The sequence below is a fragment of the Tiliqua scincoides genome, chromosome 2, assembly GCF_035046505.1.
Source record: "Tiliqua scincoides isolate rTilSci1 chromosome 2, rTilSci1.hap2, whole genome shotgun sequence".
Taxonomy (NCBI): Eukaryota; Metazoa; Chordata; class Lepidosauria; order Squamata; family Scincidae; genus Tiliqua; species Tiliqua scincoides.
The window spans coordinates 119,529,638-119,645,121 of record NC_089822.1 but is presented as its reverse complement, the minus strand read 5'-3'; the positions used below and the strand labels follow the sequence as shown (position 1 = coordinate 119,645,121).

Here is a 115,484-nt window from a genome sequence, read left to right as displayed (position 1 = left end):
GCTCTCCACTAACAGAGGATCTAGGTCAGTGGTGGCTAACAGATGGCACGCGTGCCAGACAGGGCACGCAGAGCCATCTATGTGGGCATGACCCAGCTGCCAGGCGTGAGCCTCTAGGCTCGCAGCCCTGAGGCGCAGCCACAAAGCCAGCCTCCTCCTGTTTCAGCTGGGGCAGAGGAGGGAGGGGCAAGGCCAAGGGGAGGAAAGGAGTGGTCAGCAGGGGGAAGAGGGAGATGGGGGGATGATGCCAAAGACCCAGGCGTGCTCCCAAGGCGTCCCATCTAGCCAGCCACCAGGGGAGGAGGAAGGCTGAGAGGCTCTGTGAGGGGACGTTTCTCACATCACCCGCCCCTCTGCCCAGCAGCCCAATGGGAGCGCTTCCTCCCTCCCCTGTCTGGGGTAAGGCGGGCGTGTCGGGCAGGCACAGCAAAGCTGCTGCTGCTGCTGGCTTTGGGGCACCAGCCCTGCACGTGGTGCTGGTCCTGAAGTAAGTCCCATTAGAGTCAGTGGGGCTCGCTCCCAGGAAAGTGTGGCTGGGATTGCAGCCTGAGAGCCCAAGCCTATGCATGTCTACTCAGAAGGAAGTCCCGTTAGTCAATGGGGCTTGCTCCCAGGAAAGCGTGGCTAGGATTGCAGCCTGAAAGCCCAAGCCTATGCATGTCTACTCAGAAGTAAGTCCATTGTAGTCAGTGGGGCTTACTTCCAGGAAAGTGAGGGTAGGATTGCAGCCCTAGCCAAAAGGGGGGAGGTTGCTCCTAAGAGCCCAATCCTATGCAAGTCTATTCAGGAGTCAGTCCCATTATAGTCAATGGGGCTTGCTTCCAGGAAAGCATGGCTAGGATTCCAGCTTTGGAGCCCACTCCTGTGCATATCTACTCAGAAGTAAGCCCCATTACAGTGGATGAAGCTTACTCCCAGGAAAGTGTGGCTGGCATTGCAGCCTTGGAGCCTGCTCCTGTGCGTGTCTACTCAGAAGTAAGCCCCATTACAGTGGATGAGGCTTACTCCCAACAAAGGGTGGCTGGCATTGCAGCCTTGGAGTCCGCTCCTGTGCTTGTCTACTCAGAAGTAAGCCCCATTAGAGTAGATGAGGCTTACTCCTAGGAAAGAGTGGCTGGGATTGCAGCCTTAGAGCCCACTTCTGTGGGTGGGGCTTTAAAAAAAATTTTCTTGTTTGAGAAAATGAGCAGTGGCAAGGTCTTGCAGCCACCCCCTCCCTGCCAATATTTCTTTACCCAGCATATAATTAGTCTGTGGAACTCTTTGCCACAAGAAGCAGTGATGACAACTTGCCTAGATGCCTTTAAGAAGGGATTGGACAAAAATCTAGAGGAAAAGTTCATTACGGGTTACAAGTAATAGTAGGTAAAAGATGTTATGTATGAGTTGTTTTTTCTAAACTAAAACCTCAGTATTCAGCTTAAATTGCTGTGTTGGCACTTTGCAATCAATAAGTGGGTTTTGGGTTGCAGTTTGGGCACTCAGTCTCTAAAAGGTTCGCCATCACTGATCTAGGTCCTCTCCAAACAGCTTGGTTCTGTGAAAGGGGAGAGCCACCACCTTGGCATGGGAAGCTGAATCAACATCCCAGTTACGGAGCCAAGTGCTCCTCCAAACCCCGCCCTGGCTGCCATAGCCCTAAGAGGTGGATGGAATCCGCAGTGGTGTTAGCCATGAAGACAGCTGTGGAGACCATCCTCAGAACAGGCCCCAGTAAGTTTGGGCCGACCTGCGAACCTCTGCATCCAAAGAACTAAAGCCCTAGCTGACAAGGAGGAAGCCACAGATGCCCTGAAGGAGTTAGCGGAGGCCTCAGATACCCATCTAGCTGGCACTTCTATTCTTTTATCCACTGGATCCCATGGAAGGCCCTCGCTATCTGATGCCAACATGGAGGGAGAGCCCAGGGCAGTCACTGGGGCAACGAACAGTCGCAACTTAAATCTAGAGAGATCCTCCTTGGCCACCTTGTAAAGCTTGCTGGATGGAAGAAAGGAATCACAAGCCGTGGCAGGAGTGGCCCACTCCATGTCAATAAGCTGTTTAAAGTATATAGGGAGCGGAAAATCCTGAAGGGGCTCTTGCTGGTGAGGGAAAACAGAAGAGCCGCCCCCCCCCCCCAATTGGGAAGGACCTGGTTGAGTCTCAGAAGCCATGGCAGAAAGAGGTTGGAGCTCAAGGGTACTAATGATGCCCTGGAAAAGCTTAGAAAAGAGCTCCAGGGCAAACAGGAGGGCATTATATTGGTTAAGAGGATGGTCATCCTCCTCAGATACCTCACCCTCCTCGGATGCAGAACCAGGGGGGATGTTATCATATTCAGAATCCTGATCTGGGAAGTCTGGGGAAGGGTCCTTGTGGGCACAGAGATCAGCAGATTTCCTTGACTTAGCAGGTGGAGGAGAAATCTCTATCTCAATTTCTGTGTGCCCGCAAGGTTGAGCGGAGGCAATGGAAGGCTCCTTAGGCTGAGAGCCTGCTGGCAATGGGGCATTCTGGGATGGAATGAACCCTTGAAGAGAGGCCAATGCAAAAGCCATGGTGGCAGAGACTGAGGCTTGCACCATGCTTTGAATAGTGGCAGACAACTCTTCCTAGCTTATGGAAGCTGAAGCCCCCACGGGGGGGAACAGTAGAAGCCTCCGTAGGGGGGCGGGCCATAACGAATATCAGTCCAGCCCTCTACAAATGGAACAAAATGGAATTGGGGCTCACGTCCTTGACCCTGACAGCTAGAAAGTTCAACCCCCCCCCAGCCAGGCTGACATGTGGGGAAGGGAGAGGAATAGGGCAGCAACTCAAAGTCCCCCACACCAGGAGCCAAGAGCTCCACTCAGCCTACCACCCAAAGGGGGGAGGGCTATGACCCTAATTCCCGCCCCCACAACCAGTCAACCCCCGGCTCCAGGGATACCGGGGGGGGGGTTCAACTTACTGCTGGCTAAAGAGGAGCTGGAGCAAGAGAAATGAAGCTGTCGCGCACACTCCCCCTCAGTCTGGCACCCAGATGAGGCACTCAGGTGAAGGTCCCTGGCCTCCTAAGTGTGGGCTGCAGGCAAGCCCAGCTGAGCCCCGCGCTCCCTGCCACCTCCATGGACACACACCATGAGGCAGGGAAATGTAGGAAAGCAGGAGTGCTCCTTTGCACCGTGCTGGGGCTCTCAGCCAGCCAAGACCCCCTCAGGCATGAAGTGCAGGACCAGGGGGACTGAAAGTTGTCTGGTCGGCTCTTGCGACCCCTCTCCTGCCCCCCTGGGCAGCAGTTAGGGGTGCAGAAAGGCGCGTGTGCACTCCCAAGGCTACCAAAAATGGCAGCCGCAACCTGTTGCCTGGAGTTAAAGGAACCTCCCGGAGCAGAAAGAGGTTGCATGGGAGGCAGCACAGCAGCAAAAAAGGCTGCAAGAGAGGCTGTCCTTGGGAAGGCTGGGTGCCCCCCCCCCCCCAAAAAAAAAATTAAGGTGTGCTGACCTGCCAGGCAAGCCAGCAAGGAAAAACCTGACCTGCTTCTCCAGAGGCAAAGGTCAGTCTGGGGAGCAAGGGGGAGTCCCTCCACTCAGGAAGCTTTTGCCTGACCCGCCTATCCCGAATGGAGGAGCCACTCACCTTAGGAAGAATGACCCACCAGGGAGAACCCACCAGAGAACATTTCTTCTTATGAGCATTCTCTATTATAGATAGATGAGCTTTCTATTCTTGAAATTATAGAAATATATTTTCTAACTGTAGCAAGTTTTGCTACTTTCTTGTAGTGATTAACTTTATTATTAAACTTGTTCATTTCACACTTCTGTACATTGCTCTAAGATTTTCTAAACAAAGGAAGTAAGTAATTACTGCATTTGTTAGAATGATTCACAGCATGGTCTGGAGGCACACAACAGGAATTCTGGAGCTGAGGTTACAGCAGGGCTTATAAGCCTTTTCTGGATGCAAGATCACACATACACCTCTGAGCTCCACTAGCAATTACAAAGAATAAGGGAATTTTTTTTTTTAAGTATTTGGAAAGAAAATAGAAGAACAAAGTTGGAAGAGAAATAATGGACAAATGTGCATTGCACGCACAGGATTGCTTCACCATAGAGAACATCTCTGCAGCTAATTATCCAACAACCAATTACTAGGTTACTGCCTCCATAGGTGGCCCATCCCAAACCTGTCAAACATTTGCTCTCACACGCATTGTCCTCCATCACCTTTTCTCTGCTGCTCATTGGCTATAGGCAATCCAGTTGCCATACTGTGATGCACACACCCAGGATCCAGGACTCAGATAACAATAGCCACAGGCAAGCAGAGTTGTAGGCTGGAAGGAGATGACTGGCCTACCCCACAGCTCAAGTAGCCAAAAATAAGAGTAGCTGTCATTTGCACCAGCTTAGCCCTCAGAGAGATGGACACCAAAACTCATCTTGCTCATTAAAATTTTTAATACATAAAAAAAATAGAGACCAGTTCTGATTCAGTAAATCTGTGAGGGTTAGTTCATTCTCCACTTCTGAAGGAAAGAAGCACAAAAAATGAAACAGACTGAGAGGCGCAAGGGAAAGGTTCAAAGGTGTTTGCTGCTGCTGCTGCCAACCACGCTGAAGGAAGACGCAACACAAAACCACAAGTTAGCAAGTGACACGTAGCTATGGCTTCTGTAGAACTTCCCTGAACAGGACATGCTGGAATCTCTCGCAGCACACCAAGTGGCAACCAGCCGCCTCCCCTCCAATCAAATCTATTTCACTTTCCCTGCTCCCACAAATCAAAACCTCCCTGGTCCTCAAACCAAAGTTACCATCCAAACTCAGCAACCTTGAAGAAAGAAAAAGCATGCCCAAGGCAAAAATTCAAGTTTTAGATTTATCTGGAGAAAGAAGGGGCAGGTCACAGGGTACCACTGTGACCGGGTACCACTTTCTGAAAGGGACCCTTTCAGAAAAGGCCATGCTCCTCTTCTGTCCCACCTTTCCCGGGTCCGGTGATGACCATACTGCAGATCCAGAAGTCTTCTTGACAATGCTAATTAGGCAGTGTGGGGTCAGGCAAGCGGGCGGGGATACGACAGCAACAGAGCAGAGGGTCCAAACTGATGCATCGACAGCATCCGTACTCCCACCAGATCAGCAACAGAGCTAGTTTGGCAAGCATCTGAGGTGTGAAGGTGCAGGGAACTGGCGATCAGTACTGCAACGTGAAATGGTCCACATTGCAACTCTCTGGCATGGGATGAGCAAATGACCAAAGCGAGACAGGTGTTCAGTCTTTGAAAGAAACTTGCCTGCTGTGCTAGAAATTTAGAAGCAGCTTAACAACATAGACAGAAGACAACAAGAGGAAGTAAAACAGACTTTGTGTGCAAAGCTACTGAACAAGAAGAAAAAATATAAAGCTATTTAAGTCAAGGAACAATCCTTTTCGATACCCAAGCCATTTCCAGTGTCAAAATAAAACTTCTGCCCATTCACTGCCCCATCGGGCCGAGTCCTTTCCCCAAATCCCCACCCCCACCCCAGCTTGGTTCTCAACGGGTGCCACTCCCTGAGGGCCAAGGGTTGAGCCGGCACTGTGGGCAGCAGCCCGAATACACGAGAACATCACAGGCCTGGGAACGCTCACCAGCGTGCCATCCTGCAGGCCATCCGGGGCAAAGCCGATAGGCCTCTAGGTCACAGATCAGTTCTACCACCTCGTCAACTGTGGTGAGGCGAGCAGGATGGCTGGCATAGAGTTCATGCTCAAGGGGCACAGGCAGGTCCCGCACCACCACATGAAAGAAAAGGCCTGGGCGGATGTGGATGACTGCCGCTGACATTGTGGAGTGCTTGGAGCGTTGCACAAGTCGTAGGTTAGGGCTACCCAGTGGGGGAAGCACCTCCCAATGCGCAGGGAGTGGGATCTCATTCAGCTCAGCCAGGAATTCTCGCAGGACACTGTCCAATTGGGAAAGGGGCTGCACATCACGCAGGCTGTAGATCTCCATTATCTAAGGAAGGAAAAGGAATGCCATTTTAATACCATCTCCCTTCCCATCCCCGTAATCCCAACCACCAAATCCTCATAACTTGGAAAGCAGTAACCATTACAGCAGAAGCAAAATTTGTTCAGCTAAAGCTTCTGGCTCAAGATGAAATGGAAAGGAGGAAAGTCTGCTTCCCAAAAATGTGGAACTCACTCACTCACACAGTACTGCCACTTCTAATAAATTTGCACCCTTCATTTATTACAACTAATAATGCAGGTCCATTTTGAGTGCTATGAGGGGAAAGTTAGAATGCTTTTTTGAGGGGAAAGTTAGAATGCTGCAGAAGCTTTGGTCAAAAGTGAAATGCTACCTAAACCTAGATCATGCTTTGGTGGATTGTGTGAACCTCCTAGAAGTATTCTTGAGAGAATTCTGAAACACCACTTTTTGTTTTGTGTTTTGTAATGCAGACTTGCCCTGAACTTTTGAATAGTAGCAAGAACCACATAAGCAAACTTGAAGACCTCTCCCCACACTAGCTCTCCCTGCTCTACCTCTCCAACTCCTATGTGCCACTGCTACTTGCACTACATCACTCATCAAACATGGGACAAACTGCCCACCCTCCAAGTAACTCCTCTACCCTGCCCTCCCGTCAAAAAGAAAAAACTTGCTCAAAGATTTCCAGAAATTTCTCACTTGCTCCCAACAAGGTTACCACTCACCACTGGAGGGCGTATTTGCTGCAGCTGTTCCATGTCATCATCCTCTTCATCATCCAGAACAACCACCTCCCTGCCCTGGGTTCCCCGTGCCCTCTTAAACTGGGGAAGTCCTGCTGATACCTGTGGCAACAAAGACAGGAAGGTGGTTCAGTTTGAGAGAAACCATGCAAGCCATGGTTTCTACGCACATAAGATTAGTTTCAGGAACAGCTTTGGCACCCTGAGAGGAGCGGTGAAGTCAATGAAGTTGGACTTAGACCTGAACAATCCAGCCATGAAGCTTCCCAGGTGACCTTGGGCCAGTCACTATCTCTCAGCTTCACCTACCGCACAGGGCTATTGTGAGGACAAAAGGAGGGGAGGAACTTAAGTACACCAGCCTGAGCTCCTTGGAAGAAGGGTGGAATAAAAATGTGAAAAATAAATAAAATAAGCATACACACAAGTGTAGCAAAAGGGGTAAAACTAGAAAGCAGGATTCCTGGGTTCTAGTCTTTAAATGAGTGCTTCCCAAACTTTTCAGCACCATGATCCAGTTTTCAAATGATAATCGCAACTCACATACTGCGGTCAGTGCAAAGCCTGGGACTCACCACCAGCTGCTGTTTGTGTTGAAGACTCAGCCTCTGGTTCAACTGTCTTTGGTCCATTCTGGGCCTCATCGCGTCATGTTTTTGCCGCTCATCAGCAAGAGTGGTAAAGCCAGCGGGGACTTCTGGGCCTTTGCTACCCACCAAAAATTGGCTCACAACCCACAGTTTGAGAACCACCACTCTAAACCACAGAGAAGAGTTAATCCTCACAGTAAGTCTCTGAAGCCTCTTCAAGTAGATGGGCACAACAGCTTCCCTTACACAGTCCATGGGACCACAACTAAAAAAGTGGGGGCAGAGGGAGAAAAAAAGAAATTGCTTCTCCTGGAGCAAACAGTGATAAAAATGAACTAAAAAGAGTTCCTTCTGTACTCCAAAAGCAGCTGTATACTAAACACACCAAGCAAAGAGGATGATATGAGTTGAGGATGATATGAGAATGAGTTGAACTATAATTCAGAAACTTTTGGTGCAACTTCTTATGCAACAGGCACAGAAACATGGAGATTTAAAGAAAAAGGAAGCCAAACCAGTTGTCCACAATTCAGAGCTCAAGAGCCACTGATCAAAATGAAGGTCAAGGTGTTCAGAAATCTACAAATACTAAATACGATGCAGCAAAGCACTAAAAGTGGGAAATCTCAGACTGACGATGCTAGTCATAGCAGGTAACAGCCTAAGCCAACATGACACAGTCACACACTCTACTACAGGGTATCACATTTTAAAGATGTGCACAAAGTGAAGAAGAAGGAAGAGCTACGGATGAAAAGAGGGAAGGAATGGGGTACTACTTTCCTAAAGAAACAAAAATTAAAAGATTAATGGAAGGAGACAATGAGGCTCCAAATATTTAGAAGTCTTCTGCAGTGAAACAGATAAACTGTGCCCACAACTGAGAGACAGAGAAGAAGAGACAACAGACTGAAGTGAAAAGAAGATGAGGTGTTAAATGGTGGCAATGGATGTTTCCTGAATGCACCTTGAGCTGGTTTTTAATTTCTGCTGTGGTTTATTAAACTCCATGGCAAGCAAACATCTTCTTGTGGTTCTGTCTGTCATTCTGCTTTTACTATGTGATCTTAATGTATATATTTTACTCATTACACATAGCCCTGGCAGATTAGTAAAGTCCTCCCTTTAGTTTTTTATATAAAATATAGCTGTAAAAACAAACTCCTGCCACAGCAAAACGCTGGCTGTTATGATCAGCAATGGTGTGGGTTCTTTAGTGTTGTCCTCCTTAAGTCACAACTGCAACAGATTATAACTAGCATCTTTGATAGTAAACCCAATCAACTTAGATGTATAAAAAAACAAAAACCTTAATATTTTCTGTTCAAGAAAAGTCCTTTTTGCTTGTTTGAAAAAACTAAATAAGCACAGCTTATTTGTGGGCACAGCAAAAAAAGAAAAGAGTCTGCAAAGCTGCAGGAGCCTTAAGGAGGTGGAGCAGGAATCAAAAGGTGTGCCTGAGTTCCTTGCCCTGGCCTTGTAAGGACAGATACTTGAACATCCCAGCTCCAAAGTACCCTACAAGCCAGGCATTAGAATTTCTGAGGCTCCTTCACTTTTGAACTTTGGGATCACTGAGTAACGAGTGGTGAAGACCAGAAGTGATTGTGAGGAGCTCCAGAAGGATCTCTCCAAACTGGCAGAATGGGCAGCAAAATGGCAGATGCGCTTCAATGTCAGTAAGTGTAAAGTCATGCACATTGGGGCAAAAAATCAAAACTTCACATATAGGCTAATGGGTTCTGAGCTGTCTGTGACAGATCAGGAGAGAGATCTTGGGGTGGTGGTGGACAAGTCAATGAAAGTGTCGACCCAATGTGCGGCGGCAGTGAAGAAGGTCAGTTCTATGCTTGGGATCATTAGGAAGGGTATTGAGAACAAAACGGCTAATATTATAATGCTGTTGTACAAATCAATGGTAAGGCCACACCTGGAGTATTGTGTCCAGTTCTGGTCGCCACATCTCAAAAAGGACGTAGTAGAAATGGAAAAGGTGCAAAAGAGAGCGGCTAAGATGATTAACTGGTTGGAGGCCAGGAAGCAGAGAGTGGGTGTCAATGGGCAATTTTCACAATGGAGAGAGGTGAAAAGCGGAGTGCCCCAAGGATCTGTCCTGGGACCGGTGCTTTTCAACCTCTTCATAAATGACCTGGAGACAGAGTTGAGCAGTGAAGTGGCTAAGTTTGCAGACGACACCAAACTTTTCCGAGTGGTAAAGACCAGAAGTGATTGTGAGGAGCTCCAGAAGGATCTCTCCGGACTGGCAGAATGGGCAGCAAAATAGCAGATGCGCTTCAATGTCAGTAAGTGTAAAGTCATGCACATTGGGGCAAAAAATCAAAACTTTAGATATAGGCTGATGGGTTCTGAGCTGTCTGTGACAGAACAGGAGAGAGATCTTGGGGTGGTTGTGGACAGGTCGATGAAAGTGTCGACCCAATGTGCGGCAGCAGTGAAGAAGGCCAATTCTATGCTTGGGATCATTAGGAAGGGTATTGAGAACAAAACGGCTAGTATTATAATGTCGTTGTACAAATCTATGGTAAGGCCACACCTGGAGTATTGTGTCCAGTTCTGGTCGCCGCATCTCAAAAAAGACATAGTGGAAATGGAAAAGGTGCAAAAGAGAGCGACTAAGATGATTACGGGGCTGGGGCACCTTCCTTATGAGGAAAGGCTACGGCGTTTGGGCCTCTTCAGCCTAGAAAAGAGACGCTTGAGGGGGGACATGATTGAGACATACAAAATTATGCAAGGAATGGAATGGACAGAGTGGATAGGGAGATGCTCTTTACACTCTCACATAATACCAGAACCAGGGGACATCCACTAAAATTGAGTGTTGGGCGGGTTAGGACAGACAAAAGAAAATATTTCTTTACTCAGCGTGTGGTCGGTCTGTGGAATTCCTTGCCACAGGATGTGGTGCTGGCGTCTAGCCTAGACGCCTTTAAAAGGGGATTGGACAAGTTTCTGGAGGAAAAATCCATTATGGGGTACAAGCCATGATGTGTATGCGCAACCTCCTGATTTTAGAAATGGGTTATGTCAGAATGCCAGATGCAAGGGAGGGCACCAGAATGATGTCTCTTGTTATCTGGTGTGCTCCCTGGGGCATTTGGTGGGCCGCTGTGAGATACAGGAAGCTGGACTAGATGGGCCTATGGCCTGATCCAGTGGGGCTGTTCTTATGTTCTTACTGGGATGGGGCACCTTCCTTACGAGGAAAGGCTACAGCGATTGGGCCTCTTCAGCCTAGAAAAGAGGCGCCTCAGGGGGGACATGATTGAGACATACAAAATTATGCAGGGGATGGACAGAGTGGATAGAGAGATGCTCTTTACACTCTCACATAACACCAGAACCAGGGGACATCCGCTAAAATTGAGTGTTGGGAGAGTTAGGACAGACAAAAGAAAATATTTCTTTACTCAGCGTGTGGTTGGTCTGCGGAACTCCTTGCCACAGGATGTGGTGATGGCGACTGGCCTGGACGCCTTTAAAAGGGGATTAGACAAGTTTCTGGAGGAAAAATCCATTACTGGTTACAGGCCATGATGTGCATGTACAACCTCCTGATTTTAGAAATGGGTTATGTCAGAATGCCAGATGCAAGGGAGGGCACCAGAATGAGGTCTCTTGTATCTGGTGTGCTCCCTGGGGCATTTGGTGGGCCGCTGTGAGATACAGGAAGCTGGACTAGATGTGCCTATGGCCTGATCTAGTGGGGCTGTTCTTATGTTCTTATATTCAGGACCCAATTCCAAGTAGTATACGAACATTAATTATTCAGTTTTATGAGCCAAGACCAGGGACCTCTGGGTCACAAGGCAGAAGAGAGATGAGCTCTAATTGGAGACTTACCGGAGAGTCATTGGATGGGCGACGGTCCCCCCCTGGTTCAGCAGGCTCCTGCTTGACTTTAGGAGAGGTGGCAATAAGGAGATTGACAGCTGGTAATCTGGTGCTTGATTCCTATGAAGGCAAGTTAGATATCTAATTATCAGGTAGGGAGGAAGGAAGGGGTTATAAACTCCTGGCTATTTCAAACTATGTACAGATGTTACTCTTTAACAACCATAGAAGCATGAACTGCTTCACTTCCCCATTCTACATATTGGCCTAACTGCTTAAGTTCAAGTACCACCTTTGGTCAACTGCTGGAGCATCACTGCACAGGACACAGTCGCACAATTTCCTCCTACACTGTATATTGAAAACGGGGGGGGGGGGAGATGTGGGGAGGAAAAAAAGTAAGACAAGTCCTGTAATGGGCGAAAGAAGGGGGGTCGTCTCAACTGTATCTGTCACTTTTTTCTCTTCTAAAAGAAGGATGCTCAACTTTTACTATATTCTCCAGAGACTGACAGAAGTGCCAGGAGACTTCACTTCAAAATACAGATGCCATCTAGTAGTAAGTGTTTTAAAAGTTATAAAGCACACATTTTCAAGAATAGCAACACAAGCGCTAAAATAGAGAAAACTAGACAAAGAAGGTCTGTCAGCACCTCGGGGTTGCCACCACTGCTAAAAAGGGAGTGTGGAACAACCCAACCCTCCTGGGTTACAGTGAGCCATAGGCTGGCTAGACAAGCACCAGCATAATTACACTGGGCTGCAGAGGCCTCTGCAGTTGGGCAGGCTGGGTGTGTGGTAACAAGGCCATCTGTGTACAGATGTTAATCTTTAATAGCCACAGGAGCAGTATCTGCCCTACCTACTTACTGGTCCAATTGCTCAAGCCCAAGCATCGCCAATTGCTCAAGCAAACTGAAACCGCTGATGCAGCCACTCTAAAGGAACCTTGTCGAAAACAACTTCCTAGTTTTATTTGGTGAAACGTGCAGGGGTGGAGGGGTGAAGAAACCTTCATAAATAAACTCAATCACTGCAAGAACTTTCTGGCTAGTGACTGATTCCCAGAGAGGCATATTGAGTCTAGGCATGGGAAGCTCAGTGTGTGTAGGAGATCACATGATTTTTTTGGCTGGCCCTGCTTCCTGGAAGTGCAAGGGGCAATCCCATTCATCAGGAATGCCCCCTGCCTCTACCAGGGAAACCCCATTTCTAATAAGTTGAAAAGATTTTGTGAGGGTTACAAGAGGTCTTACAAGATTGTTTCAATGATTGCTAGTTGACCACCTTCCTTAAAAGAGGAATTAGCGTAAATGTTCGAAGTAGAATGGGGAAAGTCTCACTATGGAAAGCAGTGAAACCTATCAGTGATGCAGCAAGCTCTATCCAGGAGGAGTCATGACTGTGACTCAGCCATGTACATACAGCAATTTCAATAGAAACAGAGGCTGGCTGAAGCAAGGGGTGTGCGAAATTCTTTTAAAATAACTTACCAGGAACTGTTCTGAAGAAGCAGCAAAGATCCAAGGGGGGAACTATTTTACCTTCTTTTCTAAAACAGGGAGATGAAGGTGCTTATGGGAGTTGGAGGCTTTGTGAGGAGTATAGCGCTACACCTCCATAGGAGCATCTCTCGTATAAACTATAATTCCCATAAGCACTTTCACTTCTCTTCCTGTTTGGAGAAGCTAAAAATGCTACCTTTTTTGTTGCTGCCTCTGAATAATTTAATGGTAAGTGAAATTACTCCTTTTTTTCCTTCACTCCCATGTCCTGCTTCTCAGCCCAGTCCCACCCCCACCTCTCCAGGCAGCTGCTCTCAGAAGCTTTGCCTATTCTTTCACTGTATTGACCCGTGTATAAGTCAACCCATGTTTCAGGGCCATAATTTTAAGGCTTTTTTACTTATACATGAGTATATGTGGTGAATGCTCTTCTTTTTCAAAACAGGAGCAGACTGCACACTTCCTCAGCACCCAGCCTTGCAAATACAGAACAGGGTGAAAGTAGTACTAAGAGAAGAGGCTGCAACCTGCAAGGCTGGCAAGAGAAGCATTTCCTCTCACCTTCACTAGTGCATGGGTGGGTGGGGTGGGGTGTCGAGGTACTTCTAGTTCCTCTTTGATGCGCTGCGGGAGGATGGGCTGCTCCTTCACAGCCTCTTCAACCAAAACAGGGTCAACCTTCTCTGGCTGTTCCTTTGACTTCAGCTGTTGCTGTGGCTCAGGCATCTCTGGGTTTCGCGCCTTCGACAGATCAAGCAGTTCACTGCCCGATGGGGACTCTTCCACCTGCAGAACAGTGGAAAGGGGGACATAAATGGGCCTCATCACATCCACTATTGTGCTACGTAAGCACAGCGTTATGTCCCTGGTGTTGAACTGAGCGACTTGAAAACCTCAGCCCCTGTGGCAGGGTTTCAAACAGCAGAGGTGCTCAGTACAATTCAAGGAAAGCTTCCAGACAATGGGAGAGGAGCAATTCCGTACAATGCATAGGCTTTCCCTTTTTCTATGGTTAATGTGAAGCAAGATATATTTTATTCCTTTGCATTAGCTGTTCAATTCTATTTTTTTCTTCTTAAGCAGAGGGCAACAGAAACTTAACCATAAGTACAATTTGGGAATCTCTGTTCTTGTTCCAATGCACTGTGAAGGACCCAAAGCAAGCTTGTTCCAACTCACAAGATGCTTACCCGTGTCAAAGCAGGCTGATTTCCCAGTATTTAAGGACTGCAAATGCATCAAAGCCAGCACACACATTAAGCTGCACACAACGGACATTTTCTTGGCCAAGAACAGGCCAATGCACACATTTTTAGAATAGGTAACTATTTTAAAAAAAGGTCAAACACTAGAGCAAGCCCTTGAGTCTCTATGCAGGGTCCCCAAGACATACCCGGAATGTTAAACTGTCGCTTATCTCCTGGTTCCTGATCCTTTGATATTTTTGACACTACCATTTTCAAACTATACTGCAACCAACAGGGCTGGAGACTTGTTTGACAAGCAAGTGAAGGCTTTCCTAGCAGGAGACCAAGAGCTGCTGAACCATACATTGAGGACTACATAGTGCTTGCTCGTGCATTATGGCATGTGCGCAAAAGGTTATGTGATGGGCAGGCCTCAAGCACCGACTTAACCAATTCAAGTTCGCGCAAGCCATTAGGTACTCATCCATAGCTTGTGCCAAATCCCCAGAAATATGCACCCAAAATTCAGAACAGTACTGTTTCTCAGTGTGCATGACAGAGTTCACAAGGTGGGAAAGTCTAAGCAAAAGCTTGTTTTTCCTCTACTTGCAACTTTGCAATTCTGGCTCTGGGGGAAGTCAGTAATCCAGGAGCCCAGAAAACCCCCTGCAAATATACCTTTTCTTGGAGGTGGAAACAAGAAGACTGACCAGCCACCACAGAGAAGCATTCCAGCCTGGTAGCTGTAGGTGCTCAAAGGCAACTGCTTACTTCCCTCATCAAATACCAACCTCCACAAACATCCATCAAGAAAAGCAACTCCTGTTTTACAAGAGGATTTGGAACTGAAGCAAGACAAGACAAATAGCCTTTGCCAGGACTATGAGCCAAGCCGATGATGGAGTTAGACTTTCAAAGCTGACTGCTCTCTTCCAGCCAAAAACCTGCAACCCGGAAGGCAGCCGTTTCCCTTCACAGATCTGGTATACAAGTCCAACCTTGTTACACACAGATTTTTTATACACGGATCTTAATTTTTTATAACTGCTTTTATTTAACACACTTTATGATATCAGCAGGGAGTTCCAGAATCAAACCCCTGCAGGTGAAGAGGTATAACCTTATTCCATTAGGAGCAATGGAGGGGCAAAAAACCTGGAAGTGGGTCTTTAAATCTATTTTTCCACTTTTTTTAATCCACAGATTTTTTTATTTACTATGAGTTCCAGAACAGAACCCCAGTGGATAACGAGAGACAACCCATCAGTGCTCTTTCTGGCTCTACAAGTTGTATCCTTGCTCTAGTCATGTGGTTATGTTCTTCTGACCCCTGAAGTTTTACAATGACTAAAAGTAAAAAAAATTGGCCCAAATAACTTTTGCAATTTGAATTCAAAGTATACTTGGTGACACTTGTTACTCCCGTTTTCACCATGCAAAGCTCAGAGGTCTTCAAGAGGTATCTCTGCTCCCAGTGCTGCTGTCAACAGAGGTAGGAAGGGTAGCATCCCATCTAATGCCTACCTGCCTAGCTCATTTGGGAGTCTTTCGGATGAGGTTTAAAACATGTATTTGAAGTGCCCTCTCACTGACTGACTTTGGTTCTCCACTTCTTCTAATAATAATAACTGGGTATTTATATACCACCTTTCTGGTCATCGGATTACTCCTCTGACTTTATTCAAGGCGGTTTACACAGGCATGCGTTTCTAAATCCCTTGAGGGGATTTTTACAATCATAGAAAGGTTCTTTCCTTCAAAAACCACACAACATTGCAGCTGGATCTTTCTTGGTCTGGTCTGGCCCCCAGTTGCCTCCCATGCAGACTGACAGCAGCTCCTTCATCTCTCACATGAAGGGCAGCCAAGACGCTTCTTCACTCACACTAAAGAGCAGATGGAATAACTCAGCTTGGCTTGTCAGCTGCTTCAAGGTCTCCCCATTCATGGAGCTGCCGGTGGCCTCGAACTGGCGACCTTCCGATGTTATCTTCGGGCTAACGGAGGCTCTACCCTCTAGACCAGACCTCCTGCCCTGCAAATGGAATGCCTCTCTTTTGACACACTCCTTAAATACTCTGTTTTTAAAATATTAAGTGAGGAAGCCTTCGGGTCAAATTGGTGGTTGCTGGTGTCATGTCAAGGAACTGTTGCAGATTCCTCTTGCTGACTTCCAGTATGTTCCGATTCTGCTGTATCTGACATTTTAAATTATCAATGGCTGCTACAAAAGACCACACTTTTGTATGCTGGGATACAATTTCAGAATAAAGTACCACTATATTCTTCCAACCAGTCATTAAATTGACATGTATTTAACAATTCTAAAGTGTTACCTAGGCAGATCTTAACATTTATATGGATAAAAACTACTAGAAGCAACCACTGGCTCCCAACATCCACTGGGTCAATAGCATACACACCCAAACTGAGCACACAGCTCAACAGAGGCAGAAGAGTTTTTCTACAATATCTCAGGACCTCCAAAAGTGTGGGGTTGTAACTCACTGGCAGAGCAACTGCTCTAGGTGCAAAAAGGTTCCTAGTACAATCCCTGGAATCTCCCACTAATGCTGGAAAGGAGTTCTAGAGTACCACTGTCAAACAGTGCTGACAATAATGAGTTAAATGGACCGATGATTTGACTCTATAAGGAGGCTTCATGAGGTCCTACAAAGCCACAGTTCCTGCCAGACACACACTCCCTAGCAAAGCACACAGGTGTCCACAACACAGAAGGGGCAAACAGCGTGAAGGAGAAAGCGCTAGATAGAGGCATTCTTGAGTAGGAAGGAGGCAGCCATGAAGTTCATTGGGTCAGAAGGAGACAGGAAGGGGATTGATTGGGGGACTCCTGAGTTTTCTACTCCAGTGTGCAAAGATGGAGAATAATTCACCAAATATATCATTATGGAAACTGGTGACTTACAGCATGACACTGCTCATATTCCAGTGTGGAAGCAAGTTACATTAGATGGTGAGCCAGCTTGAGAGAGGAAGCCACCTGTTTATTGATTTTGCTTTGGAAATAGTGACCTTTTCTGCTGAAAAGCAGGATATAGATATGACTATAAATGGAAGATAAACAAACCAGAACCCCCAAAAAGAGGAAGGCAAGATGTTACCCATAGTTCAGGATTGGCAATTACTTTCCAACATCAAGATAGGTATTAGACAGCATGTGGTAGATCCAGATAACTGGTTGTTGTGGTCAGGGCAGAGCGGCAGCACCTGGGGTGTGAGGGGAGGGGGTCAGTTACCTCCAGCTGGAAGCTGGCTTTCACCAGTCGCTTCTGGCCATTCCCCTTGGCTCCCTGCCGCCCCACCTGCTTGATCCTGTCTGGTTTGCGACTGCAGCCACCGAAGGCGTTCCTCCTCCTCCTCCTGACCTTCCAGCCCGCTGCTGCCGCCCCCTCCGCCTCTGGGCTGCTCCACTCCTCAGGAAGCAGCCGCTTCTAGGGAAGGGAAGAGAAGAGGGAGATACGAAGAGGAGCGAGCTGTGGAGGCGGCAAGCAGCAGTGGCAGAAACAGGAGCCCCCACCCCTAAAAGCAACAGCACCAATGCTTGGCCCACTCCCTTCCTGCAGCCATAATCTCATGGCAAACTCTAGTGTCCCCTTGCTGTGCCCCAAAGCTTGCCACCTTCCCTCAAGCACACACCGCAGCATGAGAAAGCAGATCCTCTCCTTGACCTCTGGCAAAAAGCGCAAGGCACAAACCACAGGCACAGCTAGGAGCAAAAGCACAGAGAGAAGTTGAATTGTAAATGAAGATTGGGTCATAGGAACAACTTGGATAAGCAAGAGAGCTATGGGCACGGGCTTGAGGGTTGAATGATGAACATCACATTGTTTTAATATACGTTGCTAGCCTTCAGGGTGGCAAAGATGCCAGAAATTTTTTTTTCAAGGATCAAAGCCTAGGTGGAGGACTAAAAGTCAGGGTACAGTGGGACTGTTTAATATAGCCTGAACATCAGCAACTCAGCATCCCCAAATCCATGCTGCTTTGCTCTTAACCTTTTTTCTCCACCAGATATAAATGTCTGAAAAGCCTCATTTAATTCTGGAACAAACAACCTTCCCAAAGCTATATAAATATGCATACTGTGCAAAACAAACAAGTATACAAGGTTTCTGGTTTGCATACTGTAACATCGCACAACAGATTCAGCACTTCCGGGCAAGAGGTGAAGCCCGTGTTCTGCAAATATATAATAGCTACAGGCTGCTTTTGTTTTGGATAATAGGCCAAAGCATTTAAACCATTATTTTGCCACAAACAGTAAGTATTCCTTTTCCCTCCCTCCCTCCCTGCTCAACTTTATCAGTCTTCTATAGCACCTCTGAATATTTTCCTTTTGCTTTCGCCATGGATCGGTATAGCTCTCTTGCTTATAATCGGGAATTCTGCACAAACAGAAAAGGTTAGGAAGGGAGAAGCAAGCCAGGACTGAGGATCAGAAGCAGAAGTGCTGGCAGATGAAGAGAACAGGTCCAGGCCAAATATCAGTGAGTAAGAATGGAGTCTAAAGAACATAGAAGCCTAGTTCAGCTTCAGTCACAAGACTATGGAGCCTGGGTATTTATTTACGGTATTTTTATCCCGCCTTTCTCCTCAAAGGTACCAAAAACAGCTACAATCTATAGCCCACACTGCCTTTCTTGAGAGTCTTAGCCCTCATGGTTGCAGACAAAAATATTGGTGACAAATGCAGTGTGCCAGTCTCACCATGCAGCTCTTTCCACAGCTTGTGTATGTTTTAATCTTACCCACTAATAAATGTGACTGTAGTCCATATACCCTGTACGTGCTGTGTATAGTCCTACAGGAGAGCAAAAAAGCAGAATGTACAAGGTTCATCTTCCTGATTTATTTTAGAAGCAAGTTTCTAGCCCCTATGACTATAAAGGCATGATTAGAAATACAGTGTATGCAGTGAACAACTGCTGAAGAAGTCAGCAGTCAGAGAAGTTAGATTGCTGAATAAGACATCCAACAGCTGGAGGTGATCCAGTGCCTTCTGCTGGTCTCAACACAGTTAACCACAACCGTACACAGCAGTATAACTGGCATAATAAATTATGCCAATTACATGCATTGCTTAATTAGCAAATCTTACACAGAATTAGGATTGCCCAAGCCCAAAACTTTAACCTTTTAAAGAATAGAGATCATACAGAGCCCTGATCATACAACTGTTTTCCAAAAAGAAAGCCAAGGTCAAACTCTTCCTTCTTCTTGCTGGTGTCTGAATTAGTTCCACAACCAATTAAAGTAAGCACAGTTTTGCTATATCCAAGAGGGGAAATGCATAATGAGTAAACACAGCCTGCAAATAAATTCATAAAGGTTACCAGGCAAGAATATTTGCTAGCTTGTGTATTCCCAAGAACTATGTGGGTTTTTTTGAAGTACATTAGAACCATTTTTTAACTCTCTTCCCAGAGCGTTTCCCTTGCTTGGTTGTCTGGGGGAGATTCAAATTTACTACAGGCAACTGGCTATTTTCAAGCCTGTATAAAGGGCACAGCTCAGACCTGCAAGCACAATGCAAAAAACCAATTACTCAATACAACTGCTGATATCTTTCCACAGTGCTGGCACACATGCGCCCAAGGCAGGATGGATTCTCTCCACACCTAGACCGTGATGAGCAGAGAAGAGCTGCAAATGGGATGCATTATATTAAAAGGTGCCAACAAAACAAAGCTTCTGGAAAATTTGAGCAAGTCTCTCTCTCTCTCAGATCAGTTAACTTGTACTACTAGGCCTCCCTGCCAAAAGAAAGTGTTATTCTGATCTCGGGTGGGTTTTTCCCCTTTAATTTGTTATCCTTCCTATAGGTGTAGCTATACTGGATGCTCTGAACGACAAGGCAGATAGAACGATTCTCAAGATTTTAAATGGGAAACAAAACTCTTCCTGACTCCCAACTTGTGGGTCACAGTCAAGGTAACAAAATAAACATGATACAAGAATTACTTTTGGTTTCTGAGGTAAGGTTAGATTAGATTAGTGGTCTTAACCTAAACTAAAGCTACATTTTAAGTACATTAGTTACCACACCTGGATCACATCTCAACTGAATAGCAGCAGTACTCTCTTGATAGGATCCTGAATTACAGGAACAATGAAAACCTGCACAGCCAGCAATCTGGTATCCACCAGTCTACTGCAGGATGAACACCCCAAAGCTCTTGTAGCCCACTCCAAAGAGCAAGTAACCAACATACAGCATAGCCTGAACAGAACCAGCAAGGCATCTGTTTCAGTTCCTATTCATTCCCGGTTTGGTCAGAATTTAGCCCAAGAACTAAAAGCTGCAGTTACTTTGCTGCAAGCCTGAGTGAACTTTGACTTAGTTTCTCCATCAAAGGATAAAGTTCTCTGCTAATCAGGCAGGCAGAAACTCCTAATGGGAAAAAAGAGCTTCCACATATCAAGGCTGAGTGAGGCCCATATTACAGAAGGAATATTAAACTGGAATGACTGAAGATGGAAATTCATTTTGCGAATCCTGTTCTTTAACCTTTGTCATATGAAATAATGCTCTCCTTTGCTAGTCCCATTAAGGTCAAACTAAAGTATTTTGTTCACGTCAACTCTACAGCAAAATACACCCCTACTCCATTATATTAATATGTAAAAAGAAAAGGAATACCATGAACTGCCTTGGACACCACCCAATGAGAAAGGGATAGAAGCATTTTAAATATATAAACAAATTTGATCTTCTCATGAACTCCATTCCTTTCACTCCAAGAGGAAAAGATAGGAAGAAGCAGACCAAGTACAGGACAGGAAAGATCAGAGCGCACACACAAGAAGGTTTTTTAATGTAAGGAAAACTAAAGAAAGGAATGACATGGAAGGAGGTTTATCTAACTATAAGCCATATGAAGAGAGAAAGACATTTTTATTCCCCTTTTCAATGTCAGAACTTTGGATGACCCAGTGAAGCCAAGTGGAGGGAGAATCTGATCAAACTAAAGCAGAGCAAGACACTTCTTCACCCAAAGCATGTTTTACTTGTGGCATTTGTTACTATCAAATGCAATAGGCCACTGTCCTGGAAGACACTAAAAAAGCCACTGAGAGACATCCGATACCTAAACGAAACCATCATGTACAGAGACAGTATGTGTCTGAATACCAGATTTGGGGAAGAAACAGCAGGCAGTCAGCTTCATCCCCCTGCTTACAAGCGCCTCAGAGGCTTCCGGTGGATTGCTTTTGGAATTATGACACTGGACTGGTCCAAACAAGGTAACTCTTATGTAGTCCAACTAGAGCTGGAGGCCAGACAATATGCATAAGCGTACACGCACACGCATAGCATCACACAGTTCAGCATAAAGGCACATGCTGGGAAAAGACCTAGGATGCGCAGGGATCTCAGGGACTTGACAAATGCAAGTCTTGCTGGTAACATATATGGCAAAAAAGCAGACGAACAGGCACGCTTAATGCAAAGCGAGCAATCCTGCGATCAAGCAGGACAAAGGGAAGGAGCTGGGACACGCAGCAGAGCGGGTGAGAGGAAGCACCAACCATTGCAAAGTGCAGGCATTGTCTCCAACGGCACTTCTGGCGCTTCAGGTTCCGCCCGCCAAACTTGGGCTTATCGCAGCAGAAATCACAGCGGCCACAATCCATTTTCAGCAGGCAGGCTTCACACTCGCCACATTTCCGGTTCCGCCGGCTTGTGGAGGTGCACTGCGAGGGATGGGAGAAAAGTATTCATCGAGAAGGGCTGGGAATTGATCTTGGCTCAGGAGAAATTTGCTGGGGTACCCAAAAACATGTCAAGGACTTTAGCATGGCGTTGGGTAGAAGATGGCCAAGCTAGAACACTAAAGAGACCTTGAAAACTCAGCCTAACATCTCTTTGTTTGGGCAATCTTAGTACTATTGCCTGTTGCAATTCTTAAAGCAGAATGTGAACTTCCCTACAGAATCTAAGGTAGTTGCTAGAAGTGACCTAAGCAGCACAAAGTCATTTTCAGAGGTTTCATTTTTGAATAAATGTTAGATAAGTATACAGTGCTTGTGTGTGAAAGAAAATGGGTGGGATCAGGATGAAAATTTCTGACACAGCTGAAGATAATTCCGCAATTTCCAGCTGCAAATAAGAACAAGACCCTGGGAATTCTAATTAGCACCTGGCTCAAGAAAAAAAAGAGTGGGAGAGAAACAGACTCGGGTATCCCAGAAGTATTAATTAGTATAACCAGAAACAGCCAAAGACATGATATGATATAGCTGATGAGATTATTGGTCAAGCAGAAGGCCATCAGGAGGCTGAACTAAGGAAGGAGGGAGAGATAACACTAAATTGGGAGATTGATTATATCTTGGTGGAGCAAGTGATGCCTGGAGCAGACAAAGGGTTTGCAAAAGACCTTCAAAAATTAGTCCCAAACATCAGTTTAAGAAGTTTGCTGATTATGTCAAGAATTCCCAACTCCAAAAGACCACACCACACTAGGGCTGGTCACCCTAACTATATGCCTGTGTAAGCATGAGTGGATAGCACTTAATTAGCAATGTAATAATTTGGCAAGCTAATGCAATAACTATTATGCTTTTGGAATCAAATAAAAGTTTTCTGTGGTCAATACGGTTGTTCACAGACTCATTCTCAAGCAGGAATTAAGACCCTCTCAGTAAGATCCTGGACTGCAGCCTGATCACCTCAACCAGAAACGGCCAAATGTGCATGACACAAGCTATTCTGTGGACCCAGTTTATTTGCTGCGTTACATCCATGGTTGGGGACTCAATTCCAAATTCTCATTCCTATCAACGCAAAGTAAATACCTATGCCATTCCACTGCTTGCTATCTGGATTCATTGCATAGTGGACATGGGGGTGCAAGAGGTTGTCATGTCTTTCACAAGCTTTATTAGTTTGTGCAGAATAAATACATTCCATGTGCCCAACATAACCATATGGTTCTGCCAGAAGACTCAGTTAAGACAGATGCTAAGGACCTCATAAGGACAACAACTGCCTCCTTTATAACTTAAGGTCAGGTTATTCATAGTGGAAAAGGGGCATGTTCCATCATCAGTCCCCCAGAATGCCTCCCCCTTCATCCTCATCTCTTTCCTGATCCTGCTGACACGGCTTTGAAGTGTACCAATTATCAAAAACCACAAGAACAAAATTATACACACTCAAATTATATGCACAAGAGTTGCATGTATTTCCCCTAGATCCAATACCTCCATCTTCCTTTCCTTCTCCTTTGCCACAAAATCTCAGATCCTCCTTCTCCCCCTAGGCATCACCTGCAAAGCTTATTGGATTGCTGGGAGTCGGTCACAGTCAGGGAACAAAAAGAGAGACTGAGCCAAAAAAGAGTTCTTGGAACTATACCCATCAGTACCGCACATTGCAAGGATTGATGATACACTCTAACACATTAGAATTATTGCAAGAGCACCATGCATTCCAGGCTTGCAAAATAATGTTGTGATCTCAGCTGTTCACCATCATCTCTGCCTCCACCCTGAGTAAAAAGAAAAGTCAGTACTATATCAACCTCCTGGGATCCTAATATGTTCCATGGAGCCCCACAGACAGGGCTGTTAAAGTCACTAACTTCCTAACTTTCTTCCCCCAGCTTATGCCTATGCTTCCCATTTGGCTCGCAGCATAAAAAATATTAAATACCATCCCTCCTCTGTGGACAGACCATTCTTAGTTGTTTCAAACTGGTTCCCACTGCACAATAGGAGAAGGAAATGGAAAGCACAAGCCGCTATCTGTGACCCTTGCAGCACAAACACACATCATGAAGAGCTTATTTTTTTAAAAAGAAAACATGCATAACACGCTTCTAGGCGCTTCCCCAAATTGGTTGGCCAAGACTCACTGTTCGGCCACTTCCAATACAAAACCTGTTACAGAAGAAGTGAGAAATATTTACCGCACTGCTCTTTACTTTGGTTGCGGGATGTTTGGGTGGGCGGCCAACCTTCTTCTTCTCTTTCACTGTTCCCAATTGTTTCTTCTGCTGGGAGCAAACCAACATGAGTTAGCAATGGCTAAGGAAGCACTTCATCTCAAGTGTTTCCAGGAAGAAACAAGCTCCATTCCAGAAGGTTTCTTTCTGGGAAATATGGTAAAATTCTTTTGCCTCTGCAGAAAGCCCAGCTCAGCATTTCAGGTTCCTCTGAGAACCGTGCAGCCTTTGAGACCCAGTGATTATATGCCTCATTTCAGAAAACACCCTATAGGAAGAAGGAAAGGGTTAACTGGGGATCAGCAACCTCAAAAGGCAAAACAGCAAAACCCATAGTGATTTTGACTTCTCCCTTTAGTATCTACATTCTGGTTGAGAAAGGGTGCTCAAACCAGGAAGAGTGGTTACAGTTTCCCTTTGTGAAAAAGAAAGGAGCTCACATTTTCCACAAGTGAAGCATAAAGTACAGTTTTTCAAAAGAAAGGCTTGCTATGATTACTTACAACTGCTCACAGAGTCTTGTTTACAGTTTATATCTACATTTGAATCATTATCAAGTGCTGGTAGAGCCAGGGTGGGAAAGGAAATTACAGGTATTCTGAAAAAAATCTTGAATCCATTTATTTCGCTATATAAACTGCTTTGGGATGGTTTTTTTTTGGGGGGGGGGGAGTGGTGTATATCATCTGCTCACTTTGGGGAACTTATTAGTCTGTGCTCAAGCTAAGCACATAAACCAACCTATCTCAGCTTTCTTTGGACTTGAGACTCCATCCTGGAGGGCATGTGTAACTGGCTCATAAAGGACTACTCAGTCCCAATGGACATTAATTACTCAGTGTGCTCATCTAAGAAATCCAGCACTTAGAAATTTTGTACACACCATTCTAGCTGAATGTTTTCTAGCAAAAGATGAAAGGACGATAATACCCATCTGTGCCTTACGTCATTTGCCTAGAAGTAAATGCTGAAGGCAAATGTAGAAGTGATGAATAACTAAGTGCATTTCAAAAAATATTTTCATCATTAGAACAGGAATGTCCAAACTCTTTGGCAGGAGGGCCACATCTCTCTGACACTGTGTCGGGGGCCAGGAACAAAAAAAGAATTTACATTTCAAATTGGAATACATTTACATATATGAATATATTAGAGATGGAACTTATATGACTGAATGAAGGTCTTGCAATAGCTCAATGCCTATAAAAGGCCTCACACAAAGTAAGGCCAGCCTTTCCTTTGCAGCCACTGCTGCATCACACACATAAAACAGCAAGCAGTGGAGGGAGCCCTCAGCCCGCAGGACACACGAGAGGTTGAACAGTCACCCGCATGCTGACAGCAGTTGCATTGGACCGGCACAGGTTCCAGCAAGTCTCCGGAGGGCCAGAGGCTCACTGGAGACCAGGGGCTTCTCGAGGGTTGAATTGGGAGTCCCCGAGGGCCGCAAGTGGCCCCTGGGCAAGGGTTTGGGCACCCCTGCATTAGATAAAAGTTGAGCCAGTATAACACCACCACCTGTTTTATGAAGAAAAAAAAACTTTGTACTCCTAGGAAAACTCAGAGTATACCAAAAAAAAGCATAGCTCAGAACTACCTTGACAACAACGAAGACAATGCCCCAATTCCTTTTTAAAAAGACAACAGCAGATTTATAAAGTAAAGAACTGTCAAATAGGTTTCCATAGTGACCTCTCAGGTCAATATATATTTTCTAGAGAATGTGGAAGGAGTGTAGAGAATTGCAGTGGGATCACTAGGAATGTGGAGGCAGTAGGATAGGGAGTCAACTGTGCTCAGTGTTCCCATGGTTTCCAATCCTTTGTAGTAGAAAGTTTACCAGTTGCTTTCAGGCTCCTCCCAACAAGGAGCTAAGGATTTTCTCTCACTCGCTCTCTCCCACTCCCTTTTATAACCTGGATTGTTAGGATTTCATGGAACCTCTTAAGCCTGCACTTTACACATTTTTGAGCCCAATCCTATGCATGTCTTCTCAGAAGTAAGTCCCATTATAGTCAATGAGGCTTACTCTCAGGTAAGTATGGATAGGACTGTAGCCTTATTCTCCAGCTAGCAAGAGGATTATCAAAACACTGAACACAGGAAGGAAAAACCTTCAACCATCTCAGCTAGCATTTCTGAAATGTTCTTGGGAGCAAAGGGTGCTCTTAAGAGCCCTGGGGTTGCCCCTGAGATGCCTTCAGGTGCTCCACGAGAGTAACATAAGTGGCCACCATTTGCCCCCTGCCTTTTTTTCTCATCTGTCCATTCCAACTCTCCTGTTGTGGCTTTCCTTCCCCATTCCCCTCCTGTTCCAGCTCTTCACTGGTATTCAGTGCTGGATTTGCCACTGCACCACTCTGCATGTGCTGGTACTGTGGGCCCAAGACTCTGTGCATGTACCAGAGGGCCCCCCAAGACACTATTTAGGAGCATAAAGGACTCCAGAGACCAAAAAGTTTGAGAGCCACTGATCTAAGCCAGGGCTGCTTGAACCCCAGCCCAGGAGCAGAATCTGGTTCAGATTAAACCATCAATCTAGTAAGCAGACATTATCATTCTGCCCGGGCAATGCATGTAGTCCGGGGGACAGGGACTTAGGGGGACAGGGATGCTCTGGGCAGTCATGTATGCCCAGATGTCCTGCTGTGCAGCCTTCTGGAACGCTGGGCAGCTGACGTAACTGTCCAGAGCACCCCTGTCAAAATGGGTACCGCTTTTCCGTTGAACAGTGGTGGCAAGCTTGGCCACCACTGATCTAAGCAAAACAAAAATTGTATTCCTTGAGCCAAACCAGAAAGCACCTCTTCTTGTACAGGCTATAATGAACTGGTTTGAGAGATTTAAACATTTGAATACAGTTGAGATCGTTCCATTCTCCAGTAGAACACCAAAATTCAAGGAGTGGACTGTCAGACAAGTTCCTCCCATGGGTTTATTTGGTGGGGAAGAAATAAGAGCACATATTTGAAATATCTTCTGAAATGCATTGCGTTATTTATTTTCATGAATTTTCCTTCAACACCTAGTTATAGCCAAACCTCAAGAGGGGCTGTCCTCCTTTCTTTGCTAGAAAACATCCAACCAGAATGATGTTCATAAATGGGTCTAGGCTTACACAAGATCTGTTCTTGAGAATTTAGGGTCTGTGTCTTTCACCAGACCAGCCGACCTCAAATATTATACAAGATTTGACTTATTCCATTATCTCACCCTATGTTTTACTGCAGAAATGCCTCCAGTATTTTCACATTCCACAGTGGGTTTCCATTTCTGGGAGAGGAAAAAAAAGAGGAAGATGGTGCGATCAACAAATGCAAATCGAGTTATCTGGATTTGGAAGTATTAAAACCTCATAAATTAGCAAAGCAAGGCTAAGAAGGTAGCCAGAGAAAGATAGGATTGAAGCAAGATTCAGCAGGCTTCTCCCCTCCCTGCCCACTGCCCAACTCCTGGACAATTTGCTAAAGGAGATTCTACTGTAATTGTGTCCAGCAGCACAAGAAAAATCACTGCAACAAATATCTGTGGTAATAAGTTAGAAGGTAATAATGACGTCCACCTAGCTACAGAACTCCCAAGTACAGGCTTTGTACATTTGTGAGGAATTTGTAATTCCACATACAGATTTGGCAACTGAAAGCAATTCTTAGAAACAGGCAGCTTTTCCACTTATTTGGCTCTGACATGTATTGGCTTCACAGTTCATTTTGTATGGGTTTCGACTACCCCTCTATGGCAGGGGTCTCCAAACCCCAGCCCGGGGGCCAGATGCAGCCTGCAGCAAGCCTCTATCTGGCCTGCGGCCAACCTCTTGTCCCCTGAAAGCCTCTGGCTCACTCAACTCAACCCGACCAGAACTGAGCTCTGATTGTGTCTGGAGGGTGTTCTGAGGGCCAGAGAGGTTGAATGAATGAGCCCATTCATGCATTTATTCACTCTTCTAAGTTCCCTCTTTAATTTATTTATTTAAATTTTATATTTAAATTTATTATATTTAAATAAATTAAATATTTAAATTTTTTCTGGCCCTCAACACCACACCAGATATTTGGCCCTCTGGCCAAAAAGTTTAGAGACCCCTGCTCTATGTAACACACTGCATGTCAACATTATCCAGATAACTTGACAAAGGGCATCTCTTCCCTAAATACAGTCTTACCTGAAACCTATTATTCCACAAAAGTCAAGCACTGTGCAAAACAGTGCTACAAAAGATATTTTTTAAGAGTCCGAAAACAGAAATGATCAGCCCCATGCTACCCAAAATGCACTGCTCCCATTGGCTGCAATGGCTATCAATCACAGAACAAAGAATTGCTATAACAAATCAACACCAAAGGAAGCAGAATTATGGAAGGTATTACGGTCTTTCAACCACCAAACAGCAGCTGAGAAGTCAAACTAGTAACAACTAAGAGCCCAATGCTCACCTTCTCTCCCCCCCCTTCCCCCACTGGTGCAGCCACACCAAAAAGGTGAACTCTGCATGGGGGGGGGGGCCGACACAGATCAAGCGACTTTGAATGGGAAATCCCTGTACCCTTTTCATAAGCTTCCTGCTCCACAATGGGTCTCCTCAGGCCTGTGCCAGCTCTGTAGCTTTACTTGCTCTGGTGGCCGAGTTCAGTTTCAGCACTGCTCCCAAAATTGCCGCATGCTGTCGGCCACTATTTTGCAATGGCAGAAGCGTCTTCCACTGTCGCAAAGAGCTATGGCCGGCAGCCCAATTCTACTGCCTGACTTGGATTCCCAAATAAGACTTATTAGGAAGCTACTAACAAGATCAGATCTCATTTGGAGAAAACAGCACAAGGATTATCACTCCATACACAATCCAAACCTACACAGTGTACCCATGCCCACAAACAAAAAGCAAGGGCACTTCAACTTCACTTGGCAGAAACAAAAGAGACTGTATAAGCATTGAAACCACCCGTTTAACTCAAATACTTCACTTTCATTGGCATGCATCATTTTCCTCCACATAAATCATGCCCACATCCCTCCTACCCACCAACCTCAAAGTCCACAGCAGAAATAGAAAGACCTCTGCAGGACAAAGCATGAAAGCCACTCACTGTGGTAGCAGAGCGCTTGCGACGGCGACGGGGGCCTGAACTCAGCTGGGCCTTTGGAAGAGGCCCATCCTGACAGTCAAAGGAGAAAGAGAGAAAGAAAGAGAGAGAGAGGAAGTTACACACTCCAGGACAATCCACAGATCAGAAGGAGATCTAATCTGAAACCTCAGAATAGGCACCAAGCAGAGGCTACAGAAGCACTCACTTAACAGGACTTGTTCAAGATTTTTCTTTAGTTTAGAAAAATCACACAGAGGAAATCTTCAGAAAAGCAAATCCAAGAAATGCGTGTTCAAATCTCATCAACGTTCTTTTTAAGATGCAAGGAGCTACACCCAGAGCAGAGAGATCTTTAATAGGTCAGTGTGCTCAGCACAGGTGGTCACCTTCAGCAAGAATTTGTGGTATGCCCCAAGAGGAACATGAGAGCCCTTGACACTGATTAGTCAGGCCTCCAGCCTATGATCCTGCCTGCCTCTCCAATCGCAGGCGAGGACTCATTTCTGCTGCAGTGTGTACTAGATATATACTAGATCTTCTGCTTTCAGACTGAATTTGTTTAAGCTATTGTGTCACAAGACTGGTCTCCCTTGTTCTAATTACTTCACAAGGGCCACTCAAAGCAAGCCACCGTGCACATATTTGCAATTCTTGAGTTGTGCAGTCCAACTGCATTCCTGCAAACTGCACATCACCACAATCTCACTAAATAGGATGGCAGAAGGCCAGTCAGAAACAGCCACTTCCCTGCATTTATTACACAAAACAAACAGCTGCCCAAGTTGACACATATCACTTTAATAGCCAGGTTCAAAAAATTAACAAAAGCCGCAAACTCAATTATTTTACACCATCACTCACTGTAGATGCTGGTGGTGGTGATGCTGACGGCCTCTTGTGGCGTCGCTTTTGGGCCCCCTGGGCCTTGGGAGGAGGCCCATCCTGGCAGACAGAGGAACAGAGAAAGAAGAGGAACAGAGAGGGATAAAGCTAAGGAACTAGCCAGATCTTCCAATGCCTGACAAACCATTCACAGATGCTATTTAATAATTTCTCTCATTTGTATCCCACTCTTCCCCAAAGGAACCTGGGTAGCATACATGTGGATCACCCCATATTATCCTCACAACAACACTGCAAGGTAGTTTAGACAGAATATGTCTGACTCAGCATTACCCAAGGAACTTTACAGGTAACTGGGGATTCAAAATCAGGTCTCCTCAGTCTACCCACACTGGCCCAGTATCCACAGGCTTGGTTCCTGCCATCAAAGCTCCTTTTCATGACACCTACTACCACTACCAATCCCCCCCCAATCAGCCTCATGACATTTCTTGGGGTGCAGGTAGGGAACAGAAGGGAAGTGGTGCCACTCACTGTTGCCAAAGCTGGCTGCTTCTGCCGGCGCCGCACTGGGGTGAAGGCATCCTTTGCAGGGGCTGCTTCCTGGTATCAACCGGGAAAGAGCCAGGAGAGGCTGTCAGGCACAGCACCCTCTCATAAAGATTGCAAGACAGCAAGGTGCCTCCCAAAGAATGGAAAAAGTCATGCAGAAGGCCTCCTCCTCCTCAAACTGCCAATCAACTCATCTCACAGGAAATCCACAAGCAAGCATACTACTGCTACAGAAAGGAGCCATGCTGCCCAACAGGCTACTGGAAATATTTTAACCTCTTCTGACATGCTACATGACTGAACAAGAGAAGAAGCAACATGCATGTGGCAGGAGTGACTGGCTCTCAAAAAGACGGCACGTGGCAGGTACAAAGCCATGAAAAATGGGAAGCAGAACAACCACAGGGAATGGAATGGAGTTAAAAAGGAGATGCCAAGCTCAGAAAAGGCAACGTAACAAGTACTTACAACTGTAAGCTTCTTAGAGTTGCAACCATCTTTCTTCGGTGGAATTTTTTTCTGAAAGGGATCAAGAGCCCATTAGTGACAGAGCCACATGGTGCCACCCTCTTCAGAGTCAGTATAAATCTCAAACACATCTCAGGATTGTGCATAGCAGGGTGCAGAGGAAGAGAACTCAAAGAGCAGTGAGTTCCCTAAGCCAAACCCAAACATGTTCAAGGAAGAAGTCAATTCAGAAGATGGGACCTCATGCTCAAGGGTGCACGCTACGCACCAAAATAAGGTCCTGTACTAATTATAGCTGAATAATTACACTGAATAATTACACAGACCCAGTTCGAAGTGCTCACACGGTCACAATTTCTTTATTTGACCCTATTTGCCCAAGTTTGCTCACCATGATTGAGCATGAAGCTATGCAAGGCACTGCAAGCCCTCTTCCTCAACCACTGGAAAATTTAGTCAATGACTTGGCTGGTTTCTCAGATTTCAGCAGGCACTGCCAATGTTTTCAAACACCTTCACAGCCAGAAACTTGCCTCTTTAAGAGTCTCAGGAAACTGAACTCTATTTCAGACACCACATTCTACAGTTCTCCAACACACCTGCAGAATTGTTGAATGCTCTGCGTTTAAGTCTACCTTCATGTTGCTCTTGGAACAGATACACTAGTTATGGGGCACATCAGATAAACAATTATGCTCAGGAATCATAATTTAATCTGCATTAATTGAAAAGTCCATGCTGAAATGGGGGGGGGGGCGAAAAAGTGAACCCTGAAGGTTTAAGCAAAGCATGAAATACTTTAAGACTAACATCAAAGCACAAGAGAAAAGAAGTCCTGTAAAAGCAAATTCCAATGTTTTAAGGGCCAAAGAAAAATAAAGACAATGGAGTACTTGTTACACGTAGGACTCAGTCGTATTTAACTATTTTGTTCTAGGTTGAGGTTCGGCCTTACATGCTCAGCAGATAGTGGCTATACACCAGAATTATCTCTTACTACTTAAATGAAAGAAAGAACAGGAAGGAACGATCAAATCTGTCTAAACAGACTATCAAGTTAACTAATAGATTTAGATTTAGAGACCTGTATCGTCTGTTCCAACAAATAAGTCATTAAAATAAAAAAGACACAAATTTTAAAATTAAAATACAAATAAACCATACAAATAAACCATACCACACCGGCCTATTTCCATACTTTTCTACGACTGACAAAAGGAAATTAGCAGTGTCCAGCAACACATCTACTGGGTCATCATTTAATAGTTAAATTTAACATTTAAGATAAATAGTTAAAACTAAAAAGTTTCAGCTACTCTGAAAGCCCAGTCTTCTTCACTGGATTAGATTCTAGATAAATAGAGTGCATATCAGTGTGAATTAGGGAAGAGAAGAGTATACGAGAAAGGGTCTCAACCTGCAACAGAGAACAAGGGCAATGCCAGTCAAAAAAGGGACCTTATGATACCTTCCTGAGGTTATTGCCAACTGGAACATCTGACGTTCCTTAGGATTAATCAAAAGAGTCAGATAAGGAGCCATATGATTGTGGGCTAACGGAATGTGAAAGTTTAAGAGGGAACAAGTCCATGCAGCCCAGCTAAGGAGGGTTTGAGATTTAAAATCCGCAAGCCTTTGTTTAAATTTTGAAAGGAGTTCCATCTCTGACGACATAGCCAGATGGTCGAAAAGAAGAACCATAGATCCTATTTTCTTCCAGACACTAGTGAGCCACATAGGGGTATAATGTTCAGAAATCATGAAGTATCGCAGACTATCCTGGCTAGTGTGAAAAGGACACACAATGTTAGTTGCCACACTAGCCTTCAGCAACAATTGCCCCAGTTCTAAACAAGTAGCTGCATAAGGTGCACATCTGGGGAAACCCAGTATACCCCTAAAGAACTTAGCCTGAAGATGCTCAAATGAATGGTTAATTGCCTTGCCTAAAGAAAAAACAAGTAACACATTGAATAGTATAGTGGGCTAGGTTAGTTGATAGCTTCTGATGGACAGCCCACGTGAGGTTATAATGAAAATTCACCCCCAAATATTTAAAGGTCTTAACGTGCAATTTTCCTCCCTTTCACAGACCATGAATGTGGTTTCCACGAATTTGAGAATATCAAGATTTTCGTCTTCCCATAATTTAATTCCAATTTATTAGCAATTAGGTAATCATGACATTTATTTAAAAGACACAATAAACTGTCTTTTAATGCGAACAGGACATCAAAGCAGCAGCATCTGCATAAAGCATCTGCATAAAGAAGCAGAGGTAAGTGCTTTGAGCCCAGCTTAGGGGGATGGCCATCTACCTCCAAGAGAAAGGAAACCAAATCATTAAGAAAGAGTGAGAACCGGGGGGGGGGGCAGAAATACAATCCTGCTTCACACCCCTTTTAACTGGAATTTTCAGGATCAATTTCCTGGAAGGAGGGCATCAAACTTGACAGACCGTATCCAAATGCAGTTTTTTTAATGAAAAGAAGAAATCTCAGCTCAATGTTAAGCCCACATAGTTTTTCCCCATAAAATTTCTCTAACCACTGAGTCAGAAGCTCCCTTCATATCAGGAAAGCCATAAAAAGTTTTAGCTTCCTCCTCTTGGAGTATTTACCTGCCAAATGAGCCAAGACCATGTAGTGGTCAATGGCAGAGGCACCCCTACGGAAGCCAATCTGCTCTAGACCTGGAAGCCCTTGGCAAGACATCTGCAAGGATAGTTTACCCAACAGATGTTTAGCAAAAAGCTTACCTGAGGTGGAAAGTAAACTAATGACCTATAACTTGAAGGATCAAGTTGATCTCCTTTCTTATAGATAGGCGCTATAATTGCATTTGTCCATGCCTCTGGGATCATACCAGTCCAGTCAATTGTAGTAAACAGGGTCACTAACACTGGAGCCCACGAATCTGGAAAAGTCTTTAAGGCCTCTTAAGGTAGCAAATCCAGGCCTGGAGCTTTCCCTAAACCCACTTGAGCAATCAACTCACTAATTTCTTCAGGGGTGACAGGACGCCAGGCAGAGGCAGATCCAACAAAGCCGGTTCCAGAGGGGGCACAGGGCCCTCTCTGTCCAAATGAAATAAAGATACAAACTGTTGCCATCACTCCTGGGGAGAAATAGTGGCAGAGATTTGATTGGTTACTTGAAAGATTCCATAATTATAGCCCAGAACAGTTTGGTTCTATAGAGGCTAGAGGCCCAAATTAGCTTATTCCACTGGTGGTGAGCATAGTTCTGCCTCTTAACCCTCACATATGTCTATAGCTGCATTTTTAGCAGCAAATACAGGTCTGGGATCCGCAGGTCTGGGGCATTTGGTGGGCCGCTGTGAGATACAGGAAGCTGGACTAGGTGGGCCTATGGCCTGATTCAGTGGGGATGTTCTTATGTCCCCCCAGTTTTCTATATTGCAAGTAAACCCACCAAATCTGATTTTTCAGCTCCAAACATTCCCTGTCAAACCAGGAATATGCTCCCATATTCCCTTCTGATCTCTTGCCTTTCGAATTGTACCTGAATACAGGTGACACATGCACAATGAGGGCCTCAAAAGTGTTAAAATACTCCAGGGGATCTCCTTCTTTTAACAGTACTGTTTTAAGTTTCAAACTTATAGCAGACTTCAGAGTTTCCTTCACCCTCCTGTTTAAATCCAGGGACCAGGAGACTTTCACCCAGAATTCAAGAGCATCAACCCCACCACTCGAAGTCCTCAAATTTCCTTGATTTAAGTTGAAAGTTAAAATAAGAGGAAAATGATCACTTAGAGTAGTTACCAACCTCAAAGTCCAAAATAAAAGACATGAGGGAAGAGGGGACCAGCACATAATCCACTACACTGGAGACTGAGGGGGAAGAAGCAAAGGTGAATTCCCCTGATTTCGGATATTCCAAAAGACCATTAAGCCAAAACCTATTTGTATGCGCACAGAACCTAGCCAGTTGGATACCTGCCACATTATACTGAGTGTCCATAGACCGTCTTTCCAAAGCAAAAAAGGAGGGTAAGGGGGCTTCAGAGTCAATACCTAAGGCTTAATAGAAAAGGGAGGCCCCAGATCCAACCCTCACATTGAAATCCCCAGCATGGAGCAAATGAAATAAGGGAAATGTTCCCTCTAAATCTGTTGTAATTGAAGACATAGCAACCCACTAATGAAATAAATTCAGGTTGTTTAAACCTGGGGGGACATATAAGGTTAATGTTGCCTAGGGTTATCTTGACTACCTGAAAGTTAGGGCTTGCGATCTTTAAAGTTACTGATTCAGCAGAAAGAAAAATTCTAACAAAAATTGCCAAGCCAATTATCAGGCAGCCCCAGTCTGATATTTTTGTGCAGGGAGGAAAAAAGAGCTAAAACCATCCAGAAAAAAAGGAGTTTGAGAAAGGTCTCCTGAAGGAGAATGACATCAAATCGTTTCAAGTAGTTCAACAGGTCCTCATCCTTGGCTTTACACCACCATCCAGCTATCTTCCATGACAGAAGTTTAAGAGCAGGCATGTGTTGTGGAGTAGAAGGGGATTAGTAGAAGCTAATACTTAGCTAAGTCACATGCAACACCTTTCGCCACAGTCAAAACTGTCCCAATTTATCTGTTAACACAGAAAAGGAACCATAACCCAATAGCTATTATTTTGTGCATCATGCTTCCAGGTGAATTAAAATCTCAGTACCTAGTTAATTGATCATTCAGCTCCATCATCAAGGGATAATGTCTGTTGGCCTTCTCCCAAGATGGTTACTTGGAAAGACACCAAACTGAGTTATAAGTCAAACCTAAATTTATTAATCTGAATTTCCCCAAGACACACTCATATTTGGTTAATGGTCTTAAAAAGGATTATTTAAACAGCCATATAAGGGGTAAAGTGTAGGTAGCATCTGCTAACCATATGCACCTTCTTTCAACAACATCCGACATACATATGAACTTCCCATAAGAACATAAGAGCCCCACTGGATCAGGTCAAAGGCCCATCTAGTCCAGCTTCCTAAATTTCACAGTGACCCACTAGACACCTGAGAGAGAGCACACAACAAGACACCTGCATCCTGTTGCTACTCCCTTGCATCTGGCATTCTGAGGTAGCCTACTTCTAAGACCAGGTAGTTCATATACCCATCATGGCTTGTTACCTTTGGATTCCATCAATCTATTCAATCGCCTTTTAAAGGCATCTAGGCCAAGTGCCATCAGCACATCCTGTGACAAGGAATAAGAAATTTTTTTTGTCTGTTCTGACTCTCCTGACACTCAATTTCAGTGGAGGTCTCCTGGTTGTAGTGTTGTGTGAGAGGGAAAAGAAAGTCCCTCTATCCATCCCCTGCATAATTTTTTTATGTTTCAATCATGCCCCTCTCAGGTGCCTTTTTTCTAGTCAATGCTGTAGCCTTTCCTCATAAGGGAGGTACCCCAGCCCAGTAATCATTTGGGTTGCTCTCTTCTACACCTTTTCCAGTTCTACTTTTTGAGATGTGGTGACCAGAACTGAACCCAATACTCCAGATGTGACCTCATACAATGGCATGATATTGGCTGTTTTATTCTCAATCCCTTTTAAATTATCCTAAGCATGAAATCGGCCTTCTTCACTGCTACATACTGGGTCAACACTGTCATTTATCTGTCCACCAGCACCCCAAGATCTCTCTCCTGATCTGTCACAAACAGCTCAAAGCCCATTAGCAATTAAAATCCTGCATAGACAAAAGCATTAATATTTGTTGCAGGCATTCTCTATGTGAGGGAGGAGAATATACCTTTTCTAGTACAATGCTTGCCACCTATGTTTTATAAGCAGTTTGCAAGAAGTCTGGGTCAAGCAGCATAGAAACCCACTCAAATTTTCAGTGATGCACAAATGTGCAAAACTGGGAGCACAGCTTCTGTAGGTTAATCTTTAGCCATGTCTTACTAACCTACCTTGATGAATTTCCCACTGAATGATATAAAACGTTTCTGGATATCTTAGCTCCCAAATTATATCTAGCTAATATTAGCTAGATATATTAGCTCTATAATGAGATATTTGCAAAATGTTTCTTTCTAACTTTTATATATGAAGTATATTACATAGATTCCTAAACTTGGTAAAGGACACACTAAGTTTAAAAATTATTGGTCTATGTTATTAATGAATGCGGATGCAAATATATTGACCATTCAACCAGCAGGCCATAAAAATGCTTACATAACCTGACCAGGTAAGGATTTATCAAGGACCGACAAGGTTCTAATAATGTAAGACTCATGGATTAACTGACTTGAAAGCTAAGAGTTAATCAGATGGTTATGCTTTCACTAGACACCAAGAAAGCCTTTGATATGGTTCAATGAATTTTTTTTTAGTTTCATAAAATTTGTCTTTCCCCAAAATTTTTGAATTGGATTAGAAATTTTATATTTTGGATCTAGGTCAAAAATCCGTGGGGAGCCCCATATCCATGGAACTTGTATCAGCAGATTAACTTATCCATGGATCAAGTCTGGACCCCCCCAGCATGCACGCACACACCCGCATGACCCCCTCTGGAGGGGCCTCTGAGCTCAGCATCTGTCCCCAGCCTCTGCCAAGCTCAGGAGCTAAAAAAACCGACTTCCAGTTTCACAAAGAAGTGAAGTTCACTATAAGTTTCACAGATAAACCGGAGATGTCTCAGGTTATTCGTAACTGGACTAAATCTAAAGTGATGCCACTAGGGGGCAGTGCATTACAGAATGTATTTAGTGAATGGCAATTAAGACAGTGCCCTGAATTAAGTACATGGGATTTTTAATCCCTAGAGCAGCATTTCTCAAACTGTGGGTTTGTAGGTGGGTCACAAGCCAATTTCAGGTGGATCCCCATTCGTTTCAATAATTTTTTAATATATTAATGATGCTGCCATGGGATGTGACTGCATTTGGGGAAATGTTACAGATCTGTATTTTTAACAAGCTACTATGTCCATTCTTTTAACAATGATATTAAATGGGACTTACTCCTGGGTAAGTGTGGGTAGGATTGCAGCCTTGAATTGTTAAAAGTTTTCCTGCTTGATGATGCCACTTCCAGTCATGACCTCACTTCCAGTGGGCCCTGACAGTGGGTACCCTTCTAAAAAGTGGGTCCTGGTTCTAAATGTGTGAGAACCACTACTCTAGAGATATGACACAGATGATTAGGTTGAATTCTAATAAATTGATATATGAAAGCTCGTTGGACCTGGACAGAGGAGTGTCTTTAAATCTGCCCCTCTGAGGTAAAGTTAATACACTAAAAATGATTATACCACATATTTATGTTTTACCTGCAATTTTCTTTTCTTTTCCTTTTAATCACTAGTACATTTTATGTATTCTATGTTATATATATTTTTCCCTCTCTGACAAAATGAAAACAATTTTTTCAAAAACCCGTTCTAACCTTCACACTTCGGATCCTTCCTGGATGAAAGGAAGAGCATACTTTTCTCCTCCTCACATCCAGCCTATTTTGATTACTTCCCCTAGTGCAAACACCAGGTTCTCCCAGGGTCAAAAGCCTTGCCAGTGCAAATACATACCTTGCGTTTGAGGCAGCGGCGCTTCAAACATTTCCACTGGCGCTTCATGCCCGGTTTCTGCCTCCGCAAGCAGATGCAACAGCTACCACAGTCTTCAGTTATTTTGCAGGCCTGACACATACCACATTCAAGGCCCTGTGAAAAAAGGATGGGGAGAAGGACAGAGAGAAAGGAGACTGTTAGCATCAAAGCAGTCCCCAAGTGCTGTTGGGAAGGAAAGGCAGAAAACAAGGAACAGGAGAAGAACTGGAAAGGGGCACAAGGGAGGGACCAAGCAGGGGGAAGGCGGTGGTACCTTTTTGACAATCTTCAAGCATCGGCGCAGCAAGCATTTGATGCCAATGCGGAGCTCTGGGCTCTTGGTTCGCAGGACACACACTCGGCAGATGCCGCAGTCCTGAGACATCTGGCAGGCTTGGCACACACCACAGCCAATTCGCTGCAAGGGTAGAAGGGGAGGGGTGAGGAGGGACCCAGGGAAGCCAATATCATGAACCCACTATCTTAACACTGCACATTAAGTTAGGCGATCAGTTGGGCTGCCTCCACCACAGCAACTGAAAGGCCACCCTCTCCAACATATTTACAAGTCTGCATATGAAGCTGCTTTATATCAAGTCAAATTATTGGCTCATCAAGTGCAATTGAGTCTACTCTGGCAGTAGCTCAAGCCCTCAGGTTAAAGTTTTTTCTCAGACCAGCTAACCAGGAATCTTTAACTGAAAATGCCAGAGAATGCATTTGGGACCTTCCATCATGCAAAGCACACCCTCAACCACTGAGCTGCAAACACTCCCAGAATGTTGTCTTGTAATTCTATTTTACTTTTACACGGTTCTCCCAGAAGCTATGAGAATGACCAGGTCTATAGTTACTTAGATTTATTCTCTGCTCCACTCCCACTGAAGAACTGGATGCACCTATCCAGTCTTCAAGATACCAGGATATACTTATGCTCTCTAGCCCAGGGGTGTCCAAAGTTTTTGGCAGGAGGGCCACATCAGCTCTCTGACACTGTGTCAGGGGCCAGGGAAAAAAAAGAATTTACATTTAAAATTTGAATAAATTTACATAAGTTTACATAAATGAATATATTAAAGATGAACTTATATGAACAAATGAAGGTCTTGTGATAGCTCAAGGCCTATAAAAGGCCTTGCACAAAGCAAGGCTGGCCTTTTGTTTGCTGCCGCTACTACATCACAGATGTGAAACAGCAAGCAGTGGAGGGAGCCCTCATCCCACAGCTCACACGAGAGGTCAAACAGTTGCCCTCACGTTGAGATCAGTTGTGCTGGGCCACAGTGGTCTCCAACAAATCTCCAGGGGGCCAGAGGTTCATTGGAGACTGGGGACTTCCTGAGGGCCGCATTGAAAGGCCTCGAGGGTCTAGCCCATCCCAGTAAACATCCATGCTGTGCTGAAGTTGCTCTAGCATCTTGATTGCCAAATTTTCTGACATGAGGATCGAGTGTTTAGCTTTCCTTTTTCAAACACCCTGTCATTTAGTTTGCTGACATGTTAAAGTCAGCCCTCCTTTGCCAACCATAGACAGAGGTGTACTTACTAAAAGAAAAAAATCCATGTACACCTTAATCCTTTCTGTGCAGGCACTGGAGGATTTGAAAGCAGCAGGGGAGGGGAGGGAATATTGGAGTGTTAAGTCATTGCAGGTCAGTGGGTAATCTGTGTACATTTAAATCCCCAGACACAATTGGTAGGGATGAGTGAAGGGGGAGAGCTCATAAAAATCCACATACTGGAATACAGGTGAGTTTTGACACACACACACAAATGTGTGCACCATATTTCAAAGCAAATTTCTAAGTGATGAAAACTGAGGACAAATCCTAGATCTTACCTTGTAATATCTCTGCTCCCGGTTGAAATCTCTTCTCTGAGCTAGAGGGAAGGGGTGGAGGGAGGAAAAAAATTAAAATCTGTATGAGAAAAAGAAACATTGGTTCAAATGCCTACCAAGAAATTCAGTGGTGCAGAAAAGAATTGAAGCTAACAATAAGCTACTAGGCAAAACAGCAACCTGTAGGGTCAAACTCACATTTGGTAGTCCTTCCCTGCTTCCAAAGCAGAGCTGCTAAGGCACCACCACACAGCAAACATCTGGAGCGGAAGCAAGCAAAGCAAACATTTCCAGCCCCAGCCATGCTTCTGAAGCATACAACTGACTCTCATAGAAGGAGGCAGAGAGAAGACATAGAGGTTCAAACAGATTGAAAATAAAAGGAAAAAGAACTACAGGAAAAGGAATGAGTCCAAAAGATGTTTAGCAAGAGGAAGAGACTCTGAATGACACAGGAAACTCTCTGTACCAATGGAGGCCATCTCTCATGTCCAAGTCCCGCCCCTCCTCCCAAGATCCAGGGGTGAAAATCTGCTCTATAACCCTTATTCAACTCAAGAATCTGCAAGGGCATAGATGTTTTCAGTAGCGATACCTACACTTTAGAATGCCCTGGACAGGAAAAGATCTCTGGCCATTTCATTGTCAGCCTTAAGGAATGAGGTATTAACAAAAACAAAACTTGTCAAACAAACTGATGTTTACATGAGTAGCAGAAATTCCCATCATCTTACCCATTTGAAAGAGACACACTTTGCAACTCATGTAAGTAAGGACTAGATCATCCAGTGTCAATGGTGGAGAGATCTACTCACACAGCAATGCTCCCCAAGTGTTGCATTTTACTATTTTCATACTGAATTAATGGTAACTATTACTTCATTAAAAGAGCAACTAAATCTGGCCCCTGCTCCTAAGTTTACTCTTATTTGCAAAATCCCACCTTAGGTTCTGCTTCCTTGGTCACACAGGAGGACGAAAAAATGCTGGGATAACGACTGTGAGACAGATCCAAATAGTGCCTTATAATGGACTAGGGCTGCCAATTATTTTAGAGATGATATTTTTTAAAATAAACTGTCAATTGCATATTTTTAAATCATGCATTTCTTATCTTTTGACTGTAAGTTGTCATGAGTCAGATTATGCTTTCATTTTTGAATATTTGTTAGATGAAGGTAGCATGGCAATTGTATGTATCCGTGAAGAAAATGGCTGAAACTGCTAGAGTACCAATAGATCTGAAGGCAGACAAGATTCTTCAAGCAAAACTGAGACCCCAGGAAGGCATGCTGGTCTCTTGCTTCCAGGGAAAACACTAACTGCACTATAAAACATTAGGGGTGCCAGGAGTGGCTGCCTGTCAAAAGGCAAGAAAGGATAGGGCGAAAGGGATGACCCTTTAGCTTTAAGCTTTGCCAAGGGAACAAGGAGAGATAGCAGATTGATGATAGTTAAAGCAAAGGGGCAACACCAGGAAGAGAAAAACAAGGGCTAGCAAGAAAAGTTTAAAAAGGGAGAGAGAATTTTAGCTCATCAGTGGTCACTGAGAGAGCTACTGTCTGCACAATGGAACTCCTGATGGCAAAGTTTGAGCTACACACCAGTGCTGGCCACTCTGGCTGTATAGCTTTGCAAGCATGTTTGGACACAAAACATTAAAAAATATATAGGAAAAAATAGCCAACTAAGGACACAATTCTATTCTGCACTGGAACAGGCAAGCCAAGAGGCTTGCACTGTATCCAGCGCAGGATAGGGGCCCAAAGTGGCTCAGCCAGAGGTAAGGGGAAAAGTTTCCCCTTACCTCCGAGTACCTGGCCCCTATGGGTCTCCTCAAACTTGCGCCATCTCCGGAGGTGGCACAATTACAAGTAGAGCGGCTTCGAGCCGGTCTTAACTCCCTGGGAACAGGGGCTGGGATCCAGCATAACTGCTGGATCTCGATCCCAGCCCCGCCTCCCACTCCCCACCTGCCCGCCCCGGGGCTGCCCACTGCATGCCCTCCCCCGCCCTGGAATGCCTCCCTCCCTCCTCCCTGCCCACCACAGAGCTTGGTGCCTCTGTTGGCGTGGAGACTTGTGTCAGCCTCCGCAGGCTGGCATGCCTCTGTGTGCTGGCCTTGACAACTTCTGAGGAGGCACAAACTTGCCTTACGGCACATTTGCGACCCTCCTGGGCTGGCGGAAGGGACTTGGGCTAGCCTAAGGATCACTCCACTTTCACTTCTGACAAGCTGGGGATCCCTGCAGACACTCGTGCAGAGCTCCCAACACCCCAGGAAGGTTGCTGCAGGGACTGGTGAGTGCATCCTAGTCCCTGCAGCCCCCTGAGAGACACAATCTCGGGGATCACATCACTGCCTTCTCCCTGCCTCCTACTGCCCCCTCCCCTTAAGGGGAAAGAGGCCAGGGCCATCAGGCTGGGGTGTCGCAACACCCCAGTTCGAAAACCACTGCCCAAGAAAAGGAGACTCATGTTTTATAAACAGAGATCCCACACACAGCTCTATTAAGTCTCTGCTCTCAAACTGTATGACAAGGGCAAACCCATTTTTGCTACATTGTTCATAAAGACAACATCTGGGTTAACCAGCCACCCTAATCATAGTTTTGGAAAGCAGAGAAGGAGGTTTTCATTGGTTCCACTTTGAAAGGACTGCGTGTATTCCACATCTGCTATATTGCACCACAGAAACACAAAACTAGTTCTGGTAGGGAATACATTTTGTTGAGAATCACAGCTTGCTTTCTTAATCCTTAAGGCTGCAAGAATAGAATGAAAATATTTGGGCAGTGGCTGGTAATACTGAGAAGAGACACCAAACCAACCAACCCCCTGTCCACTGGAAGCTTTAATTGAACAGAAAGGTCTGCAGAGTTCAGTTGAACAAGTGATGGGAAGAAAGCCCACATGGCTGCTACAGGACCAAATTTGAGCTCTTTAACATCCTCGGCTAGCAAAATCTCACTGTTTCCAACCTTAAAGACGAAGCCTAGTTCTCCTGGGATATTAGACTGTTTCACCACTTTGGTTTTTGTCTCATACTTTTCTTTTGTGGTGCAACTGAGAAAAACCAAACACACACTCTCTAAAGTAGATGAAAGTTTGAGGGATAGAAAAAGGATGCGGATCAGGACAGAAGATGAAGAGCTGGAATGAACACCACTCATGCCTCATTGCCCCAGGCACCAACCTCTGCAGTCTGGGCAGAGCCATCGGCAACGTCTCTGGGAGGGAAGCATCACTCCTGGGAACTGGCCTTGACAGCTAGCACAGCTAGCACAGAAAAGAGAAAAGAAAGAATTACAACCCAAACAAGGCATTTTTTGCCACAGTCTATATGTGCTGAAAGAAAGCTCTCCCGCAGCAGAACATGCTGCTCCTTGCCCTCCAGGTAGGTATGAAACCTTGCTACAACTACCCCACCTGTCAGAAAAGACCCCGCAATGAACCCTGAAGCTCATATATCAACATAGGAAGCTGTCTTTTATAGACAGTCTGTCCAAGTCAGTACTGTTTGTATGGACTGGGAATGACTCTCCAGATTTTCATGCAGGAATCGTTCTCTGGTCTTGCTTGGCGATTCTGGGGACTGAACCTGGGACATTCTACACATAAAGCAGATGCGCTGCCACTGAAAGAAGCATTTAGGCCTTGTAACCAACTTCAAACACACATGCACACTCACATGCCTTACCAGGAGGGGGAATGGCAGTACCCGGAAATCTACAGATGTGCTTAGTGACAATCACCTGTTACGTTAGACAACCAGCAGGTTAGGGAAGTAATCACGGAGGACGAAGCATGCAAATGTTTTTAAGGTGATAAGCAAGACTCGCAAAGCATTACAAAAATTCCAAAGAGAATGAGTTAAAAAATGAATGCAACCTTTTCAGCTAAGTATACCCTCTTCCAGGTTCCAAAGCTGATCAAGAAGAATCATCTTTTTTCTGTGCAGAGTAAACCACAACAAAATTATTTCCTTGCATATGCCCCACTACTGAACCAAGTGGTCCTTCCTACTGGAACCTGAAAGAGCATATTAGACTGAAACCTGTTCCTATAACTTCAGCATATAACTTCTACCCTTTCAAAATGCATCCAGACTTTTACTTGGACATGAAAACATTCTCCGGCTTCTGCTACACTTGCAAACAATGAACACGTACACCGGTTCAAACTCAAGAGTGGCCCCAAATCCTCCTGACAAGAGTGGGTAGGTGCACATACCCAGGCTTTGAAACCTCAGAAGGAGAGAAAGAACAGAAGAAAATTTTTTGCCTGCTTCCAAAGTTTTTGGAGGCCAGACAAAGCAGGATTTGCAAATTTTAAAAAACCACCACCAAATGTTTGCAAACTTTCACCCTCGCCATTTAGAATTTCTTTTAAGTGATTTGACTACTGCCTGACTTCAATTTGAAGATGATGAGGGAGGCCGATTATGGAGTCAAAAGAGAATGGTGGCGGCAGTGGAGGAGGGAGATGATACTCACACTATAGTTTCCTCTGAATTGGTCTCTTGCACTGCCGCCTCTCCCATTTTTCCTGGAGCAAGAACAGGAGTGTGATGCTTCCGATTTCGCCGTTTGCAGGGCTTTTCCATTGGTTGGGTTTCTACAGGAGCCAGAGGTTCTTGGGGCTGAGTAGGAATAATGACAGGGGCCTCTACTGGCAACTCCAGTTTCAGCTCCAGTGGCTTCTGATCCAAAGGTTCCTCCAACACCTGCATGTCAGGATGCTTCTTGGGTGGAGGTGTGGCTTCTGCCCCAGGTGAACGGCGCCTCTTGCTACCCTTCTTGATCTGAGAAAGAGAGAAAGAAGTCAGTCAAAAGCCTGATCCATTGTTGGCAATACCAACATATTTGATGAAGTTCAGACTCCTAACTTGAAGTATGAGCCATACCTCACTAGGAAGGGCAGTTGTATACCTCTTCTCTAACATATCCTTGACCTCTGTGCTTGGGCCAACAAACAAGACACTCACCCTCCCCAATACATAAGATTCCATCAATTTCCCTATGCATTCTTAGCTTCAGGGGGAGTGGAGGCACGCATGCAAGCAGGCACACAAAACAGAGCAACCCCAAACACTTCCCTAGAGTTTCAGTCATGGAGACCACAAACCAGTCACCAGCCCATTTGGCAGTTTCTCTACTTTCACACACACAAAGGGCAAAATTAGTGCTATCAGATGGTCTAGCTGCCTTTGTGTGGATGTGCACATATGCATGTGTGCCTTAACAATAAGCATAAAGATATAATCTTTGTATGTAATCTAGAAACTCTGCAGTCTAATTCATGATGCTTCACTTTCCCAGTAAATATGTACAGAAAGAATGCAAACCCTTCTAAGCCAAATTTAGAAATTCTAAGGCAATTTAACCAGTGATTTGCTAGTACAATAGATGACAACTAATCCACGTTATTTGATCTTGACAACTGCCTAACCCATTAACTGAACAGGATCTGCCTGGCCTTGCCTTTATGGGGTCAACCACCCAATGAAGTCTGCACAATCCTGCTTTGGAAGTTTCAAAGCAAACTACTTAGGTATTTCCCTTCCAAATATGCTCCCACCAGTCTACCAGGTTACATAGCTGCCCCTAAACACCTGGTCATGCTTCTTCGCATACAACCCCAGCCCCTAAAACAGTTCTCCAGACTCCATTCAACAGGCAATCCAGATGCCAACAGCATCTGAGCTCAAACACATGCTCACCTTCTGGGAACCTCCGCCAGCAGGTGGGAGGGGTGGTGGCACAGGCTGCAGCAAGAGAAAGCAGGCAGAGGAGGAGACAATCAAGTTACAAGTTCTACTGGGATTCCAAACCAGTTACTAGTCAGTTAATTCTGAGTTTAGGGTGCCAACATGGCTCAAGAGACAGAATGAAAGACATGAGTGGAGGCATAGGATGACCTAACAGCTCACCCTAGGCCTTCATAGCAGAAGTAGTGAAAAGCAGGTCAGGTTGAACTATCAAGCTGGTAGGTGTACACAGAGAAGCCACCTATTGTCCAGTGGAGGAAGGGTGCATTCCAAAGCATGCGTCTGTCCCCGCATCACAAGGAGGCAGGGACTAATCAAGTCACATGGCTCTCATGTCCCAGATTGGTCCTGACTTGCTGGCGAGAGGGCACAAGTCATGCTGCTCCCTCGTTTCACTGTTTACTTCTTTTCTGTGGAAGTGCGCTTTTTTTCTTTTTCTACTTTCCTCCTTCTCCCTCCTCTCCCCTCTACTAGGGGCTAGCTCCTTTAAGAAATGGAGGGAGAATGTGGTAAAGCTCCCTCAGGGGCTTCACTTCAGCGGTAGGAAGTTTAAATTTTCTCATAAGGCACTTTTGCACCAGGAGCTTCTCAGCCCCCCCCCCCCAAAGTTATTTCCCTCCCAAGTCTGTAAAGCGGCAAGAGACAGTTTGTCAAAATTACTCCTTGAAATTTTCCAAACTGCCCAGGAATCATTTTTGGATGATTCCCCCATCCAAATCCCCACCCCCAAGCACCATGGTACAATGAAGGCCATCTCCCATCTTCTCAACATAACACCAATAGAAAAGATCCAGCACATGAAGAAGACACCAGGTTCTACTCAATATTCTTAATCCCAAAAAACAATGGCCAAACAAGAGCTATTCTGGCTCTCAAGAGGTTAAACTGCTTCATAGTCTACCACAAATTCCACATGGAGACCATCAAATCAGCTCTAGCTACCCTGAAGAAGGCAGATTTCCTCTGTTCCACAGACCTTTCAGAGGTTTACCTTCATATTCCAATAAGGAGGGCCCACAGGCATTATCTGGGATTTTGTTATGCGAGGCAACACTCTCCCCTTCGAGTTGGCATCATCCCTAAGAGTCTTCACCAAGATGTTGGTGACAATTGTGGCTCACCTGTGCCAACAGGGGATCTTTGTGAACCCCTAACTGGACAATATCTTATTCAGGGCACTGTCTAGCGCAGGGGTCTCTAAACTTTTCAGCCAAAGGGACTTGCTCAGGTGTATGTCCATCCCTGAAGTCCAGTGTGTCAAAAGGTCATCTGGATGAACGCCAACAACCTAAATCTAACACCATTCTGAACTAAGAGACTAGGACCATAGGGATCTAATGAGGACCTTTCAGGGGTGTTTCAGCCTTACCTTCTACAACCCCATTTTATGCTTTTGTTGTCTTAAAAAAATTAATTTAATTAATTACTTTTTAATTTATTTCATATGCTTCAGGCTGTGAGGGTGGGTGGACTGACCCTGTCATGGAGACCTGGTTAGAGTGGCAGAGGCAGATGATGACCCAGCCACTGTGCCAAAGTTCAGAAACCTAGTTGCCTTGGATAATACAGTCTTTCTCAAACTGTGGGTCAGGACCCACTAGGTGGGTCGCGAGCCCATTTCAGGTGGGTCCCCATTCATGTCAACATTTTATTTTTAATATTTTAGACTTGATGCTACCATGGTATGTGACTGCATTTGGGGAAATGTTACAGACCTGTACTTTTAACAAGCTACTCTGTATATGCTTTTAACAATGATAATCAATGGGACTGACTCCTGGGTTAGTGTGGGTTAGTGTGACACCGACCACTCGCTGGTGTGCAGCAGACTGAAACTGCAAACAAAGCGACTGTATCACACGAAAAGGGAAGGAAGACCTCGCATTGATACGAGCAAGACCCGGAATCAGAGAAAAGTGGAGGAATTTGCACGAGCGCTTGAGGAATCTCTTCCAGGCCCGGTCGATGCAAACGCATCCAACAGATGGGAACATTTCAAGAATGCCGTTTACAACACCGCCTTGTCCATATTTGGCAAGACCACCAACAAGACGGCAGACTGGTTTGAAGCCCACTCTGAGGAGTTGACACCAGTCATTGAGGAAAAGAGGAGAGCTCAAGCAGCATACAAGGCCTGTCCCAGTGAGCGCAACCTGCAGGTCCTCCGAGGTGCTCGCAGCAAAGTCCAGCAGACTGCCAGGAGATGTGCTAACGACTACTGGCTCCAGCTCTGTTCCGAGATACAGATAGCAGCTGACACGGGCAACATCAAGGGGATGTATGATGCTATCAAGCAGGCCCTAGGTCCAACACAGAAGAAAATTGCCCCTCTGAAGTCTGCAACAGGCGAGGTCATCCAGGATCAGGCGCAGCAGATGGAACGCTGGGTGCAGCACTACTCTGAGCTATATTCCAGAGAAAATGTAGTCACCGAAGAAGCGCTGAACAACATTGAGTGCCTGCCTGTGCTGGAGGAGCTTGACAGTGAACCAACCCTAGAAGAACTTCACGTGGCCCTGGACTCCCTTGCCTTTGGCAAGGCACCTGGAAAAGACAGCATCCCTGCTGAAGTCCTAAAGTGCTGCAAAGAGATCATCATCACTGAGCTGCATGAAATCCTTTGTCTCTGCTGGAGAGAAGGTGGAGTACCTCAAGACATGAGGGATGCAAACATCATCACGCTGTACAAGAACAAAGGCGACAGGGGTGACTGCAACAACTACCGTGGCATCTCTCTCCTTAGCGTTGTAGGAAAGTTGTTTGCCCGAATTGCACTAAAGAGGCTCCAGGTACTTGCAGAGAGCGTTTATCCAGAATCACAGTGTGGATTCCGAGCCAACAGGTCCACCACTGATATGGTATTCTCCCTTAGACAACTACAGGAGAAATGCAGGGAACAATGACAGCCACTCTTTATAGCCTCCATAGATCTCACGAAGGCTTTCGACCTGGTCAGCAGGGATGGCCTCTTCAAGATTCTCCCCAAGATTGGATGTCCACCCAGGCTCCTCAGCATCATCAGATCCTTCCACAAGGACATGAAGGGCACTGTTGTCTTTGATGGCTCCACATCACACCCCTTTGACAACCGAAGCGGCGTGAAGCAGGGCTGTGTTCTTGCACCAACCTTATTTGGGATCTTCTTCGCTGTCCTGCTGAAGCAGGCCTTTGGAACTACAACAGAAGGCATCTATCTCCGGACCAGATCAGATGGAAAGCTCTTCAGCCTCTCCAGACTGAGAGCAAAGTCCAAAGTCCAGCTGAAATGTCTGCGCGACTTCCTCTTTGCCGACGATGCAGCTATCACTACCCACTCTGCCAAAGATCTCCAGCAGCTCATGGATCGTTTTAGCAAGGCCTGCCAAGATTTTGGACTGATGATCAGCCTGAAGAAAACACAGGTCATGGTTCAGGATGTGGACTCACCCCCCTGCATTACAATCTCTGCACATGAACTGGAGGTTGTCCATGACTTTGTGTACCTTGGCTCAACGATCTCCGACACTCTTTCTCTCAATACCGAGCTAAACAAACGCATCGGTAAAGCAGCTACCACGTTTTCCAGACTCACAAAGAGAGTCTGGTCCAACAAGAAGCTGACGGAACATACCAAGATCCAGGTCTACAGAGCTTGCGTCCTGAGTACACTTCTGTACTGCAGCGAGTCATGGACTCTTCACTCACAACAGGAGAGGAAACTGAATGCTTTCCACATGCGCTGCCTCCAACGTATTCTCGGCATCACCTGGCAGGACAAAGTTCCAAACAACACAGTCCTGGAATGTGCTGGAATCCCTAGCATGTATGCACTACTGAAACAGAGACGCCTGCGTTGGCTCGGTCATGTCGTGAGAATGGATGATGGCCGGATCCCAAAGGATCTCCTCTATGGAGAACCCGTGCAAGGAAAGCGCCCTACGGGTAGACCACAGCTGCGATACAAGGACATCTGCAAGAGGGATCTGAAGGCCTTAGGAGTGGACCTCAACAAGTGGGAAACCCTGGCCTCTGAGCGGCCCGCTTGGAGGCAGGCTGTGCAACATGGCCTTTCCCACTTTGAAGAGACACTTGGCCAACAGTCTGAGGCTAAGAGGCAAAGAAGGAAGGCCCATAGCCAGGGAGACAGGCCAGGGACAGACTGCACTTGCTCCCAGTGTGGAAGGGATTGTCACTCCCGAATCGGCCTTTTCAGCCACACTAGACACTGTTCCAGAACCACCTTTCAGAGCGCGATACCATAGTCTTTCGAGACTGAAGGTTGCCAACTAATGGAGTGTGGGTAGGATTGCAGCCTAGGATTGTTAAAAAATTTTCCAGCTTGGTGATGTCACTTCTAGTCATGACATCACTTCTGCTGGGTCCTGACAGATTCTCATTCTAAAAAGTGGATCCTGGTGCTAAATGTGTGAGAACCACTGGTCTAGAAAATAGGTTCACCAGTAAAAGCATGTCCAGGTTATTCTCTCTGTTAGTGGCTTCCTTCCCCAAGAGTTCTCCTTCCTCCTTAGGGGATGCGAAGTCTGAGGTGTCAATTTCAGTTACCTTTAGTAGGGGCAGCCGTCTTATGCTGACTGCGTCTGTTAGCCTTAGAGCTTTGAGGTGGTGAGGAACATGAAGAGGAAGATGGGGCCTTGCACCTCTTAGGAGTCCCCTCACAGTCAAAGGAAGTGGAACCAGGTGAAGATGGGGGGGAGATGAACACTTGGACCTGCGGGACTTAAAAGTCCTGTCTGAATGAAGACTCCCAAACATTCTGCCAAGAGGCAAGATCAGTCTGGGGAATTGAGGGAGCTCCTCCCCTCAGGAAGATTTTGTAACCTGACCTGCCTGCCTGAGCTTCCCAATGGCAAGCACTGACCCTGCCATGGAGATCCCATCAGAGAACAGGAAATCTGTCTTACCTCCTTTTGCATCAATCCAACCCATCCACATGAGAAAATCCAGCACAGATTAGATGCGAGACCACCAGTTTGTGTGTCCAATTCCATTTTTATTCAGAACATACCAAGACTCTACAAAAGTCCAAAACTCTGTTCATTGCCTTTCAGGGAAACGCCACAGGAAAGAAAGTCTTCTCCTCAACTTTAGCAGGCTGGATAGTGGAATGCATAACAATGTGCTATATCGCATTGGTGAGTCTCTCCTCCAGAGGGTACCCAAGTACACTCCCTCAGAGGTGCGGCTACCTCAGTCACTTTTGGGGGAGCCTCTTAGTGACATCTGCAAAGCAGCGACATGGACTTCTGTCCACACCTTCACCAAACATCATAATATTGATACTGTTGCTTCTTCAGATGTTTCCTTTGGGAGAAGCATTCTCCATAAGGTCCTTAAACTAAGCAAATGCCCCTGTCTCGCATAGTACATCCTATGCTTCGGAATGCACCCTTCATTGGAGAAAAGACAAGTTCCTTACCTGAAAAGTCTTGTTCTCTGTGGAAGAAGGGTGCATTCCACCCACCTCCTAAATTTAGGACTTTCGCTCTCCTTGGGATTTTTGAATTGATAGGAGATTGTCTAGTCCTTCCTCTCTATTCCCTTCCTTTTTTTTCTATGCACCATTTAACTTACTTGACTCAAAGTTCTAATTTCTAACTCTGACTGAGCCTGAAGAGCTATTTTCCTATCAGGAATTAGTGTGGATTGGTTCTTAAGCTCAACATACCATCTGGGACATGAGAGCCCTTCACATTGAAGAGGCCACATAACTTGATTAGACCCTGCCTCCTGGCAATACGGGGGCAAACTCATACTTCGGAATGTACCCTTCCTCCACAGAGAACAAAATTTCTCAGGTAAGGAACTTGTCTTTCCCAAACAGTGGGAAAGAAAGTTGCTGGTCTATTCCTGCCATGAAGCTTTTAAACACACAGTCAGATTACCTTCAAAGTGTAGCTGACGCTGGACAGCTACACTGTACTGCAAATGCCACCAGAAGTTACAATGGCCAGTCCATTTATAAAGTCAATATTATTTGAATCAGTACCTTAGCATTTGGCTCAACGAAAACACCTCTCCGGAAATTGAAGTCTGTCAGATCACGTGAGCATCCCAGTAACCTACTGAGTTCCACTCTGCTGCGGATCTTCTCTCCTCTGGGGCTATAAGAGAGAACAAGCTATTAGATACCTTTGAAATGTGTGGAATTAAAAGGAGCACACTGAAGTTAGGAACTTCTCATGGTCATTTGAGCTGCTGCAATCTTTGTACAGCACAACTTGCAAGGGATTCCCTGATCTCTGCAAAGAAGCAAGATACAGTGGAGAATCAAGAATAGACTTTCTTGAGGAGCTTTCAGATATCTGCTGTAGCCTCTCGGATGTTCATACAACATAGGCACTCCTAATGTGAATGTAAAATAATGAGAAAACAAAAACTTAATTGCTGTTAGCTAGAAATTCAAGGCTGTGTACTCTGTCACAGGAACTAAGACATGAAATATCCTAGAAAGCAATTTTCTAAGAAGGTCCAACCCACTCTCCTCATACAAAAGTCAACTATCAGTCACCCACCAACCATACTCCACTAATCAAGAGTCAATCACACTCCATTACAGGACTACTTGGACTTACCCCTTGAAAGGGAGTGGTAACTTCTTGAAGCTCATAGGTACCCAGACCTTATACTGAAGATAGCTGCCTTTTCTTTACTCTTCCTTTCATCTCAAATCAAGCTTTTCCACCAGAAATTGGCACCGATACATAAGGAACTCAGGAAGCCACCTTCTACTGAGCCATATCATTGGTCTATCTAGATCAGTACTGTTTAAACTGACTGGCATTGGCTCTCTAGAGTTTCCTTCAGGAACATTTCCCAATACTATCTGAACAGGTTGGGTCTGAAACTTGGGCCTTTTGCATGTAATGCAGCTGCTCAAACATCAAGCCACAGCTCAATGATAATGATAAACTGCAATGGTAATATTTGTGTTATTATGAAACACTTTGAGAGCCCATTATATTTAATAAAAATGTAAAAGAATTCCAAACCATAATTTCCCTTCCTGCAAAGACATATGAGTCTCTGACTAGGAGTATTTCACCCACAAAGCGCAGAAGCCATATCAATCATACAAGAAACCTACACGGTCATCTAGTCCAACCCTGTACCTGTAGCAGGAAATCCTCCTAGACCTAGAGCATCTCCAGCAGGTGCCTGTTGAGCCTTGGCTTGATGATCTCGAGTGAGATAACTCCAGGAAGGGATCAATAGGAGGGCTATTTCTGTGATCTGGCAGCCTCAGATAGCTCCTGAAGCCATCTACACCTCCTCCCTGTCAGGGGAGAACCCTGAAATCTGAACCGTACTGCCAACGGCCAAGAGCTAGAAAAGACTGCCCCATACACACCAACATCTACACAGAGGTACTGCATGATTGAAGAGCACTTAATTGTAAGCTGTTGTGGGAGCAGATGTTGGCTAAAAAAAACCCAAGATGTACGAGATATAATACTTTGCACTGATATAGCATACATTATCTCAAAATCTTTACACAGTAACCCTGGGAGAAGATGGTGCCAGTTGAGGCTGGGAGAACTGGCCACGTGGTTGCAGTCTGAGCAGAAGAGAGATCTGAACCAGGGATTTCATAACAAAAACTCTTTTCTACTGCACCACACAAGTTAATCTGCTCTTAAGTGCTGCGTATAACAATCTAAAAAGAAAAACCACACCTTAAAAAGTTCACAGATCATACAGTACACAGGGCAGTAGTGGTGAGGAGAAGAAAGGCAGCGGACCACAAATATGCAGAAAAATATTAACAGATGCATTGTAAGAATGGTTCATACAAACATTTGGTTAAAAGAAGTAACATTTTGATTTTGAATAAACCAAGAAGAAGAATATGTTGGCTAGACAAGACAAGACAAGAAAAGGTTCTTCAAAAGTTTTAGGAAAGAAGCCAAACTTGGAAGGGTGAAGGGAAGCCAAACTGAAGGGTGTCTGCAACACCAGATATGAAGGAAGCTGCAAGTAAAGTAAGTCATATACAGAAGAAAAGATTGAGTGCAATTAGGCAGAATACAGGTGAAAAGATTAAGTAGAAAGACTACAACAGAGAGTAAACGTACAAGAATAAGTTTTAGCTGAATGTGAAGATGAACAAGAAGACCAATGAACAGAATAAGTTACACAATTAAAACAGTATGCTAGAGAGATCATAAAGGCAATAGAAGTTAAAGAACTGAAAAGATGGAGCCCAAACAAATTTATAATAGCACAGCCAAAAAATGAAAGCCTTAACCAGTTCCAGATGGTTCACTAGAAAATATACTTTGCTTGTTCATTTCAATACAAGTAAACAAGACTATTACAGAAGAAGCACAAAAAGAGGCAGATTTTTTTTTTTAAACAAACATGAATACCAAATATTAGAAAGTGTGATGAAAACAGTTAACAGCTTTAACAGTTGTGGTTTCTGTGGAGCAGTGGTTCTCAAACGCTTAGCACTGGGACCCACTTTTTAGAATGAGAATCTGTCAGGACCCACCGGATGTGATGTCATGACCGGAAGTGATATCAAGCAGGAAAAGTTTTACCAATCACAGGCTGCAATCCTACCCACACTTACGGGTTACAAGCCATAATTATGGGTTATAAGCCATAATGGGTATGTGCAACCTCCTGATTTTAGAAATGGGCTACGTCAGAATGCCAGATGCAAGGGAAGGCACAAGGATGTAGGTCTCTTGCTGTCTTGTGTGCTCCCTGGGGCATTTGGTAGGCCGCTGTGAGGTACAGGAAGTTGGACTAGATGGGCCTATGAGCTGATCCAGTGGGGCTCTTCTTATGAATAAGCCCCATTGACTATCACAGTTAAAAGTATATACATAATAGCCTGTTCAAAGTACAGATCTGTAACATTTCCCCAAATGCAGTCACATACCATGGGAGCATCAAGTCTAAGATATTAAAAATTAAATATTGACACGAATGGGGACCCACCTGAAATTGGCTCACGACCCACCTAGTGAATCCCAACCCACAGTTTGAGAAACACTGCTGTGGAGGATTTTCCCTCCAATTTCCCTCCAATGTCTGTGGTGCCTCGGTGTCAAAAGGGGGAGCCAGCCAATTGGAGAGCTGGGGAGGCAGGGTCAGAAGGAGGTCTCTAGGCCTGAGAGAGATTGTCTCTCTCCCTACTGCATGCTTGAAACTGGGCAGGAATGGGAGAACCGCTCTGGTAAGCAGAGTGAAGGCTGCTGGGGAGAGCCCCAGGGAAATAGAAAAGGGACCAAAAAGAAGCGAGACACATTAGATTTTGTTTTACATTTGTTTGTCCTTCCCATCCAGGAGCTGGGAGCTCTTAAGGCAAGCCAAGTTGGGACCCAGGCTCTCAACCTGCTCTCAGCCTGCAAGCGGAGGCTTCTCTGCAGGCAAGCTCCATTCAGGGGATGTTTATTTGTAGGTAACCAAGCCTGCTTAAATTGTGTTTTTCCCTCACCTGTAAATAAAACCTTTTTGCTTAAAACCTCTGCCTGTTCTGAGATCAGTGGATCTGTCAGCATCCCCGCTCTGCAGGTATCACTTTTGGGGGGCAGGTTTTGCCCAAGGTACTCCTCTGGGAACCAGATCTCTAGGGTTGGTGGCAGCAAATCTACCTGAACTGAACTGAATCTGAATCTACCAGGTATGTTCCCACCAAGCTGCAGGTTAAACCAATTGGCAGAGTGGAGGACGGGAAGGGAGTGAGTACTTGGCGCTAGGCCTCACTGCCCTGGATTAGTGGGTGGTCACTGGCCTTCCCCCTCCTTTCATGACAGGAGGTATCAGCAATTAATACTGAAAAAGTAGGAGGATGACTGAAGAGGTTTAGGGAGGAAGGTAAAGAGCTCTGCTTTGTCCATAGGACCATGCCATAATTTCTCCTTGATGAGGAAGGTGACCTGTCCAATACACGCTTGATGCCATTTTGACCAACCAGCTCTGTGAATACACTATACTTGCTACAAATTCTGCAGCAAGAGATATTTTCCTCTATACCAGATGATATAGTTAACCATAATTCTATAATCTTTAAGATACTACAAGGCCTTTTATACTTGACCAGGTCTTTCTGTATTTTAATCTTGCACTCTTCTCTGTTTATTATTTTACTGCAGTTTCTATCACCAATTTCATTGCATTTTCATTCTGTTGTGTAAGCTACTTGGCTCTGAAAGGAGGGTTATGTATCTATAACAAAAACAAAGTGGCAGAAATTCCAGTTCCTGATTTAGTTCCCTAAGACAGCTGTCATAGTGTTGAATGAATGATGCCTTTTACCTCTGTGTAAAGAAAGGAAACTGTTCTTAGCAAATATTGGGTTTTTAAGATCCCAAGAAGATGCTAGCCAATCTAATTAATGTTGGGGGAGTTAAAAGTCTCCCCAGAGCAATCTAGGCTCACTAGCAAACCTCAGCTTAGTAATCTCTAACAAGCCTGTTTTGTGCTATCCTTGCCTTGAAAACGTCACAGGACTGTGATACCACTCTTTCCAAAAGGCCATTAGACAAGGGAGTCAAAAAGAAAAAGACATCTCCTTGCCTAGCAATGATTCTTTGTAGGATTGAAGGATGCTCTTCCAGATATAACCCCAAAAAGTTATACCTAATGTAATAGGTGTCTGAATGCCCAGGTCTTGTTCCATTTTTCCGCATGACTTCACGGCGCTGCCAGCCAGGACCCAGCGAGGGGCAATCCACCCAGCCCTCGGTCATGTTGAGCCACGGTAGGCAATACCGTGGGATGAACACTGAAACAATAAGAGAGAAACAAACAGAAGGGTCATAACTGTGGCCAAAAGGATTCCTAAAATAACCTGAAACATATACATGGAGGTCAGGGGTTTGGGACAGGCAAGAGAAAAGGCAAACCCCACAAGAAAAGCTCCTGAACTGTATCTTCATGCTAGGCTCCACAATGTGGGGGGCCACCATTACCAACATGATTACTACACTAATATGATAGTACAGTAACTGACTATATAAATTTAGCATTCTCAGAACCTTAACGCTGATTTTTAAGGTGTCTAATTTCTGGCCCTTATGCCTACAAGACAGTTAAGATGACAGATCGACAAGCCTGGAGAAAATCCAACAGCAAGAGAGGAACAGAGGTTTCCAACAAATACTGTGCAGGACTTCAGCAGCTCTTGTTCCCCAACTATACAGTCCACCATCTCCTAATCTCCAGGTCTTTCCCACCTAGCTGTGAAATAGCCACAAAATTAGGAATAGAATGCAAAGGAAACATGCAAGTCTCGACATTACTTGGGGAAGTCAAAGTAATACCAGTTCATTGGAATTCATACACTAAGGTAGAATTTATTCCTCTCTCTCAGGGTCCCAGACCATATAGCTCAAAGACAAGCTGAAACACCCACAGTCTTTCTGAACACAGCTGCAGCAGTACAAGGCTAGTTCTGAAATTCTGTTGACAGCAACAACATCGCCATAGAGAGGAGGCAAGGCTTAAGGTCGGGCCCTCTTGCAATTTGCAGGCAAAGGCTGGCTGGGGAAGATGCAGACAACACTCTCCAAGAGCTAGTCCAGTGCACACACATGGTTATGCCAGCTCCTCCAACAAATGATGAAGAGTGGAAAGAGTTATTATCCTTGTGCTCTTCTCAACTGCCCTGGGTAACCCACACAAGACAACCAGCTGCTCAAGGACAAGGAAACATTTTGCTGCACGAAAACTTGCCTGTTTTTTTTAAGGAGACTCTCCCTAAGACAATGTCAAAAAGAGATAAGCATAGTTCCTCCATATTTCAGTGCACCAAGGTCAGTAGAAAAATGCTTTTGTTTTCATCTGGGGCTCTGCTTCTTTCCTACTTTAATACATCTAGGCAGATTCATATGTAGGCTTGCAAGTACTACCCTTGGCTATGTTTCTACTATTTCTGCCCATGTTTATCATGATACAAGGACTTACTACACTAGTTGACAATTAGTTTTGCCAGCAGGCCATGGGAAATTTGAAAGCCAGGGAAGGGTACTGCTATGGGCTAAGCCCTGCCCAAAGTGGCTTGGTGACAAATCAAGTCATTGCTCTACCTGCCTACCCACCCCCTTCTTCCTCAACACCTCCCTATTTATCATGAATAAATAAGAACACCAAGTAAAAGAAGCGGCCCACCTGTCAGGTATGGTCCCTTCGCTAAGTTTGCCTTCCCAACTACTTGCTGGAGAAGGAACAAAGACCAAACCATAACAGTAAGGTGTTAGAGACATTCCCTTTTCTCATACACAGGATGGATTGATACCTCTAAGATATTGCCTGCTGCAACACATCTATGCATCACCTAAAATATGTATGTTTCTCCTTCACTACAATGTTTTCTACATGAACGTGCATATAAGCAATCTGCCAGAAAAGCATACAATTGACTAATATTCCTTTAATTGGGCACAGTCCTGGTTTGAAAGTTGCACTGTTTTAATCTGTGTCTTAAAATATATAGTTTTTCACTGCCTAGAGTGTCTTAGCTCTGAAGAAACAGAGGCCTTAGCAGCCTGGAAGACAGATGCAAGCCAATGCCTGCTCCATTGAAGGAACTGCATGCACAAGCAGCTGTACAGTAAACAGTACTTTGGCTCAAATACAAAACACCCACACGAACCTTGTCCTGGATCAAAGGCTGCATCCAAAATTACAATTAAGCAGGGCTGGGCATGCATTAGGCTGGAAACTGCTACATTTCACAATTAAAATTTGACCATTAAATCTTCACTGGCACATATCTCCTTACAGTTCAGTCTGCTTCCATTATTCAACCTCCCACAAGTTCCGCCCTCTCCATCCTTCCACCTTTCTCTTTTCAGAACTAACTAAAAGTAGTGCTGTATGCACTGGTCTTGTGCCATTAACCATGGGTAAACCAAATGGGAATCTACCATCCTTCCAACTATGGTTGGAAGTCTGATTAGTCCCCAAATTGCTGCACCACAAGGCTGACCATCTCCTTAACCTTAATTAAGAGTATTATATCTGCACTTTTTCTATACACACTTTGGGTAGTACAAGTACAGGTCCAGCCTACTTATACATAGATTTTTTATACACGGATTTGACTCAACACAAATGGCCCCTGCAAATGAGAAAGAATGTGCTGATCCCTGGAGTAGGGGAAAAATGCATCCCTTTAAAATCAGTTTTAAAAACTGAACAGTCCTTTAACAACAGCCTCCTTAATATGAGAGAGAGAGAGAGAGAGAGAGAAAGAGAGCTGGCAGCAGGTTAACAATCCATCAATCCTTCTCTCTCCTTCGGACCCCTCCCTTCCCTCAGCACATGAAAGAAAAGTGATCATTTTGCATTGGTGAAGGGAGGGGCTGAGTGAAGTGCTGATGGATTGTCTTCTTAATGACTCTTAAGAGTCAAAAGGTCAGCAAGGCTGTTTTTCAATCACTGGAGCAAAGAAACTTTGTTTTTTAAATTGATTTGCTATAGTATGTTAAGCTTGAGTGCTTGGAAAGGAACCCACGCGAATAATTAGTCCTGTATTGATATAAACACATGTTTGGGTTTTCTTTGCATTAGTGGGCCTCTTTTTTAGGTTAGTATGAATACCCTAAAAAATCCTCATTTCAGTCCATTTTGCAAAATCCTCTCTGCTATCACTTTTAACCCAGTTTTCTTCTTCTCTTGTGTAAACTTAAACTGTTCCATTTTAAACTCTGGTCTGTCCGATGCCTGGTTTTGAGAAAGGTCAGTGGATTGTCACATCTTCTTGCTTTGGAAGCAAGCAAGAACCCCTACTGGAGGGGTTCCAGCAGAAACCCTTAAGGTTTAAAGGTTTTTTGGGGTTGAGGAAAGGTAGGAGAGGACAGAGACATTCTTGATCCTTCAGGAGATGCCGCTCCCATAGGATGAGAAGCGTATTTTATATATGAAAGAAGTTAGCTGTATTGCCCAACACTACTATAATAAAGGCAAACAATACACCAAAGAGTCAGTACAGACTCCCTACAAAATAATACTCCCTGCAGACACACTGCTAAACCATGATTTGGTGCTTTAAGAACAAGGCTTCAAAGAGCCTCACATTTGCATGCTCCCCATGAAACTCCCCCCCCTTTTGTTGCTGTATCACAAGCCAGGCTCAACCCCAATGTTTGTTTGTAAGGTTCAAGCCCAGGAGGATGCCTGCCTACTCAGGTCAGTCCCTTTATAGTTAATGGAACTTACTCCCTGGAAAGTGTGGAGAGCCTCAGAGCCCCAGTAGGCAGGGTTGCCTCACATGCTGCATCCCTCCTCAGTGTCCTCTGCCCAAGGTAGCACAGCTGGCGCTTTCTAGGTGGCGCACACGGGAGTGCAGCATTCCCCGTCATGTTGCCACCCGCTTGAGGACCCCTTCGCCCCCCCCATCCCAGCCCTGATCACAAGTAGGTCTTATTTTCAGGGTAGGTCTTATAGTTCAGCAATTCTCAAAAAAACACACTAGGTCTTATTTTCAGGGTATGTCTTATTTTCTGGGAAACATGGTAATTATTATTCCAACTTTCCAGTCTCATTAATTTAACCCATTTCTGCTCCGCCCACAGGTGTACACATTTGATCCCTGTTGCATATATGCTACGTTGGGCAGAAATGGCTTGACACTGAATTATAACTACACCTACAATTCTGCTTAACATTTCCTGATTATACTGCAAGCAGTTGTCACAAGAAATCACATGATTCAAAGCCCAGAATTTGGAGGTGGTGAGCAGGGAACAGCTGTTTAGTTTATAGAACAGATCCTCCGGTTATTTTTGAAGACTTGGCTCTTATATTAGTGGCAAGATGCAACAGCCTCTAACCGGAAACAGAAGAATCCAGGACTTTTATTTATGCAGTGATTTGAAAATATTGGGTCAGTGCCCTCAAAAAAAGAGTAGAGACAAAAATAGGAATTTACAGGGTCTTGTATGGGGAAAATATGAAGCATGAGTTTTTGGACATTTAAAATATTGCCCTGAAAACACTTCTCACACACTTTAGGAAGGAAGAAGTACTGTTGAATACTTTTGCCATACAACTGGGAAGAGACTGGCTATACTAACACTGGACACATTTCAGAGTTATATTGCTGATGGTTACAACTTCTTCACCTGTCTCCATATGCAGCATTCTTTCTCTGTATTTGGCATACGACTGGTCCCTTCCTCATTCAACAGCACCAACAGGTATGTTAATGAACAGGGGCAAGCTTCAAAGGGAGTAAAAACTCTCTCCACTCATCTTAGACATGCCTGTAACTGAGAGAAGGGAGACCTGGAGAGAGGTTTTCTCTGAACTTGGAATACTGCTATCAGCTTGTTTTGGGGAGTTCTTAACTGTAGACTGACCTAAAGGCACTCCTGATGGATAGCTGTCACAATTATCACCGAGGGGCCCGCTAATTTGTGGGTGTCCCAAGTCTCAAAGCACCAACCCCACACTTTTTCAGAATGCCCCTGCTCCTTGAAACTATTGCGGTCTGCCTGCTAATCTGAGACACTCACCTCTTCCTCCTTCCACTTCCCTGTAGGTCTGTGCCTCTCCACTCTAAAAGCTCAGCAACAGATGGGGGGGGGGGGGTAAAGATCCCAGAAGATTTCAAGAATTACCAAACTGTCCTGGGCTCCATGGAATCACCCATTCTCCTCTGGTCAAACAGATTACACAGACTTCAGCAATTTCATAAAAGACATTTTATTAAGTTTAATCTAAAGCAAGTAAGTCTGGAATTTCTCCCACCCCACCTCCTGAGGGGAGGGCCATACACCTCCTGAGGGGAGGGGAGAATTCAAAAGGATATGTAAAAGCAATCACCAACAGCATGAAAAACAAATAAACTAGCTACTCTCTACATTACATACTAATTGTAAGGTTACCAAGTCCAGAGTCCCAGATGGCTGTCCAGTCCAACAGCATGCTTCACAGCATCCTGGACACAAGGAGCACAACTCGATTAAGTCCCTTGCTTACTTAAGTAGGAGAAAGCCTCATGTCCCCTGCTGGGACTGTGCCCAATCACCTCTTCCCAAAACCTGCTGAGTAAGGGCTAACCAATGATCTGCAGATAGCCCAGCTCACTGGCATAATATCAAAATTAACAGCACCTGTGATGTTCCTAACTTGCTTGGCTAATTAGATAAACTTTTCAGCCACTTGCAACCCCCAGAATTCTGTTCTCAAGGTCTTCTCACACCTGCTTGACAGTTTTATTCCTTCCCTGGCTATTTTCTAACAGCTTCACACTTTTAACCCCATAAATACTTCATCACTTTACCCATTTCAAAGTACTCTTAGATAATACACAGACTGAGTAGTTACACTTCAAAGCACTGCATAGAAACCCAATCACATTCCCCAACCAAACATTTCAGAATCTTTCATTTCAAAGGACAATCTCCCCAGCTCCCTTGTGATGGTATACAGAGGAGGGGGGGAAAATCCTTCTGCATACCATTGTGACAATAGCTAACTTAACACTAGCAAGTTCTGAAAATACAGTATTTGAGGACAGACCCAAAGCCTGAACTCTTCAAGTAAGAGTTGAAGATGAAATTTTATTTAACAAGTAAACATGTGTGCACATACATCAAAAATATACAACCACTAAGTTGTCTGAAGAGTAGGTACCAATTCTGCATTGCAATAGGACCCATAGGTCTCACGGATCTTCCAGCTAGAGCAGTGTTTCTCAACCAGTGGTACTCGAGGTGGTGTCCGGTGGATCCCCAGACCCTTTCCACCAACAGCAAGACCAGCAACACAATGCAACAAGCAGCAGTAGGAGGCTCAGCTTGGCAGGCAGAGGTCCAGCATGCATTTTTTGTGTGCTCAAACAGCCCTCGCCGTCCATCCTAAGCCTCTTACTGGTGTTTATTGCATTGCATCTGGCCTCACATTGAGGCATTGAGAAACAGTGAGCAAGAGGTTCTCACAGGCCCTAGGCCAACTCTGACAGCCAAACATAACAAAGAGGCACGCGTTGTGAGTCCTTTCTAGAAGAAAACTGCAAGAAGCATGACTGGGTAATTTGACTAATCCAAAATTCAACAAATGCATAATAGGCCCAATTTGACTGGAATCAAGATCTGAAGACAGCTATACAAATGCTTTTCTTTAAGAACAGGTTAACACATGAATGGGGTAGTTAGGTTTTAATTACTAATCTCTTGATGAGATTAATGAAGGGACTGGACCCTTAATTTTTGTATCTACAGCTTTGAGGGATGATGAAAACCCTCCTTTCCAAGGATAACCTGTGAAAAGCTTGGAAGCAGCTAACTGGCAAATTCTCTACAAGTGACAGGTAGTATGAATTACAGGCAGAATAGCTTTGGATATTATCATTCTCAGAAGATCAGCACAGATCATGAAGTCTACATGGCTGGTCTCAGATAAATGCTACTTGATTTTACTTACTTGCTAAAACAATTATGCAAAGGAGGGCACCAGGATGCAGGTCTCTTGTGTGCTCACTGAGGCATCTATCTGATGGGCCACTGTGAGATACAGGAAGCTGGACTAGATGAGCCTTTGGCCTGATCTAGCTGGGCTCTTCTTATGTTCTAATGAAGCACAACCCTGGTGCTTAGACTAACCCAAGCTCAACTCAAAATATCTTGCAGTGCACCGCAACGTTTTATATAAAATGGTACTCTGGAACTCTAATAAGGCTTAATATGTTTGTCAAAAAAAAAAATTGCTCTGGCATCATCTGTTGCACTTTGCTTCCGGACAAACAATCTTAATTTCCCCTTTGGCCAGTGAGCCCCTTGGGCCCCTTCAGCTCACTGGCAGCTCACAATCATAAAATAAATTGCTAACCAGTAACTATCACATCCCATAGCTTAAGAGATATGATTTGCAAAGATGTATGGCTGGACCAGCTTTTTTCTTCCACTACAGAGGATTCTACAGAGGATTATTGAGCAGATAAACATACAGGCCAAAACAAGGGATAAAGGTGCAACATGATACAATTCTCCAGAGTAGGGGGAAAAATTACCTGTGTCATTTTTCTGTTGATGTTTCCCACATACTTAAATTCAGAGGATGATAAGACACAGGGATTCGCATCCCTCTAGTTTTCGCTATGACTCATCAAAAGATTTGAGATGGATGAAATACCAAAAAACAATGTAAAAAGACTGCTTGCCTGCATAACCAAGGTTACCACCACTGAGCAGGCCCAAGCTATAATCAAATGGTAGGCCGCTGCAGAATTCTCTCTCCATCCACAGACATAATTCGGAATGGTTCATTCCGTTTAAATCCAAACCTAACATATTACCTGATTTCATGAATTAATAATATGTTGTAATCATTGGATAAGATTCTTAAGAAGGAGCTAAGTAACACAGGGAATGATTAGCAGTAACAAGAGATCTGAATTTAGACTCTCCTCTGCTTGTCAAACACACAAAGTCAGAATCAGTCACCTAAAGCAGTGGTTCCCAAACTGTGTGTCAGGACCCAATGGTGGTTTGCAACCTGATTTTCGGTGGGTCGACAAAGGGAGATTAAAAAAAGATCAAATAACTGATTGCCTCAAACCCTGAGGCTATTCAAAAATCAGATACTATAGCTGCTAATAACACGACAAAGAGCTCAACTCCTGCAGTTTGCAAGCATGCATAAATATAGGGAGATAAATGTTTGAGGGTCTCTTTTCTGGTTATAAATAAATAAAATATTTCTTTATAGAGCTCCTTTTTTAAAAGTCTTGTAAACCTAGGTGAGTCCCAACAGAGTGTTATTTTTAAAAGTGGGCCCTGGGACTAAAAATTTTGGGAACCAATGACCTAATGTCATCTGGCCCCTTATTTATAAAAGAGCTCTAGGTTTAACACTGATCTGTACTGACTACAGCTAGGCCACCTACCCACTATCCAAGCTTCTCACAAAATGAGAGGAGGGAGGGAGAAAGAAAACCACCACTTCAGTTCAGTTCTATTATGGTCACCAACCAGCATAAAAATAACAATACATTCATAGTATACAACTGAACATACATACAACCCATCACAGCATCCTAACATAGGTACTTAACATAAAATACTAAGAATTAAACCACCACTTCTATTCAACTACACAAGGACATTAGTTATCAATACAGGTCCAACCTGTTTATCTGTGGGTTCAAAACTCACAGATTTAATTCACCAAAGGTTCTGAACCCACAGTGGATGGCCACACCTGAGCTCCCGGACACCGACAGAGGTGTTCTTCAGTCACGTACAGGAAGCTTTCTGGCACCCACAATAACTGTGCATAGTCTCTGCAAGCCCTGGAATACCTCCAGGCACTCCAGAGAACACCTTCAGTTGTGTCTGGAGGTCACAGTGGACTGGACCTGCAGACTCATAAGAACATAAGAACAGCCCCACTGGATCAGGCCATAGGCCCATCTAATTCAGCTTCCTGTATCTCACAACAGCCCACCAAATGCCCCAGGGAGCACACAAGACAGCAAGAGACCTGCCTCCTGGTGCCCTCCCTTGCATCTGGCATTCTGACACAACCCTAAAATCAGGAGGTTGCGCATACACATCATGGCTTGTACCCCGTAATGGATTTTTCCTCCAGAAACTTGTCCAATCCCCTTTTAAAGGCGTCCAGGCCAGATACCGTCACCACATCCTGTGGCAAGGAGTTCCAAAGATCAATCACACGCTGAGTAAAGAAATATTTTCTTTTGTCTGTCCTAACTCTCCCAACACTCAATTTTAGTGGATGTCCCCTGGTTCTGGTGTTATGTGAGAGTAAAGAGCATCTCTCTATCCACTTTATCCTTCCCATGCTTAATTTTGTATGTCTCAATCATGTCCCCCCTCAAGCGTCTCTTTTCTAGGCTGAAGAGGCCCAAATGCCATAGCTTTTCCTCATAAGGAAGGTGCCCCAGCCCCGTAAGCATCTTAGTCGCTCCCTTTTGCACCTTTTCCAATTCAACTATGTCTTTTTTGAGATGTGGCAACCAGAACTAGACGCAATACTCCAGATGTGGCCTTATCGATTTGTACAACGGCATTATATTAGCAGTTTTGTTCTCAATCCCTTTTCTAATGATCCCAAGCATAGAATTGGCCTTCTTCACTGCCGCCGCACATTGGGTCGACACTTTCATCGACTTGTCCACCACCACCCCAAGATCTCTCTCCTGAACTGACACAGACAGCTCAGAACCCATTAGCCTATATGTGAAGTTTTGATTTTTTAACCCAAAGTGCATGACTTTACACTTACTTACATTGAAATGCATCTGCCATTTTGCTGCCCATTCTGCCAGTTTGGAGAGATCCTTCTGGAGCTCCTCACAATCACTTCTGGTCTTCACCACTTAGAAAAGTTTGGTGTCATCTGACTCGCTTATTTGCAGGTTTGGTACGTGCAGGGGATCTGGGAACAGACCCCTGCAGATACCAAGGTCTAACTGCACACAAATTTGGCTGTGCTTGGTAGTGAGCTATTGGTTTTAATAGTCTGCAAGGAAAGACACCTTTGCTTATGTCTTCATAGAAGCAATGTATAGGAAAATTACCCGTTTTACAACCCACCAGGGGAACCAGAAGCTGGACATTCCCCCTGAAGGAGAGTGGTCCTGCTCTGACGGCAGTGACAATGTTGCAGAAACTACAGTACTCCCACAGCCAAGGGGACCTTTTACCTGGGGGGCAGCACTGGTCTCCTGCAGAGTCCTGGAGACTCTTAGCTCCCTCTGATCTTCTCCACAACTTGTGGAGCTCCACAAGTTGTGCCAGCACAGCACTCAGTCTGGTATTTTGAAAGTGACACTCTACCTTTGCATTACCTTTTTTTAAAGTGTGTTACTTCTATGGAGAAGTATACTAGACATTTTCATAGCTTGCCACCAGAATTACCAACATCAACAGACTAACGCATTTCCTCTCAGAAGTGCAATTCTATCACCCACAATCCTATCAACCTCCATCTCACCGAAAAACTACATTGAGAGGGGGAGAGAGGAGCCTAAACATATGAAGCTGCCTTAACATTAGGTCAGATCTATTTGTTCCATTCTAGCTTAGTATCTGCTTCAATTGGAAGCAATTTTCTTGGGCAGTGTTCTCGGACTGTGGGTCCAGGACCCACCAAAGGGTTGTGACTCAATTTTTGGTGGATTGTGAAACCAATAGGGCAAACAATGTCCAACAAGGGTTAAAGAAGCTGCTACTTGAAGGGAGCACTGCTGCCCAATGCCCATTACAGACACACCCACTGACATTTGTAACTCAGGCAGCATAGTCTACTGCCTCTAAAAAGTTTGAGAACCACTATCTAGGCAGCGGTTCTCACACATTTAGCACCAGGACCCACTTTTTAGAATGAGAATCTGTAGGATCCACCAGAAGTGATGTCATGACTGGAAGTGACATCATCAAGCAGGAAAATTCTTAACAACTCTAGGTAGAATCCTAACAATTCTACCCACACTTACCCAGGAGTAAGTCCCATTTACTATCATTGATCAGAGAATATACATAGTAGCTTGTTAAAAGTACAGGTCTATAACATTTCCCCAAATGCAATCACGTACCATGGTAGCATCAAGTCTAATATATTAAAAATAAAATATTGAAACCCACCCGAAATTGACTTACGACCAACCTAGTGGGTCCCAACCCACAGTTTGAGAAACACTGAGCTAGGGTCTAAGGCAGAGTCTTTCCCAGTTCTGCTACCCAAGATCTCAACCTGGTGCTTTATGCATGCAATCGGTGTTCTCTGCACTGAACTATGATCCCTACCAATCCAGAACTCAGCCTCATCAGACACAACTAGTAAACAGTCAGTTAATTCCTTCATATACCCACCCAGAGTTTTAAATGCTACAGGAAAAGAGAATTTTACCAAACTCTTCCCTTTTTCAGAAACCAAATCTTAAAGCCCAGATAATGTCAACATTAATTTCATTGACTTCATGAGTCTCACCTTTTGAACCAGCATTCACAGGTTCATCTAATTCAAACTTCATCCTGCACTCCATCTCAATTCAGTATCTACTACAAACAAAATTATCCTGATAGTGTCTATCTTAAGCCATTTCTGCCCAATGTTGCATATATGCAACAGGGACCAAATGTGTACACCTGTGGGATGGGAAAAATGGGTTAACCTTACCAAGGAAAAAAATTTCCATTCAGAGAAACTTGTTCTATTAAGCATAATTACTATACTTCATTGCTTTAAGTTGTTGACTCAAACAGGAGATCAAATCTCCACTAGTTTTAACAACATGGTTAACAAATGGGGCAGGTCTAGCTCAGTTGGTAGAGCTGCCGCCTTGTATGCCTGAAGATCTGAGGCTGCCAGTTTGAAACAACTGGAAGTACCCGAGAACTGAGGACACGCTGATATACTGATGAGCTGACCCTAGGTGGCAGAGAGGAGTTGCCGTCAAGTGGAGTGTGGGAGGCGAAGGGCCAGAGAGAGGCCAGACAGGGAAGAAATCGAGCTGGAACAAGGAGTTCTATGAAAGACTAGAACTATTCAATTGTAAAAATCCCTACGGGGGTTTAGAACAGCCTGCCTATGTAAACCACCTTGGATTAAAGTCTGAGGAGAAATCTGACGACCAAAGAAAGGCGGTATATAAATACCTGTATAAATATAAATAAATAAATGAATGGCATAACCTGGTATCAAAGTACCGTATATACTGACATCTTTGGACTCATGAATGATAGTCTGAAGTTTAACTGGAATTTAAACTGAACTCCAAAACAAAATGGTCATGCAGGCAGAATTTCTGTCATTGGGAGTGTGACTAGTATTCGGGTTGTCCTAGTGATTAGATGTATGTTATCTTAAATTATGATGGTGTGTTTCATGCATGCATGTAGAACATTGGGATTTCTCCACAGCAGTGTTTCTCAAACTGTGTGTCGGGACCCACTAAGTGGGTCACAAGCCAATTTCAGGTGGGTCCCCATTCATTTCAATATTTAATTTTTAATATATTAGACTTGATGCTGCCATGGGATGTGACTGCATTTGGGAAATGCTACAGATCTGTACTTTGAACAGGCTACTATTTGTATTCTGTTGACAATGATAGTAAATGGGACTTACTCCTGGGTAAGTGTGGGTAGGATTGCAGCTTAGGATTGTTAAAAATGTTCCTGCTTGATGATGTCACTTCTGGCCATGACATCACTTCTGGTGGGTCATTCTAAAAAGTGTGTCCGGGTGCTAAAAATGTGAGAGCCACTTATTTACACTAGGTTCCTGTCATCTTGATAACTGACAGATGAAGGTGTGAACACTGTGTCAAAAAGCACTGAGCTTGAAGCAGTTGGACACTTGATCTGATGTCACAGATATCAAGTGGCAATCCTGCATGGGTGAACCAGCCCAAAACACATAGTATGGAGTAGTAGTTTTCATTCACTGAGCACAAGGACCAACTTTTTAGAATGAGAATCTGTTAGGACCCACCAGAAGTCATGTCATGACCAGAAGTGACATCATCAAGCAGGAACATTGCACAAAAAGAGTCCCTTAATGAGGAATCAGTTATCCTGCACAGCCAAGAAGAGTGTCTCTTTACACAATAAAGAGGCTCTTAATGCAAAGAAAATACAATCTAAATCCAATAGCCTATAGGGCCAGCTAGTGTCTGGCAGGGAGGGTCAAGTGACAACAAAAGTGCTAGATTGGTCTGAATGTTTAATGACCTAATCACATAACAAACGGGATCAGAGAAGGTATCCTCATAGTTAAGTGGCACACACCTGTGTGTGTATAAAATAAATAAGATGGATGCAAGGAACAAAATGCATTTTTCTGTGGACACTGTAACCATCACTAAAATTGTACTTCCCAAACTTCAGATAAAAAAATTTCAAATAACTTTTCTTCTGAAATAACATTGGAAGTGTTCCTCATTTTGGCAAACAAATTTTGACACACGACTTGGAAAGAGGCAAGCTGAGAGGAGCGACCTGCCAAGGGGGAAGCCTCTTTGAAACACAGCTAATTCTGCCACATCTCTGAAACAAGACAATTGACGCTATGATCACAACCAAAGCAGGAACACAACAAGATCCACCCACTTCCCCCACCCAGAGAGCCAGCTGGACAGACCCACAGGCAGAGGACTGAACCTGAGAGAGAGACAATGAGCAGCCTCCAGGGGCTGGGGGAGAAGAGCCCTTCAGGGGCCAGCAGGAGCTTTAAGGCAGACCTGGCCTCCAAAGCCTATCCCGAACCAGGGTAGAGATCACTGACCGACAGCCCAATGCCATGCATGTCTACTCAGAACTAAGTTCCATGACAGCCAATGGGACTTACTCCCAGGAAAGTGTGCATGGTATTGCAGCCCGAGCCAATGCATGTCTACTCAGAAGTAAGTCCCATTAGAGTCAGCGGTGCTTCCTCCCAGAAAAGTGTGGGCAGGACTGGGCTGCGAGAAACACCCAGCGCGCGCCTCCCTCCGCCGCCGCCAGCCCCACTGGTCGCCCCCCAAGACACACACACCCCGCAGCTCTCCCCCCACCCCGCGCAGGCTGGAGGCCCGGCTGCAGCCCCGGCCAAGGCTCTCACCAGCGTCGCTCTCTCAGGCACGGCAGAAGCCGCGGCAGGCCTGGGCGCGGAGGCTCCCCATGCGGCGGCAGGAAGGGCGGGCGGTCCCTCTTCCTTCTCGGGGACGGGAACCAGAAGAGCAGCGAGAGGGAAACACCCCTCACGCAACCGAGCACCCAACAGGAAAGCCGGAAGCGGAAACGACTCCCGGAGACTCTCCGTCCTCCCCTTGCACGTGACCAGGGACTGACCACGGCCGAAAGTCCGAAGGAAACAGCGCGCGGAGGGTGTTGAGCTGGCGTTGCGCGCATGCGCACTCTCTCAGCCCGCTTCCGGCTTGGGCTGCTGAGCTTGGCGAGAGGAAGCAAGGCGGCGCGTGCGCAGTACGCAATGGAACGTTCAGTATCTGCGTGCCTTTTTTTTTTACATCCCGCCTTTCTCTCCGCGAACGTTCGCAATGACGTTGATAGGCTCTGTTGATTGGCTTTGTTCTCTGTGATGCCCCTCTGTGAATTGGAGTGGAAAGCCATTGCAGTGGAAGGAAGACTATGCTGGCCATTTAATGCAGCCCTAAGAAAGGGGTGGGTCAGAGCCCAAGCCTGTGCATGTCTACTCAGAAGCAAGTCCCATGAGAGTCAATGGGGCTTACTCCCAGGAAAGTGGGTAGGAGTGTAGCCTCAGTATCCACAGATCCACCCAGCAGTGTCATACCCAGGCAATCTGTCACCCCGGGCAAACTAACATTTTGGCACCCCCCCATGACTTAATTAATTAATTAAATTTATTATTATTACTGTATTATAGAAGATAGCAATGCAAAAATGGTAGATGAAATAACTTTAGCTTACAAAAACTAGTTCCACATTACTTTGTTAGGGCACAATCCTAAGCAAGTCTACTCAGAAGTAAGTCCTATTGTGTTCAATTGGTCCTACTCCCAGGAAAGTGAGGCTAGGATAGCAGCATTAGGGCCCATACCTTGTTCCCATACCTTGAGGAGGCCTCTGTGTCTGCCTCACTGGCATAGCTGCACTGGCACTGGAAAACTGGATAGGACTGGGCCCTAAATTGTCACAGGGTCGTGAATATTTTACAGTCTTGGCACATTTCCCACACATACAGTTCTGTCTTAAGTAGCATTATGAACTCTGAAAATATCGAATCAAAAGCATTCTCTGAGACAACTGCATCCTAAAGTGTTCTGTCTCTTTAAAATGCAATGTAAGAAGTTGCCCATAAATCATAATCCTGAGCACATTTATTTGGAAACAACACTGAAATAAATTAAATTTACTTACAAGGTAAAGGTGTTTGGGTCCATAGAGTTAGGTATACCATGTTACCATTATAATATGAAATCCGAAATGCTCAGAATGGTGCATTTGCACAGGATATTTTTCAGGGACTAAAATCAGTGCATCTAATCCTGCAAGCCTCTCATAAAACACAACCTTCTTTTCTGGGGCATAGTTCCCTATGTTTCTAGTTTTGCATTTGACATCAACACAGATCTCTCCTAAGCAAATATGCCCAGAAAATGACCCTGCCCTCATATGATATTTAAATCAGACACAAAACAAAGGTGCAGCTAATCAGTTACAAACGCACTCAGTCAGCCTTGATTGGCAGAGAGGCCATGCTTCCTAAAATGTACACAGCACTCATGAAATTGGCAGGAAACTCCCGGGCTAGCCCAGGCTAGGAGGCAAAGCCTGCAATCCTAACCACACTTTCCTGAGAGTAAGCCCCATTGAACAAAATAGGACTTACTTTTGAGTAGACCTGGTTAGGATTGTGCCCAAACAGGATCATTTAGCCAGACTTCTGCTTCTCCAGCAAGGCCATACCACACTTACTGTGGGAGCCTGCTTTAGGTCCCATCCCCACATGTCTCCTATGCCTTTAACAGTGACATTCTACAACAGAGAGAGTCGTCAACAGAGAGTGGGTGTCAATGGGCAATTATCACAATGGAGAGAAGTGAGAAACGGTGTGCCCCAAGTATCTGTCCTGGGACAGGTGCTTTTCAACCTCTTCATAAATGACCTGGAGACAGGGTTGAGCAATGAGGTTGCAAAGTTTGCAGAGGACACCAAACTTTTCCAAGTGGTGAAGACCAGAAGTGATTGTGAGGAGCTCCAGAAGGATCTCTCCAGACTGGCAGAATGGGCAGCAAAATGGCAGATGCGCTTCAATGTCAGTAAGTGTAAAGTCATGCACATTGGGGCAAAAAATCAAAACTTTAGATATAGGCTGATGGGTTCTGAGCTATCTGTGACAGATCAGGAGAGAGATCTTGGGGTGGTGGTGGACAGGTCGATGAAAGTGTCGACTCAATGTGCGGCGGCAGTGAAGAAGGCCAATTTTATGCTTGGGATCATTAGGAAGGGTATTGAGAACAAAACGGCTATTATAATGCTGTTGTACAAATCTATGGTAAGGCCACACCTGGAGTATTGTGTCCAGTTCTGGTTGCCGCATCTCAAAAAAGACATAGTGGAAATGGAAAAGGTGCAAAAGAGAGTGACTAAGATGATTACGGGGCTGGGGCACCTTCCTTATGAGGAAAGGCTACGGCGTTCGGGCCTCTTCAGCCTAGAAAAGAGACGCCTGAGGGGGGACATGATTGAGACATACAAAATTATGCAGGGGATGGAGAGAGTGGATACAGAGATGCTCTTTACACTCTCACATAACACCAGAACCAGGGGACATCCACTAAAATTGAGTGTTGGGAGGGTTAGGACAGACAAAAGAAAATATTTCTTTACTCAGCATGTGGTTGGTCTGTGGAACTCCTTGCCACAGGATGTGGTGATGGCGTCTAGCCTGGACGCCTTTAAAAGGGGATTGGACAAGTTTCTGGAGGAAAAATCCATTAAGGGTTACAAGCCGTGATGTGTATGCGCAACCTCCTGATTTTAGAAATGGGTCGTCAGAATGCCAGATGCAAGGGAGGGCACCAGGACGAGGTCTCTTGTTATCTGGTGTGCTCCCTGGGGCATTTGGTGGGCCGCTGTGAGATACAGGAAGCTGGACTAGATGGGTCTATGCCCTGATCCATTGGGGCTGTTCTTATGTTCTTAACAGGCAAGAATTCAGTTGTCCTTTCTGAGCCAGGCTGAAGCTCTGGGAATCTAACTAAGTTCAAGGTCGGAGAGACTGGGATTCTCTCATGTCAAAAGCAACAGAAGAGAAGCTGAAGAGCTGCCTCTGTTCTCTCCTCCTCCCAGCAGTTTCACCATGAAGCATTCTTTAATTTTCCCCACCCACCACCCCTTTTTTGGTGCTTAGCATTAAACATGATGATGAGCTGAAAAGGAATGTTTGTTCATGCTTTGGCTCTAATGTGTATCAGTTGTGTATGTATGTGTGTTGGGGGAGGGTGCCTAACAGCTTTCCACTGTGCCAGGGACTTCTCAAAAAGTCACCCCAGACTACCTACCCCTCATTGCCCAGGCTTTGCCTGGAGTGAGCTCCTTTCCAGACCGCCAAGCCCCTCCTTCCAGAGGATGCACACTTCTAGTGGGAAGAAAAAGTTCTTAATGGAAGGAACTGACTTTCAGGCTGCAATCCTCTATGTAGTTACCTGGGAGTAAGACCCATTGAACACAATGGGACTTACTGCAAGCATTTCACTGCTTTTCCAGCAGAGATAATGAGCACCCCTTCTCCTTTAAGAAAAGGACAAATGGGCGGGGTGGGTGAGGCTGCTGGAGGCACCCCCAGAGGTTCAGCGCTGGGTCATGTGCCCCATTTGGCCCCCCTCCTCTGCTAGTGCCACCCAGCTTGGAAGGCCAAAGGTAAGTTGTGTTAGTGGCAGGGATGTGCAGTGGGTGGGGAGGCAGGGCTGAGCATGCTGGTTGATAGTGCTTGTGCACCCCACACTGCTTTTCGAAGGACTCCAGTAGAGAGGCCCTGCCTCCTCACCCACTGCACATCCCTACTTTGTGATGCATCTTTTAAGGACCACAGCCATTGTCTTGGCTTCCTATTAAGTGGATCTTTAGGAAATATGTTGTGAAGGTGCTGAAAATTCTCCTCCTCCTGTTCAGAAACTCTTGCAAGAGTTTGAAGAGCAGCTGTAGATTAACAGCACAGTCCTACACAGGCCTGTTCAGAGATAAGCCCCATTTTGTTAGGTTGGCCTTACACTTAACACAAAGTGAAACACTTAACATAAAGTGAAAAGTGCAACCTGAGGGCCCAACTTTCCAACATCAGTGCAACTGCACAGCAGCCCCAAGGTCAGGGAACAAACGTTCCCATACCATGAGGAGGCCTCTATGACTGCCTTCACCTCACAGGATGCAGTGCACGCCCCATTGGCATGGCTGCACCAGCACTGGAAATCTGGATAGGATTGGGCCTTTAGACTGCAATCCTATGCATCCTTTACTGGGAGTCAGCCCCACTGAACACAATGGCACTTCTGAATAGACAGGCATAGGATTGGGCTGTTAGGCTGCAATTCCATTGTCAAAAACTTGCCTTGCTGACCTTTTGACTCTAAGATGAGTCATTAAGAAGACAATCCATCAATCAGTCCTCCTTCAAGTCCTCATTCACTCAGCCCTCCTTTCACCAATGCAAAGTGATCACCTTTGTTTCACCTGCTGGAGAGAGAAGGATTGATGGATTGTCAGCCAGCTGCCTGCCTGCCTGCCCTCCCTCTCCCTCTCTCTCTCTCTCATTAAGGAGGCTGTTGTTAAAGGACTGTTCAGTTTTTAAAACTGATTTTAAAAGGATGCATTTTTCCCCTTCTCCAGGGATCAGCACATTCCTTCTCATTTGTGGCCATTCGTGTTGAGTCAAATCCGTGTATAAATAGGCTGGACCTGTATTTCCTCTTTAAAGAGAGAAATGGACACCTGCAGAAAGAAGTTAAGACATCAGTTTTTTTTTAATGGGGGCTCCAGGTTCTGTGAAGCTGAGAGCTGCAAGGCCTAGAATATGGCTTTGGCTATTAGGGGCACCTGTACAAAAATGCAACAGCTGGCCCAGATGAGAGTTTCCAGCCTAGACTTGGGTGAGGTGGCCAGAAGCAGCACATCCCAGGAGGCAAGCTCTTCAGAGAAACAGCCTCAAGCTTGAAGTATTCAATCTGGCCTCCCTAGTGAGGCGTGGGTAGCCTCCAGGGTCCTCACCAGGCATCTCAGGGAGAGAGATAGCTGCAGCTGCTCGTGCTGCCTCCTGATGTACTGCTTTTCTAAGGCTGAGAATGAGGTGGGTGGGGCACTGTGAGATGGGGAGGGTCTGGGAAACATGGTGGGGGAGAAGGCTGGCTGGGCAGCTCAGAGGTGCTGCATATCATCAGCACAGGGTGAGCTCCTGGCAGGCTTCAAACTGGGAGGCAAGCCTGACCTAGAGAGAACAGCACAGCTCCTTCCTCGGCTTGGGAAAGAGGGAGCCAGCCTGCTCTTAGTGTCCAAATGCCCAGCCTGTATCCCTCCGTCTTGCCTGAGGGGAACAGGGGCGGCATCTGCATGTTGGGGTGTATGTGTGTGAGCAGTTCCCATCTACTTTGGGGGTGAGTTGTAATCTTGTAATCAAAAAACAAAAAAGCCACTCTTTTTTGGCTTTGTCTCCAAAAATTGATTAAAAAACAAAAACACCCATTCCTTTTCACCCACCCCCCTTTTTCCTCCTGCCTCCTTTGGGGGGGGGTTTACTTCCCCTGTTAGCTGCTATTATAAGGCAAAAGGCACAATCCTAGCTAGCTCTACTCAGAAGTAAGTCCTATTGTGCTCAATGGGACTTACTCCCAGGAAAGTGAGGTTAGGATTGCAGCCAAACAGTCTCTGGGTCTGTTTGCAATTAGCAGATGCACACAAAACAAAGTCTTCCACTCCCCCAGCAAATTCATCACTTCCCCCCTCCCTTTCCAAAACCCTCCAGGTGTGCTGCTAACAAACTCAGGGCACAATCCTAACCAGGTCTACTCAGAAGTAAGTCCTATTTTGTTCAATGGGGCTTATTCTCAGGTGTGCTTAGGATTGCAGCCTCAGAGTGCTGGCAGCTGTTTTTTTGTTTCTAGTGTATAATTATAACACCTTCATCCCCATTTTGGGAGTACCTGAGGTGAGGTGTTGTAATGGGGAGCCGTGGGCAGTTAAAGTTTGAGAACCACTGGCCTCAAGGGCTTAAAAGAATGGTGAAATCAGAGGAACAATTCCATCCTGAATGAACCATCATCATGGTTCTTCCCCACCAAGGTTTTATTTCATCATCATGGCTCCATCCAGAATTAATGCTCATTTATTTGGGAGGGCAGATTCAATTGGGTCAAAACAGTTTGCCCTTCTACAATTCCAGCTCATATCATTGCAATGGGAGAAACATATTTTAAGTCCTCCACTTAGGCTTGCCAACTCCTACTCATCAGGAGCTACTGCTGCCACTGCTTCCTTACATCACCTAGCAAGTAAAGACCTGTAGTGTTTATGTGGAGGCGCTGGCCTTAGCCTCAGTATGTTGGCAATAAAGCAAAGCACACTTTGCACCTGCGCAGAGCACACTCGGCGCAGCCTTGAATAACATGCTGAGTCTGAAGCTCCGTAGCCTGTCAACAAGAGGATGTTATGAAGATGTAGCCCTTATCTGAGTCAAAGGAATGTTGTGGTCAGAGCCTGGTAGAAGCTCCTAGTAAAATCTTTCACCAACAGTAACCTTTTTGGTATTGCAAGGGATTGCGACATGTTTAAAGTATAAATAAAGCTGGCAAGAGGCGGGGCGAGACGGACTTCTCATTCCTGCTCCCGCTTCCGGCCTTTCTGCACCTCTCTGAAACCTGTCTGTTGTCTGATTTTTCGCCATGGCTGCTGTGCCACACCAAGCAGCTTGCTCGAGCTGCTTCCCATGTAGCACTGAAATGCTACAAAGACCTGTAGCAGCAGCCTGTCTTTTTCTTTCCTCTAGGGCCCTTTTACAGTCCCTACACATCTTGTCTCCACTGTATTTGGAGAACCTGGAAATGGTTAAATGATACCAGGGAAAGAAGGAAGATAATTTGCTGCCACCGTCTGTACCTCACTGCCAACTGACAAGCCTGTCCACCCATGGATGGCTTACAAGGAGGCAATGAGAAGCCGCTGCCACCTGTGGATGCAAACTCTTCATGCTGCCACCTACAACTATAACGGCCGCAGTGACAGAACACTGTTGAATTGTGCTAAAACAGAATTTAGCGTGTCAATCCATTTTTAAAGAGGAAGCAAGGAGCATGAGTGTGGTGTGATTCTTTGATGTTATACAGAGAGAATTTATTATTTAAAGAATTTTTATCCCCCCCTTCTACAACCCAGTGGGGCACCCAAGGCAGCTTACAAGCACAGGGAAAGTTTTCTGCACTCCCAGCTTAAACTACACCACTGCCCCATGTTGTTGGAAAGTATGATAACTGTGCTACCTTCTACAGGAAGCCTTTCTGGTGAGGGAAGGAGAACAGAGAGGAGTCGTTCATTAATCCTGTTCATACATGAGAACTTTTATCAGTCTAGATTAATCAGGCTACCTGGCAGTAGTTACTCAGGTTTAGATGTTGCAGGAGTACAGTGGAAGACTTAGTATGCCAACATGGGAGAAACTATGCTTCTGGCAAGTACTGGAAACATAACTAAATGACAAGGAATGAATAAAGAGATATGAGATGTGGATTGGGGGAGGGAGGAGAGAGTGGGGAAGCACCAGCAAGGAAAATATTTCACACAAGATGTCAATTCCAACTAACACACACACACACCATATTGCAAGGACTTTTTATTTTCTGTCTCCAGGCTGCAGTACACAAAGTGCAATGTTCATGCCTAGCTGTTTCCTCTGTCCTGCTGGGCAGCCTATAAGCTCCTCCTTTCCAAATCACTTAGACAACAGCAGCCACATGAATGGTCTCTTGGTTGCAGTCCACTATCACAAATCTAAAAAAAATCCTGCTTGAAAAAGCTAGTCATATCCCAAGCTAGTAGGAGTGAAAACATTCTTTTCCAGGAAGGGGAGAAGCAAGAAGAACCACTCCCACTTTCCTCCTCCTGTGCCTTATCACCAGGCCTCTATCTAGAACTGCACTGATAGAAAAAGGACTATACACAGGGAAGGTTAACAGACACTGGCACAGGGGCTAAGTCAGAGGCAGCTAGATTCTACGGGAGCGAGCAGGAGAGGCTCAAAGCCAAAAACCCACACCAGTGCTTACTATCTGAATAGAGAAAAATAAGACATTAAGAAAAAACCATTTAAAAAAAGATTCCGGTTGAATTGGCACTGAATCACAAAGGTCTCTCCCAGCACTCAGGAAAGCAACTGCAAAAAAAAGGGAGAGAGGTATTAGGAAAGACATGGTACAGGACTCAACAGTCTTCCTCCTTAAACTTAGCCAGAGAATTCAGCTGATGTTCATCTACAGCATGGGTGCCCAAACCCCAGCCCAGGGGCCACTTGTGGCCCTCAGAGAGGTCCCAGTCTTCAATGAGCCTCTGGCCCTCCAGAGATTTGCTGGAGTCCATGCTGGCCCGACGTAACTGCTCTCACTGTGAGGACGACTGTTCGACTCTCACTTGAGCTGTGGGACGAGGGCTTCCTCCACTACTTGCTGTTTCACATTTGTGATCCAGCAGTGACAGCGAAGAAAACGCTGGCCTTGCTTTGTGCAAGGTCTTTTATAGGCCTTGAGCTACTGCGAGACCTTCATTCATTCATGTAAGTTCCATCTCAAATATATTCATTTATGCAAATTTATTCAAATTTGAAATGTAAATTAATTCTTTTTTTCCCCCGGCCCCCAGCACAGTGTCAGAGAGATGATGCGGCCCTCCTGCTAAAATGTTTGGACACTCCTGATCTACAGGAAATAGCAGGGATTCCATTTTCCCATCTCTCAGCTGACTAATTCTATTTCCTGATCAGACACTGGAAGGCACAAGAGAAAAGCCTCCCCAATGCTTTTTGGGTCTTCCTGGTAGACACACAGCAGCTCATAATCCCTCCCTGCCAGTGGTGGATGAGAGCTGATGCTTGTCTGAAGGTAAAATATTAGGGTATGTTTCATAAACCAATGACCAGTGCCAGATATCAGATAGTGAGGCAGTTGCTGGAGTCCAGATCTATTACAGGACCCTATGGACAAATACTCAGTATCGTCATCCTGTTTGTGCCAAGGCTGGTCAGATTAGGGACAGTACATATAGTCATTAAACGAATGGGCACTTATGCCAAGTGAACAATCACACACCCCCAAGACCAATGACAGCACAGGAAGTTTGTGGTGTTCTCTCCGTTTGTATGTGCCACAGGTCCACTCCCTGTCCCATCCAGCAGTCTGGGGTGCTCCAAGGCAAAATGGCCCAAGGGCCACAGGAAGATGAGTTGGCCTTGCATGAACCTTCTTTCCTAACTCAATGCCCATATGCCTTGGGTCAGCACTAGCCCCAGTAACTTACCAGCTCAGCGGTCAGTACTTGTGCGCAAATCTGTAGTCAGTGGGTCATGCTGGATCGTTTGGTGCAGCATGAGGGCAAGCAGCCCAGCCCGATTGGTCATGGCCATTCGTACATTCCGCTCCTGCTCAAACAGTTCGTCCAACTTGTACCACTGCCCAAAAAACAAGGAGGAACGTGTAATTAATCAGCACTATATACATTTGTGAACTGGGCAACCCATTCCAATGCACTGCAACAGGATCACTGTCTTGATCCATGCCACTGCCCCAGTGCTCAAAGAGTTCTCAATTCCTACCACGCGCACTCGCTCCAGGTCAACCTCAGCCCGGCGCAGTTTCTCCCAACAGTAGTGTCGGTTACATTTTCGCTTGGGTACACGGCAGAAGTCCCCGGTGAGCTCAAACACATCTTTTACAAGGGGGCAGCCACACACCTCATCTGCAGACACCTAGGACAAAAAAAAAATGCAAGGATTCAACACCTCTAACTGGATGGAGGAAGGCAGGACATATTTTAAACTACAAAATAAGTAAATACAGCCAGGACTGTGTAGACTCTGGTTAAAACCATTACAAGTCTATCCAAAGATCTACTTTCCTTATCCTCTGTCTTCATCCCACTTGCCTCATAGCATTGCTACCAGTCCCGTGCCTTGCCTTTTCTCTGTCTCTCCTGTCCCGCCCCCCCTCTCTGGTGTCTTTCCCCTTGCTTCCTTTGGCATCTCCTTCTCCGCCACTAATCTACCTCCTCTCTGTCCCTGCCAGCCTCCTCTCAGCTCAATCTAATGCTTTCCTCAATCATTTGTTCCACTAACTCATTCCATTCTCTCTTCACATGTTCTGCTGGCTTCTGCTCCCCCTTGATTATCCTCCTTCCTCCCCACTTCTTCCATTTTACACACACACACACACACTTTGTCTACTCCTCCCAGCTGGAAGCACCACTGGCTATTGAGTTGCTCCAGCTTCCCAAGTCACTCAGCAATGACATCATCACCGAGCGCAAGTCTATGGAGTCACAGCCCCAGCTAGATCTCCTTGGCAGCAGCCCGGCACCCGTATAGATTACTAAAAGTTGTGCTGCGTCATTTTATCTGGTTTTCCTAATTGCACGGAAGGGATCCTGTAGGACAGTGAAACTCTTTCATCAATCTCTTAAAATTTTATTTAGTCATGCCCCTGGTGCTGTTAGATTTCAGCAGGCACTGTCCACGCAGTCTCAAGTGCATCAAGTAGATATGAGGAATAAAAAGTTGTCCTGATTCTTAAGTGAAAGCTGATTTGATGTTCAATACCACATTCCATGATTTTTCTGTGCCTCTACAGAATTCATGGGGTATGCACAGCGACTGGTAAACCTCACAAACTGGCTGCTATGCCAGCCACTGCCCAAGCCCCTGACACTCTAAATGGGGATCCAGCCTATTCCAATCCAACTGGCATCTCAAAAACCTCAAAGGAATGTAACCCTGTCCCTACCTTGGGGTCACGGGAATGCTCTGGACACAGAACCTGCAAACGCTTGCAGTATGTCTTGCTTTGTGGGTTATAGACATCACAGAAAAGACGAGTTGCCCTGAAAACAAAATACACACATCTAAGACCAGAACATGCAACTGTCTTGTCCTCAGTAGACCAGAAAGGAAGTATGAGGATTTAGCATTAATTTTAAACAAGGAAATTAAGGACAGCAGATTCAGGTTCAATGCTGGGAAAACAAGATTGTAGGCAACTGTAATGGTTGTAATCAGGTTTAGAGTTGCCTCATACCAAGGGTCATCTGGTTCCATACTATCTGCTCTGATGGGCAGTCACTCTCCAAGTCTCAAGCACAAGTCTTTCTCAGTAGTGTGTGTGGTGTTTTTAGTGCTTATGCAGAAGCACACTGAAAGCTTTGGTAACATGGCAAGGCAAGGCAAACCTCCCCCCCTACGGCACGCCGGGAGGGTCCTAAGTTACCCAGGCCGAAGTGTGAAAATAGCTGATACGGCACTCTGAGAAAGAAGCACCCATTGTTCTCACCCCTGTATGCGATTCCAATGTGGCACACTATCTGGGAACAGAATGTAACTGAATTAATGTTGCAATGTTCAATAAAAGAGCAGTGAGAAGGCTTGTACAAGCAGCCTCTCTCTCTCTCTCTGCACTCTCAACCCTCAATACGTCTGCTGTCTCTTGATTTTCTGTCTGACCATTCATTGCTTCTGCTCTCGCACCTATATCCAGCAACCTGACCCCTGGGCTTTGGTTGCTCCCCAAAGGGTAACTGCAACATCTGGCGCCCGGAGCAGGGACCCTCTGCAACAATCAGGTACAGTAGACAGGCTGCCTTGTTTTTTTTATATCAAACAGCTTGTCCTCTGGCTACCTCCCATTCATTGCTTTGACTTTCTGCTGTTCTAGCCTCACTTCTACAGCATTGTGTGCTTTCCAAGCAGCCTTGAATTGCAACTTCTGGTGGCTGCCTCTCTGACTTCTCACTGCATCTGCTTTTATAAGCAACCTGGCTTTGAGGTCAAGTTGCTTCTCAGCACCATTGTAGCTATACCAGGCGCTCAGACGTGGGGCCAGCCAAGTATAGCAGACAAGCTGCTTCACTTTTTTCTATATCAAGCAAACTGTTTCCTGGGTTGCTCCCCATTCATTGCTTCATCTAACCCTGGAACAGGGGCCACGCAGATCGCCGCCAGCTCACCTCGCCCTGCACGGGTTACAGACACGTCAAACATCCTTCAGGATCCCAGGTGAGTATGGGTTCCAGCCTTTCGGCTGGAGCAAAAGCATCACAGCAATGATTCACTGTTTCTCCTTAGCAAAACTCAGCACTGTGTTTCCTCTCAAGAGGTCACAGACTTAATTTACAGTGATTAAAGAACACTGCCCTTGGTACCCTGAGGGAGGCACTCTTTTTGCTTACATCCCATCCAAACTTTCGCTCTGCAGGCAGAGCCGCAAAAGCAGTCAGAGGAAATAAACAGTGCTCTTCCTAAAAGCCCATCAGCTTATATTTCCCTTTTTCCTCCTCTGCACCAACCCAGCTAGAACAAGCAGCCATCCCATATGGAAACCATGGCTCAAAACGCAATAGCATCAGAAAACTTAATAGCAGAGGAGTCTTTAAAGCTGTTCATAGTTCTCCCTGTAAAACAAGGCCACAATGCACGAAGGCAAACAGTTAAAAAACGGAAAACTCTCCCCCATTCTGTGCCAAAAGAGGTATAGATTACATTTAAAAACTTTAGCATCACTAGCACAGATGCTGGAGAATTACAAAAAGGTACAACACATACATATCATTTAGTTCCCTATGGTTAGAAGTCCCTAAGAACCCCTGCACAGAATGCAGTATAGCTCAGTAATGTTCCAACCACTTTAAGAAAGCCAAAAGTATCATTAGCTAAGTTTTTCCCCAAACCATGCTAAACAGCCCAAAACATGTTCAACAGCCCAACTTTGTGTCAGCTGAGAATGAATTAAGCTTTATAATCCTTTAAAAATCAATACCATATGGATTTTAATAGCAGGTCCCCAAGTAAATCCTTTTTTCTTACAGGACTTGTCTTAAATTTCATAACAGTTTAGTTTTCATATAGCACCAGAAAAAGTGCAAACACAAGCACTTTATTTGTAGTATTGAGCATAAAGTGCTATCATTTCGTGTTGTACCTGCAACACCTGAATTAAAAATCCCCCAACAGTTAACTTTGATGTAATTGCAACATTTGGGAGCAACATCTGCAACAATTGTTAGAACCACTGTTTGGCCACCTTAAGAAAGATCAAAATCCTGCAAAACAGGCTATTTTTTTCCCCAGATGCTTAAATAGCTTTATTTTTTATCTAACCCCTCAAAGAATGTGTTCTTCTATTAAGAAGCCATCATTTCCCTTGTTAGAAAAAGTAGGGAGCAAGCAATAAGACTTCAAAGCCAAGAAGTCTTAACAATTACTCTACCCATTATAGTCAGTCAGTCAAAGTTTAATTGTGGTAACCATAGGTCATTACAATAAGAGATCAATAAATTACAATATGTCCATAGACTAAAAAAGAGGAACAATTATCAACATCATACAAGTAAAATCAACTAGTAAAAGAAAAAAAACATGAAAAAACCACAATATCAAAAGCCATTTATAAAGGCTTACAGCTTAACTCAGAGTTGACTGAAATAGGACCAAATCTGACTTCATAGAAATAAAATAAACCCTGGCGGAATCAACTCTATAGAATAAATTAATTTCCCATATACACAATTGCTATACTGCACAAGATTTTACATAATTAGAACGAATTGTCAACGCTGCAAGAGCAAAACTAGCCACTTTCAGAGTAATCCCCATATCAGCACCTACTAAAAGTCAACAAACCTGGGCTACAGGAGATCTATCCTGCAGTAAGGGAGTTAGAGGTGACAAGAATGTAGATCTTGGTGCTTCATAAAGAGGACAAGTAAATAAATAATGAAAGATGTCTTCAACTACATCTGCTCCACATATACAAAGTCTTAGATCATATGGGATTTTTTCATATCTCCCTACTAAGACAGCAGATTGCATACATTGAAATCGCAATGCAGTAAAGGCCTTACGTAAAGGGAATGAAGTTAAATTAGTAACATAATTTTCTACGCCAAAGGTTGATTTATATAAGAAAGGAGAAGGGGAAAAGGGTAAGTTAAGAATATTACATAAGTCCTTTCTCTTAAAAAACAGCTGGATTTTATTTTTGATTAAAATCTTGATCTTATTAGAAGAAAAGGTAGGTAAAAGATTCATATCTATTTCATAAAATTCTAAAATGGGTTTTATCAAGGATAACCATGATTTACAAGATGGAGTTGTGAGTTGTTCTTTGAAACAAATTTTAGGTAAAGAAGAATCAGCCACAGAGACAAGTTTATAACAATATAAAGCCAAAGCAATATGGCAAGAGGCTTCAATCTGAATTAGGCCTGTCTCAAATCTAAGAAGGGAAGAAGGTGTCGAGCGAGGGACTCCAAGAAGAGAGCGAATAAAAGAATTTTGAAGTGTCTCTAAACTGGACAGATTCGCATAACCCCATATTTCAGCACCATAAATTAATTGGGGTATTATTTTCCTAGCAAATACCTCCACCGCGGGGATCACCAAATTACCCCCTTTCGATCTAACAAAGCGCATAAGTAGTTGTGATGAATGCATAGCTTTCAGTTTAGAGGCATTCAAATGCGAAGTCCATGACTGTTGAGCATTAAAAGAAACCCCAAGATACTTGAAAACTCTAGATTGCTCAATTTGAGTATGGTCAAGCCTCCAAATATGCTTCTTTTTAGTTGAACCAAAGAGGACTATTTTGGTTTTACTATAGTTTATGGTTAACTTTTCATATGCACAGAAAGCACTCAATTTAGAGAGTATTCTGCGCATGCCAATAGAAGTAATGGAAAATAAGGCAATATCATCAGCATAAAGGAGGATAGATAATTTGGAGTCCCCTATAGATGGTGGAAAAAAAACAGGATCTTGAAATTCACCAATGATGTTATTAATATAAAAATTAAATAAAAAAGGTGCTAATAAACAACCTTGTCTAACTCCCTTCACTGTCGAGATCTTCTCTGAAAGATGACCATTAGCTCCAAATCTGACTCTCCCAGTAGAGTTAAAATGCATTTTCTGAATTAGGGCTAAAAGCCTCCTATCAATATTAGTAGCATATAATTTCTTCCATAACAAAGACCTATCTATGGAGTCAAATGCCGAACTGAGGTTGACAAAAACAACATATAATCTTTTACTCCCTATCTGCGTGTATTTATGGATCAGATGCTGGAGGATGAAACAATGATCAATTGTGGATTTTCCCTTTCTAAAGCCTGCCTGCTCCTCAGCAATAATCTCATTTTCAGATGCCCACCTCTCCTATTTGGAGAGCAAATATTTAGTATATAATTTTGAAGCCACACTAAGTAAACTAATTGGCCTATAATTTTTAGGGTCCGCTCTAGATCCCTTCTTATAAATGGAGACAACAACACTGTCACCCCAGCCCAGGGGTATATCACCAGTACAATTTATAAAGGTGAATAATTTAGAAAAGATTACACTCCACCAGTCGACATTTTGTTTGAATAACTCTCCTGGGAGCATATCTAAACCCGGGGCTTTGTTATTAGGTAGTGATAAAATAAGTTCTTTTATTTCCTTCGGATTAATAGGGTCCCAACCTGGGACATGATGGGGAGGAAAAAGAACCTGATCACTATAGGGGGTAACAATATTCCCAGATGGGCTGTTACCAAAGATGAAAGAGAAATGATCATGCCACTGAGCTGCAGTTATCTGATTGTCCAAAGAACCATATTGTGGGTTCATTCCTTTGGAAACCAAAAACCAGAATTTGGCAGAGTCTCTATCCAGGGCTGCCAAGCCCAAATCTTGCCACAATTTCTTTATATAGGCTTCCTTTTTTTTTCTCAGTAAATTTTTGTAAGTTCTCCTGAGTAAAACATACTGATGATGATTATCGGGTGAGTCCACATTTCTCCGCTTTCTGAGAGCTTTAGCTAAACATCGTTTCTGATAAACACACTGTTGATCAAACCAGCCCCTATGAAAACAGGGAGCTTGTAGCAAAGATTTGGAGGTGACTAATATGGGTCTAATTTCATCAACTATCCTTTGATAGGTGTCCAAGGGGTTATCAGAAACTGACATATAATCTCTCAGTGCCATTAATTTTTCGGACTCTAAAAGTAAACTAAGTTTTTCCTGAATAGACCCGGACCAACGAATCCTTCTCTCTCCCTGTGGACATAAATTTCCATTAAATTCTGGAAAATCAGTTAATTTGGAGGTTACGCCTACTGATGGGAAGAGAGTCATCTGAATTGGCATATGGTCACTGTCCGGTCTGCAAAGAACCCTAAAGGAATGCAGGAAAGAAAAGATGGAAAGATAAATCAATATATAATCTATAACACTGCTACCTCTAGGGCCAAAAAAAGTATAGTCTCCAGAGTCCGAATCAGATGAAGAACCATTACATATGCACAGTTGGAACTTGTAAAAAAGACTAAACAAAGTCCGGCCCCGTTTGTTTATTCTAAAATCTCGGGAAGATCTAACAGGGAGATGATTCATATCTTCAGGAGTAAGACCAAGCTTGTCGCCAATATCAGTATTGTTTTGGCCCATACGGGCGTTCATATCGCCAGCTAATAAACAGGGTGTATCAGGGAAATTGTCAGCCAAATCCGTAAGGACCTGGTCTAATTCAGGTAGAAAAGAATTGTCAAATGATCGAGCAGAGGAAGGGGGACAATACACATTCAAAAGAATTATTTTGAACATCGGCGGCCATGTAATATGTAAGGCCTGAATATTAGGGTTTAAGGAGATGTTTAAATCCACAACTGTAGGATTCTTATCAACTGAGATAAGTATGGCTATACCTCCCCATAAACGGCCACCCAATAAAGACTTCATAGCAGGCTTGGCAAATGTAAGATAACCCTGAAGAAAAGGGGGCATAGAGGGGGACAACCAAGTTTCTTGAATAAGAATCACTTCAAATTGAGAACAAAAATCTCTAAAGTCTTTATCTACCACCTTAGTTTGCCATCCAGCAATGTTCCAAGATATAAAAGTAAACTTATAAGAGGTATTTTGCATAGAGGAAAGTAGTCATGAACTATTAAATTTAACTAAGGGAGTAATTAACTGAGTAATAGGAGCAATCCCTGGTTGATCCAATGCACAGAATCTCCCATCTTGTTTATGGTTATTTAGAGTTGTATTTACAAAAGTTTCAGTCTGCAAATGGCTCAAAAAGGCCTGAGTAACTGATCCCGAAATACTACAATGTATATCTGAGATATTATTTTGAGTAGGGTTCATATAAAGATCTAGAGGGGAAAGAGACTGGACAGAAGATCGCTGGTTATCCATATTAATCCCAGGGGACCTAGATAGACCAAGAAAATTTGCAGGAGAAGGAGAATAATCAACACTATTGGGAAGATCTGTATTGAGCATAGTAAGGAGTGATTGAAGCCTATAGATAATATATTTTTGACCATCTTTAGGGAGAAGAAAAAAAACCTGTTATCAACGTAGCCTCCTCTTCAGAAATCGGGTCTAAATCTAGGGCTTTCACTGAGCCAGAAACCCCTTGAGATATGGGAAAGTTAGTAGAAGTTAAAATCTTCTCATAAGAGGTAGAACTGTTTTTATGTGAAATAACAGAAATCTTCTCAGTATTCAGATCCTTAGAACCTTTCCCACCCATCTCCTTTGGATCTAGATTAATTAAATCATTCGTCACAGCGGGATGAACATATTGTGAATAAACACAAATTGGCTTACAAGTTACAAAAGAATTACAATGAACACCAAATAGCGGTAAAGCAGAAGTACGGAAATGTCTTTTAACCACAATATTTGCCTTGGCAAGTCTTTCTCTAAATTCAAGAAACAATTGAGCAAGAGATACATTTACAAAAGCAACTCTTACACCTGAGATCAGGGTGGGGAATAAAAAATATTCCACCTCCCTGATCTCATCCATAGAGATAAAATTAATACCAAGGGAAAAAAGCGATTCTATAAAGAAGGATTTACACTCCATAGGAGACATTTTTTTGTTGGTTTGGGAAAATTTAGAAAAAACAATTGGTCCCTAAGAAAAGTTAGGGCAGAAATGGCCGAAGAGCTTGACTTGACAGCAGGTGTAGATATCGGAATAGATAAAAAATCCCGAATTTCAACCTCAGCTGTCTCACCTGACTCCAATGGAGGAGGAATAAAAGGAATAGAGGCAGCGTTAGTACAATGACAAGGGGATTGAGTTGACATATCCAGGCAATCTTCAGAAATCACACTATTAGATATAAACTGGTTCCCCCCCCCCTGCTTTGAAAAGGGTCTATCAGAATCCATAGGTGATTTGGAAGACTCCACAATTCAGGAGAGGTTTTTAGATCTTGATTTAGAATGACAGGGCAATTTCACCCTAACTCTCCTCCCAGCAAGAAGATGGGATTTAGATTTCACAGATTTCAACTTTGTCCTTTTAGATCTTATAGGAGCATTTTCAATTAGTTTGCAAACATTTAAGTCAGAGTCCAGAGTCATTGAGGGATTCCCCTGAGACTCTGAATGCTTCAGAGTGGAGCCAACAGTAGAAGAATTTGCAGAAGCTGGAAGTTGACTCATGAGTAGATTACCTCCCCAGTCTGACTTTAAAGCAAGAGGATCCATTAAATTGTTGGAGAGCAGGGGAATTTGATTGAAACCCAAGTCTATTACATGGCGTATTAAAACTTCAATATCAGATTTTAATGATGCTATGTCCCGCAGAAGAAGCTGTAAGGTGTTAGCTATCAGCATAGTTTGAGTACCCAAAGTATCTAAAGAAAATAAATCCAACACAGGGGTTGACGCTGCTTGAGAATTGATTGTAGATGGATCATCAGATTGCACATATTTGTCCACATATTTGTCCACAAAATCCATTTGAGCAGGGCTCTTAGTAGCTACCAAAGACTCATTCAGCAAATGTGTTTGTGATAAAATCTTGGGTGGAGAACAGCAAAAACTTGTTGAAGGATAAAGTGTTACATCAGAACCCGAAGGACGACAATTACTTAAGCTGGACGAAGGAAAAGGAGAAGTACGTGGGAAAAAGTTTGTTATTTTAGCTTGAGTTGAAGTTCAATGATATTTCCTCTCATGATTCAGAGGGGATTGAATTTGCAAGCCCAGTTTTTTATAATTATTTCTTGTCAGTACCATCTTAGCTTCTTTCTTTCTTTCTAAGAGAACTCCAGGTACTCTTTTATTCCTCCTTTCTTCAATATAATAATTAAATCATTGAGTTAAAATATAACTCAAAACAAAATGACTACTTATCAAATAAAAAACAAACTCACTCAAAAAAAGGAGAAAACATCCAAGTCATTAAAATCAGCTGCAAGTCTGTAGTACGTGTAAATATGGCGGCTGCAGCGTTTGGAGGAGCCAAAACAAATCCCTTGCCAGCAAAAATACAAAAGTACAAAATACAAAATAATGCCGATAGAGTCTAAATGCCATATCAGCAAATTATAAAGAAAAAAATAAAAACAAAACAAAAAGCCAAAGGCATTTTAAGATCAAAGGTAAGAGAGCTCGGTCTCCATGCTACTCACGGCTTGGACGCTCACCGGAAGTCTACCCATTATAAAAAACAAAGAGTTAAGTACGTAGAGGAAGGAACGTTTAATATTTTCAAAAATTTTAGGCTTGCCCAAGTAACACAGGCAAATCTCTCTTTAAAACCAGTCAGATGCTCAATCCCCATCCCCACTTAAGTAGTTATATACCAAAGGGAAGGTCAGTAAAAAAACCACGTTACCAATTCCCAAATCTCTGCACAGAAAGCTGAATTAGCAACTGCCATCAGTTTTTAAAATAATGTGTGATCAGTCCTTTAATTTAATTATCTTCCCCTGGCTTATATCACAGAATTTAAGCCATATTCATAAGCTTCCGCTTTAAAAAGGTGAAACTTGCCAAACAAGCACAAGCAAAAAATATTGCGCAGCATCAGTCAAACCACACTTTATAACAAGAGCAAACTGTACAACAGAGCTTTGAACACCTTGGCTCCAGTTCTGATCAAACTGCTACCAACAAGCTAAACTCACCCCTCCCTTTCAGCTTGATTTGTAGTAGTTCCCAAACTTTTCAGTGTCTCTCATTCCACACACCTTTTAGAACTGCAGCCATCAGCAGCAGTTATCACAGCTTTAAAGTCAAACTAAACCTTATTCTGTTCAGAGCTACACCCCTTTTTTCTAAGATGTTTATGTAAAGGTAATAACAAAGCTATTCAGGCTTTTAAAAAGTCTCCCTGTTCCCATAGCTTTGACTAATTCTATCCTGTTCCATCAGAAACCTTTTCTGATCCCAAGGCTTTCATCAGGCCCTTAAAGGGCTTCCCTGAATTCACCAAGAAAATGATTTTCTGATCCCATTCTGTTCCATCAGAAAATTTTTCTCTGGTCCCATTGTGCTTCATCAGAAAATTTTTCCTGATCCCATGGTTTAAATTCATCAGGAAAAAGATTTTTTGATCCCATTCTGTTTCATCAGAAAATGATTTTCTGGTCTCATTCTGTTCCATCAGAAAATTTTTCTGATCCCATAGTTTTAATCAAGCCCTTAAGGCCTTTCTGTTTTATTCTTATAAGATGTTTCTTAATTTCATAATTTACCATGTTTTTTTATTTATCAGTTTATAAAATGTTAAACAATTGTCTTGTAAAATTAGCCAGGAATTCCATACTGATCTCTCTTTTGTTACCTGTATATATATGCCTGTTTTTAATATCTTTAAGCCTTCTTTTGGTTTCCACATGTTAGAAGGTATGTTAAGTTAAATGTCCAAGCAAACACAAAACTGAAAGTCAAATGGATTGCTGCACTTGGCTGTGTGCCCAGTGTTCTCAACACAATAAGATAAGATGCAAACACAGTGAATGTTTCTTTGTTTTCAAACCACAGGAAACTTTTCGGTTTGAAAGCGTCTTCAGACCACAGGGGAAAAAAATCTTCCCTGTCCTGTGTGCTTTTAAAAATTCTTTCCTTTTAACACACAGGCTCAGCAGCATAGTTTTAAGCTCAGACTTTATATACAGGTAGATACCTATCCAATATTCTTCAGAGCAACAAGCATGCATAACAGTATTCACACCAGCTCTCTTTATATTCTTATTCTTCATTTCAAACCAGTTTTGGTGCATACACAAGTAACTGGCAGATAATAATATTTTAAATTAGTTGTGGTGGTTTAACTATATTTAAAAAGTTCAAAAAAGCAACACAGCCAGTTCAAAGATCAGGTTCTCACAAAGGGTGCAGAAGATAGTATTTTTAGCAACAGTTATGTTGCATTTCACAGGCCAAAGTAAGTCATATGATGGTTATGGGACATGAGGTCATTGTGATTGAAAGTGCAATGCCATTTGCTGACTGCAGGAGGTATGTGATAATTGTATGTGTAAGATGGAACAAGCAGGGAGGAGGCAAACGGAAGTATTGCTCTCCCTCTGCAATACCGGGTAGATGGGACTCGTCAGCCTAGGAAGGCAGCTCATCTAAGAGAAGGAAACTCTGACCTCAAACCTCCACTGCCTTGTGGCTACATCCAGTTGTGGAAAAGGCTTCAGGAGTCAACCTCAAGGCAAAATCAGGAGCCAGAGTCCCTGAGGCAGTTCATGGCTGTACACAGTCACGTTCTGGCAACTCCTGCGACGCCGCTGGAACCAACCGTATTGGCTTCTGCTTTTCCATTGGACCATTCCAGCGACGTGGAGAGGGGGGATTTGCTGCATGGGTAACAGCCTATCCTCCTTACCTTCTTTACCCAGGCTTCGCGCACTGGAGAGGAACCCCCATTCAGAGCGCGATACCATAGTCTTTCGAGACTGAAGGTTGCCAACAAAAAAAAGATGGAACAACAGAATTGTCTCCAGTAAAAAATGTGTTTCAAGGAAAGAACCCCACATTGTAATAAAAGTCAGCTGAAGTTGACGTTTTGTTGTGGGTTTTTTTGCATTTCCTGGGCCTCTCTGCTTCCCACTTTTGACACACACAGGCTTCTCTCTTTTTCTCACTTCTGAATCTCACACACATTCTCAATGCTTAGACATGAATTCCTTAAGATGTTGATGTAACTTCACTCACTTTCACTTCTCTCAATGCTTGGAAATGTTCCCTTGAGACGCTGTGTTACAACCTTTTGCTGAATTATAACTTTCACATTCATTCTCAATGCTTAGAAATAATCCCTTGAGACGTTTGGACAACTAAAGGTCTAGGAATAATCACCACTTTTGTCTGTTCAGTTTGCTTTAGAACCTAAGATTATCTCTTATAACATTTTAGATTGCCTTGCAACTCACACACAGTGCATCTTACAATTTTTTTATTTAAATAATTAAAAACGAGGGATATGAGATCATCATTTGTTCATTTGTTTACACTAATAACAACACTTTACAAGGCTCAGAAGCCTCCCTGTATCAAGGCTCAGAAGCCTCCCTGTCTTATTAAGTAAAACACTAAATGCAAATATAATGTGCTTTCACCCCCCATGTGCTTTTACAGATAATTGCCAGACCGAGAGTGAAAGGGCCAGCTTCATTAATAACTTAGCAGCAAAGTTCTGCTATTCTGTTTATTTTCACAGAAACGTTTTAAGTGTCAGCACAGTGCGTGAAGATGCATGGCACTAAAGTTTCCTGATGACATCCAGTGAACCAAGAACCCCTAATAAAAAGTTCAATGTTGTTGTTCTTATGCTTGTTTTTGCTTTTTATAATTGTGTTAAGACAGTCATTCAGCACCCCCCCTAAGGGAGTGCATAGTATGTAACCAAGTTTTTAAAGTTTTTCAATGTTTGCATAGCTCGTGATGCAATGTCTTACAATGTAAATGTAATTCATGGTGAAATCCCAATGTCTTTTACTGCACACTTTTTATGTGGCAAGTAGCAGCAATTTAACATGTGCAAAAATGGTTAACAAACCTTATATGCCTGTAGAAATAGGCTCCACGACAAAAATGTTTCTTTTAATTATGCAAATGTGTTGTTACCTAACCACCACCTGTTGTTTTAATAATTCTGCTTACAGCAAATCATTTTTTGAGAAAAAGGCATTGCCTTTTATCTCAGCTGTAATTTCAACATGTATCTATTCAGCCAGACTAAATGCATTCTTTTAGTCATTTTTTTTATTAAGGTCTTTTGTTGTATCCAATGTCCTTTTTTCATTGTGTCAAACCTTGTGTGTTATGACCCCACAATGCCAACCTGAAGTCCTCTTGTTTGGCTAACAAGGCCTACACTGATTTCATATTTCGTAAAATGCTATCTCAAAATTAAATAAATTTTAAGAAGGGGGAATTGTGGTGTTTTTAGTGCTTATGCAGAAGCACACTGAAAGCTTTGGTAACATGGCAAGGCAAGGCAAACCTCCCCCCCTACGGCACGCCGAGGGGGTCCTAAGTTACCCAGGCCGAAGTGTGAAAATAGCTGATACGGCACTCTGAGAAAGAAGCACCCATTGTTCTCACCCCTGTATGCGATTCCAATGTGGCACACTATCTGGGAACAGAATGTAACTGAATTAATGTTGCAATGTTCAATAAAAGAGCAGTGAGAAGGCTTGTACAAGCAGCCTCTCTCTCTCTCTCTGCACTCTCAACCCTCAATACGTCTGCTGTCTCTTGATTTTCTGTCTGACCATTCATTGCTTCTGCTCTCGCACCTATATCCAGCAACCTGACCCCTGGGCTTTGGTTGCTCCCCAAAGGGTAACTGCAACAGCGTGACCAGAGATTTTAACTGGAGATACCAAGGGCCCTCTAAGCACAAAATGTGCTCCACCACAGACCTATGGATCTTGCCAGTTTTAAGAAGAAAATTACCAGCATGTCTCCTTAGTAATTGAGGCAGTCAGCATTTTCTACCCAAGAATGGCAGCTATAGGAAAAAAAAAATTTCTACCCAAGAGTGAGCTAGCTAGCTAACTAATCAAACCTTTATTGGCATAGTAACAAACTACTCCCTCTAGGGAGGTGTCAATCATACAGACAGTTTACTGAAGTCTGGCCCAGAACTACTAGTCTACTAACAAAAGGAATTTTGCCACTTGATCAGTGACTTCTGCGGGGCACCGCTGAAGAGAAAAGGCAATTTCTCTGTGTAAAGAGACCTAGTTTGTTCTCTAGGGCAGAATCTAGATAGGTGGCCCAAGAATCCGCATAGATTACATAATAAAAGCAGATATGAGTTAAGGTCTCCAGCGCACCCAAACTACAAGGGCATTGCCAGTCAGATAACGAGAACTTGCGATATCTTCCCAAAGAGACTTTGGAGGGGAGTGACATTAAACCTGGCACAGGAAACTGCTCGGAGCTCCCTTGGGTCCATTAAGAAGAACAGATAGGGAGATAGCTAACCAGAGGACAACAGGATATGGAAATATAAAGAGGAGCAGATCTTGGAAACAGTAGAATGAACTCAGTATCAAGGACTCTTTGGTTCAACAATCTGAACATTTCCAGCTCCAGGAGCATAATTAAGGCAGAGAGGACAAACCCAATATTTTTACCTTCTCCCACTGTCAGGGGTCGATCCCAATCCCTGACTTACCTGCTGACCAGTTGGGGTGGGACAGCTGGACCCCCATGGGGTCTCCTCCTCCCTGGTTGGCCAGGCAAGACATGGGGCAAGCCAAGAAGTGGCAACCTCCCTGCTGCAGCTTGGGAGTTCCCCCCATTGTTGTGGGCTGCCAATGGGGGCAGGCCTGTGGGGCAAGCTGGGAGATACCTGCCCCGGGCCTGAGCCAGCCAGCCAACCAGGAGACCACCATGGCTGCCACAGCTCTGCCCAACACTGAAGGGGTGGTAAGTGGAGCATGTGCACCGAGGCAGGGAGGAGGACGCCGGGGAATCCGGGCCCCTCCTTGGACCTCTGCAGCCTGGGGGGGCGGCAGACGCCAGCAGGGCTTCACTGGGGCTGCTGCAGGAGGGTGGTTGGGGGGGAATGGGCAATCCCCTCATTGCCTGCCAAATCAGGGCAGCAAGCAGGGCGAGAATGCCACTAGCCACCAGGGAGGCCAGAAGCAGCCAGGGGTGATGGGAAATCAACACTGCATCATATGCGTAGAGCAAAAGAGAGATATGTCTGGAGACCAGCTTTAGAGGATGGTCATCAATTTGGGACAAAAAGGGGGCCAAATCATTTAAGGAAGAGGGAAAACAGGGTGGTGGTCATAAGGCCACCTTGTTTTACCCCCTTTTTACCCAAGAATGCCAGAACTAGAAGGAGATCCACCTCCATTCTCTGATACAAGAAAAGCACATGTGGGGCTCTCCCTCTTAAGAATTACTAAACTACTTTTGAGAAGATTTCACCTGGATCTGCACCAGGTGGTATTTGCAAATTGCCTCAAAACATTCCAGAAAGGAGGAATGTTTCATATAGATGGATAATAGTAATAAATTAATCCATGACAGACATAAAAATTAGGATTCCATAATCCAAGCACCCTCTCCGACCACTTATGCAGCAATCCTCAACCTTTTCAGGCCCAGAACCACATTTAACCCTAATCAGCAAGGATCTACTTTTTTATTTTTTTACCATTTATAATTGTTCCTCTTCCTCAAAAAATCATTATCAGAAAGATATGCTGCCACTGTCATCCACCCAATGCTTTCATGTACTAGAACTGGCACCTTCCCTAAGCTACACACTGAATTCCTACATTGTAAAGGGATTTGGAAGGGACCTTGAGGTTCCTTCACAACTTAACATCCTCCTCAGGATGCCTGTATAAGAAAGGAGCAGAGCTGAAATGATAGATGACATCAGTGCAATGCACCCCGGTGCCTAAGGTTTGGTGAGCAGTCGCCGACAGAATGAACTTAAGAGTGGAGGGAAAGACTTACCCTTCAATACGCGTTGGATACATAGACCCAAAAGACGTTTGGCTCTCATACTGCAGAGGACAAGAAAACACACAACCATGATCTCAGCAGGACTTAGCAAGAGTAACAATTCAAGCAACAACATTCTTCCCAAATTCACTCCACTGTGGACATAAGGAATCAGCTGATTGGTTCCATCAATTTCTTCCTCTTACATCCTAGAATCTCTAGAGGTCCCAAAACTCCTAGCTGCCAGGGCCACATCACACAGTCCTGCTCTTCATATAAACATTTTGTGCATAACTAAGAATTTTCACAACAGGAGAAAATTATTTGCAGCTGCAGGGTTGCTTACTGAAGTAATGGCAATGTCTGGTTCAAAGGGAGATGGCACCTGAAATGCCAAAGAAATTCTGTACATCCCCCAAAGCTACCAGCACATATCCCCCCACTTTAAAAGTGGGTAGGAGAAAATTACTATGGTCACAGAACTTTTCATCTGCCCACCTGCCTACGTCCTCTGTGGCAGAGGTGATGGTGGTGGTTGTCCTTGCCCTGATCAGGGACCGTCACTGCAACCATCTGCCCACAGCTTAGTTATTTCAGGCTCTTTGCTCTGCATTGAAATAGAATGGCAGAGCAAAGTGGAACAAAGAAGCCAGAAGCAGAAGTGGAGCAGTGCCTCTCCCAGCTACCTTGTTCAGCCCCGCTTTGCCAATCTATTTCAAAATAGGGTGGCAGAGCAAGGGGAAGGAAGTAAGGGAGCAAATGGAGACTTGGTGAGGCAGCCACAGAAGCTACTGATGGGCATGGAGTGCTATCACCCGAGGCAGCCTGATTCACCTCATCTTGGGCCACAGTAATCTAGCTTGGCCCAATGGTGAGCCAGCAAGGTGTTCCACTAGTCCAGCAGGGGGGAGCTATTCAGTTAAGGCAGGGTTTTTCAAACTGGGGTGTCGTGACGCCCCAGCCTGTGGGCCCTGGCCTCTGCCCCCTTAAGGGGCAGGGGCAGCCTAGAGGCAGGTAAGAGGCAGTGGCATGATCCCCAGGATCGCGTCGCTCAGGGGGCTGCAGGGGCTTGGGTGCACTTACCTGAGCCTCCTGCAGCCTCCCCGGGGTGCGGGGAGACCGGTGCAAAGCTTTGGCAGGGCTCCCCGCAGCAGTGAAAGTGAAAGCGGAGCAACTGCGCTTTAGCGGAGGTGGGGCGCGATCGCTCCGCTTTCACATTCACCGCTGTGGGGAGCCCTGCCAAAGCTTCGCATCAGTCTCCCTGCACCCCGGGGAGGCTGCAGGAGGCTCAGATAAGTGCACCCAAGCCCCTGCAGCCCCCTGAGCGGCGTGATCCTGGGGGTCGCACCACTGCCTTCCACCCGCCCCTGCTGCCTCACCCCCCGCCGCCGCAAGCACTTACAGTGGCTCAAACTCTCCACGAGAGTTTGAAAACCACTGAGCTAAGGCATGCTTTCCAGAGTTTGGGGTTGTCAACATTTCTGCACCACCTTTCCATCTTTCTCTCTCTTCACACTCACAATCCAAATTTGAGGTATCCCACAAATATTCCTATTCTGCAGATTGGGAAAGAGAAGGTAAAAAGAAGTAGCTTGCTTAAGGCAACTCTGGAAGCACAAATTCAAATACAGACACCTGAAGTCTGTCATCATGGCTTCACAGAGGAGTGACGGGGAGCAACATACCTTAGCATAGCACCGTTCCATGTGGCGCAGGGCAACCTTGGGGTTGATGGGGTGGCCACAAGAGACACAAAATATCTGCAGATCTGTGTCATCACTGTCCCCTTCACTGGTCTGAGGCAGAAGAGAAAGCAGTATGCACGAGTCACAGTTAGCAGCTTGGCTGTCAGGGCAAACAGCATTTGGCCACAAGTTACCAACAAGTCGGGCCAGCACCACTTGGATCCCAACCAGCCAAATGCAGCCCACCAGGAGCTTGACCCTTAGTTTATTCAGTTCCGTGCAGGTAGCAAAAATAGGAGTGACTACATTCAACTTGCTATTCAACCCACTGTTCTGATCCCCTCTCACTGAGGGAGCAGACGTTAAGGTCAGCTTCCTGCACTTTGGAAGAGCCTTGCATGGACTTAGAGATAACACTGTTCATAATTCTGTGTGACAGTTGGAGGGATGAGAGACAGGACCAGCAAAAGAACATGACCTGCTGGAATGGGACTTCCCAAGATGATACCTACCTATTTCTTGCCCATCCACATCCAGAGGGCAGTTCTAACAAAACATGTTCTGGCTTTAACATAGAGTGGCGTCACTGTTTTCATACATCTTTATCATAACTCCTAATAAAGAAATTATCACGATCTTCACTGTAGCTGAACTCCCATGTGGGATTTTACCAGTAGCCTTTGGCATCAACCGAAAGTGCAATCCTTACTCATAGTTGGGCCAGTGTAAGTTACTTGTTCCGGCCCAGAGGTGTCACAAAAATGCTGTAAGGCACTTTTGTGCCATTGTGCAAGGAGACAGGACAGTGCAAGCCCCACGGCGCTGGCGGAATGGTAAGGCCACACCAACTGAGGCAGGCCAGCATGGGGGCCAGCCAGCCTGCTCGTTCCAGTGTGGGTTAGGATTGGGCTGTGAATCAGCAGAAGATGCAAACCTAAACACTGTGGCTAAGAATAAACTGGACTAGCAGACTAGATTATCCTTTGGGGCCACCCTGTCCATTACAAAATCAACTGCTTTCATAGAAGATCCAAGTTCCTGACCATGAATGGGCCACAGGTAAGACACACTCTTTATAGGGAGATTACAGAGACAAATTCTCAGTTCGCTCTGAGGATACACACTCATGCATTTGGACAAAGATCTCCAAATGTGCAGAATAAAAATTGCAGTAAAGTTGAAAAACAACTCTAGTCTAGTTCACCCAAGTTAATGTTCTAGAAGACCAGGAAATGGCTATTCCCAGCTACCCACAAGAGGATTCAGGTGTCCTGGCTGCCAGTCCCTTTCTCCCTAGTTCCTTCTATGCACCTCTTCATCTTCCTTGATGGCTTGTTGCTTGGCACGGACAATGATGGCTTCCAACTCATGGAATCTGCGCTCCATCTCTTGGAGTTTGAGCCGAGCCTGCTGCTGCTCCCGCCGTATCCGCTCCAGCAGCTTCTTGCCATGCTCTTCTGCCACACACGGGCTTTGCTGCCACTGTTGGATGCGCTGTGGGAGGATCTCGTAGATGCGGCTGGGGAAGAGGAGAGTACAGGTAAATTGATACTAGCCAATACTCTGATAAAAGAAGCACCAAATGATAGACAGTAGGCTCATGAATCAACACAACACAGTTCAAACCTATGAAATTAATTGCCATAAGATGCTGCAACAACTGATGCCTTAAGTGACTTTGGGCCCAATCCTATCCAATTTTCCAGTGCTAGTGTAGTTGTGCCAGTGGGGTGTGTGCTGTATTCTGTGGTGGAGGGGCAGACACTGGGACCTTCTCAAGGTATGGGAACATGTGTTCCCTTACCATGAGGTTGTATTGTGGCTACACCGGAGTTGGATAGGATTGGGCCCTTGAGTTCCACCACAGAAGAAAAGCAAGACATAAATGTCACAAATATTCCTTTTGTGCAGGTGGAGAACTAAGGCGGAGAGAAGATCAGTGTCCAAGGCCATTTAATGTGTCCATATTTCCTAGCCCCCAAATAAGCACTGTCTTCTTCATATCCCACCAGCTCTGTGGGATACATCCTGTTATTCGCACTAAGATCCAGACTATGCTGGAAAAGAAACAGAAGAAAGCCTGAAAAGTGGAGGGAGAAGCGTCAGCCAGGAGGCTAGCCCTTACTTTGCCGCCAGTTTCATGCCACATTCGTCAGAGCAGTACTTGGAATTGGCTCGTGCAGCCTGAATACAGCCAGGGCCGAGACACTGGTGCAGCGAGGAAGGATCTTTGGCATCCACTCGCTCAGCATGCTTTGACCTGTCACGGTGCTTTTGTTTCTGCTTGTGTCTCTTGTATTTCTCCTCCTTCTGCACAGCAAAAACAATACAGATAAAGATCAGACCAGTATGTTTCCTCCACTCCACATCCTTGCCAGAGGAAAGCAGGGTGTTCTTTCTAACAACAGATCTTCAAACATAGGCAAGTCTGTTCATAATCTAGTCTCTCCCCTTCTATACTCACCCCAGGCACTCATGCAGTAACCAGCGCCCTGCCCGAGGTATTGGCTCACAGATGACCAGCCAGCTATTCACTACATCTAGTCCCTCTGCCTGGTATATGTACCAGGGAGAGAAAAGACATGAATCCATTTGACAGAAGCCACCTGTGATTAATAGAGAAGGAGCCAATGTGTTGGGGAGGAGAGAGTTAAGACGGGGAAGATCCAACTTCAGATCCTCACTAGGATTCATATCTTTGAATCAGCCTCCACCTTCTTCTCACAGTGTTATAAGGATAAAATGGGGGGCAGGGGAAGGAAGACGACCATGTATGCCCTTCTGAGCTCCTTGGTGGAAAGGCAGGATAGAAATATAACAACATACCTAAAGGGAACATGTCGACACAAGCAATCAGACCAGTTACCCACTGAGGAACTTTGTGGCCCCTGGGCGGCAGGGGGATGAAGCAAGTGGTGATGGTGGGGGGGGCGTTTACCGGAAAACAGTGGACTGCCCTCCTTCAGGCTCCCAGCCCTCACAGTTAGGAAGGTAGTCTCATCTCTCCATCCACTTCACCAGGCCTCAGAGGGATCACAGGAAGGGGGTTGAAAAAACACCCAGACCATCCATCTGCAGTAGGCCCAGAAGATGTGCTTGTGGCACCCTCCATGCCTCCTTATAGGTCAGCAACAGGGTGCTTATGCCCAGATACTTGGTCTGCACAGTCTCCACATCTATCCCTGCTCCTTCCTTTCCTGTGAGATCCATCTGTAACATCCCAATCGACATGACAAATGGGACATCAGTGGCACTTCTGACAGGCTGCGCAATGGAAAAGGGATGAACATGGTGCAGCAACCTCAGAAGCCAGAACAAATGCTGTACTGCTCATCAGGACCTGCCAATAGGCTAGGACAAGATTTTGTCAGAGCATTTGGTTCCCGGTAACCTTCCCCCCCCCCCCTTTTTGGGTCTTAGATGTACTTACAGAACATTATTCATCTACATTTATTATTCAGTCCTGTGTTATAGCAACACTATTGTCTAACACGTTCTATCCCTATGCAACATACTGTGGAATGTGCTAATCTCCTAAACGAGCATCTTATTATGTGTCACACTGTGATCCCCCCCATCTGCATGATTATTCAGTACTAGGACCCATGTTAATTGGGATCACCTTTCCTCTTCTATCATTTTTGTCTTGGAAACTTCCAGAGGCTGTCAGAAACAAGATGCAGGACTGCATGGACCTTTGCAGAGTCAGGCAGTTCTCTGAGTCAGCAGCACCAGACTTGAACTAAGTGCTCCAGTTCCCAGGAACAGTGAAGGGAAGAGCCATCATCTCCCTCTTACCTCACAATGACAGACTGAACCTATTTTGCTGACAAGAGTGTTTTGTCCTGTTGCATGCCTAAGCAAGAGTTGTAGCTTTAGGAGAAACAGGCTCCGGCCAATAATAAACTAGGTACCCATCCTAACAGAGGGTCCAATCCTACACAACTTCCCAGTGCTGATGCAGTTGTACCAATCAGGCAAGCACTACATCCTGCGGTAGCGGGGCAGTCACAGAGGCCTCCTCAAGGTAATGGAATGTTTATTCTCTTACCACGAGACTGCATTGCAGCTGCATCACTGCTGGTAAGCTGGATAAGATTAGGCCCTGAGTTATTTGACACATCCTGTGTGCAAACTCAATGCAACATGCCAGTCTAGGATCATACCTTCTTCTCTGACTTTTTCTCCCTTCGTTTGACATGCTTCACCTTCACAGCACGTTTTCGCAACACAGGATCAAGGAAGGGTGCATCATCTGTATCACTGAGCCATGGCTAACAGAAGGAGAAAAAAGAAAAATGAAAGGGGACCCACCAAGACCCACCATCAAACCTGAATTCACTGAAGAGATCTTATGGGTGTCTATCAACATAGTTTGGCTTAAGGATGTCCAAAGAGTATTTGATTGAAACAGCTCAAGGTTAACTACTACAGTGGGAACCACCTCTCCCCATTCACTCAGACAAATAAATGATAGCTCTCTGTACTACTTCAGAGACTGAAAAATAGCAGGAGTCATCTAGCACTGAGTTGCAGCCCCCTCTGGGGTAACAAGCAGGAGCAGCCACATTGCAAAGAAAAAGACCAGTTTTGCTTGTAATGAACTTCGGTAGACTTGATCAGTAACTATTTCTGCTAGAAAACAAATTTGGCAAGAGAATAAGGGCTGCCAGGCCATTGCCCTGTGTGCCAGCCCCTAAAACTGTCAGGTCTCTTGTTCACATATGCTGCTTATCACACTCCTCTCCTTTTCCTGGGAAAGGCAACTGGGGAGGAAGGTGTGGCGAAAATTGCTCACGCTCACTCTGCAGATTAAGCACATCATGTAATTTGATACAGAATTTGGCATTCAAAGGATCTCAGTTTCCTTTTCTCTTTCCTTCAAGGAAAGCTTCTAGTTCTCATTATTGAAAAGTATAGCATAAAAACACACAAGGCATATCTGGCAAAAGGTAATCTCAGGGGGGTAGAAAGGAGGGCAGGATCTGAACCAAAACCAAGTCATCAGGAGTAAAATGGAGAAAGCTTCTAGTCACCATGACTACTATGCTGTCGAGTGTCAATTGTTATCAAATTTTGCCATTCTAATTCCTTGTTGAAAGACTATACAATCTTTAAAATACTTGATCTTTTCACCCGAGCAGTTGGAATGTTTGATCCTTTTGGTCAGAGTGTATGATAAGAATTGCACTTGTTTCATTAAAGTATATTGAAATACATGCAATTCTTATCAGATAGGCAAAAAATCATTGCTGCCTGCCTGTCTCTGCCTAGCAAGTGGCCAAGCAGTGATCTCACTGAACAAATGTTCACACTCATTCTAACTGTTCAGCAGGAATGTGTCAAGCATGTTGCTTAACAGGGCATCTTCAGCAAGAGATGCGAAAGGTCTGTTTGTATGGGAGAAAAACAACTTCCTAAGAAAAGTCTGTGTGCTCTTAAGCAAGGAGTGCTGAGGCAAGGGTGCTGGGCAAGCAAAGTGGTTAATGGCTGGAAATCTCAGAGTGGGAAGAAGGCCCATAGGCTGAAGAGTGGCTGAAGAGGGACAGAGAAAGCAATTAGAAGTTATCTCTCTCCCCTCCAACTCAGGCAATTGGCAGCTTGACTTTTTTCTTTCTTTCTTATCCAACTAATCTCAGAAAGCATTAAACCAGAACCAGCCAGTTCTTCTGGCTAGGCTGTGAATTTGTGTCCACTCCTAGTAGAGGCAGAAGAAAGATTAGGCCGAGAGAGGACATGTGAGATGTCAGCTAGCCATTCTAGCTGAATCTATCTTTGAAGAGCTTGTGTCCAAGTGGACAGATCAGGATCACAAAACCTGCATTACTTTGTGAACAGTGACAAGTGGGGAGAAGCATTGGAAAAGACAGAGGTTTGAGGGAAAGCAGTGTGAAAGCAAAGAAACAAAATGAGCAAACCAAAAAAAAAAAAAAAAGGATGAGTTGAAGATTAAACTTACAGGGCTCTAGAAATAGTAGAGTGTGGATGAGCAGGCTGGGGGTCTGCATCAGATCACATATATACATGTGAATTATCTAGCTAAACATTTGGCAATTTTTCTGTAATGTACTTGATCTGAATAATATCTCAGTACAGAATACGTGATTACGTGCTAAGAAAAGATTGCATGCTGTCCTAGAGTTTCCTATCCAAACAGTAGCCTTGCCAACCTGACCTAGGACTCCCAAGGAAATGGGTCCACCACAGGTCTCACCAGGTTCTGATCATCGAAGGCCCCTGAACAAAGTTCCTGATACAAATCGGGATCTATGTGAAGATCATCATCCGACAGAGGTTCAGGTGTGGCAGCCGATTCTAGCTGTTCCTTTAGCATCTGCAGATCATCCTCCCGCCCCCGTAACATCTATTGAGCATTTGAGGAAAGGGGAGGGGGAAAGAGAAGCAGAGAGAGAGAAAGAGAGAGAGAGAGAGAGAGAGAGAAAGTGGGAAAGAAAAGAGGGGAAAGCATTAAAGCATCCCTCTAGCTTCGTAAGCACAAGACACAGAAATAGCAAAAACCAACTCCCTTTTTCCTGGGCACAGCAGTGGTAAATAGAGAAAATGGGGCTTGCTGAATATCAAGCAGCAAAGCGCAAGAAGCAGAGAGAATCCTAACACCCATTTCTCTTCCAAAATTGAAAAAAGAGGAAAAAAACAAAGTCAGTTGAAAGAAGCGGGGGCTAATCACCCAGCAAACCCTGCAACCAAACTGGCTCTCAGGCACCCAGTCCTCTCCACTCCAACCCATTATGCATCAGGCTGGATCTACGCATGCAGCAGGATGAGGCGAGAATGAGGTAGCAGAATGAACAGTACCACTTCAGGCAGAGGACGAGGGAGGAAGATCATTTCTGAATACTCCCCTATGTGGTGGAGAGGGCAGGGGGGAACCTGCGAGTAGAAAACTAGCACAGTCAGCAGTGAACCAGGACAGAACCTCTCTCCCACCTATGTCCAGTTTCTTCTGGAAAGAAGGTTGCTTTGTTGTCTTTTTTTACATAGGGGGACCATTTAAAAATGGTGCACCCACCCACAACATGAAACAGTACAGTTCACTCAACCACCTCATTCTACTACCTGCTTAAAGCAGGCCTCATTCTACTCCCCTATCTAGGGAAAAAACCCAGGAGTCCCAGCTTAACACTCATCTATTTTCAATCCTAAGCCTTTAAATTAAAAAAAAAAGAAAAAAAAACTGGAGGGAAAAAGGAAACTTACCGAAGCTGGAAAATATTTATAGGACTCCTAGGAAGAAAAGAATGGGAAAAAAAAATCATGTGTGAGCTACACACAAATTAATAGCTTCAATTTGAATTGTTGCCCTCTGGGGTAGAGCAGACAAGAAAGTGCCCCGCAGAGAAAAATGGCAACACAAGTGCCCACTCAAACACTCACCCGAGCCCGAACCTGGCACTGCCGTAAGCGGCACTTCTGGCGAATTTTGTTGGGACCCCCAAATTTCTTCATGTCACGACAGAAGTCACACTGCCCACAATCTTCTGTGCGCCGGCAAGCCTCACATTCGCCACACATCCGCGCTGAGCGCTTAATCTGCTGCAGTGAAAGACAGCAGGAATCAAAAAAGAGCAGGAAGGAGAATCTGAATCACCTGTCTCAATTCAAGCACACAAGAGTCCTCTTGGATCAGGTCCAAGGTCCATCTAGTCCCACATCCTGTTTCCCACAGTGGCCATCCAGATGCCTCTAGGAACCCCACAAGCAGAAGCTCAGCAATTGTAGGATGGATTTTCCAAACAGCCCCAACTCTGAAAATCAGAGAGTTCTAAAATTGTGAGATGGCATGAGTTCAGACCCCACAAATGCCTCTTTCACTTATTGTGTCCATAAATCCTGTGGTTACATAAGCTCAGTTTGAAGAAAGGATGGAGCCCAAGGAGAGTGCAAAGAACACCAAGAAAAAGTAGTTAGGAGAAGGCACAACAAGAGAAGACTGAATATCATGGTGGATCTCTTACAGGGAGGAACCGGCTTAATTTACGGCAAAGCAAACTTTGGTTATTAAGATAAATGTTTCACTTAGTGGCAGGGAAGCCTCAAAAGAGTCTCAAGTGGCTATTGCAACAAATCAACCAGATTAACCTCTGCTAAAGAAAAGTCTAAAGAACAATTGCCACATGGAAGTTGCAACAGGGGACCTGCTGCAGCCTTATACACACCTACTAGAATAATTTCACCTTCATACTGCCTCATCAAGCACCAGCATAGATGGACCTAGGGTTGCGATTCTGTGCACCCTCAGTGACACAGCAAACTCAAAGGGGCATCGCGGGATAGTTTAAAGGTGCTGTGGGCTCTTTAAAGGGAAACAGAGAGGGGCACCATGAAAATATTACAGTCGGCCTAGGGAGAGAGAGAAAGTTTGGGAACCACTGATCTGGGGTCAGAAAACAGGCAGGTTATTATTCAGTATTTATATACCGCTTTTCAACTTAAGTTCACAAAGCGGTTTACAGAGAAAAAAATCAAATAACTAATGGCTCCCTGTCCCAAAAGGGCTCACAATCTAAAAAGATGCAAAAGAACACCAGCAGACAGCCACTAGAAAAGACACTGCTGGGGTGAGGTGGGCTAGTTACTCTCCCCCTGCTAAAAAGAGGAGCACCCACTTGAAAGAGTGCCTCTTACCCAGTTAGCAGGGGTTATGTGCTGCATCAAACAGTTTAGGCAGGACAGTTGGGATTAGGCAGTTACTCCAGAGTTCCGAAGGATGCTTAGAACCCAACAGCTCACCTCCCATGTCAATACTCCAAGTGTCAATTGTCAATGCTTATCTCCACTCCCACCTTACCTTTGAGCTACGACTCTGCTCCATGGCCAGTTCCTGGGCCTTCAGGCGCAACTCATCCTTCTCAGCGTGTTCCCGCTCACCCTCACGGTCCTTCTCCTTGGACTTTTTGTGCCTGTACCGAATCTCAAGGGTTGGATCTCTCTCTGTAGAGCAGAAAGATAAATAAGTACAAAGACCCTACAAGCTTCAACTCTTGGCCTAGAGCAAAGGTTCTCAAACATTTTAGCACCAGGACCCACTTTTTAAAATGACACTCTTTCGGGGCCCACCTAGTTTTACTTTTAAAAAAGGTGATCTAGAAACTATACAGATGAGACATCAGTTTCCACTGATTTGACTCACCACTGATACTGGGGTCCACCTTTAAATGCCTTGTAACAAGGAGGAAAAAGCACAAAAATCCAGTTTCCTACTTTTGAACTGTTAAACCACATTGGTTGCAAGTTTCTCCCTGTTAAGGATTGCTTTAAGAAGCTATACCACTTTCAGCCACTAGATGGGGTGAATAATGCAATCTAATGGAATAATTTCTGGAAATTATTTCATTAGATTCCATTATTCACCCCATCTAGTGGCTGAATGTGATATAGTGTCTATACGATGTATTCTGGGGCAACCATGGAGGAGCATGAAATCTGGGAATGGGTCTTTAAAGCTATTTTTCCACTGATTTGGTATCCACTGGTTTTTTTAATCCACTATTTTTCCAATGATTTTTTAAAATCTAGTGGATAACAAGGCACAACTTGCAATATATTTATTTATTTGTAATATTTCATTTATTTTTTTTAATCAATCCATTTTTTATAATGAGGCAGCCCTAATGAATAGCCTCAAGTTAGTTATGTGTTATGTTCAATAGTTCTGTGACCCATCCTTCACCTGCCCCTCTACCTGTCAATGGCGGCCTTGGAAAAAACAAGAAAAAAAAGTGCTCAAACATTTATCTGCCTATATTTAGCAAGCTTCCAAATTGCAGGAATTCAGCTTCTTACAGGCCAATTGGCAGCTGTCATGCAAATTGTGGGAACTCAGCTCTTTGCAGAACAGTTAGCAGCTATCTGATTTCTAAATAACTTCAGTGCCTGAGGCAATTAATAATCTGCTATTTCCATCATCTATGTTTTCATTGGAGGCTCTGTGGGTCGCACCAGAAATTGGGTCATGACCCACCAAGAGGGTCCCAAACCACAGAGAACAGCTAAAGTTCAGTCAGTAATCTGATAAGATCCCTACATGTGCCATTCCAAGCTTCTAGGAACAGGAAGTAATTCTAAAAAAGCATAAGCAATTCCACCAGTACCCAAATATGGGGTGACAGGGTAGTGAGGACTCCACTGAAAGTGCATCAGCAAACAGGTCATATAATTACCATAAGCAACCCAGTATCCACGCTAGCTTTTTAAAAAATGGCAAATGCCAAGTGACAGTTTATAGCAGGGGTGTCCAAACATTTTGGCAGGAGGGCCACATCGTCTCTCTGACACTGTGTTGGGGGCCGGGGAAAAATGAATTAATTTACCTTTCAAATTTGAATAAATTTACATAAATGAATTTATTAGAGATTGAACTTATATGAAGGAATGAAGGTCTTGCAGTAGCTCAAGAAAGGCCTTGTACAAAGCAAGGCTAGCCTTTCCTTTGCTGCCACTGCTGCATCTCAGACGTGAAACAGCAAGTAGTGGAGGGAGCCCTCGTCCCACACTTCAGGTGAGAGGTCGAACAGTCATCCTCATGCTGAAAGCAGTTGCATTGGGCCAGCACAGGCTCCAGTAAGTCTACGGAGGGCCAGAGGCTCACTGGAGACTGGGGGCTCCCTGAGGGCCTCATTGGAAGCCCCTGAGGACCGCAAGTGGCCCCCAAGCCGGGGTTTGGGCACCCGCAGTTTATAGTAATGTCGTACCTACTCCAAAATAAAGATAGATAGAAACTTTTATTGGCATACAACCTCGGTAAAAAACTTAAAGTAGAATCATCACTCTTAAAATGAAAAGTCTGAATCAAAAGAGTTAGGCTCCAAAAAAAATTTGTTACACAAACTCAAGGATTACAAGAGCTTGAGCAGTTTTTTTCTTGCTTCTCCATTACTGATCCTGAAGCATTTTTTACAATTATATTCTGATACATCAACAACCACCAGAAGCATTTTGTTTAGTCAACAAAGTCAAGGATTTCCAAATTATCAGCCTGCCACCTCAGGAATACATAAGTGTGCCTCCTGATGCCCTTGTCCAAGTTTATGAGGTTCATTTCCAATATCCCAACACCATCCAGACCCTAAACTCACCTCGGCACTGCATGCAGTACCATTCCCGAATGGCCTTTGCCATCTTCTCAGTAATGTTAATGCAATGTCCATGGAACCACTCATTACAGTGATCACAGCCTCTGAAGAGGGAATAAAAGGCATAAGGTAAGTATTACCTCAAAGAGCTTCTTCTGCACTCAGGTATATCAGTACACCTTACTTTACACTCTACCATTTACATGCTGTTTGCAATACAACAGGCGGTGTCTAGAAAGCACATGTCCCTCTATCATATAACCCAGGGGTCTCCAAACGTTTTGGTCAGAGGGCTGCATGAAATATCTGGTGCAGTGCTGAGAGCGGGAAAAATTTTTTAAATATAAAATTTAAATAAATAAATTAGAATTGGAACTTAGATGAATGAATAAATGAATGAGTGGTCTCATTCACTCAGTCTCTCCGGCCCTCAGAACACCCTCCAGATGCAATCAGAGCACAGCTCTGGTCATGTTCAGTCAAGTGGGCCAGAGACTTTCAGGAGACAAGAGGCTGGCCGTGGGCTGGATAGAGGCTCGCTGTGGGCCACATCTGGCCCCCAGGCCGGGGTTTAGAGACCCCTGATATAACCCCTTCCTCCCACCTTTAAACCTATCACAGTTTAACAAGATCCAAAACAACAAGACTTCAATTTGCAGAAGACACCCCAAACATAAGACTACAGCAGATGACTTTAACAACCTAAACAAATCTTCTTCACACACTCATGAACAACTCTTACAGTCTTCACAAAAGCAACACACTCACATCATGAAACAGTTGATATCAGGTTTGCGACAGATGCAATAGACAGGGGCATTCTCTCCATTCTCTGATTTGGACTCCTCACCCAGAACAGCCAGATCGGGATCAGAGAACTCATCCTGGATTGCGGAGGAAAAAGTTCAATAGTTACAAGAGGGGTAGTGGAAAGAGGATCAAAAGTAAGTTGGGAAATTCGCTTCACAATGTACCCGTATACTAAGGTAGAGTGCAATGATAAAGAAAAACAAGAGTACATTCCCCCAAAATACGTAAAAGGTGTTTTCAACTTCTCCAGCAAAGAGCAGGTTTAGGATGGGACTCTGGAGACCTTGAAGGACCACTGTTAGTCTGAGGACAGTACTAAGGGTCAGTACTAACCCTGCATAAGGAAGCTTCTTATTCTTAAAAAAAAAAATCCCCAAGACTTGCAAAACCCAAATCAGGACTAAAGAGATCCTGATTGAACTAATTTCCTACCAACCTATAAAACCCCCCACCCTAAACTACAAGTCAGGGGTAAAGCCAAAGGTAGGGGCAAAGCCAAGGGGCAAAGCCAAGGGGTAAAGCCAAAGTCAGGGGCAAAGTCAAGGGGCAAAGTCAGGGGCAAAGCCAAAGGTAGGGGCAAAGCCAAGGGGCAAAGTCAGGGGTAGGGGCAAAGTCCTTCTTGCCCAAGGCCACTCCTCCCCCACCCTTTCCACCCCAGTCCCCTCCAACCAGACCTCCCTCCCTGTGGATGTGACCAGCGCTCAGGATCGCAGCCCCTCCCCCTCACCATGATCGTTCCCTCCAGGCCAGCCAGTTCCCTTGTTCTGAAACAAGACAACAAGCAGCCTGGCAGTAGGAAGTCAAATCACCCTCCGCATCGGCTTCCGCTTCCGCTGCCACACAAAGAGGGACGTCGCCTTCGTCAGACGCCGCCAGTGCCCTTAGCAAAGATGGTCGCCTCTGATATCCTTGGACACGGCGCGGACAAACCGCCCACCGGAGAGGAACAACGGCTTGCGGTGCGATGGCGAGAGACGAGTCTTCTCGGTCTGATGCCTCCAGCGTGGCAAGCCGCGGAGACGCGTTCATATGGAGCTTCTGCGTGCCAGCAACAACAATGCCCGCTACCGTTTCACGGCGTTGGTTTGAAGACAGTGTCGCCATCTTTGGTGCTGGCAGCTGCCAGTCCTTGCTAATCGAACCAAGAGTGAGGTATGATGGAGATGGCTGACAGCGTAGCCCCGGGCAGTTTTGCTTAGAAATCAGCCCCACTCGCATTCAGAATGATTTACTCTCAAGTGAGTGTTATAGGACTGCAGCCTGAATGCTTGTAGTCTAGAGCAGTGTTTCTCAAACTGTGGGTCAGGACCCACTACATGGGTCAGGAGCCCATTTCAGGTGGGTCCCCATTCATTTCAATTTTTTATTTTTAATGTATTAGACTTGATGCTGCCATGGTATGTGATTGCATTTGGGGAAATGTTACAGACCTGTACTTTGAACAGGCTACTATGTATATGCTTTTAACAATGATAGTAAATGGGACTTACCCCTGGGTAAGTGCGGGTAGGATTGCAGCCTAGGATGGTTAAAATGTTCCAGCTTGATGACATCACTTTAGGTCATGACCTCACCTCTGGTGGGTCCTAACAGATTCTCATTCCAAATAGTGGGTCCCGGTGCTAAATGTGTGAGAACCACTGGTGTAGAGATACATGTGACAGATGGATACTACTGTACCATGGATACCACTGTACTACTGTGGACAGGAGGTCTGGTCTAGAGGGTAGAGATTATTTTCCATTTGCCTGAAAATAATATCCACAAGGTCGCCAGTTCGAGGCCACCGGCACCGTGCGACCTTGAAGCAGCTGACAAGCTGAGCCGAGTTATTCCATCTGCTCTGAGCGTGGGAGGATGGAGGCCAGAACGTGAAACCAGATCAAGAAAGAAACATCTTGAATGTTGTGGTTCTTGAAAGAAAGAACCTTTCAATTGTAAAAATCCCTATGGGGATTTAAATCGCCTGCTTATGTAAACCACCTTGAATAAAGTCTTGAACAAAGACCAAGAAAGGCGGTATATAAATACCTGTATTATTATTATTATTATTATTACCAGCCTTTCATACATGAAACATACTGAGTGACTTTTTTAATTGAGTGAAATGAACTGTTCCTGCCCATCTTGGAGTAGTGGCATCTGCAACTGCTATGCAGATAGTAGTTGCATTTGTTGGCAACCTTCAGTCTCGAAAGACTAGGGTATCGCGCTCTGAATGGTGGTTCTGGAACAGCGTCTAGTGTGGCTGAAAAGGCCGATTTGGGCCTGCATAGTAACTATGCATAGTAACTATGCAACAACAACAACAGTATTTATATACCGCTTTTCAACAAAAAGTTCACAAAGCGGTTTACAGAGAAAATCAAATATCTAATGGCTCCCTGTCCCAAAAGGGCTCACAATCTAAAAAGATGCAACACCAGCAGACAGCCACTAGAAAAGACACAGCAGGGGTGAGATGGGACAGTTACTCTCCCCCTGCTAAATAAAAGAGGAGCACCCACTTGAAAAAGCGCCTCTTAACCAGTTAGCAGGGGTACATAGCATAGTTGCATAGTAACTACTTAACTACATAGTAACTACTTAATTACTAGTTATGTTACTGTGGTACATAGTTACATACACCCCCAAATGATTAACAACTCAATTCCATTGGACTGAGAGGAATGCTTGCTTCACTGGCTGCTACAAAGCAGCCATAAAGAACACTATGGTAACACTGGCTGCTGGAGGGCCAGCGGCAAAGCTAGAGCCTTTCTGCGCATGCCAGCAGACTCCAGAGGTCCCACCAAGGCAGGTAAGATGACATGGAAGGTGGAACAGGGTAAAGGGAGGATGAAATGAGGAAGCTATAGGAGTAGGGGATGGATGGCTGGATCAGGCCCTGGAAGGGGGGAAATCAACTGGTTTTCCCCTGCAACTCATTCCATACAACACATTTACAACCTGTTTTTTCCTTGTTCAATCACACAAGCATCAAGGGGACAGAGAAAATTCAGATTGAGAAAATGGTTTGTGGAGCAAGAGTTAACCCCCTGTCATAGGATTGCATCAAATCCCCTTCCACCTCATAGCCACTTTTACCTGAAAAAATGAGGAACCCAATCATGGATCTCTGAAGTCATATCTATTTTAGCCTAGAGTATCAACATTTTAAAAACAGATTTCAGAGCCAAACTAAGCTTATATTAAACTCTGAATGCTCTAATGTGGTCTGCTTCTACTTCAGAGGCAGTCAGGATAAGTGAAACATGACAGGAAAAATATGTTTATAAGCTCCCTTTTAAAGAAATGTAAGTTACAGCAGGAGATGATTGAATGGCCCCATTAGTTAAACCTGGATAAAAATATATACAAGGGTGTTACAGAACAGGTTTTATTTGGAGCCAAAGTAAATTTATTACACAACATAAGGCAAAATTCCAAATGGTTGTATAGAAACTCCAATTTTTTTCAGATTTGATAGGGGAGTAATTGTATCACTGAGGTGGGCTACTCCCCCCCCCTTTCTGTACCACCACAAAGAGGGCTATTGTGGTTTGAAATGAAATGTTACTTTGAAGCAGGAGATGCTCTGTTCCAGTATATTTGAATACCTTCAAATGTATACGTTCTTCCCTGTATATCTAGTTGAAATAAACTATGAATTTAGCCACAAAGCCAGGGTCAAGGTTGGTAAGAATAAATCTGCCAAGTCAGGTGCCAGGGGGAGGAAATGTAGCCTGGGAAAGCTCTGTAGGTGGCTGTTATCAAAGGGGTACCTGATGAGCCTGAAATTTATAAGGATAGTCCCAGCTGTTATTAATTTGAAATTATGTCAGTTATCTGAGTTTGGTGCCTGGCAGCTAAGCAGTCAGTCATGACTCAGCAGATTTTCGGGTTATGTCATTGAATGGGACTCATGAGGAATTTCTTCTATTTAACCAGAGAAGTGATTGCCCAGGTTGCTGCAGGTATTCTGTACTTTTGACCATTCCTCCTGAACCATGGTCTTAGCATCTTTTCAACATGTAGTAAATAGTTGTTACTAGCTTAGTTTTATTTTTGCTGCCTGTAAATTTATTTGCCTACTCACTACTATAAGGACCCTCCTGTGACAGTTCCAGATGGGGTGGAAGAATCCTCCTTACTAACATGTTTAAATAAAACCTTTTTAAGTATATCTGTGGAGTGTGTGTTGCTTGGTTGACCAGCAGGATGTGGGCTACCTCAAAGAACCCTGGAAAGTTTGGACAACTGCTGAAGGACGCAGTGATTTTCACCCTTCTCCTCCTTGCCTGCAGTCAAGCTTTGGAAGTGGAGAGGCACCAGCAAGGAAGTTGGGGGAGGAAAGTGCTTCATAGCTTGCAGACAGACAGTCATAGAGAGGTGGATTTACATTTGGGGTTTTTGCATATAGCTGCCTTGGGAGCCTGTGACTCAAGAAGGGATAACTGTTACAATATTGATTCCTCTCTAAAGATTTTGGGAAGGTCTTTGCAGATTGTTTGGTTTTTTAGACAGTTGATAATTAGCCATGCCATGCACACTTTGACGTATTATTTCATCTCATTTTATTTATTTATTTATTTTTCACATTTTTATACTGCCCTTCCTCCAAAGAGCTCAGGGCGGTTTACGCAGCTGCTCCTCCCTTCTTTCTTGTCCTCTCAAGAACCCTGTGAGGTAGGTGAGGCTGAGAGAAAGTGACTGGCCCAAGGTCACCCAGGAAGCTTTGTGGCTGAGGGGGAATTTGAACCTGGATCATCCAGGTCTAAATCCACTTCCCAAACCACTACATCACCCTGGCTCTCAATGAGTTTTTTATGGCTTTTATGAGTTTTGCTTCAAAGTGCTTCAAAGACAAAATGTTATATGTATGGCCTTCTACTACCTCTTAAATACTGTTTATCCCCTCAGATGACTACAGTGATCAATGGGTACTGGTGATCAATGATAGGTGAACATCCCCACTTCCAATTTGGAATTCATTACAATTAAATATTATTGAGGACATCCATCTCTAAAGTTTGACAAATGTTGCAATTAGAAAGTAAGGCTATGAAACACATGTTGACAGCCACAATCTGAACCATATACAAGATATACATCCCCAACATAAAGGAGATTGTGGGAGACATTCTGGTATAAAAAGTAGTACTGTTAATCCATTTGTTCTGATACAGCATCCCAAATAGAACTTCATAGTTAATCTCCCAGATGCCACTTGATTTAGGATCTGTAGTTCTTTGGATGGTGGACATAGCTGAAGTTTCTCCAGCAAACAACACTAAGAACCAGAAAAAGAGTCAATAGAAGTGCTTTATTACCTACAAAGTTGGTGAGAACATATTAACAAACGGATGGCCAAAAGCTGAGAGTGAAACAAGGTGCCCAGCATTCCATAAGGATTATTGCAGATATTAAAAGCAAGGCTTCCTCACAATTGGCCAAGATGGACTTCCTACACTTGTGTCAACATATATTGTATTTCACTGTTCCTCCTGCTTTCATGTATCTGCCATAAGAAGGGATAAAATGAAGGAATTAGCTATGGAATTTTTATAG

At 44.5% G+C, this 115,484-nt stretch overlaps 2 protein-coding genes across 11 annotated transcripts; both read right to left on the bottom strand.

Moving 5' to 3' along the window:
- Positions 1-5,488: 5,488 nt before the first annotated feature.
- LOC136639263 (methyl-CpG-binding domain protein 1-like) lies at positions 5,489-70,640 on the bottom strand. Of its 7 annotated transcripts, XM_066613301.1 has the most exons (21): positions 70,466-70,640; positions 56,531-56,675; positions 51,927-52,041; positions 45,893-45,937; positions 44,667-44,974; positions 43,367-43,449; positions 40,171-40,211; positions 38,605-38,748; positions 38,310-38,444; positions 30,752-30,802; positions 30,266-30,334; positions 29,750-29,830; positions 28,889-28,957; positions 27,021-27,080; positions 23,772-23,855; positions 21,388-21,552; positions 17,094-17,288; positions 13,208-13,432; positions 11,151-11,261; positions 6,679-6,798; positions 5,489-5,974 (listed from the first exon to the last, which is right to left on the bottom strand). In XM_066613301.1, the coding sequence occupies exons 2-21, from the start codon at positions 56,638-56,640 to the stop codon at positions 5,513-5,515; spliced, it is 2,673 nt and encodes an 890-aa protein (XP_066469398.1). In that variant the 5' UTR covers positions 56,641-56,675; positions 70,466-70,640; the 3' UTR covers positions 5,489-5,512. The 7 variants fall into 7 exon arrangements, with proteins under 7 accessions (XP_066469398.1, XP_066469404.1, XP_066469402.1 ...); XM_066613307.1 differs by lacking the exon at positions 17,094-17,288; XM_066613305.1 differs by lacking the exon at positions 30,266-30,334.
- Positions 70,641-78,189: 7,549 nt separating this feature from the next.
- On the bottom strand, positions 78,190-110,738 carry CXXC1 (CXXC finger protein 1). 4 transcript variants are annotated; one of them, XM_066615716.1, is made up of 16 exons: positions 110,662-110,738; positions 109,893-110,008; positions 109,128-109,228; positions 106,841-106,983; positions 105,427-105,585; positions 105,250-105,276; positions 104,246-104,395; positions 102,198-102,305; positions 100,157-100,341; positions 99,343-99,550; positions 98,032-98,142; positions 96,359-96,408; positions 81,357-81,453; positions 80,174-80,326; positions 79,879-80,029; positions 78,190-78,742 (listed from the first exon to the last, which is right to left on the bottom strand). In XM_066615716.1, exons 1-15 carry the CDS (start codon positions 110,662-110,664, stop codon positions 79,883-79,885), a joined length of 1,758 nt encoding a protein of 585 aa, XP_066471813.1. In that variant the 5' UTR covers positions 110,665-110,738; the 3' UTR covers positions 78,190-78,742; positions 79,879-79,882. The 4 variants fall into 4 exon arrangements, with proteins under 4 accessions (XP_066471813.1, XP_066471814.1, XP_066471816.1 ...); XM_066615717.1 differs by having other exon boundaries at positions 105,427-105,582; XM_066615719.1 differs by lacking the exon at positions 104,246-104,395.
- Positions 110,739-115,484: the final 4,746 nt, after the last annotated feature.

What these genes read in the sequence shown, in the direction of transcription:
- LOC136639263 (XM_066613301.1), bottom strand. Translation starts at nt 56,640, where the DNA reads ATGACCGAGGGCTGGGTGGATTGCCCCTCGCTGGGTCCTGGCTGGCAG. An exon ending in AGCAGCCAGCTTTGGCAACA is followed by an intron (nt 29,831 to 30,265) that starts GTGAGTGGCACC and finishes TCTGTCTGCCAG; the next exon opens with GATGGGCCTCCTCCCAAGGC. An exon ending in AATGCCTGCACTTTGCAATG is followed by an intron (nt 17,289 to 21,387) that starts GTTGGTGCTTCC and finishes TCCCTTCCCTAG; the next exon opens with AAGCGGCTGCTTCCTGAGGA.
- CXXC1 (XM_066615716.1), bottom strand. An exon ending in AGAAAAAGTCAGAGAAGAAG is followed by an intron (nt 100,342 to 102,197) that starts GTATGATCCTAG and finishes TTTGCTGTGCAG; the next exon opens with AAGGAGGAGAAATACAAGAG. An exon ending in TGGAACGGTGCTATGCTAAG is followed by an intron (nt 96,409 to 98,031) that starts GTATGTTGCTCC and finishes TGTCCTCTGCAG; the next exon opens with TATGAGAGCCAAACGTCTTT.